The following is a 113,558-nucleotide window of genomic DNA, read 5'->3' as shown; positions in this document are numbered from 1 at the left end:
CCTCCTGCTTTTAGCCTAATGGGTATTTTAGTGAGCTCTCTTTACTACCTGACTGGTCAGGTGTGAGCTGAGTAACAAGCCCCGTATTTAAAGGTGGGTGCAGTCCCCTTCCCCAGCTAGGCTTAGGAATTCTTAGTCGGCCTAGGAAATCCAGCTAGTCCTGTCTCTCAATAGTCCATTTGGGTTGCTATAACAAAATACCATCGACTAGATGGCTTATAAATAACATAAATTTATTTCTCACATTTCTGGAGACTGGGTAGTCCAAGAAGAAGGCACTGGCATATTCAGTGCCTGGTGAAGGCCCATTTCCTGGTTGATAGTCCTCACATGGTGGAAGGGGCCAGGCAGCTCTCTGGGCCTCTGTTATAAGAACACTAATCCCATTAGTGAGGGCTCCACCCTCATGGCCTAATCACCTCCCAAAGGCCCCACCTCCTAATACCATCACATTGGTGATTAGGTTTCAACATATGAATTCTGGGGGGACACAAACATTCAGATCACAGCAATGCCTGTTTTACAGATGAGGGGATGGAGACTCAGAGTTCTCAAGTTACCTACTCAGAGTCACAGGGCTAATAGCAGCAGCGCCAGGAGCCATCCACTGGTCCTCTGATTTTATCTTTTCAAGATGCCTTTTCGTTTCTAACTCCTGACTGAAAGGGGAGAGGCATTTCCAGGTTTGGAGAATTTCCTAAACTCAGAAAAGATGTTCTAAAAAGAAATTGTGTGCCTCAGCACTTCTCCTGAGAAATCACTGTTACAAAAAGTGGGTCCAGGATGGGGGGAGGCTGGGTAGGATGAGGCATCAAAGGGATTTGAGAATGTGAGCTCTACTGGGAAGTGGCTGGGTGGGAGGGGATGTTATAAATAAAGTTTTGATGCCACAAAAGAAATTGTACTTGAATACAAAATTCTCTTTTTAATTCTCAGCAAGGCAAGTTACTTCTATAGAAGGATGCACCCTTACAGATGGAGCAATGGTGAGTGCACACTTGGACAAGGGAGGGGAAGGGGTTCTTATCCCTGACACACGTGGCCCCTGCTGCTGTGTCGTTCCCCTACTGGTTAGGGTTAGACTGCACAGGCTAAAATAATTCTGATTGGCTAATTTAAAGAGAGTGACAGGGTGAGTGGTTTGGCAGGAAAAATGGTTATGACAGAGCAGGTAATCGGAATGAGTCAGGTGGAGCAGGTAATCAGAATGAGTCAGGTGGAGCAGGTAATCGGAATGAGTCAGGGTGGAGCAGGTAATCGGAATGAGTCAGGTGGAGCAGGTAATCAGAATGAGTCAGGGTGGAGCAGGTAATCGAAAAAGGTTGCTTTATGAGGAAGTTAAGTTTAAAAGTAGAAGGCAAAGAATTGAACATACTGACATATTGATTCTTTGAAAAGAAACTTAGAACTCATATCTAACAGGGAGAAAGATGGGGCACACAATGGCACATACTGCAGACCGGGCTGCTTCCTCCCAAGGCCCTGGGGAGCCCTCTTGAGGACTTGAGGTTTTAGAAAAGGGCATTGTCAGGAGCTGGCAGCCACCTGTGAATTGGTGGTAATGAATGTACTAACACTGTTACCTGTTAGGAAGAGTAAGAAACACAGTCAGAAGATGCTTGGGAGGACCTTGGAGGAGAGGCAAGTTCTGGGAATTTCTGTGGGTAGGCTTTAGGGGATTTTGTAGCATTTGGGAAAGTGTTTTGAGCCAAAGCAGAAGACCAGCCTGTGGCCTTGGCTTTACAAAGTATTTGTCAGGGCTGAGGTCTAACAGAGTGATGGCCTGACCTAAGCTGGAGGACAGACAGCTGAAGGTCAGTGATCAGAAGGCTCTACACAGCAGAGAGAGACCAAGAGTTTAATCTTGCACCAAGCTAATTGAGCTACTGAGAGCGTGTTTCTGTGATTTATAAACCTATCTGTCCTTTGTGTGCCAAGATATTACTTCTCAGTGTCATAAAAATTGGCATATAAAAATATCTGTCTTCCTTTCCCAGGTTAACCTTCTCCAGGATCCTGTAATTATCTCACTCCATCCTCTCCCTGTCCCCTTTGTGTTTTGTAGTGATGACTCACTCATTGCAGTTTGCCTGGGACTTTACTGGTCTAAGTGTTACAGGAAAGGGTTTCCCATCCAGAACCCAAGAGAGGGTTCTTGGATCTCATGCAAGAAAGAACTCAGGGCAAGTCTTCAGTGCAAAGTGAAAGCGAGTTTATTAAGAAAGTAAAGGAATAAAAGAATGGCTACTCCATAGACAGAGCAGGCCCTAGGGCTGCTGGTTGCTCATTTTTACAGTTATTTTTTGATAATATGCTAAACAACGGGTGAATTATTCATGCTTCCCATTTTTAGAACATATAGGGCAACTTACTGATGTTGCCATGGCATTTGTAAACTGTCATGATACTGGTGGGAGTGTAGCAGTGAAGACAACCAGAGGTCACTCTCGTCGCCATCTTGGTTTTGGTGGGTTTTGACTGGCTCCTTTATTGCAAGCTGTTTTATCAGCAAGGTCTTTATGACCTGTATTTTGTGCTGACCTCCTATCTCATCCTGTGACTTAGAATGCCTTAACTGTCTGGGAATGTAGCCCAGTAGGTTTCAGCCTGATTTTACCCAGCTCCTATTTAACATGGAGTTGCTCTGGTTCACACGCCTCTGACATAAGCACTGAAAGTCCCATGACCCAGGAAACCCCCAATATGGGCATTAGGACAGTTGGTCACCGTAAAGGTCTTTTCCTCCACCGACTCCTTCTTAACCTGTGAACATTCCCATGTCACCTCTTTGTTAACCAATTCTGCTTCCCTTGAGCTCCTATTAATTCTTTTTCATCTATGGACTCCTAAACTTCTTCCAAGTGTAGTCCATGCTCTCACTATGTCCCTCACCTTCTAGAGGACTCCTAAACTTTCTCCTACCAAACTTCACTTGCCCTCCCTCTTGATAATGTTTCCATTGCATTTAGCACTACTGGGTTCTGGGACCATATTTTCTCCTTCCATCTCTAAAGCTGCTATTTCTCTGTCTCAGATCTAGGAAGTAAACCCTGCCTCTGCTGTCTCTGTCCATTTGGGACACCCCTCAGGGCCCAGGTCTTAGGTCTGTGCTTTCACTGATTTTTCCTGTAGGAAAAGCCTACAAGAGTCAGGTGGGCAATGCAACCTCTTAGGAAGCTAGAATGGAGATGGAGTGAACCAGACAGTATGTGCTCCATCTAAAGAGGTTTTACTTTAACAGGTTTTTAAAAGAGTGGGCCACCCTTGGTTTGAGTGCACAACTTTTGAGGTATAGCTGCAATCAGAAGTAAATTTTCAGGAGGATACGTGATCTAACCTGGGAAAGGAGTATTTCCACTGAAGGGCACAGTGGTAAATCTGGCTATACCTTACGCAAGAATTCATTACTCAGCTTTTGGAAATATCCCATTTTTGACTTGGGAGAAGTGTTCTTGGCCTTACATTGGGTTGAGAAGGCTCTTATCCTCACCTGACTTTGTGCCACCTTTATCCCCCAGTAGGTGATCAACAAGTTCCTAATCACACAGGTCATCACAGAGCAGTTATGACCTTGATGGGAACAGATAAGAACCAACTAGTGAAGTCCTGGGAACATCGTTAATGTGGGAAAAAAAATCTTCTAGCTGATAAAAATCTTTTCACTCATCACAGATTCATTCATCTTTCCATTGCAATTAAGGGGCAGCGTGTGGCATGATAGTGAGCCCGTGATGATAAGCAACTAATGAACAGATAGATCACATGAATTTCAGACACGAACAAGGTCAACAGCTTGAATATTTAAGCTGTTTTTAGTATTCAGTGTCACATGTCTAGAAAGGACTGTGAAGAATAATTTGTTTATTCTTCTGGTCTCTAGTGGAGCTGCATGTAAATAATCTCGTATTTTACATATTCCAAATTTTTATTATTTCCTTAAAGATTTTGTGTCCTTGGCTCCTTTATTAAAACAAATTTCTTGGGTGGATCACCTGAGGTCGGGAGTTCGAGACCAGCCTGACCAACATGGAGAAACCCTGTCTCTACTAAAAATACAAAAATAGCTGGGCGTGGTGGCGCATGCCTGTAATCCCAGCTACTTGGGAGGCCGAGGCAGGAGAATCACTTGAACCTGGGAGGCAGAGGTTGTGGTGAGCCAAGATCGCGCCATTGCACTCCAGCCTGGCAACAAGAGTGAGACTCTGTCTCAAAAATCAAAAACAAAAACAAACAAAAAAAATTTCTTCCTTCCCTTTTTTAGCATTTTTTTGGATGAATGTTTTATAGGCTTTAGAGTTGAATATAAAGTCAGTAAAACATACGTCTCTATCCTTAAAAAGTCTTTATTAGAGATGAAAGAACAAGATATACACAAGAGCAATGACTCTTGCAAAGACTTCTTATTGCTAATCCTAGATCTGCCATTTATTGGATGGCAACCTTGGGCAAGTAACTTCATCTCTTGCACCTCATCTCAGCTTTACCCTTTAAGTTTCTTTTCTGTAAAATGGGAGTTATGATAATCGTGCTGACTTTAGAGGGTTGTTCTGGTGTCCAGATGAAATGCATGTGAAGGACTTCACCTGGTATATATTAAGTACTTAACACATGTTAGCAATCATTAGTAACTTTAATACTCATACAAGTTCTGGTAATATTACCTTTATTTTATAGGTTAAAAAAATACCTGATATTTAATCAACCAAGGCTACTACATGGTTTATTTGGGCTTCCAAATTAGGCCTACTGACTTTATAAAATAAGCATTTTCTTCTGGATGATTCTACCTCCCCGACACAAGAGGTTTCTCACTGGTGATGGTGTTTTCTCCATTGTCAAGCCCCCTCTATGGCTGGTGCTTCATACCTGGGGCCCTGACACTTTGCCTCTCTTCATGCCCACTGACTGGGCCACTTCAAATTTCCACTCCCCTGGGCTCTTGAACTTGCGACTGCTTGGCCTGGTTTTTATACCCACATTGTTAGCACTGACTGATGTTAAGGTTCTCCACAGGTCTGACTGATCTAAGCAATCCCATATTCATTCATTCATTCATTCATCCATCCAATAAATATTTATGTTAACTCATTGTTAACTTGCAGGGCCTCACACTGTTACCCAGGCTGGAGTGCAATGGCATGACCACAGCACACTGTAACCTCAGACTTCTGGGCTCAAAAAATCTCTCATCTCACCCTCCCGTGTAGCTGGAACTGGCCTCAAACAATCCTCTCACCTCACTCTCCCGTGTAGCTGGAACATGTTGCAAGAAACCTCTCGAATTGATGGTGTAATGTTGTCCCAGTAATACCAAGAGTTCAGGAAAGCAAAATAGAAGGCTTCAGTATTCAAGGAGGTACATTTCACCATGCTCTGGAGTAAGTGATGGTAACAGAAGTTGAGGTTTTGTGAGGTCTCTGGGTGTCCGTTAAGCATAGGGGAGCTCCAAATGAACTGTTGACATCAGGCACACTTTTGCCTTTCAAGGGTTGTCCTTGTCGCCATTTGCATGACTCAACTTCAGCAGGCAGAGGGGGCAGAAGTTTGGCGTGTTGGGAAGGTTTGAGGACTCTCCCGTGGCTGCAAGGCCAAATCTCAGACTCACCAGCTCTGGTGTGTGACCGGCACAGCCGGGCAAGGCTGGAGGCTTTGTAGGTTGCTGCCCTTAGGACCCCACTTGCTGGGCCTGTGCTGACACGTCCAGCGCCAAACACCAGCAGATCGCCTATGATTAGCCTAGGCAGTTGGGAGGAAATGACAGGACTAGGAAACATAAGGCTGCCCTCTGTTAGCTTACAGCCTTGTTGGCAGACAAAAGACACTTGAACCCTTAATAAGTGCTCAGTTGCATGTTATTTGGTGTTGCATTTGTGGGTACCATCAAGTTCAGGAAAGGGAGAGGTCACTGTGGACTTGTGACAGGGCTGAAAAGAGGGGAATGTGCTACCAATCAGAGTGGGCTTGTGTCCTACCTGCCTTCTGCTGGAGGTTTTTGGCAGGCAACATCAGGAGGAAAGGGGATAGTGCCATGCCTTTGCCCAAGTGCTGCAAAGGGGTGAAAGGGAGGAAGGCAATTGTAATGTATTGAGCACCTTGTCTGTGCTAGGTCCATTACAGACATTGTTTCACTTTATTCTCATGAGAACCCTGTGACAGTGGCTTCAATTTCCTGTATTTTACAGATGTGGTTCAAAGAAGGGTTCAATAACCTGCCCAGGTGATAAGCTGCAGAGGCACTGGTAATGGGCTTGGTGGCCTTGAGAGAGGACTGTTTAATAATATGCAAACATTGTCCAGAATCTTTGAATTGCTCAAGCAGAGGCACTTTTCAATGTCTTCTTTCCAAAACTGGAATTGCTTAATAGAAACAGGATAGGAAGGTTGTGGTAAGGTATGGTTTGCAAAGTCGTTCTCAGGTGCTCTTTAAAACTGTTGCACTGCTAAAGAAATGGAACAAAAACAGTTATCACATAAGCAAGCACACACACAAATGCACAGAGTTTCTCTCTCTCTCTTTTCACACACACACAAACACACACACACACACACACACACACACACACACACGCTTGTGGATGCTGAAGCCCTGTAGACACTGCAGTGTTCCCAATACTTTGGCCAAAAAAAAGCTGGATTAGGGCCAGAAAGTACAATAACTGAAATAACTTCATATGAAACCATTGCAGGCAGCGGGAAGAGTCAGAGGAAGGGCACTGGGAGATTATTTTGCTTTTTATCCTTGCTTAATTAATGCTCACAGTGATGGGAGGGTGCACTGAAACTGATCATCTTTCCCCCATCACAAATATGCCCTTTTTATCTAAAAAAAAATGACTGTGGTTTGGGCCACATGAATGATACATTCGGCTTTCAAAGGATATTTCATTTTTGCATTGGAAGAAAATTAAGGTGTTCATTAAAAAAACAAAAACAACAACAAAAAACTTATCTAAAGAGTTGCATTTCCTGAGCTTCGAAGAAAAAAATATCTTTCCCTTCTCGTGACTTATCTCCCTTTCTTTCCACAATAAGTCATCCTGGGTTATTTTTTTCCATACATGGATTGAATGAGACCAACAACAAAAGGAAATGATAGGACATGATGATCTCAAAGCTTAGCCATGATGGAAGGTAGTTCTGAACAAGAGAACCGATGTGGGTTGCAGAGAAGGGGCTCACAGGAAAGGAAACCAAGGGCTCCCCAGATGAGCAGATAATTAATAAAATAATCAGGCCCCAAACCCCAGCTCAAAACATGAAACTCTCACCATGATATCCAGCAGTCATTGATTTTATTATTTTTTAATTTTATTTTGATGGGAAAGAAGGAGCCAGAGTGCCCAACTCCAGTGACCCAGAGCTCATGCCAGACAGTATTTCCTTTACTGCTACATATAGACATTGAAGTCCACCTGTACAGACAGAAAGGACCATGATTTCTTTCTTTTTTTAATTAATAAACATAATTTAAAAAAAAAATTTTTTTTTTTGAGACTGAGTCTTGCTGTTGTCGGCCCAGGCTGGAGTGCAATGGCACGATTTCAGCTCACTGCAACCTCTGCCTCCTAAGTTCCAGCAATTCTCCTGCCCCAGCCTCCCAAGTAGCTGAGATTACAGGCACCTGCCACCATGCCCTGCTGATTTTTGTACTTTTAGTAGTGGCGGGGTTTCACCATGTTGGCCAGGCTGGTCTGGAACTCTTGACCTCAGGTGATCCCCCTGCCTCAGCCTCCCAAAGTGCTGGGATTACAGGCGTGAGCCACCACACCTGGCCAACAAACATTACTTTTTAAAGCAATTTTAGGTTCACAGCAAAGTTGAACAGAAAGTACAGTGAGTTCCCATATATCCCTTGTACCCCACCCCACACAACTTTCCTCATTATCAACATCCCGCTCCAGAAAGCACATTTGTTGCAATAGAATCTACACTAACACATCACTGTCACCCAAAGCCACAGTTTACCCTAGGGTTCACTCTTAGTGTTGTACATTCTGTGGGTTTTGACAAATATATAATGACTAACTGCTTTTCAGATGCAATTCTTTGTGCATGTTTCAAAGGCATAATATTATAACGACTAGACAGTCATTGCTGGAAGATACTGCATCCAGAAGTAATTGGTCTGGACATGTGAGTGGCCAAGGACCGTCACAAGGAGACAGAACTTCATCAACTTCATCAGTGACTGTCTGAGATTTGGGGGGACATGATGATTTCCTGGGTCGTGTTCGGCCCCCAGATCCTGAGGTCTTGTAGCCTAGCCGTACACAATCAGGAACAGATTTCCAAAGGCATATTCTGTGAGGGGTGTTGCTTACAAACTCCAACCGCTAGGATCCTCACCACGAAGACCAGTTGGAATTCACTATGGCCAGGTTGTTATTCATTTAAAAGTATCTGCAGAGAATTCTTTTTCTCAAGACCTTTCAAAGATGGTAAAGTGATTGAGGATATGGAATAAGATCTTTGTGGTTTACTAAACTGTTAACTATTTATAGCATGTATTTATGTATATAATAAACTATATATAAGATACAATATGGGTTTGATATTAAATTTGACTCCTCTTCACTGAGGAACTGGTGAAACCTTAGTCTTGAGGTGAATGCGCCACAGTTCCCCGGGTATGTGCCAGGAAAGACACTGACAACTGGTCATGGAAACCGCACTGCTCTCCGACTCCTATCACCAGCAGTGTTCCAGGCCTGCTGCCAATCCATAGTCACTTTGATTTTGAAACCAGCTGTGGGTATCCTGACCCCCCTCAGGTCTTTTGTTGTCATCGTTCTTTGTCATCCACTGATCTTTTGTATCCTACAAGTCTGCAATTGAAACTGTCTCATCCTTGTCATTAGGGCTTTTAGATTGAATGTTAGAAAGTCTCAGTTTTTATATGCAGTTGTTCTAGGCTGCTGCTTAAGGGCAGTATCTTCATCAATTTCATTTCTAAGGAAGTGTCCCTCCCTTGAATGCTTGCTTTATGTAAAGCTGGGGCTGGAGCTGCACCTCAGGAAAGGATGCCTTCTCTCTCATCTGCCAACTTCTGTCTCTCTGAGCTGTGGCATGTCCTATAACAGGCGAGATTTGCCTTTTCTAAGAAAATAAGAAACTACAGGTGGAACAATCTGAGCAATGGTCTCATTCTGCACAGAATGAGCCCTGTGGTCCTTCTCATCATTCTGTAAGAATGACCCTCTGGCTGGAGCTGCCCAAGGGGTAACTTTGGGGCCACTTTCACAGGAGAAGTCCTGCACATTCCATGGCTCCATCTTCTCCCAGTGATTCAAAGTGGCCTGCCAAGGATCTGGTGCCATGTGGTACATATTTTCTGGCAAGACCACTGCACCTATTCACATGGTCAGCTAAGTAATCCCCAGCAGGCCATCCTCTGATTGGATTTGTCATCGAGCAATTGATTGTTCATTAATGCCAACAAGTATTTATTGAGCATAGACAGTGTTGCAGGTCATGTTCCCTGGGAAGCAGACTCTGAGATGGAGTTCATCATGCAAAACGTTTATTAGAGAGTGGCTTTGGCTTTACACTTGGGAAGGAAGAGAAGCAAGATTGGGCAGAGGGAGCAGTTGGGCTCTAATGCAATCACAAAGGCTCAGCTGACCCTATAAGGAGTTCTGAAGCTGGGATGTCCCTTCAGAACTGTTCCAGGTTGGGGCAAGGGGGCCAGACCTTCATATGCCCTCATTGATCAGTCATTGGGTACAGCTGCCCCTGGGAATGGGGTGTGACATAAGCAGTGAGGAGGCAGAACTCTGCAGGTGAGGGAAATTTCTGGAGACAGCTTGAAGTGGAGCAGCTGGATGAATAAGTCCTTTACCACTCAAAGGGGAGCTAGGGAAGTAGCAGGGTATGTATTGCTCTGTGCGAAGCATATTCTGTGCCCCTAAGAAGCTTATTATCTAGATAGGTGGAATTAAACAAGTGTGCAAGTGACAGTGTTATAAGGTGGCATCAGGCAGGTGGCACTTCCAAAGCTGTAGGGGTTTGCAGATGGCAGGGATGGTGGGAGTGGGGTGTCACATTTGCTTGGAGGAGATATTTGCACTGGGTCTTGGAGAATCCTAGCTTGAGGATTTTTGTCATTTTCTAGTCATTAGCCTGATTGAAATCCTTGGTGCATGAAGAGGACTTCTTTCACACAGACCACTAAACCAGGATTACAGACTAGACATTAAGTAAATCCCCAGGGCTGATAAATAACATCTGGCCAAGTGCTATAGCTCAGAGTTAGTTTTCTTGTTTTCTCTTCATCTCAAGAAGTTCCAGGAAATGTCGCTGAAGAGTTCAACGCTATCGTTATCTCAGGCCTCAATTCCTGTGGCTCTTGGATGCACCAGGGTATCAAGAGGATAAGCTGCAGCTGCTTGAGGCTGAAACAGTTACTCTGCGCAGGGCAAGAAGCACCAGCTGAGTTCTTTGCAGTGAGTTATATCTTTTCATTCCATTGCATATTCCTGAAGACTAGGCTTTTCTGGAATGAGGGGAATTGCCTTGTATGGCCAAGAAAGCTGTGGAGACATTTAGGAAGCAGAGATGATCTGGAGGGGAATTCCACATATAAGCAGGTGCCCACGTGGTGTCAGGTCCAGATACCTGCCTGACACTCCTCTCTTGCTGCTTTCCTTGCCAGACTAACAGGAACCCCTCTCACTGGGCTTAGGAGGCTCCTGTTAGACTCATATCCATGACCAGAGTCAGGGCTGCAGCATCTGACCCCATGGTCACACATACAGCCTCTTAGTTCTTCAGATCAGCCAGCTGTTCCATAGCAAAACTCAGCCCTGTAGGATGGAGCAGACATGGATGATGGGAATGGAGAGTGTGTGTGTGAGAGAGGGAGAGACAGAGACAGAGAGAGAGAGACTCTGTGTGTGTGTGTGTGTGTGTGTGTGTGTGTGTGTGTGTGTGTATGCATGCATGCACATGCACGTATGCATGTATTAGTGGCCTAGAGAGGACAGAATGCCCAGTCAGGAGAGGGGTGGTCCTCTGGCATCCTGAGCTGGGCCTGGATGGGCAGGAGAACAGGAGGGGGTGGCCTGTGAGAAAGGAAACCTGGACTGAAGTCAGATTTCACCAATGTTATGATGCCACTAAGCTTGAGATTCTTTCAAAGGTGAACCAAATCCTAGTTCTGCCCTGTGATGGGACTGAGATGCAGTAATGGGTCCCCTCCTTTCCATAATGATCTGGCATTTGCCACTGCCTTAGCTCCTTGTCTTCAAGGAGGTTTAAGAAATGCTATAAAAAAGCACTGGCTGTCAGAAAAGAAAACTTTACAACATAGTGTGATCCTGACACTTTGCAAATGAAGAGAAACATTTGCCATTAGAGTCAGGCGTTCAACACACTGGAGGATCTGCTGTCAGCCTTGGAGTTCTCAGGTGGTCTGCATCGTAACCAGACTGTCATGCCGCAATATACCCAAACCCACCCCAGTGAGTGCCCCTTGAGTGTCCACAGCCCCTTGTCAGCACCAGATCATGATGGCTGGGAAGGCAGGCAGGGACTTTGGGATATGCATTTACCTAGGAGGCAGTGGCCACAGTAGGCTAGGGCTGCAGGTTCCCCACAGGTCATCTCCAGGCCCCTGGGCACCTTTCAAGTATTCAACACTGTAAACATTGCTGCACTCAGATCCTTGGCAGGATCCCCCAACTCCACATCTCTTCTAGTCTCTTTTTCCTTTGTACTTTTACAGGGCTTGATTCTTTCCTTCCTTCCCATGTATAGGATTCTCACCTCTTCCCTGAAGCATGCCTCTTCTAGCACATTGGCAACAAAACTCTCTCATGTAGAGTGTTTACATTGTTGGTGAACTTTCCCATCTCCTTGTTGCCTCATATCTCCAAATGTCTGAAGTGACCCCACTTGGGGAAAGAATAAACAGAGGCACAAAGAGGCCCCATGGCTTGTTCTGTTGGAGGAACTCAGGTCACCAGATGCCCATGCACCTGCTCCCGCCAGACTCTCTCTGTGGAGTTGGTGTTTTTCTGTGCTGACCTGCCCTCAGGCCATGGCTGCCACCACTACACTTCAGTGATGCGCCCTGGGGTGGGGAAGGGTACCCTACACCTCATGAAATTCTAAGGGAAGGACATAGAACTGCTACTTCTGACATGTCCTTATTTTATAGCCTCAACTGTCTAACATGCACATATTCATCCCAATTAATTCTTAGGAAGGGATTCTTGCTTTGAAAATTCCCCCGCAGCATTCTTTCTGAGAAACGCTGTCATGTCCTCTCCTATCTTCAATTATCTTGCAAAAAACCACCTCTGTGTAGTGTCCCAACCTGACCCAAACACACATAGAGATGCACAAACACACACACACACACACCCTCCATGAAGCCTCTCCTGCTGCAGCCTAGGTCCCCTCTGTGCAATCTGTACATGGCAGCAGTGCTCAGGCACCATAGGTAGGTGGGCAAACACAAAGTGGCAGATGGTTGCTTACGGTGCTACCAGTGTTGCCATTGTTTCTCCAACCTCACAAACAAGACTTCCAGCTTCTTGAGCAAGTATAGGAAGCTGCAAAGCCAGAGAGCTGCTGTTACAGCTGTATAGCTGCTGGGTCCACCTCTGGCATGATCTACTACAGCACAGTCTCCCACAAGTATATCTGGTTGGCGGGACCTAAAATCACATCCTGAACCTGGCTGCAAGGGAGTCTGGGAATTGTAGTTTTACTCTTTCCAACCTGGATATCTCCCTGTGTAACCCTAGGCAGACAAATACCCAGTCAATCCCCAGTACCTACATTCCTGAAGAGAGAAGGCAAGTCCTGTTCTCATTTGACACTGTAAGTGGGAAGTTCTCTAACTTAAAAAGTCACACTGAAGGGTGGAGCTAGGATATGGCAGAATACAACTCAGACACTGAAGGGCTTTATGTGAATCACCCATCCCTTCAGCTTCCAGTGACCTCAGTTCTTTTTTTTTTTTTTTTTTCTTTGAGACGGAGTTTCACTCTATCGCCCAGGCTGGAGTGCAGTGATGTAATCTCGCCTCACTGCAGCCTCCGCCTCCCAGGTTCAAGCGATTATTCTGCCTCAGCCTCATGAGGAGCTGGGACTACAGGCACGCACCACCATGCTCGGCTAATTTTTGTATTTTTAGTAGAGATGGGGTTTCACCATATTGGCCAGGCTGGTCTTGAACTCCTGACCTCGTGATCCACCCACCTCGGCCTCCCAAAGTGCTGGGATTACAGGCATGAGCCACTGCACCTGGCCAACCTCAGTTCTTAGGAAGGCAGGAACTTGGTTTCCAAGAAACTTTCTTTGCTTTTCACTTGCTTCATGGGCTAAACTATTGACAGACTTACCAGGTCTCTGGTCATGATGGTATAGGCTATGTCAGGTAACAGCCCCATGACTATCCATGGTTTAACAGTAAAATGATGGAGTTTATGTCTTATTCATGGCATCTGTCCAGTGTAGGTCGGGAAGGGGTTTTAGCATGACCCAGGACTTAGGCTCCATTTTCACACTCACTCCCACACACATTCCTGGAGAGGCAGGAAAAGTAGAATGTGGCAAATTGTACATTTGTCTCTGCGAGGAAGAGACATGTTGCTTACACACCTACTTCATGAGCCAAAGCAAGTCACACAGCTCGCTTACTTCAAAGGGAGAAAACCAAAGTCCTCCCATTAACCCGGGGACAGGAGAACCGACCTGTGGTAAACAGCACTAATGAGGAGTCTGTGCCCGTGACGTGCCCCTAGTGTACTCATCACTCGGCCGGGATAACTGACATTCTTCCATCACCATTTTTCTTTCCCTCCAGGCACTTAACATTTCAACTTTAAAGATACTGATACAATTTTCACTTGAAAATGGCCTATGAAAAAACAGCACAGTCCCCAGAGGCAAAATTCTAATCATGCTTTTCCACAAATACTTCAGTGGTTCTCAGTCTGTCATGATTTAGTGGGCTGAGAATGCTCTGTGTTGTGTTTTATGTAAAAATTCTGCCTGTCTTCCTTAGATCAGGAAGGAAGAAAACAGGCCCAAGAGGTTGGCCCCAGACGGTTTCTCAGTTCCAGTGCCCATCCTGCTACAGGCTTTCTCTGACCACCTCCTCCCCAGTTTGAAGCCATTTCTGACTTTCTTGAGCATCCCCCTTTCATGTTCCCTCACCGTATTATCAGTGTTTGCATAAGTGCCTCATCCCCTCTACTAGGCTGTGAGCTCTTTGATCCATATAGAATTGTCTCTACACTCAGGTAGACTTTATATTGAGTGTTTTTGAATGACTCAAGGAATGAATCTCTATATTCTCCCTCAGGATGTTTTCTGTAAGAGGTGCTCAGCATCTTTTGAATATAAAAAAGATCGATGGATGAATGGATGGAGAAATTAAATAAAGGATTGAGGATGTATAGACTCCAGACAGCATCACATAGGAAGAATAAACAAGCCTATTCTCTTCAGGTCATTCAGCAGATTCTGATGAGTTAACTCATAAATACAGGTTTTGGAACCAAATGGAAGTGGGGATGACTCAGGGCAACCACTCATCACTCTGCAAACCAAGGCCCATGCCCTGCTATGGTTCAGTGGTGTCATCTGGAAATATTCATGTAAATGAGCACCCCAGTTTTCTAAGAGCTGTTTTTTTCTTCCTCTCTTCTTTTTTCCATTTCCTGGATTCCCAACTTCCTAGGTAGCCCTTTAGAAATGCAAATATAGGCCTGGCGCAGTGGCTCTCGCCTATGCCTGTAATCCCAGCACTTTGGGAGGCTGAGGTGGACAGATCACTTGAGGTCAGAAATTCAAGACCAGCCTGGCCAACATGGTGAAACCCTGTTTTCACTAAAAGTAAAAAAAAAAAAAAAAAATTAGCCAGGCGTGGTGGTGGAGTACCTGTAGTCCCAGCTACTTGGGAGGCTGAGGCACAAGAATGGCTTGAACCTGGGAGGCAGAGGTGGCAGTGAGCTGGGATCATGCCACTACACTCCAGCCTGTGCGACAGAGTGAGACTGTCTCAAAAAAAGGGAAATGCAAATATAAGCTTTCATCTCCCCTTCACTAGACATTCCCTACAGGGCAAGTTCATCTCTCTGCTCCAAAATAGTCCTCCAGAATTGACTGCCAATTTGCAGACCAAAACATGCCCTCCTTGAGCTTTCACCTCCAGGGGTTGCCTTGGAACTCCCACCCTCCAGGGGCTGCCTCAGGACTTTCATTCACTAGGAGGTTATATCTAAAGTATGCCTACTTGGCCACTTTTAAAATTTATTTTTGCCCAGGAAGGCCCGACTCAACTGTCCAGTAGATAAGGCACCATGCTATCAGGCGGACCCTTGCTCACTTGCTCCCTTACCTTATAAAAGTGCCTGCTTTCTGCTCCAAAGGGGAAGCGGCACATTGAAAGGCAGGACGTTGTGTGCCCCTCCTCCAAGCTAGCTTTGGAATACATTCACTTTATTGGTATCAGACTTTACTCTTGTCCGTGGGACTTTGCATACATTGAGCAACTAACCCGCATTTCAGTTACATTCATGTCACACTTTGGTCATGATTTAGCTCTTTGGTACCAGGGGCAAGCTTTGCTTGGTCAGTAGCATAGGGTGTTGCTGTGTTTATTGGATGGATTCCATGGCCCAGACTGAGTAATGTCGGGGCAAGGAACAACAGGACAAGTGCTCTAGAAATTCTTGTCTGTGGGGCTGACATGACATGTCTCTGCTTTCCCTATTAAATGTTTCCTGGGCTGAGGCATGAGATCTCCCAGGCCCCTGAAGCCTGGAAGGGGTCAGAAAGCCAAGGCAGCAAGGCTAGAGGGCACTGCCAGGGAAAGTGACCCACATCTGTCCCCTCAAACATCAGTTCCTCTTTCCAGGGAGATGGGAGCTGTGCAAACATGGAATTCCCACACCTCACAGGTCTCTCCTGGGTGGAGACTTCAAGATGGAGAGAGGGAAGAGAGGCAGCATATGTAGAAGGGCAGGAAAGTGGCATGTGTGTCCAGTGGCAGTGAAGAAAGGGGATAACAGACATCTCCCTTTCCTATAAAATAAAAAGACAGGAACTTCACCTACCTCTGCTATTTCCTTCCCATTTCTCCTTCAGCTTGAAGAAAGGTGTGGAGTTGAGAAATGGTCCCTAACCTGCACTCGGCACTCAAGGGTTTTCTCCAGAGCAGGTGAGACCTCTTTGCCTGGCCTTTGTCTGCCCTTCATTTCATGTGAAAGAGAAATGTGTATTTGCAGAAGGAAGCCCAGGGGCTTAGGGAACATCTTCACTCCAGAGGAGCAGGGAGCGGTGGCTCCACCAGCTGTGCCTGGGTTGGTCACTGAGCCTAGACAAACTCCAGCCCACTGGGAAGCTGGTTGTGGATGCTGGCCATTGGGTGGCCCCAGTGAGCCCTTTCCAGCCAAAGATTTCACCAGGAACTCCAAGTAAGAACCCAGCCCTTCTCCCTCAGCCTCCATTGAATGATGCTCTGTGGCCAGGCAGGTACCAAAGAATAAATGTACTGTATTAACATGAAGACTAATGACAAATGCACTGCAGTAGTAAGCACGTCATAGATGCATAGAATATTCTCTATATAGTCTGAATATGGATATAAAATAAGTTATACTCATTTTGTTTTCCATCACAGTAGGAGCATAGCATACAAAGTGATTGGTTCAGTGGCCATGAAGCAAGCCAGGGGAGAGACCACAGAAGAGAATGTAGGGCATTGAGTACAGTGGGGATTTGCCAAGGACACTGCAGAGTCCCTGGGGACCCTCTGGGGAACAAGGCCCCAAACCTCTCAAGTTAGCCTTCTGAGAATAGTATGAGGTCCCACTTGACAAGAGACAGTGGCTGCATCTGAGCTGGGATGATTCAGGCAACTGGGTGGGAGGCAGAGCAGGGACAGGCACGAACAGCATCCAGCAGGCTAGCCCACTCTCCTGCTGGTGCTGTTGGATGTCTATGATGCTGGGAATATGGGGCGCAGAGCCAGAAGGCACGGTTTGCTTCTGTGACGTGACAGATGGCCAGACTGATGGGCCACCAAATGCTGGCCGGCCCTCCTCCCTTGCCAGCCTGTCCTGGGAGGCTGCAGGGGGCCTGCATACTTTGCTTGTTCTCCATAGTTTGTCATTGGGTATCAATGCTGGGATCCTGCATACATCATAGCACAGACAAGTGTGTGAGGGTCTGAGGCCCTGGCTTTGAATCCTCTCTCCATCACGTGACTTCTGTGAGTTTCAGAAGGTCGCCTAAACCCTTCTGAGGCTACTCAGCCTCCTCAACTGCAAAATGGGAAGGCTAATGCATACTTCCCTGGGGCATCAGTGAGGGCCACATAGAATAATGTATATAAAGTGCCTAACACAGCTCCTGGTACGCAGGAGGGGCTGGGTAAATGTGAGTCAAGTATGAACATCTAAACATCATAGGCCAGGTGGAAAGAACATCTAACAAAATCTATGAACTAAAACCACCTTGACTGGTTTTCAATAGACTACAGGACAATTTCCTCACTCTTATCAATTTTTTTCTCTTCTCTCTCCCGCTCTGGGATTCTTTAAAATGAAATACTGGCAGAGTTCAAAGCAAGGTTTGCCGAAGAAGACAGAGGCTTAGATTAGGAAAGAACAGAGCTCCTGGGCCAATGTCTCTAGAAGACGCTTCCTTTCTCACCTCTCCTCCCTGCAGCTGCCCGCCTGCCCTCAGATCTCCTAGCTCTTGAATGGATTTCTTATTAGGAAGCCAAAGCAGATAGGGGAAGCACAGAAAAAGAAGTGAATTGTCTACTAAATGAAAAGTCTTTTCCATTTGCTCAGAGCCCGGGTGTGGAAGCACTGGGGAATCTGGAGGTGGGTTGGCCATCTGTGCTGGCAAGTGAATTGCCTCAGGTCTGGTATCTGGGGAGTGGCCGAGGAGAGGGGAAGAGCGATAGAGACTTAGGCTTAGACTCTGGGGCCTGGGAGTGCTCTTGTCCTTCTAATCCCGAGAACTTGGAGGTGTGCCCAAACAAGTATCAGCTGCAAACATGGGCGTCATGGTCCTCTCTCACCTACAGAGCAATGTCAAGATATGCATATGTGTGTGTGCATGTTTGTGTGTGTGTGTGTGTGTGTGTGTGTGTGTGTAGTCACCGCTCCCATCTCCTCCTCTAACACTGCCCGTCTGAATGTCCCCCCACCCCATCACTCGGCAACTTTCCTCTTGGACGGGGGCAGGAGGTGGGCAGGCAGCTCGTTGGGCAGCTCGTGCCCCTCCAGCTTGACTTTGATGAGGTGGTTGGCCAGTGCAAACTCGTCGTCGTCCAGCATGCCATCCTTGTCAATGTCGGCCAGCTTCCAGATCTTGCCCAGCACACTGTTGGGCAGCTTGGAGCGCACCATCTCCTTCTTGGCATTAGCGCCTGTGATCTTGCCATCCACCGGTGACAGGGTGTAGAAGATCTCGTCGTACATGGGCTTGTCCCTGGCCACCACCCACTCAGCATCATCGATACCTTCTCCAGCCCCCTCCCCATAGCCATGCCCAAAGGGGCCGTGCAGGGTGCCCTCGAACGCTCCGCCCTTCACCATCTGGATGGGCCGCTGTGACTCCTCCTGGCGCACTAGCACCATGAGCTGGGCAATGTCATGGGCCAGCATGTCGTCCACTACCTCCAGCAGCTTGCTCTTCAGCGGCTGGAACTTGCTAAAGTCCTGGGCCTGCAGCTGGTCCTGGGAAGAGGAGGAGAGAGGATGAAGATAGGATACGATGAAAGGAGAGCCCTCCATTTATCACGTGCCTCCTATGAGCACCAGAATGTTCACAGCTGATCCCTTTCTACAATGAAAGACCTGTGACCTAGAGGCTCAGCTGATGGACATCACGTGGTAATCGAAGGTATGAGAGAGGAGGGGAATAAAGGCCCACTGGGCTGATGATGGGATTTTTCAGTAGGGGGTAGAAGGGTTGTAGGGGCTGGGGAAGAAAGGGAAATTTAACAAGTATTGGCATGATCTATTTATTTCAATCCCCTTCAATGTCATTCCAGAGAGGAAATCATTACATTTCTCTTTAAGTCAGTTTTGGCTATTGAATCATGTCTCTTGAATGCTGTACCTCTGAGACTGGGTCATGTGGGCCTCTACTTTAATAAGGGTTATACTGTACTTGAAAATCACCGCAAGTGCCTTCACTACATTACCTCGTTCACTCCCCCAGCGCCCTTCTGAGGTAGGAAAATCACATTCTATCCCCACTTAGTGAAAACAAAAACAAAAACCAAACAGGGCACAGGGTACTAAAACCAAATCATAACAGAAGCCAAAGGTCATCCCCAAATTATGGTTCTTAATCAGGATGCTCATCGGAGTCACCTGAGGAGAGTTTTCAAAATACAGTCATGTGCTGCATTACAATGTTTCAGTCAATGAGGGACCACACGTATGACGAGGGTCCCAGAAGACAATAAGGGAGCTGGGAAATTCCTGTTGCCTGGTGACATTGTAGCTACTGTACACAACACAACGCATTATGTGTTTGTGGTGATGCTGGTGTAAACAAACCTACTGTGCTGCCAGTGGTATAAAAATCTAGCACACACATTTCCATAGAGTACATAATACCGGATAATGATAACGGCTATGTTACTGGTTTATGTAAATATTTACTATACTGTACTTTTTATTGTTATTTTAGGGTGTATTCTTTCTACTTATTTAAAAAAAATGTTAACAGTAAAACAACCTCAGGCAGGCCCTTCAGGAGGAATTCCAGAAGAAGGCATTGTTATTACAGGAGATGACACCTCCATGTGTATTACTATCTCTCAAGACCTTCCAGTGGGACAAGATGTGGAGGTGAAGACAGCGAAACTGATGATGCTGACCCTGTGTAGGCCTAGACTAGCATGGGTGTTTGCATCTTAGTTTTTAGCACACACAAAAATAAAAAAGTAAAAAATAAATTTTTTTAAATAGAAAAAACTTATAGAATAAGGATATAAAGAAAATATTTGTGTATAGATATACAATGTACATTTTAAGCTAATTGTTACAACAAGAGTCAAAAACTTTGTAGGCTAGGCGCGGTGGCTCATGCCTGTAATCCCAGCACTTTGGGAGGCTGAGGCAGGCGGATCACGAGGTCAAGAGATCGAGACCATCCTGGCCAACATGGTGAAAACCCCGTCTCTACTAAAATTACAAAAAAAATTTAGCTGGGCATGGTGGCACATGCCTGTGGTCCCAGCTACTCGGGAGGCTGAGGAGAATCGCTTGAACCCAGAGTTGGAGGTTGCAGTGAGCCGAGATCGCGCCACTGCACTCTAGCCTAGCAACAGAGTGAGACTCTGTATCAAAAAAAAAAAAAAAAAAAAGTCTGTAAAGTAGAAATGTTAATTTATTATTGAAGAAAGAAAATGTTTCTAAAAATAAATATAGTGTAGCCTAAGTGTACAGTGTTTCTAAAGAAGTCTACAGCAGTGTACAGTGATGTCCTAGGCCTTCACACTCACTCACCACTCACTCACTGGCCCACCCAAAGCAACTTCCAGTTCTGCAAGCTCCATTCATGGTAAGTGCCCTGTACAAGTATACCACTGTTTATCTTTCATACTGTATTTTTACTGTACCATTTCTATGTTTAGATACACAAATACATGGTGTTACAATTGCCTACAGCCTTCAGTACAGTCACATGCTAGGTCTGTGGCCTAGAAGCAATAGGTCATCATACCATATAGTCCAGGTGTGTGGTAGGCCCTACCATGCAGGTTTGTGTATATACATTCTATGGTGTTCACACACAATGACAAAATCACCTAACAATGCATTACTGAGGATGTGTCCCTGTCATTAGCAAGGCATGACTGTCCCCGAGGGTTTGACACAGCAGGCACAGGCAGGCAGGTGGGCATGCCGATTTTGAAAGAGCTCCTCTTGCCTTCACATGACAACCCACACCACACCATAAAAGAAATATCTTCCACTTTGCAGGTCTCTGCAATTTTGAAAGTTTTCGAGTCTAGAACACCAACTTCTCCATGGCCTGTAGAGGGTGATAGGGTGACAGCTTTCTGCTCCTACCCTGGCTCTGGCCACCTAACTCTCCAGAAGCTGGGAAGAGGCCAGTACACAGGGTGAAGCACAGCTAGTCTGCTGCAGAAAAATGCAAAAAACACCCACAGCTTTCTAGGGCAAGTGTTAGCCTGGGTACTTCTCACCTCCTTCCTAGGGTGAGGCTGAGCCAGGAAGGCCTTAGGGCTGAAGGACTCCTGGAGGAGGAGCAGACAGGGCCCTATCTCCCACCCCTCAGAGCATCACGTCCCAAGGTCCTCCCACCTCTCATTCCTCCTGTCCCTCCCAGCCTGCTCACATCTAGGTATGTTTGGTGGGCTCCCATGCAGGGGTCCCAGTATCAACTAGGGGGCATGGTGGGTGCTCCCATTACCCTACGATGGACACCCACACAGGACAGCTGTTTACATTGTGGATTCAGCATATTGAACTGCAGAACAGAATATTGAACTGGCAAACAAATGAGGTGAGAATCTTTGTTTTGAAAGAATTCCTCACATTAAAACTGGGGTCTTAGGGTCCCTTTCAAATGTTATCTTCCCAAATGTTTGCTTACAAATCATTAAATTCTTAACAAAAGCAGAAGCGAAGAGCTGAAGTGCTCCAAGTCAAGGACCGGGAAACCCGCAAAACAAAAGCAATGCTGGTTAGTGAATGGCTCGTGGTAGGTGGTTATATGAGTGAATGGACACATGAACAAATTCCAAATACTTGGAATGTATATTTTTTTCTTTTTCTTCTGCCGGATAGGAAACTAAAAATGCCTATTGAGGACTATAGTGATGTTATGAAAAACCTAGATTTAAACTGAGAAACTGATTCCCAAGCTAAAGATCAAAACAAGAGCAACAGCATCTATTAAGTGCTTCTGTGGCTGCTATTTTTTGATTTTTCTAATTCCCTAATTTTTTTATTTTTTGAGATGGAGTCTTTCTCTGTTGCCCAGGCTAAAGTGCAGTGGCACAATCTTGGCTCACTGCAACCTCTGACTCCTGGGTTCAAGTGATTCTCATGCCTCAGCCTCCCGAGTAGCTGGGATTACAGGTGCTTGCCACCATGCCCAGTTAATTTTTTTGTAGTTTTATTACAAGTTTTGCCATGTTGGCCAGGCTGGTCTCGAACTCCTGGCCTCAGGTGATCTGCCCGCCTCGGCTTCCCAAACTGCTGGGATTACAGGCGTGAGCCACTGTGCCTGGCCTCTAATTTCCTAATTCTAGAATCATAAGAAGTTGCAAACATTGTACAGTGGGTGGGTGCTTTGTGCTCAGCACCCACCTCCCTCTGCCCACCTAATGATTTGCTACTGTGTACTAAGGGCATAGTCTGTCTGGCTTTGTGCTAAGGGCTTTGCAAAGATTATCTCACTGATGCTCACAACACCTGTATAAGGCGTGATTTTGTAGCTTCAGTTTACAGATGAGGAAATGGAGGCTCAGAGGATCCAGTCAATGTTGTGGTTTCCTGCTTGGACCTTTGGGCCCAGCTCCTGGCTCTTCTTCTTGTGGCCTATGTGAATGCTACACTCAGAAAATGCTGAGACCTCTGTTTCTTCTGTAAAAAGGCAGATGAAAAATGCCTCCCTCTGATGAGTGCTTTGGGGAAAACCGTAAGAAACCATGTGTGATGGCCACTGGCCCAAGATAGGCACCTGCAATAGGACCCAAAGATGACGAGTTCCCGTGTGCACTTCTGCCTCCCCGAAGCTCGTGTCCCAGATTGCTCACAAGGGGGACCTCAGATGTAAACTCGAGCACTTTAAGAGCCTGGAGAACCTTGGTCAGGTGACCCATCCCACTGCACCAGAGATGGTGGGGACGTCAAGCCTGTGGTGGCTGTGACTAGAGAAGGTCATTAACTGGAGGTGTCAGCCCCCCAGCATCATCTAACACACCTGCACCACTGGGGCGGTGGGCTCCGTGTTTCTCCCCAGGCCCAGACATGGCCCCTGTTGGGCCAGTGATGGCCCAGCTAGGAGTGTAGATCCAGGGCCACCTCCTTGCCTGCAGATTCTGGGCGGGGTTCTCCCTGGGGGGCTCCAAGAGTGGCCTCCTCCATACTCAGGCTGCTCAGCCAGCTCTCGGGACACTGTCCCTTGTCTTAGAGACCCCAGCCCTCGCTACCTGCATCCTCTTCAGATTGGGGAAGTCCCCAGGTGAGATCTGGTGCTCCCGCTCGATCCGGCCATAGATCTCGGCCAGGTTGTTGACCAGCTCCTTCTTCTTGTTGTCCTTCCCGAACACCGAGGGCATCTCCTTCTTCAGAGAGCTGATGATGTAGGCGTGGACCTGACAAACAGGGCCAGAGAGAAGCCTTCACATCAAGACCCTGGACGGTCCCTTCCTTCTAGGATGGCTCTTGCATCATTCCTTCCCCTACATCCCTCCCGCCTCCTCCTGCTCCTACTTTTGAAATAATTTCTACCTCTACCCTCATGGCTCCATGTTGCTTGCAGGGCTGGGCTGTTTTTCTATGTTATGTGGGCAAGGTGAGGTTGTGGGGAGCTATGGTCAAGGCAGGGTGAGGTGGTCATGTTGCTGCTGCTGAAGGCAATACCAGCAGCTGACAGTTGCTGAGCATCTCTGAAGGTGCCAGACACTGTGATGAGGGCTTTGAGACTCTTTATTTCACTTTATCCTCCAACAACCCCTTCATTTTACAGATGCAAACAGAGGCACAGAGAGACTAAAGGCCTTGCCAAGGCTGGGAATCCCACAGACAGTAAACAATGGAGTCAGTTCCAATCTGGCCATCTGACCTGAGAGCTTGTAACCATGGCTCCCGCACTGTCCTGCCCCTTGGTGTCACACACATGATGCACTGGCTGTTGGAGGCAGCAACCCTCAGCTCGTGCAGCTGACCCCAAACTCTGGGCCCCTGCCCAAGCTGCCCACCTCCCAGGGGGCTGCCTCACCTTGGCCAGCCTGGCCCTTTTGATGAGGTCGTTGAGCTTGCGCAGGGCAGCATTTCGGGGCAGACTCTGGATGTCCCTGAATAGGTCCTGTTCCTCAGCCTCAAAGAGCTTCCGGTTGTCAGGGATGAGGAGGGGGTGGGACCAGAAGGAGCCGATGTAGACCCGGATCACCTCTGGGGTGTTCACGATCTTCCCCAAGGACCACATGAGGGCCCCGTACACCCGCATCAGCTGCTGCGTCTCGATCTGGTCAGCTTTGTTCAGCACCACTCGCATCTTGTCCTCGTGGTTCTTGAGGGCTTTGATGACTTCTGAGAACTCATCAGAGATGTCCAGTTTGTGGGCATCGAAGAGCAGAATGATGCGGTCAACCCGCTCGGCAAACCACTCAAGGACAGCTGCAAAGTCATACCCTGCCGGCAGAGGGACAATCAGGGGCTGGGGCCTTTGGGGTATAGGGTAGGGGTTTGGAGAAGCAGTCGGGTGTGGTAGAAATAACACAGTCTTGGGAGTCAGATCTAAGTTTAAATCCTGGCTCCTCCACATTTTAACTGTTTGGACTCCAGCAAATTACTCAATGTCTCATAGAATTTTTTTCGTCTAAAAATACTGTTAAATACTAAAATAATATGAATACCTAGTTAATAGAACTATGAAGATTAAATACTCTTAGAATCCGGCACTTAGTAGGTGCTCAGTAAATGCTAGTTACTTTTTTTTTTGAGACGGAGTCTTGCTCTCTCACCCAGGCTGGAGTGTAGTGGCACTGCCTCTGCTCACTGCAACCTCTGCCTCCTGGGGTCAAGTGATTTTCCTGCCTCAGCCTCCCGAGTAGCTGGGATTACAGGCATGCGCCACCATGCCCGTCTAATTTTTGTGTTTTTAGTAGAGACAGGTTTAACCATGTTAGCCAGGCTGAGTCTTGAACTCCTGACCTCAGGTGATGCGCCTGCCTTGGCCTCCCAAAGTGCTGGGATTATAGGTGTGAGCCACCGCCCCCAGCCAGCCACTGCGCCTGGCCTAGTAACTCTTATTAACGTCATTATTTCCATACCAGCTCCCCTATCCGTGCTTACTGTATTTAGCAGCCCGCTGGAAAAGAAAGTCTGGACACCTAATCTGACACAAAGACCCAGAAATTCTTTCTAAGGTCTGAAAACAATGAAACACTAAAAAGTAGATACTGATGATGGTTCAGACCATGCCTGTCACTGGTCTGGAAGAAATCTGCAATTCTTGTTATAAAAACATCTTGTTCTCACTCAGGCTCTTTCCTTTGTAATCAGCTGCAGCACAAAATTCCCAACTCTTGAAACCACAAGGGGTTTCTTCCTTAGGATGTGACTGGAACTCTGGCCACCCGCATCTTGGTTATCTAGCACTAAGCTGCTTTAGGTCAGACTGGTTACAGGAGCCCCAGAGAAGTTGTTCTGCTCAATCCCAAGTAGCTGTGGATCCAGTAGGAGCTGAAGTAGGAGGGTGGACCAATAGTCTATACATTCACTGACACCCAGAGCCCCAGTAGGTCTTACCTCTGTGTCTCAGGCTCCTCTTACATAAAATAGGAAGACAAGAGATAAGGAAGTGGGGCTCAGAGAAGTCAAGTGATTTGTCGAAGGGCACACAGCCCATGAGCAGCAGCAGTCGCATGAAGATGGAGGTGTTAGGCTTTCCCATTCTGAGTCTGAGCAGGGTTCTCAGCCTCTCCTCCTGCCACTCCCCCGTGGCATACCTCTGGCACCAAGGTAGGAGCCCTTTCTTGGGTACTAAAGTGACCAACCATCCTGGCTCCCCATAGCACAAGGGTTCCAAGGTGACACACACTGGGGACCCAAAGCTCATTGCCACCATCGAATGGGAAACCAAATCATTAGGAAAAAGCCTGCCCTGCCTCACAGAGGGAGGCTAGAGACCAGGCAAGATCATCAGGCAACTGCCTTGTGAGTGAGTCAGACTTAAGAAGCTCTGACTGTCTTTAACAGGGGTCCTGACTTAGCCTCCATCAGAATCCCCCCAGGGCTTCTTAAAACCCAGATGGTTGGACTCTATCCCCAAAGTTTCTGATTCAGTAGGTCTGGCGCAGAGCATTTCTAACAAGCTCCCAGGAGATTCTGATGCTGTTGGTCCAAGGGCCACACTTTGAATACCACTGGCCCATAAAAATAACAATAGCATTCAAAAGGTGTTCAGCACTGACCTAAGTACTTTATAATCATTCATTCCTTTAATCCTCACGATGACTCTGTGTAGGGTCATTAGACACTAATATCAGCCCCACTTCTCTGAGGAGTAACCAGAGATACAAACAGATAAAGGAACTTGTCTAAGGTCACCCAGCTGGTAAGCAATGGGCTGGGACTCAAGTCCAGGAAGGTAGCCCTGGAGTCAGTGCTATGAACCACTGCACCGAGTTGGCTTTCACTTTCAAAGGCTGTCATTTCAGACTAAGTAGCAGGCATCGATGGGGTGGGGGATGAGGATGAATGGAGCCAACGGAGCTAGGTTTAAAAAGCCTTTCCCCCACCCTGTGGCATCTAGTGAACACCCAGTGGGGTACATATTTAGGACGTGTGGAGGCACTGCCACAGGGGGTAGGGGGATGGGATCAGACGGTCGGGAAAACTTGCTGCCCTAAAGCTTCCTGGAGGACCCCTGTAATGTTTCCCTGGTGGCTGTAAGAGAATTCTAACAAACAAAGGAAGGTCAAACCCTCCTTTGGTTACCCGGATGCCAGTACTACTCCATTTTCAGCTCCTCTGTCTTTGGTAAATGAAGTGCTTCCAAGCATTCCCATTGCCATGTGATTTTCTCCAAGATCTGTCAGCTGCTCAATGAATATACAGCTCAACTAACACCTGAGCCTTCTCCCCCTGCTCCTGTGGCGTAGACCTATGAGGCTACGAGGAGCTTAGCCATCAATGGTCCAACTTCCTGATTTACAGATAGGGAAACTGAGGCTCAGGAAGGGGCAGAGCTGGCCCAGTATCTCCAGGTGCCATCCTGAGGATAGTTCCTGATGGGTGCGTCATCGAGGGCCTGGTGTGAACTAGATTTTGCCTTCTCTTTTGAACACAGGTGTCCTGTCTCGGCTCAGAGACAAGGCCCAGGAAAGTGCTTCAGAGGCTGCTCTGCCCAGTGGGCAGGGGCATCATCAACCCTCCCTCGGAGATGTTCACGCAAACTCTAGGAGTTAAGTGACTCAGCCAATACCACCCATGAGACACGACCCCTAGCCTCCAACTCGAAGTTCAGTGCTTGCTGCAGACGGTAAGATGTTCATGTCATTATCTCATGTCACCCTCACGACACGCTCTGAGGCAGGCAGCGCGAGGAGTATCGTTCTCACTTCCAGGGGAGGAAACTGAGGTTCAGAGAGGAGAGAGTCAAACAGTTGGCAAGTCGTGAGGCCAGATGACCCAGCTGTCAGCCATCCAGCCGTTCTGCACCTGGCCGCTCCCTGCCTCCCTCCCTCCCTCCCTGGCACGCAGGCACAGCCAGCTCCTCACTGGAGCCCGGGAAGCCTAAGCATTCCCACTTCAGGTGAAGCCTGCAGCCCGCACTACTCCCCTCCTTCCTACATCCCTCTGTCCATCCTTCCCTTCCCAGGGATGGCTCCAGCCTATTTTTATCTTCCCTTCAGCACAGCGCATGGCAAGGCTGCTGTCACCTCCCAAAGGCAGTCCCTCAGAGCTGTGGGTAGGGAGGGGCCAGAGGGCTAAGAAAATCCCCAACCCCCACCTCTGCAAACAGCTCACAGCAGGAGGGCAGTAGGGACCCTCCACAACTCCCTGCCAGGCCTCTGGCCTTCTGCTGCTCCTTATTCCCCAATCTGGATTTTAGCTGTGCCAGTGCAGGCCACAGGAGGGGCTGCTGGGAGGACCAAGACTGGGCTGCAGCTCCCTCTCACCTGTCCAGCAAATCTCAGCCCCAATATATTGGCTCAATGGCTCAGAACAGGCTAAGGCAGCCAGGGCAGCCAGTGTTGAGTCCTATGCTGACAAGGTAATGGAGGTTTATAGAGGGTGAGAGAAAGGCCCAAGGCCATGCAATGCTGGGGGTCAGAGCCAAGACCTGAACTCCAAACTCAACTCTTGCACTGTAGCCACGCCTCCACCAGGCTGGGGAAAACAAAGACACCAGAGAAGCTGCAGAGAAGGGAAGAGGCTCTGTCCCTGCAACTTGCTGCAATCCCTGATGACACCAGCGATGTAAGAGAAGGCTGTGTCTGCAAAGGCTGAGGGGCAGCAATATGTCCATGCTGCCAGAACAGGATAGACCCCTGCCTATCCCTGTCCCTGCCCTCAGTGGTCTTGTAGCATCATGCACGCTCCTGTTCTGCTCTTCAGCTCACTGAAATCATCCTCGGTGCACTGGGAGCTGGACAGGGCAGGGGCAGCACCTCACCCTTCTGGGCTTCCCCTGCACCCAGCACGGTGTGTGGCACACAGCAGGTGCACTATCAGTATTTGCTGAACGGAAGTGAAACGTGGAAAACGTGGAAACCTGTTCCACGTTTGGCATCTGGGAGACAGTAAATGAGTAATCTCTGGGCCTCAGTTTTATGGTTGAGGAATCAGTGACTCAGTCGTAGGGTTATTGTGAGGATCTAAACAAATCAGAGGATGCAGGTGAAACTGCTGAGCTGTGACCTTGGCTGTTCTCATTGCCCTGCTGTTTTTTGTAAAGCACTCCTTTTAAGCCCTAGTTTCTATGAGATGGGATGTGCTCTGTAGGAGTCACCAGAGGAGCACTGGCCTGGGTGAGTCCACCTCTCGTTTCCGCTTAGCCACTAACTTACTGTGTGTCCTTGGGCAAGAATCTCCCCTCTCTAGTCCTCTGTCTCTTTGCCTGTCAAATCAGGGGATTGAGCTGGACAACCTCCGAGCTTCCTTTCTCGGTTCACAATTCTCTGCATCTGAGACCAGAGGTGTGAGGGTGGGGAGTACAACAGGATGGATGGAGATTAGCTACAAGGGACCCTTTGCAGGCACAGCAAGAGAGAGAGGCTGCAGGCTGCTGTCTTACAGGCCTCGGGGATGCCTGTGTGAAGTCTGCCTCTGCCTGAGGACAGGCCAAGGGCTTCTGGGAACTCTTTCCGTGATTTTATAAGCAGAGGCCTCCTATTTGCTCTGGAAAGCTGCTATCCAATTACAGACTCAGTAATGCCAGAAGCTTCCAGCCAGGTGTGGCTGTGAAGACCATGACCATCAAGCAATGACTCCATGGGTTGCTCTGAAGCTCGACTTCCCTGCTCCTGGCTAACCCCGAGGCTGTGTCATCTGTAGGGTGGATATTTAGTTGTTCACTTGGCCTGGACTTAGGTGCAGATCTAGGAATGGCGGTATCTCAAAGGTATGGACTGGACCCAGTAAGAAAAAGGGTATGGTATAGGATTAGCTTTCTCATTTATTTGGCAAATCTGAACCTCAATTTTCTCAGCTGCAAAATAGGGATAACAAATGACTGAATGAGGGGTCTGTGGTAGAGCTGAATGAGGACTCTGTGGTAGAGCTGTGGCAACAAGATCTGACAGCACAGACTGCCTCAGCAGCTGCGGTGAGTGCTATGGCCAGTGACAGGCCCCCTTCCCCTCTCTGGTCCCAGCGATGGCTCTGAGACCCACAACGGTAGCTCTTGGGCACCTGCGGCAGCCCAAGTGTTCATGAAATATGGACTAGTGAGTCGGGGGAGATTCAAGCCCCAAGAGACAGAGCAGAGAAGCTGCCCTTCCTGGACTTCATAGCACAAGTCTGCTGGCTCTAAGAGGTCTAGTCAGCCAGCTCCGGGCCTGGAGACTGGGCAGCCTGCAGGGATCTATGGTCCCCTCCAACCGGAGGCTCCAGATGACTGGAAAGAAAGCACTTTGAAGTAATGCCAGGCAAGAGGAAATCAATCAGACAAACACAGTAAGGAAAGCCACCCCTTCCTCACCCGCCGGCTTCCATCATGGCCTGGCATGCAGTGCCTGGGCCCTCACAGGGCAGCATACTTCTTCGGGTTTCCAGCCACGTGACCTCATTCGCTCTTCATAATTCTCTGTATCCCAGGAGGTAAGTAGGGCATACACATCTTACAGGACAGGGAATCTGGACACAAAGAGATTAAGGGGCTTGCCCAAGCTCACACAGCCAGGTGGTGGCAAACTCAGGCCTGGAACCCAGCTCCTTGACTTGCAGCCCACATTCTCTTTCTATAACAGCTCACAGCCATGTGAGCCTGAAGCTCAGAGGCTGAGCCCTCAAACCAGGCACTTACTTGCGGTGGGTACATACAAAACCCCATCCCTCCCCAAAAAAATCTCCGTCAAGATTTAAAGGCATTTGAGCAAAAGAGGAATAACAAGGCATCAATTTCCAAAATGTGGGAAGAGTTTGGCTGACAACGGGGAAGAAATGCCACATTAGATGCTTCCCAGAAGTAACGGCAAAGAGCGGCCCGAGCAGATGGTTGGCAAGGCCTTTTGAAGGGCGTCAGGACTCGGCTGCTCTGCCCAGGCACAGGAGCGCCCACACAGGCGTGCCTGTACCGGCACGTAGTCTGGGAAGACCCAGAGGCCTTTAAGTGCAGGCTCTGCTCCAATGAGGGTGCCCTGGATGGGCTAGGAATGTGAGGCTGCAAGGATCAGCCCAGACCTGCCAAGGTCTGAGCCCTAAAGACCCCTAGAGGAAACCTGGAGATGAGAGGTTTGCCCTCATTCCTACCCCCTGTGCTCTTCCGGGGCAGGTGATGATAATGTGCTGAGAAGCCGTGGACCAGGAATAGGAAGACCCGAGTTCCCTAGATGTGTGATCCGGGCAAATTTTCAACCTGCTCTGGCCTTACTGAGCTCACCTGTGCAGAAAGGGGCCTGTGGGGAGGAGCTTCAAGCTGTGCAGTCTGTGATGTGAGCACAAAGCCCCGCCCTGCTTTCCTAAGGTGGCGCCTATGGGGATTTCTAGCTGGGAAGCAGCCAGGAAATGTGGTTCCTAAGCTCAGGACACTCAGCCTTCTGGAGCCCTCCCACTCCTGCTGCATCCTCACTTCTTCCCAGTAATGAGCCAGGCTGGGGCACATCCTGCCACTTCCAGGAACCACCTCCCTGTCTTCCTCCCCTGCCCACCCCAATGCATCTGCATCCAGAGACAAGTGCTGGCCCAGGACCTCCCAGAATCAGCTTCCCGGGCACCCCAGCCTTCTTCCCACAAGACACACCCCGCCCCAGGCCCAGTAGAGGGTCCACACCCTGAGCAAGGACGACCCTTTGCCGCCCTAGTCCAGCCTGGGGCCCGAGTGCTCCTTCCTGTGAAGCCTGAGGTCTTGGAGCCCTGGGAAGCAGCTCACTTTGCAGAACAGGCAGTCTAATATGGCCAGTAGGGGCCTCTGTGCCGACTTGATAACCATGCCCCTTTTTATCTGGTGAGACACAGCCCTGCGCCAGGTATGAGGCTCAGTGAGCAGAAGGTGGGCTGAGTTTCAGGTTCTAGATGCCCTCGTGTAGGACATAGTTGGCAGGACTATCCCAGGGAGGAAGGGTGTCCGGTCCTTGCCTGGGCTGGCTGGAGTAAGGCGAGAAGCACCCAGTCTGCTCTGTGGCCAAACCCAGAGCTCTTGGAGCCCTAGGCAAGAAGCCATGAGAAAGCAAGTTTTGTTCTATGCACACATTTGTGTGTGTGTGTGTGTGTGTGTGTGTGTGTGTGGGAGGGGGTTGCTGTGGGGAAGAGGGGAGTTGTGTATATGCAGGATATGTGTGAGGAGTGTGTATGCATGTGTGGGTGTGGGAGTGGGTGTGTGCGTAAAAGGAGGTATGGGTGGGGGAGGGTGGGGGAGGTGTGCGTCAGTTTAAACTGGAGCTATGTGTTCTAAGGCCAATTGTGAGAAAGAAAGGGGTTGGGCTCTGCACCCTGGAAACTTTACTCGTTTGGGGTACCACAGATAACTGAGGGTGTCTGACGCCCTTCCCCCAACTGTCCTGGTCTCCTCAGGGTGCTGAGGTCAGCACCGCCCCAGGCGCCAGCAGCCCAGTTCTAGCTCTTGTTTTTAACGCAGGCTGCTTTTGCCAGCAGCTGCATTTACAGTCTGGACTCAGGAAAGCAGAAAACAAACTGGCCTGCAAAGCCACTCCTGGGGCCATCATTTCTCCCAGAGGTAGGGGGACCTGGTGCTTAGTCAATGTGGGATGGGAGGCATTAGGAAGTGCAGGCAAGAACACCAAGGGCCTAATTTGCTTAAGGCAGTCACTGGGGTCCAAAGACAAAGGCAGGAGAGAGGTAGTGAAACCCCGTCTCTACTAAAAATACAAAAATTAGCTGGGTGTGGTGGCGCATGCCTGTCGTCCCAGCTACTCAGGAGGCTGAGGCAGGAGAATCGCTTGAACTCAGGAGGCAGAGGTTGCAGTGAGCCGAGATTACGCCATTGCAGTCCAGCTTGGTGACAGAGCGAGACTCCGTCTCAAAACAACAACAACAGCAACAACAACAACAACAACAAAAACAGAAATAGGAAAAGAATAGAATAGGATAGGAACTGAGGAAGGCAGGAGTCCCTGGGAACCAGCCTGCCACATACAGGTGCACAGGCTGTGCACTGCACAACTACAAGGGAAACTATTCACACAGATTACTCTGGGATTGTATGATAGGTGGTGCCAACTGACAGGGAGGGAGGGAGGAAGGTAGCTCATGGTGATCCAGACCCAGGGCTATGGCCCGTGTTTTCATATGGTCTATAGACCTCACAAGACGGCTGTGTGGTACATATCATTACCCCTTGTTACACATGGGGACACTGAAAATGTGACCTGTTGAGACACACACAGGTTCTAAAGCCCAGAACTCTGAATTCCTAGTACAGTGTCCTTGGAAACCGCAGAGGCTGGAGTCCTCTCTGGACCCGCTGGTCAGGCTACACTGGCCTTGCAGGTGCACATGTGACGTCCCCCAGGGAGTTCACACTGGGAAGGGGTGGCTTTCCCCAGCCTTCCTGGAGGAGTCCTGAGCTGCCTGAGTGAAACAGCAAATCCCCTTCAGGCTTAAACGCAGGGTAAACCCCAGATGAACCACTTGGGGTTGGGAATAGGTGGGTTAGGAGAAAGGGGGTGCTCCGGCAAACAAACCAAAGCAAGACAGAAAAACCACCCGTGCTGTCCCTCCACAGGGCCCTTAACAGGGAGCCAGGTGCTTACAGCGTGCGTGCTGGCTGGAAGGAGGGAGGCTCAGACATCCCTATTTTCCCAGGCCAGGGGTTCCAGCTCCCTATCACCTCCACCATACAGCCCAGAGATAGGGAGCCAGGAGATCAAGTCTTCCAAGACCCCCTTCCCAGGTGACACTGTGATGTCCCAGAATTCACAGGCCACCAATTACAGGAACTGCTAACACAGTTTCCCAAGTCCCTCCTGACTCAGTTGCTTCATTTCCCCTCTTCTTCCCAGGTCTCACCTCCTAAGCAAAGCAAGAGGTGGTAAGGAGGAAGGGCAGGGCTTTCCTCTCAGGATGTTCAGCCTCCCCACTCCCTCCCACCTGCTACAGGATGAGGACTCCAGGCTGTGTCTTCCCTGGAGGGCTGACTCGGGTTAACCTGGCCCTTGAGCAGGCTGCTGACCTGGAGGGCCTCTCTCACTGTCTTCCCTTTCCACTCCCAGCCATGGCAGCTCACACACAGGCATAGTGTAGCCTCAAAGAGCCGAGCCTGGCCCTGCACCACACACCTGCCCTCATCAGAAGAGAGCTGCTTTCTGCAGAGAGGACACCAAGGCAGCTCACAGGAGCACTGGACAGAAGCCCAGGTCTGGCACTAGTGGCCTGCACCTGGGCCAAGGGCCTGCACCACTTGGGCCTCGTCAATACACAACTGCAGGAGCACTGGCCTGTCACACCATGAGGCTGTGACCTCTCCTCTGAGGGGTCTGGGGTGAGCAGTGCTGGCCTGGGCAGGCCATGCTCTTGCAGAAAGAGCAAAGGTTTCTGGGCCCCACTATTGTGGCACAGACATGGGCAGGGCAGATCTGTGTCCCAGCCAGAGCCACAGAGCACAGAGGGTGAAGGCACATGCAGACAGTCACCTACCTAGGTCCATTCAGGCAAGAGTTCTAGCTGCTTCCCAGAGAACCCCAGCAGTTCAAAGCCCTTCCTTACCCATAGGCTGACTTCTGAGTGCTGATGTGGCTCCAGCCCTGGCAACTAGCTCCAATATTGGGGTGGGCATGGCGTCATCTGATTTTCTTGCCAGAGATACAACACATGGCACAGAGAGGGTAGTGGGCTATACAGGACACTCAGCAAACTGTGCCAGGACAGGCTGGGGGTGGGGGCCCAGAGCAGTTGTTTTTAGCTTTTGATAGCATCTGCCTAGCATTTTAGAGTTAGAAAAAAGAAAACAGGCTGGGTGCGGTGGTTCCCGCCTGTAATCCCCAACACTTTGGGAGGCCAAGGTAGGTGGATTACGAGGTCAGGAGATCGAGACCATTCTGGCCAACATGGTAAAACTCCGTCTCTACTAAAAATACAAAAAATTAGCTGGGTGTGGTGGTGCACGCCTGTAATCCCAGCTACTTGGGAGGCTGAGGCAGGAGAATCGCTTGAACCCGGGAGGCAGAGGTTGCGGTGAGCTGAGATCGTGCCACTGCACTCCAGCCTGGCAACAGACTGAGACTCTGTCTCAAAAAAAAAAAAAAAAAGAAAACAACGATGATGATGATGATCATCTATAATCCCTCATGGTTACTAGGTACTTGCTATGTGCCAACCAGAAAAGGCTTTTTATCTTAAGCATTTCTTTTAATCTTCAAACAACTCTGTAAGATGGATAATACTATTCCCACCCCACCCGCCCCCACCGCCCCACACCATTTTTCAGACAAAGTAACTGAAATAAAGAAACCTGCTGAGGGTCACTGTGCTATGAAGTGGCAGAGGCAGGCTTAGAACCCTGCCAGCCTGACTCCAGAGTTCTGTCTTCTAACCACCATACCAGGCAACCTCCTTTAATGAGCAATTATCCTGTATTTATCTGTAGTGAACAGTTTTTGAAGTGCTTTCACTACCTGGTTCCCTCCTCTTATGACCCAGGGCACTGATACCATTGAGCTGAATTTCTCTGTATGCATTTGGCTGCCCTGCAGAGCTGCAAGCTCCCCAGGAACTTAAGAAGCAAGCCAGGATCAGGGCCATGGAAGGTGCCCCTTGTAGCATGAATAAACCCAACGAGGTAAGACTGATATTGATGTCTTCATTTTACAGATGAGAAGACTGAGGCCAGCTATCTCCTGAGCTACGGTGGACCTGAATTCCCCTCTCCCGACCCCTGCCAACCCCGGCCTAGGACTGCCCCAGGTAAAATGATCCCACACAGCACAGGAGAAGTGCCGGCTCACCAAGGGACAGCATGGCCCTGGGTGCTTCTCTTCTGGTATGTAAGAGACTGAACGTGCCAGAACCATGGAGCCCACAGCCAACACCCCTCAGGCAGGTTGCTTACCCCGGCTGATCCTCTGCTTCTCCCCAGAGAGGATCCCTGGTGTGTCGATGACGCTGATGCTCTCCAGCACAGGGTTAGGTAGCTGGGCACACACGAACCTGCATGGGCAGAGGTAACCTGGGTGAGTACTCGCCCACCTTTCATGACCTAGCCGCATGACTCCAACCACCTGTCTTGTCTCTCTCAGGTGAGCTGCAGGTGCATCCTGAAGGGTTTAGTTCACCATGGACTTGCCCAGTTCAGGGTGTGGCTGACAGCTGACCCGGGGCTGAACCCCAGTCCTCTTGCCTCTCCCCACATCCAGTGTTAAGAGCGCCCTGCACCCGGGTGTGTTTGGTAAAATGCTGTGTGACCAGCAAGCAGGGCTACTCCATAGCGACATTGGGTCTTCATGTGTGATCAAAGCCTGGGTTTAATTCTTATGGCCCCAAGTCCTTAGTTTGTCCTTGGTCAGCTACCTCCTTGCCTTGAGTTACTCCACTTAGCTTGGCCCTCTCTAGGAACCTTAGCTTCTTTAGATAGCCAATGAGAAGACCCCCTGGCTCCTCTTCAAATGAGCCCCTAGGGACTAGCGGGGCAGGAGGGACTTCAAGGGTCTGTCCCAAACCATCACTGCAGAGTCAGGGTCTGGGGAGCCTCCTTCTGATTTGATCCTTGTGGGCCAAGTGGCTGTGCTTCTCTGTTTATGTCCTCATTTGTAAATGGGGTATCATTCAACAGTAACTGAGGCCCTACTCTGTGCAAGATAACAGGCTGGGTGCTATGGCCAGAGGATCACAAGCCTGGCTGGCTTAAAATGGAGACTCCCAGGAGCCAGGCCAGAATCCCAGCCCCAGCCCCAGAAGTGGGTCTCACTCAGGCTCTATGCCTTGAGGAAGCTCCCTGGATGATTGTGAGGCAGCCATGGTTCATGCTTGCCAACTCCTGCTGTTGGGGACACTAAGATATCCAAACCTCGATCCCTGTCTCCAAGGAGCACAGCCTGGTGCAGGACAGGAGGCCAGGAGGCCTGTACATGGACAAGCAGAATACACAGTGCAATGGGACCAGCACCCTGAGAGAAGTCAGATGTAGTGTTTGGAAGATTCAAGGCAGAGAGATGGCTTCCTGGAGGCAGAGGGAGGGCTTCCTGGAGGAGGAGGCACTGGAGCTGGCCTCGAAGAATGGGAACCACCCAGGAACATTTATTTGGGCATTTAAAGGCCAAATATCTCTATTAGGAAAGCAGTCAAGTGTTATTTAAGAGAAGCGAGGGAAGGGGAGCAGACAAGGGGTGTGAAATAGGACCACTCAGCAGCATAGAGACAGGAACCTGGAAATCTAAGGTGCAGCACCTTGTGCGGACAAATCTAAGGTGCAGCACCTTGTGTGGACTGCAGTGAAGCTGGTGGCACATGCAAGAGGGATGCAACATCATTCCCTGTTGTCGTTTCAATGGACATGCCTGGCAGACTCCCAGCCAACCTAAACATCCACTACTTCAGCGGCTGCGTGCTCCTGGAGAAAATCTCAGAACCTCACGATTTCATAGGTGCCTGCAGTAAGCCACATTCTTTCATCATTCTTCTCTGGTGATGCATATTTTCTCCTCTTTCTCTCTTCAGTATTTTCTGCTGGGAATGTCCTCTTTTTTTTACACTGTTGGTGCCACTTCACTCATCATTTAATGTCAGGGTCAAATGCCAACTTTCCCACAAAGGCCTCGTCAGGCCTGCTCTTCCTCTTGCCTGGGTTATCACTGGCTCTTTCCAAGCCTGTGCCCACTGGACTGGATCAGCCTTATATTCCCCCACAGAATAGAGCCCAAGGCCGCTAGGGGCCTGGTGTCTGTTGAAATAAAACACGAATTCTATCCCTTAGTAAGATACCTGGGAAGGAGGCAGGAGACACAGCCCCTCCTGTGGCCACATTTCTTTCCTTGTCAATGTCTGCTCTCCAGGCCAGACACCAAGTCACTCTGGAAATGCAGGATCTTGCCTCAGTCACCTTCATTTTATTCATTGAAATCACAGATTTAGAGAGAGATTCCTGACCCCTTAATAGTATCACCTTTTATGTGCATGTTATTTGTTTCACAACACCTTCCTATATATTTTCTTTATAATTTTTTTTTTTGTAAAATATATGCACATGGTAAAAAACAAACAAACAAAAAACAAAACAAAACAAAAAACCAAAACATGGTCCAGCAAGGCATAAAATGAAATAGGAAGGTGTTCCTCTTCTCTATCCTTCTGCCCTGCTCAATTCCACTTCCTAAATGGAACCACTGTAGGCCGGTTACAGGCTCACACCTGTAAACCCAGCACTTTGGGAGGCCAAGGTGGGCGGATCACTTGAGGCCAGGAGTTTGTGACCAGCCTGGCCAACATGGTGAAACCCTGTCTCTACTAAAAATACAAAAATTAGCCAGGCGTGGTGGCGCATGCCTGTAACCCCAGCTATTCAGGAGGCTGAGGCGGGAAAATTGCCTGAACCCAGGAGATGGAGGCTAAAGTGAGCTGAGATCATGCCACTGCACTTCAGCCTGGGCGACAGAGCAAGACCTCGTCTCAAAAAAAAAAAAAAGGTAACCACTGTAAAGATTTATATATTTTTTCCTTTCTCTCTCAGATCTTCTTCACACAACACACAACATTTGCAGGAATGGATTATTTACATTTTATCACTTTCTAGATGAAGATAATAATATTCAAAGAGGTGTCTTTACTCAAAGTAAACCACCCCCACCCAACCTCACCCACACCACCTGGTTTCAATACATTTAACAATGGAGTTAATGAGACTTGCTGGGTTTGATTAATGACATAAGGGCGCTCAGCTCTCAGGAATGCACCCAGCATATGATGGCAATCACTTAAATTCTGTTATCATAATAGGCTATATGCTATTACATATAATACAATACACTATATCATTATAAGCACAATTATCCCAAAATGGCATTAACCACTAAACCTGTACTCTTCTCTTGTGATGAGCCCAGTTTCCTCTTGTCTCCCCCTGGCTTTTCCCTCCTCTCCCCTGGGGTCCAGCTCCTCCTCTCTGCCTTCAGATAGGACGATGCTCCTCAGCTGACTCACTAACACTGCAAACTCAATGTGTCCAAAATCAAATTCCTTGCCTACCCCCTTGCTCAGATATCCCTGCTTCTCTTCAGCTCCAGCGACTCATTCTCCTGAATCATGCTCATCCCACCCCCTCCATTTATGCATTTTAGCATTTTGGGCATCCAGGACCTCCTTACTCAGTTCCAGGTATAAGAGACACCCCTGGACTCCAGGACACCTGCCCCACTGCACCTTACCACCACGACCTCCTCATTCTTCCTAAAGGGACCTCAGCTTCATTCCCAACATAAACCAAGCCCCATGCCTGGGCCTCTCTCTCTGCCAGGCCAAGTTCCCAAGATTTCTCAGCGTGACCCTTCCTCTGCTCCCTACTCTGGGCGCACACCTTGGCCACTCACAGTTCCACATTTCATTCATGTCGTGGTCTCCCTGTCCCTGTCTTAGACTGTTATTGACTCCATGCCACTACAAGAAAGGTCAGAGACAAGTTCATAGGTTTATAAAAAATATTATTTGGGGCCAGGCACGGTGGCTCACGCCTGTAATCCCAGCACTTTGGGAGGCTGAGGCAGGTCAATCACCTGAGGTTGGGAGTTCGAGACCAGCCTGACAAACATGGAGAAACCCTGTCTCTACTAAAAAAAAAAAAAAAAAAAAAAAAACACAAAATTAGTCGGGCGTGGTGGCACATGCCTGTAATCCCAGCTACTCGGGAGGCTGAGGCAGGAGAATTGCTTGAACCTGGGAGGCAGAGTTTGCGATGAGCTGAGATCGCGCCATTGCACTCCAGCTTGGGCAACAAGAGTGAAACTCCATCTCATCAAAAAAAAAAAAAAAAAAAAAATATATATATATATATATATATATATTTGGGATAAGAGACATCGAGAATCCTTTGGGCAATGAGCCTCAACTTCTACAATGAAAAATGGCCACAGCAGATGCCTATTCCATTCACTAAACAATTAAGTAATCAAATGAAATAAGACATAGTAACACTATCACTAACTAACCTGTTGGTTACTATGTGCCAGGCACGAAGTGTTTTCTGTTCACTATCCCACTTATTTCTCCTTTAACTCCTATTATCCTATTTACAGATGGGAAAAATTAGAAACAAGTAAGTTTTGTAACTTGTTCAAGAGCCACAGTATTAGGCAGGATTTGAACCCAGGTCTATCTGAAGGCAAAGCCCATATTCATTACCTCTACTCTAAAAACCTCCAATTAGAAAAAGTAGTTTTAAAATTATTTTCAAAGTATTTACCATGCACATGTGAAACTGGATTTATCAGTGTAATAAGTGTGAGCAGGGGATCAGCCTGCATTCTGGTTAAACAGAATAATTAATGTGAAGGCCCAGATTAGTTTGCCAAGCATTCCTAGAGCTTTCTCCATTCACATCATCATGATGATCTTGGTATCTGCAAGGCTGAACTTGTCCCGGGGGAAGAGAGGTGACCTGTGCAAGGTCATTCAATTTAGTAGAAGAGTTAGTGCTCAAACCCAAGGCTTCCCTCTTAATTCCAGGGTTCTTCCCACCAGGTAGAAACAATATCCGTGAATAGAAAAGAACCTTCGTCTGCCTCCTTCCAGTTGGATGCAAATCCCAGCCACTGAATATTTAGGCAAATACTGGGAACTATATGGAGCATCCTCCTCCACTTTTACTAGGGGTAGGTGCAGGGTAGGGGAATGTGACCTGAGTCATTGTTGTATCCTTCCCTGCTCCCTGATAAGGAGGAATCAACCCAGCATTTGCAGCTGCTGCATCTCACAACTGACTCAGTTACACTCTCAGCAAGCAAGGGACAATCTAGGTATGGAAAGATTGACAGGAGACTCTAGGCACCAAGCATCCCAAGACCCTGCCTACTGTTCTTTCACTCCCCATACCCCAAGAAGAAAAGAGAGCACCTGAAAGTGTTGTGTTCCCTCCACACTCACCTGTTCAAGAAGGCGTTGCCAAAGGCGTTGAGTTTCCTGAAGGGTTTCTTGGGATCCACCACCAGGGCGTTCCCAGGGATGATCCCCTCCATGTCTCCCTGCATCACCGCAATGAAGGAGTCTGTGGTGGGCTCAGGCCCAATCCTCATGCCTGGGAAGTCCTGTTCCAGCAGGTACCTAGCAGGAAGAAGCACAGTCCTAATGCAGGCGTTCTGCGCAAAGATCAACACGGCATGTCTACTATAAGGCAGACAACATGCGAGTCAGAGGGGAGGGCAGGGCCACCGCAGCAAGATCTCATGGCCGGGAGAAATGCCTGCTGGATAACAAGTCCAAAGAACTTTGTAGAGGAGGTGGAATTTCAGCTGAACTTAAAATATTCTGTTTTTTGGTCCTTATCTTTTTCCCTTTCTCAATTGGTTGGGGGCTGGTGGGCGGGGGTAGAAGGAGCAAGGTTTGGGCTCAAAAACAAAGCATGGATTGAAATGATTCTTACACAGAGTATTACAGACTCCATAACTGAAGGTAACCTGCTGAAGTACCCACACAAAGGCATGGTTAGAACTAAACCTTCCGTAGACTCTGCTGGGTTTTCATAGGTCTTTATTTAACCGGTTAGTTCTTTAATATAAAAATAGCTCATATATGATACAAAATACAAACAATATAAAAGGTACACTATGAAAAATGAATCTCTGGCCAGGCGCGGTGGCTCACGCCTATAATCCCAGCACTTTGGGAGGCCAAGGTGGGCAGATCACAAGGTCAGGAGTTCAAGACCAGCCTGGCCAACATGGTGAAACCTGTCTCTACTAAAAATACAAAAATTAGCTGGGCATGGTGGCAGGTGCCTGTAATCCCAGCTACTAGGGAGGCTGAGGCAGGAGAATCATTTGAACCCGGGAGGCAGAGGTCGCAGTGAGCCAAGATCACACCATTGCACTACAGCCTGGGCAACAAGAACGAAACTCTGTCTCAAAAAAAAAAAAAGAAAGAAAGAAAGAAAGAAAGAAAGAAAGAAAGAAAGAAAAATGAATCTCCATCCTATCCTACCCTCTAGTATCTGTATTTTGTATCCTGTATTCTTCCAGAAATGTCCCATGCACACAAGTACTATGTTATTAAGTGTTCATGCAGATCTACACATTTATGATCTTATTTATTTATCTTGCTGACATGGAGTGTCATTCCGTCGCCCAGGCTGGAGTGTAGTGGCGTGTTCTTAGCTCACCACAACCTCCACCTCCCAGGTTCAAGTGAGACTCCTGCCTCAGCCTCTGAAGTAGCTGGAATTACAGGTGCCTGCCACCATGCCTGGCTAATTTTTTTGTATTTTTGTAAAGACGGGGCTTCCCCATATTGGCCAATCTGGTCTTGAGCTGCTGACGTCAGGTGATCCGCCTGCCTTGGCCTCTCAAAGTGCTGGGATTACAGGTGTGAGGCATTGTGCCTGACCTGATTTTATTTATTTATTTATTTATTTATTATTTGAGACGGAGTTTCACTCTTGTTGCCCAGGCTAGAGTGCAATGGCATGATCTCAGCTCACTGCAACCTCCGCCTCCCAGGTTCAAGTGATGCTTCTGCCTCAGCCTCCCGAGTAGCTGGGATTACAGGCAGCCGCCACCACGCCCGGCTAATTTTTTGTATTTTTAGTAGATACGGGGTTTCACCATGTTGGCCAGGCTGGTCTCGAACTCCCGACCTCAGGTGATCCACCTGCCTCGGCCTATCCCAAAGTGCTGGGATTACAGGCATGAGCCACCATACCCAGCCACCTGATCTTATTTTTTAGCATAGAAGCAACCTGCACACCTTTCATTCTATCTTTCTTGTCATTATCCATTTAATTCCAACTTTCAAAGAAGAGACTACATTCAAAATGCCTTGTATAGTACCTGGCAAAATAGGTATGTTCAGCAAATGAGTCCTCCCTTGTGCCCTTGGGTATTAGGCAATTTCATTACGAATGTAATAGTATATGGTGGGATTCCCAGATAAAGATTATAATTGTGCTATGTTTTTAAATGTGTTTGGTGTTTTACCTGCACTACCTAAACAGGTGTCAAAAAGTTACCTTCTATCTGTCAATGCCTTCCTTCTGTACCCAACACCCACACACACACCCCTCCCCACAACGTGTGCATGCTTTGTAACCATGAAGGATGTTGTAATGTGCACAGGTGGACTGCAGCAGCAGGCCTGGTCTGCACAGAGGGGTGGTGGCCAGGGAGGCTTGCCAGGGCTTCCTCCCACTCATCAACATCCCATTTGTGCCTTTGAGCAGCGTTCTGAGCTGTGAATTTACTCTGCAGTTCCATGGTAGTTAAAGTCAGGTTGCTGTGGGCTCCGTCCCCAAGGAGGAGCCTCGGCAGCCAGCCCTGGAGGAAGCTGCTGATCTGCTGAGAGTTGGAGCCCTCCTGTCCAAAGGCCACCCGCCACACAGGGCACAGATGGGTTTCAGGTTGTCTTGGGAAGCCCCTCATCTCTCCAGATCCCAGTTCAATAATCAGAGTGAGAGGGCAGGATTTCCCCTGGTCAGAGGATCACTTTGAAAGCTGGCACCGAGGTTGTGATGAGAGTGAATCCTAACAGCTGCACCCTTGGCTAGCACTTCCTGCCTTCTCAGAATACCTTCTCCTTCAGGGCCTCCTGGGAGAAGCTGTGAATCTCAGTGGCCTGGGGCCAGCCAACCTGCTTTCTCTAACATTGAGGGCTATGCTCTTCAGGGGGTACTTAACTCAGGGAACCTCAGTACCTCACTCCATAACATGGCGGGTAATCGTTCAGACTGACTGAGTACCTGCGATGTGCCGGACGTTGTTCTAAATTTTCCATGGATTATCTCGTTTCACCTTCCCACATACTATGATATCAGCACTATGCTCTTCCTCATCAAATGGACCTAATAAGAAAACCTATCTCACAGGGAGTTCTGGGGATTAAATTCATTGCAGAAGTTAAGCATTTAACCAGTACCTTAAATTACCTAGATTATCATTCCATTTGAAGGAGGAGGAGATAAAGGTGCCCCAGGTGATGCACTCAGTAAACAGTAACAGGGTTAGGATTTGAACCTGGCCCTTGGATTTGAGTTCACGCTCCTAACCACTACACTCACCTTTCCTGCCTTGACCAGGAAATGCAGCCATCTTTAGGGACAGGCCAAAAGGGTTGAGCTCCCTTTTAGAACGATGAATGGGACAAGAAGGCCACAAAGAAATATGGTTTGGCAGGAGGCAGGCAGGGCCAGGCCTTGGAGGAGAGGTGAGGCTTTGAGGCCCACAAACGCAGGAGTGTACTCATCTCTGTAAATATCAGCTGTGGGGTTCCCTGCTTGGCCTCAGTGACTGGGGTGTGGCATCCCAAAGCTGCTGCTATCATATGATCAGAGCAGGTCCCTGGCTCCATGGGCTCTAAAAGGACACTTTTGGATTTACAAACAGTCGGCCAAGATTACCCTTCACGAGAAAGATTCCACCCTGATTGGGAAACCCCATCTATCTTTGCCTGCCCAGGCACCTGACCTAGTGAGTGTGTGGATGAGAAGCCCTAAGCAGGGCTCTGCAAGGGAGCAGCAACAGTGGATTGCGGGAAGTAGGGATCATCAAAGGCTCCAGGGACAGCTGAAATAGAGAGGGCTGAAAAGAACCATTCTGAGGCAGCCTCAAAAATGCCCAGAATGAACAGGGCCAAACAGCAGCAATGAAGGATCCTTCTCACACAGGCGTCTCAAATTCTACCCCTGAGAGGGACGTGGTGTTCTCAGCAGATGAGTGAAGGCTTCCCAGCCTAGCAGGGTGGCTTCCGGGGAAGTTACAGGGCTGCAGCCCGAGGTGGTCAGGCAAGGGCCTAGAGTTTGTCCTGCTAAACCCACATGACCCAAAACTTGCTGACCACACATGGGTCTGGGGAAACACTGAGTCTAATGAGGCCACCAGCAAGTCCAGGCAGCACAGTCGGGTGGGGTAAATTCTCAGGGACATTTGGGTATGGCTTACAGCAGCAGGTGCCCCTGTAACAAAGCCACCACTGTGTCCAGAAAGGAAAAATCTATTGAGGAATCTCATGCACTGATTCTTTATGGGAAGCGATACAGATTGCCTCTGTTGCCAGGAGAAAACATTCCCACAGCAGTGTGAAAAAAGAAAAGTTAATTCAGGCCAGGGTGGGAACAGCAGAGACGGGGATGCACAAGAATGAGGGGAGACAGGACAGACTGAGTCCAGGATGATAATACTTGCCCTGTCGGCCTCATGGGGTTTGAGGGAGTCTGTAACGCATCCCACAGACACAAGCGAGAAAGTGGATGGGAGACTCTCCACGGCCAAGTTGAGGCATGAGTCAGCTCCGTGTTCCCTGGAGCAGCTATAATTGGCCCTGTCGAAAGCACCCTCAGCCATGTGATGAAGGGATTCCAGCACGAAGGAGAATCTGGTGGCCAGACAGTCCAGCCTCCTTGCGACAGGCCAGCCCGCCCAGGGCACTACCCGGCACCGTCCCCAGAGCTCAGCGACGTGCCCCTTCTCCAGCCCTCCCCTTCGTGCTGGAGAAGGGCCTTCCCGCACCTTCCTGAGAGCCTGCCTCTAAGTCTCCTGTTAGAGTCAGCTCGAGAGAGGAGAGGAAATGATAAAGCCCCATGCGCGGTGCCTGGAGCACAGCTGGTGCTAAACTGGTTCTGCCTCCCCCTCCCCACCCCGAATCCGGTCAGTAATGCTGTGAGGCGGTTATTACTATTCGCATCTTATGGATAAGGAAACTGCGGGTCAGAAAGGGGAGGTGGCCTGACCTCTGTCAGACCTTCCTAACCAGGTCCCTGGGCAGGAAGTGGTGGAGCTGGATTCTGCTGACTTGGACTGTGTTCCATGGCCTTCGTCCCACTGTCAATGGGAATGGGAGGGAGACCTTTCCCCAAAGGTCTTTCTCCTCCCAGTAAATGTTTTGCCTGATGACTGCCAGGCACCTGACTTTCAAGGCAGCCCCTAAGCCAGGCCGAGGCACGCGGACACAGTTCCTCTGGCCTAAGGCCTTCTGCTTCCTTGTGTAACACTTAGGCCTTGTAAGAAGCAGGTGGATTTTCACCCAGGCCCCTTTAGAGACCCAGCAGATCAGAACCCTATCAGACAAAGGACATCCCCTGGCCTTGGTGGGTGGACAGGGCTGAAGGTGGTGCAGGGGCTATGCCTGCCAGGATGGACTTTGCAGTGAGTGGGTCTACTGGGGTGGTGGCCCTCTCACTCTATCCCTTTGGCTTTCTGGAGAACCATCTTTCCCGGCGCAGTGGCGCTGTAATGCCTGGGGTGGGGATGTCAGGGTGGTGATGAGAGCTGGTGCGGCCACAGCAAATGCGAAGGCACCTTTGGGGTGGGAGGTTGCAGAGTCTCCTGAAGTGGGAGAAGCTGAAAGGGCCAGCTCAGTAGCCCTCACGATGGACTCCCATCCCAGCAGCCCTACCAAGTGCTCATGCCTCAAGAGTCCAAGTCACACGATAGAAGGTCCGTGCAACCCTCCAGACCAGCCCAGCCTCCCCAAGGAGCCCGGGGCAGCTTAGCTCTGCAGCCCCAGGCCCCACAGCCAATCCACTAGAGCCTCTCTCTCAGCTCTGCCAAGGTCCAGGGAGGCCTCCCTCATGGCCCATGGAAGTACTCAGGCCTTCCTCAGCCCCTGGAGCAGCCAGCTACTCACCTCCACTACCTGCAGAATAAGGGGCCACAGAAGTAGGCAGCGAGAAGGAGTGACCAGGGGCCAGATGGTCCAAGGAAGGAGGGATTCAAGGCTGCATGCCGGGCAGAGAAATAGCAAAGGGAGAAGAATAGCAGAGGCAGGAGGAAAGGCTGCCAGGGCCAGAGGGACACAGAGCTACTGTACTCCAAAGAGGCAGCCTGTGTTGGAGAGGGCAGCCGCCAAGCCAATTTACTGTTCATTTTATTACTCTGTGTTGCCGGGCCTTAGGCCGGGGAAGTTATTTCAGGCAGAGATCACAGCACATTAACTAGTTATTAAAAGAATGTCCTTTTCTGTGTGTTCTTCCTCAGACAAGAAATAGACGCTGTGGCAAGCACATATTACTGAAAGTGGATGGACCCTCAGGGGCAAAACGCCAAGAACTGGGGGAATAAAGAGGCAAATCTTTGTTTCTGAGGAAAAGGCCCCTCACAGGTTCAGGCCTGGCATGGAGACAAGAATCAAGGCAAGAAGCAGGGATGGGAGAAGGGAGAGGAGGAGGCCTTCTGAGACCTAGGCATGGACGCACTTATCCACCCCAGAGCAGCCTTACTCGCAATGGGGAAGGGATGCAGTGTCAACTCACCCTCTCGGAAAACAACTGCAAAATATGACTCTTAGTACAAAAATTTTAAAGTTAAAAAATATTTTAAACAAAACCCTGCCCAACCTTTGGCCTAGCAATTCCACTTCTGGGAATCTCAAAAAAACAAAAACAAAAACAAACAAAAAAAACACACACACACAATATAGGAAAAAATATTATACACAGAGATATTCAGAATTATTCTACAATAACAAAAAATTAGAAATAGCCTAAAACATCCAAGAGAAGTAGATTAAGTGAAGAATCGTATATACACACAATGGAATAGTATGCAGCTGTTAAAAACAATGCTATTCATTAGTTGAATGAATAATTGTATATACAAATAGTGAAATAGTATGCAGTTGTTAAAAATAATGCTGACAAATAACGCTTATAACATAGGAAATGTTCATGCTATAAGTAAGAAAAACTGGCCAGACGCAGTGGTTCACGTCTGTAATCCCCAGCACTTTGGGAGGCTGAGGTGGGTGGATCCCCTGAGGTCAGGAGTTCAAGACCAGTCTGCCTAACATGGCAAAACCCCATCTCTACTTAAAATACAAAAATTGGCCAGGCGTGTTGGCGGGTGCCCGTAACCCCAGCTACTTGGGAGGCTGAGGCAGGAGAACTGCTTGAACACAGGAGGCGGAGGTTGCACTGAGCCGAGATTGTGCCATTGTACTCCAGCCTGGGTGACACAGTGAGACTCCATCTCAAAAACAAAAACAAAAATAAACAAGCCAGCATACAAAATTATATGTATAGCATGATCTCAACTGTGCTATAAAATAGCTACAAATACTGGAAATATATTTATATATAAATTATATGCTTTATATATAAATATATTTTATATGTAAATTAAAATAGCTTCTCCTAAGTCATGGGATTATGGGTGACTTTTTTTCTTCTTTAAATTTATTCTTTTCTATATTTTCCAATTAAAAACAACTGTTTACTGGATTTTATGAGAAAGAAGAAAAGTACATGATTTGGTTCTGGAGGGTTCCCTGTGGTATGACCCCTCCTACAGCGCTGGCTGACACTCCCTCAAGGGGAGACAGCTTTTGACGCATGAGCTAAATTCAGTTGCTGACATGAGTGGGGAGAGGGAACTACTGCACATGGAGGATAAGAAAGAAGAGCGATCTGCCTCTCCCGGTCTTACTGTCTCCCTCAGATGAGGAATCATCTGTGGCAATTTGACTCTGCCACTTTCTTAGACCCAGTTAACAGCCAGTGATGACTTAGGCAAAGCCGGGAGAGTGTCTCAGACAAAAGGCGCTCAAACCTGTCTGCTGCTTGGGGATCCTCACCTCTCCCCATCTTCCCTCCCATTCTGCAAAATGTCTACTGGGAACCTCCTATAGCCGAGACCCTGGGCAAGGCCCCAGAGATGCTAAGGCATGGATGTTGTCTTGTCAATGATTGTACACCAGGAAGGAGAAGCTACAGATAATGTATGAAAGGTTATAAATACCATATGTGTAGAGAGCCAGGGAAGGCTGAGAGGGCAAGGGCCATCTGCAAATGGCCTGAACTTCCCCTGAGGCATGAATGGGCCAAGTGGAGGCCAGGGCTCACAAAGGAAACTCTGCAGGCAACCCAGGCAGCTCTGAAGTGCCTTTGGCAGCAATGGGTGCTTAATAAAACAAGAAGCATGGCTTAGATCAGGGGTTCCCACCCTAAAGTCCAAAGAAGGCCCTTGGACCCCCAACATTATATGCAAATTTGGGATGTACGTACATTTTTCTAAAGATAGAAAGTTAAGAAGCAATGGATTAGTTTAATCTCTAAGGCCTCTTGCAGTTCTATCAATATAAAACATACAAGAGCCAACAGGCCCATCACCTCCCAAACTCCTTCAGAAATCACTTGGCCTCTTAAAGCTGCTGAGCCCTAGGCTGTGCACTCCACAAGGACAAACTCAATGTGGTGTTGTGTTTAGACATGACCTATTAGCATGGTGCTACTTCCAGAAGGCTGGCGTTACAAGGTGGATGTTAGAGAAAATTAGTACCTAGAAAATTAGTAACTAGACTGTTAACTTTTCTGCACTCCTCACCAAACAAAGCACAGCATTTCACATGCTGTGGATGCTCAAACAGCCAAGGAATAGGAATAAGGGTACCCCTGCTTTCCAAACCCTCTGCAGGAGATGAGCACACTTGACTTTGGGGGGCCACCAAACTCCATTCTCAAGCTGTGGGAGCCTGAGTCTTAAGACAGAGGGCCACAGCATTCTCAACAATTTGGAATGGCTATAAAAGGGGCCAAGAAAATGGCTGGCCTTGAAGTTGGGAAGATTGAGGACTGGAGTGAAGCCTGTTCTCTAAAGATAAGAAGGGCCTCTGGTGGACTTCTCTGAATGCAGGGTGAACAAATTGACTTCTTGAGCCTCCCTCCAGCCCAAGGATTCTGTAATTGAAGGGAATGGATGACTCATTCTCAGAGTTACAGGCGTTTAGCCAAGCATCTCCTCACATGCATCTAGGACTTAACATCCCAGGTCTGCTGCCCACTCTTTAGATGGCTCTGCACAATTCATTTAACTTCTCTGCGCCTCGGTTATCTCACCTGCAAACTCAGCAACTGGATGAGACAATGCCAATATCCCTTCCATCTCTAAGCGTCTTTAATATTATTATTAAGCCATTAAGATCAAATAAGAGAAAGGGGAAAAAAAAAGCATTCTGCTTCTGGACTCAGCTTCTGTTGAGTCTCCAAGATATATACACAGGAGCTCTGCTTTAGAGAAGGAAATGATAAAAGGAGGACAAGTAGCATCCCCAGGCCACCTCCGTTCCCAGGCCCGCACCCATCAGAACTCAGCTGCAACTGTGAGGCCCCCATGTGAGTGCCAAGCCCCTTGAAAAACAAGGGAAGAGGTTTTGCCCGTGAATGATGTGTTGCTAAAAAGTGAAGACGTAAGACATCCCCACCAACATAAGGCGCTCCAGAGACCAGGAGCTCTTCCATTGTGCCTCCTGGGCCTCGGTTTCATCATCCATAAGATGGGGAGACTGGGAATGGCTTTACACTTGAATACTTCAGGTTGACCACCACAGCCAAGGGCCAAGTAGAGTGGACAGGTATTGGGTAGGATGGGAAGGGGGACCAGCAAAAATTGTGGGGTAAGATTTTGACGCCTGCACAAACACAGATCTCTTCAGAGCCCTCAACTGAAGGCTTCCCATTGGTCCCCTGTCTGGGATGGAGCACCAGGAGTGACCGGAGGGACTAGGCGCTGGGCTCCGGGGTGGGCTGCCAGGACCCTGGGCCGGCTCACCTGATGAAGGTGGTCTTCCCAGTGGAGTACTGGCCCACCAGCAGAACCATGGGCTTGTTGTCGAAGTCGGCATCCTCCAGGGCGGGCGAGTGGAACTCGTGGAAGCGGTAATGCTCTTCCAAGGGCAGCAGCTTGCTCTTGTAGAGTTTCTTGAGCCCCTCACTCACCGTCTGGAAAACCTCGGGGTCCTTCCTCCGGCGGTCGTCCGTACCCAGCCAGCTGAACATCGCGGCCGCCGCTCGCCCCCGGCACGCAGCCCCAGGGGAAGACTCCTCCTCAGGGGAAGATGTCCCGTAGGACCGGTCCGCCGGGCTCCGAGCCGCGCCGCCGCCTCACCCAAGCGCGGGGCTCAGCCGCACCATGGCCCGGGCACGCGGCTAGGAGGGCCGGGAGCGCACTCTCCCTGCTCCTGGGACCAAGCCCAGCCGCTGCTGCATCCAGCAGCCCAGGCCGGAGGGAGGATAAATAATCTGGGCTTGAGGAGGAGGGGTGAAATCTTGGCAATTAAAGTTGAACCTGCAAGGAAACTGCCAGATGCCGGGGTCCCAAGCCGGGGTCCCCGATCGGCCCCCAGCCCTCGCCTGCTCTGCCCTGCGTGCAGCAAGGGATGCTTCGGCTCCGCTCCTGCCGGACCGAGGCGGCTCAGGGGAGACGGCGACGCTGCCCAGCCCGCGGACAGCTCTGCATCCGCAGCAGCATCCTGCAGCCCCAGGCGGTGGTTTAAATGCCAGCTGGGCAGGAAGCCGGCGCGCAGAGGAAGTCCCCTAGTACTGGCAAGGCAGGGCCGGCCCCACGGTTGCGGCGACGGGAAGCCGCGCAGGGCGCCGCCATGTTTGTGGGCAGGCGCTCAGCTCTAGACCTGCGGCCGCGCGGGGAGAGGGATGCTGACCCAGTCCAGTGGGAGAGTGCCGGTGTCTCAGTCTCCGCCTCTGGGGCTTCGATTTGGGAACAGCGCCCTCTCAGGGACGGCTGCGAGGACAGAGTTGACCTATTCATCACACTCCCTGCTTTGAATCGCCTCTCCTTCAGTTGCTGAGGTCAATTCCCTAGGAAAACAGGTACTCTAGTATTGGGGGATTTTTTTTTTTTTTGGCATAGAAAGGGGATCCACTATCAGGTTACACAAAATAACCAAAACTGTCACTACCCAAACTTTTAGCTAGGCTTAGGGTGAAGTCAAAATCGTTCCCATTTACTTATTCATTCATTCCAGCAAAACAAAACAAGCCAAGAAGCAAAATCCCTGCAAGTATTGGGAATTTATTATGGGGCAGTTACAATTTTGGTGACTGTGGATACAGAGATGAGTGCTGAACAGACTCTCCCTTCCAGGAACTCCAGTGAAGGCAGGCTTTAAAGAGGAGGCATGAGCAGAGGGTCATGGGAATACAGGGAGGAGTCACTCCTTTTGTGTGGCTAATTTGAGGAAGGCTTCATGGAAAGCATGACTGTAAGCTGGATCCTAAATGATGAATTGACATCCATTGTTCTAGGAGCGTAAGGAGTATTTGCAAAGGCTTGAGGAACTTGGTGTGTCCAAGGCAGAGTAAACAGTTTGGCATAGCTGGAGTGTAGGGTTTAGGAAGGTGAAAGAGAGTGAGGGAGGCCAAGCATGAAAGGCTTTGCCAGAGATGGGGAACCAATAGCAATGCTATTACTAATCATTGTTACATTAACAAAATGCTCAGCATGTGCAGGGGCCTGGGCTAAGTTCTCAGTGAACATTGCTTTATTTAACCTTCATGGCAGATCATATTATCTCCAGCATCATACTAAGGAGAGTGAGTGGGAACACTGTCCAGGTGTAGGCAAAAGCAGTGCATCGTGTGTAGAGAATTTAAACCCAATAATAAACTTGCTGAAAGTTGATGTGCTTTGTATTGGCACCATTCTAAACAGTGTAGTGATAAAACACTCCTCCCTGCCCAGGCTAATGACTCCCACTACCCTCCCTTCCACAGATGAAGAAGGAGTAGGCTATGGACCAGGCAGGAACTGGAATGCCAAGAGCAGTGTTGGAGGGGCAAAAGAGGTTGGGGGTTGATATGGTTTTGCTTTGTGTCCCCGCATAAATCTCATCTCTAATTGTAATCCCCATAATCCCCATGCGTTTAGGGAGAGAGCTGGTGGGAGGAGATTGGATCATAGGGACAGTTTCATTCATGCTGTTCTCATGATAGTGAGTGAGTTCTCGTGAGAGCTGATGGTTTTATAAGGGGCTCTTCCCACTTGGTTCCTCATACTTCTCTCTCCTGCCGCCTTATGAAGGACGTGTTTGCTTCCCTTTATGCCATGACTGTAAGTTTCCTGAGGCCTCTCTAGGCATGCAGAACTGTGAGTTAATTAAACCTTTTTCCTTTATAAATTACCCAGTCTTAGGTATTTCTTCACAGCAGTGTGAAAACAGACGAATACAGAGGCCAAGAGACCATTTAGGAAACTATTCCAAAACTTAGGAGACAGCTGCAATGGGATTGGAGAAGAGGTCAGACTCAAAAGATTTTTTTCATGGAATAGAATTGTCAGATCTTGGTATGTGATAAAAAAAAGAGGACATAAGGGTGAGGCACAGTCTAGGATGATTTTGAATTTTCTACCATAGGGGATAAGATCATTGGAGAAGCTCTTCCACTAATTAGGGGAGGCAGAGAGAGAGCTGATTTAGCAGACAGAGATAATGTGTTCAATCTAAAACGTGTTGCGTTTGAAGTGCCTGCAGGAGCTTCAAGAGGAGTGTGGTGAAGCTGCAGGGATTTCAGGGGAGGGGGGATTATCAGAGGCCAGTGCTGAATAGAATCTCCTTAGTTACATCTCAGATCTCCCGACTCCCTCCTTGAACCCCAAAACTGATCATCTCTTGTTGAGAATTCACTCAGATTAATATTTCACCCTTGGTGTTTAGCTACTACCAACATACGAACCTAAGGAGTAATATTAAAGATATTTAACAACTCACAAGGCATGAGAATCAAACACCCGGAACAGACACTGGCCTTCCTAGTGGAGCAAGGCTTGCGGCCCCGTGCCACGCCTGGTGTTAATACAGTGGCGTCTGGACCTTGGAGAGATCTGAGCCTGTCCCCGGAGAGAGGTCAGTATGGCCAGCGTGACAGGAAAGAAATCAAGGGGCCCCATTATGGAAGTATTTCAAGAATTTTGTAATCAGTACGGCCATGCCATTGTCTACTGCTGAATGTCTGTTCCGAATATCTAATTTACCAAGTGCGTGTTGACACATCTACTCCCGTCTCAGTCTTGAGTAGTTGAAATCTATCTGTTTAAAAAAGGAACTAATGGAGCATTTCTATAGACTAGCAATAAAAGGTCATGAAAGATAATATTCAAAAAAGATACTGTGTTCAAAAGAACAAAAACTTACGGATAAATCTGACAAAAGATATGCAAGATCTTTATGTGAAAAATAATAAAACTTTATAGAAAGATGTTAAAGAAGTTCTAAGTAAATGGGAGAGACATGCCATGTTCCATTGTGGAAGGATTCCTTGTCACAAACATGTGAATTCTTTACAACATGATTGATAAATTCAATAATTGAGAGATATGATTGAAATCAAAATCTAAATAAGGTTTTCCATGGAAATTGACAAGGTGATTCTAAAATGTATAACTTATAGAGCAATAGTAAAAAAAAGCTTAGATATTCCAGGAGAAGAAAGAAGATAAGAAGAATAAGGAGGAGGAGAGGGAGAGGTGGAAGGGGAAGGAGGGCAGAAAAAGGAGAACAGAGAAGAGAAGAGGACAACAGTAACATAGCAATGGCAACAACTAAGCGAAGAGGACTTGCCCTAGTGGACATTGTTATGGAGTTACAGTGGTTAATATGGTTTTGGCACAGAGACCAACAGAATAACAACACAGTAAATAGCCAGGAAATTTGGAAGCCTGACATATACAGAAGTTGCAATAGAGATTGCATATATATCACCACAAAGTCAGGAAGAGTTCTTTAAACAAGACGTCAGAAGCACAAACTGAAAAATGAAAAAAACTAAGTTTAGCACTAGCAAAATTTAAAACTTTCGTTCAACTAAAAATACAAAAGTGAGTGAAAAGATATTTCCTATACACAAAAACCCATGAAAGCACATCCAGAATATAGAACTAATGGCTGTGCATCGATAACAAAGACAAACATTCCAATAGAAAAAAACTTGGCAAGAGCTACAAAAATGTCTTTTACAAGAGGCTACATGAATGCCCTATAAACGCAAGAAAACATGTTGCATCTCATTAGTAATTAGAGAAATGCCAAACCACACTAACACTCCATACCCACCAAAATGGCAAGAATAAAAAGTTGGATGGTAGGGTTGGTGAGGATGTAGAGCAATGGGAGCTCTCATAAAATGCTGATGGGCGTGCAGGCTGGCACAAATACTTTGGGAAACAGTTTGGCATTGCTTAGTGAAGCTGAAGATGTGCATGTCCTATGACCTATCTCCTTCCATTCTATTTCAAGGCGTGATCTAGAGAAACTCTTGCACATGTGCATAGGGAGATAAGTCTTAAGAATGTTGATGGCAACATTATTTGTAGCAGCAAAAATTTATAAACAACTAAATGTCCTTCACCGAGTAAATGGATAAATGTGCCACATTCATATAAAATATATACCACACTGGGGTCTAGTTGAGGGTGGAGGGTGGGAGGAAGGAGAGGAACAAAAAGCAAGAACTATTGGTTACTAGACTTAACACCTGGGTGATGAAATCATCTGTACAACAGACCTCCATGACACTAGTTTACCTATATAACAAACCTTCACATGTACCCCCGAACCTAAAATGAAAGTTACAAAAAATACATACTCTACAGATGAGAAAAATGAGGGAAGTGGTGCTACCTATGCCAAAATATGGTGTTGAGTGAATAAAGCCAGAAGTAGGCTATTATGCATAGAATCATACAATTTCATTAATGTTTCAGGTCATGCAAAAACCACTATCTGTTGTTCATGGATGCATATGTGTGCATTGAAGTTTTTAAAAAGAGAAGCAAAGGAACATAAAACACTAGTCAGGAATGGGGTGTTCTCTGGGACAAAAAAGGGAAATGGAATTGGGGATGGGTACACAGGGAGCTTCAGCTATATACTATATATACACTGTTTTCTTTCTTTTTCTTTTCCTTTTTTTTTTTTTTTTTTTTGGACATAGGGTCTTGCTCTGTCACCCAGGCTGGAGTGCAGTGGCGCCATCTTGGCCTACTGCAACCTCTACTTCCTGGGTTCAAGAGATTCTCAGCCTGCCTCAGCCTCGCAAGTAGCTGGGACTACAGGCATGAGCCACCACACCTGGCTAATTTTTGTATTTTTAGTAGAGATGGAGTTTCACCATGTTGGCCAGGCTATTATTCCTCAAATTTGATAGTGAATACTTGGCTGTTCATTTCTTATTCCTTTTATCCTTTATTTTAAAAAAAATCTGGTCCTTGGATGCACAAAGTTGGAATTTTTTTCATAACTGTGGTTCAAGACAAACTACACCTGGCTCCTTTATTATATTTTTAAAAAACTTAACACATGTTTTTGTAATGGACCCTTGATGAACCTATCATTCAAACCAAGGACTAGAAAAATTAGCAGCAATTTACATCTACTTATGTGCTCCTCCCCATCCTGTCTCCTGCCCCTTCTCCTTCTTTCTAGAGGGGACCCCTATCCTGAATCTACTGTGTGTTGTCCCCTTGCTTTTTAATTACGGTTATACACAAATGCAAGCCAAAAGAACATATTGTTGAAGTTTAGTGTTTTTGGACTTTTTCTAAAAAGCATATCCTGCTGCATGTAATGCCCCTGGAACTCGACTTTTCTTGCATTCAACATTTGTTTTCAGCCCCATCTGGCTCCACAGGGCCCTCTCCCACCAGGTGTCTCTTCCAAACCCAGCACATGCCTCCTATTTCTGTCACCTGCCAGGTGCATGGGGGTTCCCAGTCAGACAACCTGCAGTAGATGGAGTCCTGGTGTCCCCGTGTCTTTGCTGTGTGAGCTTGGGGAAAGTGGCTTCACTCTCAAGCCTTAGCACCCTGGTCTCTGAAATAAAGATGGCAATAGCATTTTTTCAGGATTAAAGGGACCGTGCATGTAAAGTGCCATTGAAAGTGTTCAGTATGTATTAGTTCTTAATATTATAATGATTATTACTTTTATCCACTACATGGCACTGCCTTATATCCTATTTAAGAAGCTGTTTAATAAACTATTGAATAAGCTTAGTATTTAATAGCTGTAATATTTAATAAGCTATTTAATATGCTGGCACCTAATAAGTTAGTGAGCAACTTCTTTCACTTCATTTGTGTCTTAACTGAGGATGGCTCATTGACTCAAAGGAATATAATTTTTAGTAGTGATATCTGTGGTGTTTGCTCTGGGTTCTTAGGGGTGACACTATGAAACAGAAGACTTTTCCATCTCTTCTGTTTCTCCCACTCAGATACTAACTCAGGCCGAACCCTCCTTAGCTTCCAAGATCAGATGAGATCGGGTGCATTCAGGGTGGTGTGGATACAGACACTTCCCTTTCTCATCCACAACACCAGAGTCTGGCCAGAAGTAAAGGGAGAAGATGGAAACTGTAGCAGCAACCTGGAATACAAGTTTGAGCCCTGGCTAGGGGAGTTAGAAGAATTGGGAAGTGGGACCAAGTGTCCATAATCTTAGGAATCTATGGCCCCTTTCAACCTGGCCCAACTACCATTGCATCCTGGTGACCTGCCTACAACCATGCACGCATGCGTGCCTCCCACAGCTGCTTCCTGCTCCTCACCACGCGGGCTCCTTTGCACACCCTGTCTTCAGCCTCAGTCTTCCCTTCCCCACCCTCTGCCTGGTGGGCACCCACTCATACCTTAAGGCTCAGTGTGGTGGTCCGCCCTCTGAAGAGCTGAGTCAGCAGCTCTCCCATAAGAAGGCTGTGCCCCTCTCCCCACTTCCAAGCTACCCCACGTAAACCTCTGTTACCGCATTCATCACATGTTACTATAATTACATGTTTAAATTGTTTGCCTTCCAACTAGACAGGGCACGTCTTCAGCCTGACGCAGTGCTGTACTCATTCTGTTTACTTCAGTTGGAGGCGAAAGTGCATCAGCTCAGCCAATTCCTACTGATGAGATCAGGCCGAGTTAAAACCTCTTTTTATGACAAGGTCCTCATCAGTGAAACCAGGGTAAGAGAAACACCAAAGGCAGAAAAGTGCCAATGACGCTTCACAATGTTGTTGTGGGGATAAAATGAAACAATGTAGGTCAAGGACCTGATACGTTTTTATAAGTCTATAGTAAGCGCTCAATAAATAGTTCCCTTTCCCCTTGGATGAATGAGTACTGAACGTGCACAAGGAAAGGGAAGTCTAGAATAAAAATACACAGGTGAGGGAACTGTGCTTAGGAAGTTTATAAGCCAAAAAGGAGATGAAGAAAGAGGGTCTGTCTGAGTCTAGTTGATGGGCTGTCCAGGAATAACACTCCCCATTCATACCATCGGTACCACAGCTACTTAATTGCTGGAATGCGGCTGTCTCATACATAGCAGCTCTCCTTGGCAGAAAGTCAGTTTCATCCCTGGGTGCAGCAGGAGCAGAGCTAACCTGAGAAATCCAATATTACACGGAGGAAAGCCCACACCACGAGAGGCAGCGGTGTGTATCTGGTTTTAATAAGATGCCTGCTTCTAAGAACCTCAACTTCCAAAGGCAAGACATTTGCTACCTGCAAGATGTGAGCTATAATTCGAAAATCTCCTAATTATGGTCAGTGTCTGCTTTTGTAGCACAGGTGTTTCCAGAGCGTGGGCATCTAGTCCTCATGGCAATCCTGAAGAGGAAGATAGGGATGTTTCCCAGAGGGAAACTCAGGTGCAGAGAGGTAGGAAACTGCCCACACAGGCATCTTTGATTGAGCTATCTATCATCCTACTCACTTTCCCCTCAGTCCACAAAAAGTGGGAGGCAGCTTACCGAAATCCCTTGAATTCTAAAAAATAAATGAACCCTTGAGGCAGCTGATATGAGGGGAATGGGCAGGTGAATGGTACAGAAATATCAGAGGGAGATGAGCAGGAGGCCCCCAGAGGTGAGCAGCCATCACACTGGGCTCTGAGCTGCTTGATCAGTGCAAAAACAGAAACAAGTTATTAGTTCCAAACCCAAATATATCTGTCTGTCCCTGCCAGCAGGATCTTGATTGCACCATCCCACTCAACAGCCTCGCTTGGGTAAGGGAAACACCAAAAGCAGAAAAATCCATGCTGAAGGACCCCAGGACCAGCACCAGTTCCTGAGCATCTTTCCCGGGCTGTAAGTGTTGTTTACATGTCTGTCTCTTTGCCAGGGGAGATAGAGGAAGCACCTTGAGGAGAAAAGCTCTCTTTTAACCCTGCACAGGGCTGGTGCAGGCACTGAAGTTGACTCATTCCTGATGTGGCTTTTGACAAGCAAACAAAGATTAGAAATGTGAATTACCTGTAGTTGGCCAATTATTATAACCTTATATGTTATAACAGATAAGTCTATGACTACAAAAATGTCTGTGAGCACAGAGAACCTGATAAAGGCAGAACCTATGAGCGTGGGATATTTAAAAATACACAGGCAGACAAAGTGGGGTATTAAAGTTTGGGGTGATAATGTATCAGGAATTATTTCCGCATTCTTTACTAGTTCTCTCGGTTCAATGATCTTCTGTTCTCCTTTGATTTGTCAAATCTTAAAGATAAATTATTATAAATTATTAGATAACACAATCCTTATTTCAGAGTTATCTATTTTGTTTCCATGAGTTATTTGCCTAAATTAGTATTATGCCATTTAAATTACAACAACTTTTGATAAATTTTAATATCTGGTATGAATAGTCGCCCTCCCTTACTAGTATGTTTTTAAAATTTCTTAGATATTCTCACTTTCTTCTTATTTTCATCATTGTCTTCCTCCTCCTCTCCCTTTCTGTCTTTTATTTTTTCCAGTTGAAAAGTAATTATGAAAATTTGGGGGTAATTTTGCTTCAATCTTTTCTTTTGTGCACTTATATTTAACTTACCATCTGATCTTTTCCCCCAGTCAACACCATACCACCAGTGTTTTTACATATCCTGAAAAAATATTCCAATAATTAAATTGAAATGAATGCTAATATTCAGCCATATGGAAATTCTGTAATCTAATTAACTATATTCAATAATGGACAGATAAGTCATTTGCAAAATTATTGTCAACAATAATAAAAGCTCTATTTCAGAGTTATCTATTCTGTTTCTGTGATCATCATTGAAAGATGAACATTTTTGTATGTAAATATTCATCCATGGTTTTATTTTCTTTGTATATATTTAATAAATGAAATTATTGGGAATATTATTAATGCTTTTGATACTTATCACCAAATTGCTTTCCAAAAAAGGCACATCAATTTATATACTTACCACAATGATATCAGAGTTCCTACATTTTTTTCTCTCACTCCAGCCCTGTATGTTATTATTTTAAAATATTTTCATTTTATTAAAATGTAGTTATCTCTCATTTAAAAATTTAAAACTTATTATTTTAAAATATCCATCAATTTGGGAAGTGAGAAATGATAGACTTTTAAAAATCAGTATATATTTTATTATGAAAAAGTTTTGAAATTGTTTATGAACCATTTATATTTTTCTGATTGTCTATTTTTTCCCTTATTTTTCTAAAAGCATTTAGTGTTTTTCGTATTGTTTTGAAAGAGTTTTTAATTTTTACAGTAAGGACATTTATTAATCTTTTGTCTGTGTCTAATCCAAGTTAATTTTAATGTTTCGCCAATTACCTTCTCCTTGTCTTCTCTCTCCTACAAAACCGAATCATTGGGATCTCTTAATCAGAATCTCATTAAAACTGTGAATTAATTTTAGGAATGACATATTTTTAATACTTAATCTTTCCCTCCAGGAATATGACATGACTGTCTATTTATTCACAAATCTTTTATATCTCTATAAACTTTTTATAGTTCTCCTCAAATAGGTCAAAAACATTCCTTGATTATTCTCAGATATTTTATAGTTTATTATTATTACAAATGAAATATTTCTATTATGGTACCTTCTAACTGGTTATTGTTATATATAGGAATCCCATTAATTTAAACAATATATATAGTTATTTTATTTACTATTTATTAATTTTAGTTTATTCTTTGTTTTTCTACTTACATAAAGATTATCAACCAGTGCTTTTCTTTTTTATTAATACTATGTTGGTTTATAATGTATATTTCATATTTTGGCTACAATTTTCAGAACAGTGTTGAAAACAACAAAGATGTGAGCATTCTTGTTTTGTTCATGATTTCAATGATATCCTGGTACCTGTCTGGATTCTTTTTTCTCTCCCCACCTCAACTTCTTCACCCCTTGGCTTGGGCATGATGATCTCTTTGAACACTTATTTTTTCCTTTTGGCTGGATAAAAAAAATATTCTACCAAAGCAAAGCATCTAGTGTGTAGTATCTTCTCAGCTTTAACAGACATATATATTTGTATGTGTATAGAAGCCTTCATATGTAAATGTATATGTGTGTTATGTACTGAGTGTTCTTTCCTGGGAGCCTGGGTAGATGGTGGTGCCATCAATGGAAGCTGAGACCGTAGAAGAGTCTCAGGAGCAAGCAGTCAGTTTGAGGAGTTCTCTATTGATAGCCACAAGAATACTAAAGCACTGCCCCAGTCTCTTCTCAAAAGGCTTTTCCTTTACAGGATGGGACGGAATTCACATGTTAAAGAGACAAGAGATTTAACTGATGACACACTCAACGTGGATCAATACTGAGATGTAGTTGCGAAAAATGACGATGGGATTCAGGCTGTATGAAAACAAACATAGGAAAAAATGACTATCAACATTGATGGAGAGCCTGTTATATGTCAGGTGTTATGCTAAGTATTCTTACATAGATGACTTCATTTCATTTGCACAGTGACAGCTCAAAATGTCATTATTCTCCCAGATAAAGAAACAGAAGCGGCCAGGCTTGGTGGCTCATGCCTGTAATCTCAGTACTTTGGGTGGCCAAGGCAGGTGGATCACGAGGTCAGGAGTTCGAGACCAGCCTGGCCAACATAGTGAAACCTCATCTCTACTAAAAATACAAAAAATTAGCCACGCGTCGTGGTGGGCGTCTGTAGTCCCAGCTACTTGGGAGGCTGAAGCAGGAGAATTGCTTGAACCTAGGAGGCGGAGGCTGCAGTGAGCCGAGATTGTCCCACTGCACTCCAGCCTGGGACTCCATCTCAAAAAAAAAAAAAAAAGAAAAGAAAAAGAAAAAGAAACAGAAGCTTAGTACTTAAAATGAGGCAGAGTAGGGGAGGTGTCACTGTCTTTCTGAAGGGTAGGATGTTGAACTGACTGATGTGCTCCAGATGGGGTCTGATGGGACATATTTAACAGTGAGGGAACTGGTCACCCTAAACTGTGCTGTGTGAATAATTTAAGGAGCTAAAAATTTGAAAGTTACATTTGAAGTGCTGTCACATGGGCTGGTGAAAACTCTGGATAGAGGGTGAGCCAAAGATAATCAATTTAGTACCGTGGTATTGCCCACTTGCAAGATTTCCGTTTCTTTCTGCATCTGCATGCTGATAACCTTAAACATTCCTGTCTCCAGTTTACACTTCTCCTTTTGTCTTAGTCAGTTTAGGCTGCTAGGACAAAATGCTGTAGATTGGGTGGCTTATAAACAATAGACATTTATTTCTGGCTGCTCTGGAGGTTGGAAGCCCGAGATCACGGCACCAGCATAGCTGGGTTCTGGTGAAAGTCTTCTTCCAGGTTGCTTGTTGCCAACTTCTTGTTGTATCCTCACATGGCGGAAAGTTGGCAGGAGAGTTCTCTGGGGTCCCTTTTATAAGAGCCCTAATCCCATTCATAACTCCGATTCATAAATCCCATTCATTGCTCCACCCTCATGATCTAAGTACCTCCACAAGGCTCCATCTCCGAATGTGATCACACTGGGGGTCAGGATTTCCACCTGTGAATTTTGGGAGGTCGCAAACATTCACTCCGTAACATCTTTGAACTCCAGATCTTTTTCTGACACTTTCACTTGGATATCCTGTAGACCAATCACACCTAGTCCAAGGGGTTAAAAGGTTCTCAAAAACCTCTCAGTAAGCACCAAATCCAATCATTAGTGAATAATCACAATTATGATTTTCAAAAAATGTATTGAGTGCATATTATGTACCAGCCCCTGGACTAAATGTTTTATATTCATTACAAAACAAACAATTGAATTTTTCCACTAATCATGTAAAGTATCTATCATTCCCATTTTGTGGATGATAACACTGAGGCTCTTAGAGGTGAGTTGCTATCTTGAGGCTATCCAACTAGTAAGCAGTAGCATCAGGGTCAAACTGCAGGCTGATCTGACTCCAAACGTAAGCTCTTTCTAGGATGCAAACTCCACATAATTCCAGAGAGGGCAGGTCAAAGTGAAGGTTGCTATGTGTTCGGGAGGCCCAGGTATGAAGGCCACCTAAGCGACTAATGTTTTCAGAGCTGCTTCCTCTTTCGAAAAAGCCCAGACTCAAAGACTTACTAGATATCATGCTTTTCAGTTGAGGGGAAGTTTGGTCTTTTATGCTTTGAAAGGCACAGATAAACCTTTCCTTGGAACTGTAGGAGGAAAATTCATTTCAACATAAGTCTCTTCCATGTTCTATTGAAAACTTTTGCCCACACAACTCCATAAAAGTGTGTTATTTTCTGTACATAGAGAATCCCTCTATTTTAAGATAATGCAAGCCTTAGGATGGCTATTTGACATAGTTGTTAAGGTGAGGAATTCCTTTGACTGGCAGACCTGAGGCATCCATGCTAGACACAGTGCTTCAGAGGGTTGTGTGTGAAAAACTCCCAGGAATTGGGGCTGCTACATTGGCAACTGTGCTAGAGCCCTCACTCTGGCTGGGGTGCTGCTGACTTCAAGGCACTTTGTCCCTCTTTTCTTGCATCTTCTGGGCATCAGTCGCAATGTCTTATTCACTTTTGTATCCTTGAAATTAGTCATGGTTTATTTACCACCAGGGCTTCTTTCCGACTATACCCCAATGACATGAAACAGAAGCCTTGCAACCGTCTCTCGGAAGGAAATGCAGAAACCACGCTGTTCTCCCTGGCGATCAGTGTTCCCTGTCATGAGCATCATAATGGCAAATACAAATACATTTTCTGCCAAGAAAGATAGGTAGTTTACAAGTCAGAAGGAAAACAAAGCCAAAAGTAAACCAAAAAAAAACCAAACCCCAAAAAGGCAGATGAACACAGGTAAAACTGTGAGACACTTGGAGAAAATGATATCAGGAACAAAGAAAGGGTCAAGAAGAGAATGGTTAGAAATATGTTCCTTAGTAGTGTATTGATTTGGACCCATTAAACAATGCCAAGTACACAATTAAAATAGAGGCAGAAAATAAGAAACATGCACTGTACCTGCCTTGCCTCCCTGATTGGCATGGCTCACAGCCCTGTCCCCAAGCCCTCCCCAGACAGAGCAGTCCTTGTCAATCAGAATTCACTCAAATTATTTGTTATGAATAAATGTTCTTGAAATTTTAATTAGCTCTCTGATAACTTAGGAAAACACCCTTCTGTTGAGAAAATAGCTTGTCTGTGTTTATTTTTCAAACTTCATAGTGAATTTCTTAACGAATATTTTTCTGTGACATTCTAAAAATATTGTGAATGTGAAGGATTTAATAACTTAGGTCTTGGAATTTACTTTGAAACCTTGGCGATGACTTTTCATTTATGAGCTACCCCACAAAGCCTCTTTTTATTATCTCGGTTCTTGGATAAATTTCTAATGCTTGAAAGTTATATATGGAATCATCAATTTTTCCTTTCATTCTTCTGAACTTGTTATTGTCTTTTCTCCCACTCACAAATCAAAGCCCTTCTCTTCTCCTTGTTGGATCCTGGTTTTGAAAATGTATAACCAAACGAACAAAAATCAGGTGGAAAAAAACATCAAGGAATAGCATGACTTGTCAGTTAGTGGCGTGATCTTGGCTCACTGCAACCTCTGCCTCCCTGGTTCAAGCGATTCTCCCACCTCAGCCTCCTGAGTAGCTGGGATTACAGATGTGTGCCACCACACCCAGCTAATTTGTGCAGTTTTAGTAGAGTTGGGGTTTCACCATGTTGGTCAGGCTGTTGGTCATGTTGGTCTCCTGACCTCGTGATCCGCCTGCCTCGGCCTCCCAAAGTGTTGGGATTACAGGCGTGAGCCACCATGCCTGGCCGTCAGTTAGTTTTATGAAGCTTTGGTGCTGCTGCAGCCACCACAGCCTGACATCCCCTGTCTGTGGGGCTGCCAGAAGTAACCCTGGCCAGGGTAATGCTACCCCATGACTTTCTCGCTTTACTCTTATGTTGGCAAAGGGAGAATCAATGGTTAGAGCTTAGCCATAGGCATTTCAGTAGTTTTTCTTATTTACAGTTGTGTTGGATACAAAACAGTTTTACTTGTTCCTTAACGTGAGTCTAATGAAACCCCATAAATAACCTGTGTGCCCATGAAGGGTCACCTTGGAGCAGTCATTATTTACTATCTCAGTACTCTATTTTATTCCTCAACTGGATTTTTTTACTTCTTATTTCAGTGCCCCAAATTCCAACAATCAGGGATTCATTTGGAAAAGGAGTTCTCTATTTTAAAAAATGCAAATATTATGGTGAGGTTAAGGACTTGGAAGCTATTCACACAGTAGTGAGACATCAGGAATTCAATTTGATTGCTTTCCCGTGCCCTGAAGGAATGAGAATTTTGATTAGAGGGAAAGGAAGGAGAAACTTTAGAGAGCAATTAGGTTTGTGGGAGAGGCAGATTATTTAGGGCACTTGGACTCTTCTAGAAGAAGTGGGAAGTAGGACATTAGAAGGTGCCACAGACGCATTTGACCTCCTTTGAATGTTTGCTCAAGGCTGGTCCCAAACAGAATCATAATATGTTGTAACAGAAAGTAGAGAGATGACGAGCACAACTGTGTTTCACATGATTGAGTCCCAGAAAGAGGAAATGGCTTGCCCAGCTTCACAAAGTTAGTGAACCTACATCTGTGTTTCTGACTTTCAAGCCAACCCTCATTCTCCAATACTCCACTGTGCCACCAGCCGAGGAATGCATTTCCCTCTTCTTTGCCTCCAGGACTTAGAACTCTAGCAAGTGCTCCGGTTCTACTGCTCCTGAGCTTGTGAAGCCCATCAAAGCCTTTCTGGGAAAGGCTTCACCACTCCTAAAATCTTGTTTCCACGGGAAAGTAAATTTCTGGTCATAAATCACAAACTTGCCAACCCACTTCTGGTCCACAGCCCACTGTGGGTCAGGATTGCCTGTGCCTTGCAGAGACAGAAGGCTCATCACCAGATGCACTTGCCTTCACTGCCTTTTTCTCAGGCATACTAGTCTGTCCTGGGTGACAGTCGGAAGCCTGGGGAAGGGATGTATGACCTCTGAGATGTTAAAAGGCCACAGTGCTGCTGTGCAAGGCTCCCCGGCCATCTGTTTCCTGTCACCCAGGACAATAACTTTCAAGAGTTGTCACGGGAGGAAATGGCCCTTGGGCCTTACCCTATGCGTCTCGGTGGCTCTGTGAATCCGCAGCACAATTTATGGTAAGCCCAGTGGTGACCATAACAACAACTTAGACATAGAGTGAGCCTAACCCTGTGCCAGGTGCAGGGTGCTGTCCCAAGGGATGAGCGGAAGCCCCCCACCTGGAGTCCCTGAAAAGATGATGAATAGAAGGGGGAAGATAACTAAGGGCCAGGATGAGGAGATGAAAATGAAAAGGTTATGTCTGGGAGATAGATAATAATAATAATGGTCTTCCCAGATCCACTGCTTCTGCTATCCTCATAACACCTTCAGACCCATGCGAGGAAGGGTGGCTATTTGGCACATGAGGCAGGGGGAAGGCTCCAAAGAGCGTTTAGCTCAGGAAGAAAGCTTTGGATTTGATTTGACAGTGGCAGGGAGACAATTCCTTGACAAAGATGAGGAGAAGTTAGTGGAACCTGACACCCTGGGACTTTAGCCCCATCTCTGCTGTTTACTGGCTGCGGTTATCTTGGGCGAGTTGCCATGCTGTGCCTCCGTTTTCTTTTTGTAGAATGTGGATAATAATAGCACTACCTCACAAAGTTGTGAAGATTCCATGAGATTCTGCATGCAATGTGCTTAGCATTGTGCTTGGCATGTCATAAGTGCTCAAAACGTGTTGGCTATTATTATCAATATTAGTTAATTTATCAGTACTAATAAAATGGGTGGAGTGATAATCACACAAAATGATTGAGTTGGAGAGATTAGAGTCAAGGCAGAGGCCAAGAAGCAGGCGGGGAGGAAGAGGACAGAGGATTTCCACAGGCAAGGGACTCTGATTCCACTGACACATATTGAGCACCTCCTGGGTACTAGGCATGGTTCTGGGTTCTGGGGATCCTAGGTGTGCAAGCGTGGAGGCAGGCAAGCTGGAACCAACTAAGCTGCTATGATGGAAATCTGTGCAAGTGGTGGTGGGAACCTAGGAGAAGGATTTGGGGGTGGGGGTGGGGAGGGAGTGAAGAAGTCTAGAGCAACCACAGGAGGGCTAAGAAATGCTTTAAGGGAAGAACAACCAGATTTGGAGCAACGGGACCCAAGGTGAACTGTGAGGAGACAACCAGTGGGAGGTCAATGTTCTGAGTCCCAGATGGCCAAAATGGGGGATTTGGAAAGTAGGTTGGGAAGGAAGAGGGAGCGATCTCAATAGCACAAATGAATCACAGATTTCCTCCTTAGCAGGAAACATCCCTGAGGGCTGCCTCAGACTCTGACAACCATAAAAGAAAACCCACAGCCACCTCTTGAAAATACTTTCCAGGCTTCTGTCAATGTTAGTTTAAACATAGGGATGTACAGGAATCTCTGTCTTGGTTCTTTGGTGTCCTGGGAGTTGTGGGGAGGTGAGCAAGCAGTATCATGTGCTCCTGCAGTGAAATGCTTTTCTAGGTCACACCTGAAAGTACCCTCCCCAGGGTTGGAAGTGAGAAGATGACTAACTCTCTCTCATTAAGGCATTACTGAAACAGGCTTTCTCTGTATGGTGTTCTAAAGAAATAATTGGATTTGTGTAATCCAGTCGCAAAGCCCTGGGTACTCCACTCCCTTCCAGAGAACACACAGTGGGGAGGAACCAAGGTCCTGGGAGGTGGGGTCGCAAATTCTTGGCTAAACACCATGTGTAGAAAGGACCCATATATAAGAGGTGGTTTCAGGCTGCATGCTTCTGACTGCACCGGGATTAGAGCTTGCCCAGGCGCTTAAAGAAGCAAAATCTCCTGTGCAGGTAAATTTCTTTAGTTCCAAGGGTGGGTCCAAGTTAGCCCAGAGGCCCTATGAGACTCTACAGGGTCTGGGTTTAGAAGGTGAGAGGATGGTATTTGCTTCTCCTGGTTTGAGCTTTGCAGGTGAGTGTATACAGAAAAAACCCTGGAGTCTGGAGATTTCAATTTTGTCCTCAGTTTTGCCATCACTTATTAGTGTGACCTTGAGGAATAGACTTCAGCCCTTTGGCCCCAATCTCCTCATTTAAAAAAAAAGATGGGAGTATCTTTGGGCCTGGGTAATTTCTGAGGTCCCTCCAGCTCTGGTTTCTCTCGAAGTCATTTGGTAGAGTTACTGATGCTGCTAGGTGCTGTCATTTCCCAGAACATAGGCCATCCCAGTTGTCTCCTGAGCCTCCTGATGAGAAGGAATCTGGGGGCAGCCAGCTTATCACTGAGGCCTTATGGGATCCTCAGAGTCAAGGAGGCCGACTGTTCTCTGTTCTGATAAGCAGTGAGGCTGGGCTGACTTCCTGTATGAAATTAGATGTGAAAAACACACTGGGACGGTGACCACACTATAAGAGTGAAATATTGCCTCAAATGATAGCTGTCAGTGTGGTGCTTGGCACGGCCCTTGCCTAGATTAGAAATCTCGAAATTGCCCTTGTCTGAGTGGTCTGCTGGCCTATGGGCACTGGAAATCACTCCTCAAAGCTCTGGAGGACTCCAGAGCGAGGTAGTCGGCTCTCAGTTCAGCTTATAACCCTCTCCTATGGAGGCACAGGGTGACAATGTTTTGGTGGGTGGTACCTAAGTGTTTCAGCCTGGGTACATCTTCCAGGCCTGATAGGGTGAGGGGTGTCTTTGACTTTCTAGGGGGAGAATTCTTGGATGAGTTAGGTACTGGCCATTTCACAGAGTGGGCACCTCATGCTGAAGAGTGAGGGCCCTTTCTAGAGTGTGAGCCTGGTCGTTGGACTGTGACTTCCTCGAGGGCAGAAATTCTGTCTAATCCATCCTGTACCCCTACCATCTAGGGCAATGCCTGGCCCATGGGGAAGCATGCAATAAAGCCTTGTTTAAATGAATTGATTCTCCCACTTTTCAAACTCCCTTGTAAATCTCTCTCCTGACCATCAAAACAAGCAGTAGAAAAGGAATGGAATTGATGTAACTATCAGTGGTATAATTGGTTTGGTGATAGATCGCTCGACCTCAAGGGTAACCACTAAGCTAATTTCTAACATATAGATTGGTTTTGTCACTTTTGAAAGTTATGTAAATGGAATCAAAGAGTTTTTGTGTCTGGATTTTTTCTACTTAATATTGTTTGTGAATCTCATCATATTGCAGCATGTAATTCTTGTTTGTTCAGAGCTGTGAAGTATTTCATTGTATAAATGGTTATCACTATTATTAATATTTATCCATGTTCATGGACATTTGGGTAGTTTTCATTTGGGGATATTTTGCATATTTCTGTTGTGAGTATTCTTGTACATGTCTTTTGGTGCATAGATTTAAGCATTTCTGTTGGGTAATAACCAGGAATGGAATTGTATCATATAGTTTGTATGTGTTTAGCTATAGTATTTACTGTCAAATAGTTTCTTTTTTTTTTTTTTTTCTTTTTTAAGATGTTTCTAATTGACTTACTTTTTCCAAAAGTTTGCCTGGGTTTTTAACTGCATACTTTGATCTTCTGGAGTAGCGTTAATCAGAGCCTAAAATGACCGGCCAAGTCTTCCAGCCCAGGAGTGGGCTTGGGAGAGGAGGGGGCTGTTAACCAGCATTCTCTCCCCAGTTCATGAGTGTGAGTGAAGGGCAGGAAAGCCCCACAAGGAGAAGACAAGAGGTTTCCAGGGAAGGCTCTGGAGAGGAGGGACATTTGCCCTGAGCTTTGAAGGATGAGGGAGATTTGAGGTAGAGGGGGTCAGGAGGAAGCGACATCTCCTTTGTAAGTTTGGACAGAGCAGAGGGTGTGTGGTGGGGGTTTGTGTACACAGAAAGGAACTAACACACCAAGAGCCTGGCCATTTGGACTTGAGGCCATGAGCTGTGTGGTTTTGAGGGCGTGACGTGAAATGGCCAGTCCTATGGCAAATGCAGGATCAGAGGAGGAGATGAGCTACCTCAGTCTGACCGCTCATCTAGCTCAAATTCCATGACTCTCTGAAGATGCAAATGCCCCTGCAAAAAAAAAAAGGAATGAATTTACATCTGCTTTAAAAGTCTTTCCTGTCCAAATGTGTTGTCAAATGTTCAGAATCATTTGATATTTTGTTTTAAAAAATCAGAAGGATTGGCTCTTTAAAAGCGTGGGAATGGATAGAAAAAGAAGAGTAGGGGATGACTCTCAGACTAGGGTGCCGCTACCTCTTGGGGTTGAAAGTGTCAGAGCAGGGCAGCTGGAGGGGAACAGAGTGACTCCACTGAAGTCATAGTTTAGGAGGAGGCTGTACAAAGAGGGTGTGCCTGTGCCGGAGAGAAGAGATGATGCCCCAGGGCTCCCCCAACAGTCAGGCCAAGCAGGCCATGACTCCCTGGAACTGCTCAGAGGTCCTGTCAGTACATGGGGGCACTGAATTGGATGACCACTAAGTTCCTTCTAGCCTCATATTTGGTTCAGCTGCAATGAGCGACGCCAGGGTGCAACTTCCACAAAGGCCGAGCGGATGTTCCTTTGCTCAGGGAAAGCTGTGTCCAGGTCGTGGCAACTCAAGGTGTACACCCATGCTCCAGGGAGTCTTATTCTCTGCAAAGATTTGTGACTATGCAGTGTCTCATAAAGTCAAATGGAAGTGGGGCAGCTGGGGGTGAGTAGGGAGCTCCAACAGCCAAGTTCTTAGACCTCCATAGAGGCATGCAGTCAGCCCAGGGGACGCCTACCCCAGCATTGCCAGTTAAGGGACTTCCTGCCGCTTCTCCCCCACCTTCTCCCAAGGTGCATGTTCCCTTTGGAGACTTGTTTTTTCTTTTAGGTCTGACCTTGGTTTTACTTCCCCAGGTTGCTTTGACGTGGATCCCACATACCACCCAGGAAAGGAGCCCTAAGGCAAGCCTGGATGAGCATTTTGGAGGGGAAGGATGTTAAAGAGGCTCCCTCAACCTAAATCAGGCCCCAGCAATGTGATCAGACACCAGAGGAGCAGCCAAGTGATTGACAGTTCACAGGAAGTTTTTAACTTCCTTTATCTCAGTTCAGCTTCATAAGAGGGGAGGGGAGGGCACGCTTTATTGTTCTTTACATTTTCCAAGTGAAGAAACATCCATCCCTTCTGTCAGTGAGTCAATTGGCCAGCATTTATCAAGCATCTGTTTATTCATGGTATTATGTGACTATATCATGAATGATCACATCTGGGAATACAGATTTTAAAAAGCCTATACCATTCTCGCCTTCAAGAACTCATAGTTGGGCCACATTCATCATTGTTTACTGAAAGGCAAATGTCTGCTCTAATAAATGAAGAATCATGCTTGGGGTTTTCTGTTAGAAACTTGATCTAAATGCAGACAGATGTCTAAACAGTAAAAGAAAAACAATTTAAAGCCTTTCAAACCATTAACATTACAAAATCATTTCATCTTTTATGAACAGGTCATGATATGTACATAGAGATGCTGTTTTCCTGTTCGTAATCAGTAACCACAGAACCACCTGAAAACTGCCCAGGAATGTCTGATGTTATCACATCTAAATAAGGGATTAGATGTGAAACTTTAGCAGAGAGAAACTGCAGGCCACATTTGCAAGTGTTTTGAGACATGATTGTAACTGTAAATGTTAAGGGTCTATTAAAAAGTCAACGAATCAATTAGAGATAAAATTGTTTCATTAAGATAAATTCTTAATGATGGATTCAACCAACCACATTTTAATCTGTGAGTTCCTACTTGGAGCTTACCCCTGTGCCTAGCCCTGCAACAGCAATCTACCTGGTTAAACAGTGCTTTAGAGCAGTGCTCAGCAAACTTTGCCTATGAAGGACAGCATAGTAAATATTTTAGGCTTGTGGCCCCTAAGAACTCCGTGGCAATGACTCAACTCCGCTGTTGTAATGCGAAAGCAGCCACGGACAATACCAGACAGATAAGTGTGGCTGTAGTTTCAGTAAAACTTTATTTATCCAGGCTGTAGTTTGCCAACTCCTACTTTAGACTTTTGTCAAGTCTTTTCACACGATTATCTCTTTTGAGTTCTGAGAGTAGGCACAGTACATGTCATCCCATATTGAGGGTGAGGAAGCCAGCTCAGAGAGGATAAAGGAGTCAGCACACGGGCACATGGGGAAGAGGTGGCAAACTCACTTGCCTTCTGGGTTTTCCAATCCCAAACCCAGCACTCCATGGCCACTGCACACCACCTATTACACAAAAGAAGTACAATCCCTGCTCAAGATAAATCAGGCAAAGCCTATAGTTAGTCTTGTTCTTTTGTTCCGACTGTCGAGAGCAGGGAATTGATCATTTTTCAATCTGGTGCTTTTTATCATGTAGACAGAGTCTTGTACAAAGAGCCTAGGTTTCTACTACAATTTTGCCTGAGACAACTTAGTGGGTTGTGGCAAGATGCCAGAGTTCTCTGGAAATCCATCATCCCCCAGGAGGATTCTACAGGTTCATGTGAGTGAGTGCATGGTACTTATTTCTTTTGCTTCCGTTCCAGAGACCTGACTCTACCCTGTAGGTTGATCAAAGGCCAGGTGTTACATTCCCAGTCTGAGACATAGTGTCTAGCACATAGTAGGTGTTCAGTAAATGTGTGAATGAACTGAACATCAGGGCAGGGACTCAAGACACTGAATGGACCCCTGGGAATTAGTTCCTATTTTTGCACTCTGGTGAAATTCCTGGGAAATTCCTTTCTATTTCTTAGGATCTCAGTTTTTCCCACTTTAAAATGGAGCCCAGAATTCTCAACTGCTTCAGAGATGGTTGAAAAAGTAGCCACCACCAAAGAAAGCCAGGATTTGGGCAGATCTTATTTTTCCAAATCAAGGCAGTAGTTCATCATGATGATGCCAGTAGGACAGGAATCAGACAGATCCCCTGGTTTTTCTATATAAATTTAAAATTTTAGTTTGAATCAACTATATTGAGGCATGATTATATATAATAAACATGTACCACATTGTGTTTTTTTTGTTTTTTTTTTTTTTTGTTTTGAGACGGTCTTATTCTGTCACCCAGGCTGGAGTGCAGTGGTGGGATCTCAGCTCACTGCAACCTCCACCTCCCAGGTTCAAGCAATTCTCCTGCCTTGGTCTCCTGAGTAGCTGGGATTACGGGCGCCCACCACAGCGCCCAGCTAATTATTGTATTTTTAGTGGAGATGGGGTTTTGCCATGTTGGCCAAGCTGGTCTTGAACTCTTGACCTCAAGTGATCTTGGCCTCCCAAGGTACTGGGATTGCAGACGTGAGCCACTGTGCCTGGCCATGTTTTTAAGTGTGTTGTACATAGTTCATTGAGTTTTGATGAAAAAATATACAGATGCAACCACCACAGTCAATATAGAACATTTCCATTACCCCAAAAGTTATTTTGCACTCCTTCCTGAGCAATTCCCTCTCCTAGCCCCAGGTAACCACTGACTTGCTTTTTTTTAAATATTGTATTTTTATTAAACACATTTTTTTCCTCATGATAAAAGTAATACATACTAATCGAGGAGTCCAAAAATATAGAACAGTCTAATAAAGTAAAATAAATGTCTTAGTCACATTATCCAGAGATAGTTCATATTCTTATTTATATATATTTTCTTCCCATCGTGTGTGTGTGTGTGTGTGTGTGTGTGTGCACATGCACACGTGCTCATTTAATAATATTGGGGCCATGATCTATATACAACTTCATTGGTCATTGCATATTTATCTATGATGATTTTATCTAAAATCATTTTGCTCCAGAACCTGTAACTGACTCCTGTATTTGATTAATGGCACCAGGTTACTCAAACTAGTAACCTGAGTCGCTATGAAGAATAGATTTTTTTTCCTAATACATTTTCTAGTTAGTTCTTGCTGTTTTAAAAAGAATACCACCGAGTTTCTGTATAGTGTATTTAACTTGTATTCATTGACCTTCTTGAATTCTGTTATTTCCTATGGTTTTTAAAAAATATTTTCTTAGATATTCTACATGTAAAATAACCTCTTCTGTGAATAATAGTCATTTTTTTTGCTTTCTGATTTTTGTGACCCTTCCTTCCTCCCTCCCTCTCTTTCTCTCTTTTTCTTTCTTTCTCTCTTTCTTTTTCTTTCTTTCTTTCTTTTTTCTTTCTTTCTGTTTTATTGGCTTAACTAGGAATTACAATTAAAAGTGATTAAGAATGGTAGTAATCACCATTCTTATCTTCTGTTTAAGGAAATATCTTTTATCTTTCCTCAGAAAGTATGGTGTTCCTCTAGATTTTTTTAGTAAATATCTTTTCTTGGGTTAAATAAATTTCATTCTAGCCCAAATTTATCCTAGGAAAATAATTCGGATGTGCTCAAAGACATAGTTAAACTCTAGTAATACTGTCACTGTTTAGTGAAAAAGAAGAAATAACATGAAATTCCAGAAACAGTAGATTTTAAAAATAAATTTTGGTTGACCTATGATTTGGCATGCTTTGCAACAACTAAATACGTTCTTGTATATTCAACTTATTGGCAAAGGCAAGTGTTCATTAGATATTGTCAAGTAAAAAAAGTATAAAACACAATGTATAATATATTCACTTTCATTAGAAAAATAATTAAGCATAGAAAATTTTCTCTAAAAGTATACATTAAAATGTTAACTATGACTATCATTGAGTAGTGGAAATATGGGTAATTTATATTTCCTTTCTTTCCCTTGATTTTTCTGCAATAAATATATGTTATTTGGATTTTAAAATGAAAATAAGTCAACTCATAACTAAGTGAAAACTAATTCTCCTGACTTGAAAGTGATTAGAACAAATGTATAAAAACCTGCAGTCTGACTGAACTTTTATTTTATTTTATTTTATTTTATTTTATGTTTTATTTTTTTGAGATGGAGACACGCTCTGTCGCCCAGGCTGGAGTGCAGTGGCGCAATCTCGGCTCACTGCAAGCTCCGCCTCCCGGGTTCACACCATTCTCCTGCCTCAGCCTCCCGAGTAGCTGGGACTACAGGCACCTGCCACCACGCCCGGCTAATTTTTTTTTTTGCATTTTTAGTACAGACGGGGTTTCACCATGTTAGCCAGGATGGTCTTGATCTCTTGACCTCGTGATCCGCCCTCCTCAGCCTCCCAAAGTGCTGGGATTACAGGCGTGAGCCACCGCTCCTGGCCCTGACTGAACTTTCAATGGCAGAGATACAGTATTCATTTCTGTCCAGTTTGTGAGAGTCAATGTTTTCACTGACATCAACCTCTCTTTCCAAATGAGTTGTAAGACCACCCTTTGTAAAGCCTTCACAGATTCTCACCTGTGGCTATGGACTCTGTATTCCTGGACAACACGGAAACTTCCAGCTGGACAACCTCATAGGACCAGGCAATCTGCTGTCTTAAGGTTGACCAGTGCTGTGCTGGTAATATTCAACAACTAGCTCTCAATTTTTTTTTTCTTTTAAAAGGCCAAGTAGCTCTGATTTGTAGCATTTACCCATTCCATGGTATGGACACTCCCATGATGGCCAATTACAAGGTACTAACATGGCATGATGGAATACAGACTTGAGAAGAGATGTGCACAGCTGGCTCCTGTCATCCTGCTCACACTGGCTACTGAAATATCACTGAGACCCACCTGAAGGAGTAAATTTTGACACAAGGTGTATCTAGAGTCTGTTCCTTCTCCCACATTTAAAATGTTCCCATTTACCTTTTAGTAAACACTAACATATTAAATAGGCAGAGGGTTATCAGGAGAGACAAGGAAACCCTGCCTGTATACAGGGATTGGGGTTTGGAGTTTGCGCTGCTGGCTGGTGTATCCCCAGGTGTCTTGTCTGGTGATGCTCCTGATGTTCACAAGCTAGTTAGCGTTCAAAGGCCTCCTCCTCTGGATCAAGGCACTTAGGTTATCTGAGCACCAGGTTATTTGACACCTCTCACCATCATAACGCCCTTCCTAGCACCCAGCATCTATAGATAAGGGGAGAATAGCCAGTATGGAAGAAGTGAAGATCAAAGCCTGACTCTCTGTTTACTTCCTGAGTATAAATAAATTTTGGACAGGCACGGTGGTTCATGCCTGTAATGCCAGCACTTTGGGTGGCTGAGGTGGAAGGACTGCCTGACGCCAGGAGTTAGAGACTAGCCTGGGCAACACAGCAAGACCTCATCTCTCCAGAAAAAAAAAAAAAAAAAAGTTAGCTGCGCATGGTGGCATGAGCCTGTAGTCCTAACTACATGAGAGGTTGAGGCAGAAGGATCCCTTAAGCCCAGGAGTTCAAGGCTGTAGTAAGCTGTGATCGTGTCCTTGCACTCCAGCTTGGGTGACAGAGTGAGACCCTGTCTCTAATAAAAAATAATAGTAATGCTGACATGCAAAACACTGCAGAACAACCTGGCAGCTTATGGGGAGCCAAGGAAAGAACTCTGAGGCCCATGGAGGATGCTTTTAGGCTGCACATTCTTAAATAGCTCGAGCCCCATTAGCCTTCACCTATCTATTTGCATAGTCTTATTTTGTGGACCTGCTCCAACGCTGCTCACTTACAATAGTCAAAATGAATTTCCAAATGTGACCTAGACCCATCTGGCCCTTTGTAGAGAGCTGTGCCAATCTGGAAATGAGCCAATTTCATCCATGGTTTGTAATATATAGGAAACATGCAAGAACCGCCAACTGGTTTCATCTGGGCCTATATTCTCCCTAAGGTGACTTAGGAATACTTATTTACAAATAAGATTGTGTGTGTATGTGTGTGCACGCACACATGTGGCCTCATTCTAAACTTTGGAGGGTGAGAGGAACCTGTGATGGGTGTTTTGTCTTCTGAGCCCATGATGTACTGTGCTTGTCACAAGATGTAGTATTTGCAGGCTTGAAGAGGAATCCAGGTATGACCCAGCACTTGGTAAGGAGGGCATGAGCCTGAGGGAGGTTCTGAAGCCAAGGGACCCTCTATCATTTTTCACAGGACAAGCAATAAAGATTGTTGTAAAGGCTTGAAGGGGCAAAAAGGGAGACCTTGCCTTTGTGAGGCCTCAAGTTTGTTTATAAATGTGCAGGTGGTAGAAGAAACTTCCTGGGAAGAAAATGGGGTAAGCCTGGGGGAAGCTTTGCCTACTCATCCACATTAGGGAAAAAAACTCCAGTTTTTTTTTGGAGTTTTTTTTTGGAGTCAAAAAAATAAAAGACCTGAGTAACAGCTTTTGAGTTTCTGTGACCTGGGTTAGAAGAGGGCTGGGTCTTCCCCCAGGAAGTACACAGGCACCCGTGACAAATAAGAATAGCCAGGAATCGACTGCCCTCAGCTCTCAGAGGTAAGGGTGTGAGACAAACAACATTCCAGCAGTGCTAATCCTGCAGAGGATTCAAAAGCCATTAGGCAGAAGAGGCTTCTGTGCATACATCACTCAGAGCAGAACCACAGTGGGGCCACTCCACCAACTGGTCACTGGCAGTGCTTGATGAGCTACCTACAAAACTGAGAGCAAGTGTTTAGAAACTTTTATAGCAATTGATCAAATAATTTAAATTTAATTTAATTTTTGTTGAATCTAACTTCTTTTTTGAGACAGAGTCTTGCTCTGCTTCCCAGGCTGGAGTGCAGTGCCGCCATCTCTGTTCACTGCAAACTCTACCTCCCGGCTCAAGTGATCCTCCTGTCTCAGCCTCCCAAGTAGCTAAGATTACAGTCATACATCACCATGCCTAGCTAATTTTTGTATTTTTATGTAGACGAAGTTTTGCCATGTTGCCCCAGCTGGTATCGAACTTCTGGGCTCAAGTGATTTGCCCACCTTGGCTTCCCAAAGTGCTGGGATTACAGATGTGAGCCCTTGCACCTGACCTGAAAAAATCTTAAAGGGGGACTTGACTTTATGTATCTTTTAAAATGTTATGTTTGTATTTATTCATTTTCATTAAATTTCTATGACAAATCGGAAATAAAAGAACATAGGCCCTTCACTAGTGATAATTTGAGAAGCACCAAGACAGTAGGTGCCCAATGGGGCAGACAATGGGTCCATAGACAGAATGAGGGGATCTCAGCGAATGCCAGGCACTCAAGGAGGGCTTCCTGGGGAAAGGACTCAAGTTAGACTTTGGGGGATGGGCAGGACCTTGACAAATGGAGAGGACCCCAGGTCACTCCTACAGCCATGAGGGAGAAGTCACACTCAGTATAAGCACATTTGCGAGTTACTTTTAGGGCATGTACATTCTGTCCCAAACACTGTGCGGGGTGTAATAGGCAGTTTGTAGCACTGAGAGCTGAACATTGTTATGGGAGTCAGGGCTCTGGGTTCTGGATACAGCCCTTATAAAATCTCCCTGTATAGCACCAGGAAGATCATTTAACCCTTCTCGCTCTCCCACCCTCTAAACTGTAAGAGCCATGAGGGCAGGGACTGTCTTTGGTGAGCAGTGCCTACCTCAAGCCTGACAAATGATAAGTTCCCAGTAAAATTTTTGGTGAATGAATGGACAGGTTTCAGTTGTAACACCTGAAAAATGGGGAGGCTAATAAGATTAGTGGTTTTGCAACTGTAAAATGAAAAACTATATTGTGTAGCCAACCTGTCCTGCAAGAAGCTCCAGGAAATCAAGTTTTGTAGCTGGGTTATCAAAATGGATTCTGGTAACAAGGAAAAGGGGAGAATGGGCACGTACTGGCAACTGTTGGTATTTGGCACAATATGTGTGTGTGTGATTTTTTTGTCCCCCTTTTACATTAGCAAGAAAGTCTTCAAGGAAGGATTTCTTTGTAAAGAGAATGTAGGCTGGGCATGGTGGCTCACGCCTGTAATCTCTCAACACTTTGGGAGGCCAAGGCGGGTAGATCACTTGAGGTCAGGAGTTCGAGACCAGCCTGGCCAACATGGCGAAACCCCATCTCTGCTAAAAATACAAAAATTAGCTGGGTGTGGTGGCGGGCGTCTGTATCTGATGCACTGCCGGCTCGCCCACGCCAACCTGCAGCCCTGCCAGAGCCTGTGACCGCCCGTGGGGGCCTTCTGTGAGAGACCCACGCACCCTGTGCTGGAGCCTGGGGTTTTACCCTTGACCCGGAGCGCAGCTGGGGGCTCCTGGGATGGGAGAGACATCCTTGGGAGGCCTCCACGTGGGAGCTGCTGGCCCCCAGCACCCCCTGCGGCCTTGCTAATCCCAGCTACTCGGGAGACTGAGGCAGGAGAATTGCTTGAACCTGGAAGCCAGGGGTTGCATTGAGCCGAGATCGCGCCACTGCACTCCAGCCTGGGCAACAGAATGAGACTCTGTCTCAAAAAAAAAAAATAAATAAATAAAAAAAATAAAGATAATGTAGGAGGAGGTTTTGCAGGGAAGAATAAGGAGGACATTGAAGCAGGAGGAATGCTGTGTGTCTGTAGCTGGGAGGCAGGAGTTGGCAGGCCTGGTGGAGGCCTGAGCAGGCAGCCACTACTCCCCACTACCTTGGCAGGCACAGGACCCTCCGGCCCAGGGGACTGAGCTCCAGCTTCCTGCTTCTCTTCTCCTGCCTCCCCACTAAGCAGAAGGGACCCCCGTGACATTGGTGCAGTCAGGGGCCCAGGACTCAGCCCTGAGGCTTGAGAGAACTTTCCCTTCTGTAGGCTTTTGCCACAAGATCCCTGATCTCCCACCAGGTCCTCAAGCACTTGAGTGAGTGCTCAAGGACCCACACTCTCTGGGACAAAATCGAACCACCTGCTTCTGTCTCTTTCTCACCAGCTGACTTCTCCGCTCCCATTCTCTCCATCCTTCCCCTCGTCTCTGTGGCAATGGCAAAGCACAAGGAGGAAGTGAGGAAACTGACCGTCCTCTCTCCATTTCAGGAGCAGCAGAGACTCCTCAGGAAGACTCACTGGACTGTACCCACCACCTGCCATGTCTCTGTGGCCACCTTTCCGATGCAGATGGAAGCTGGCGCCAAGGTACTCTAGGAGGGCGTCTCCACAGCAACCCCAACAGGACTTTGAGGCCCTGCTGGCAGAGTGCCTGAGGAATGGCTGCCTCTTTGAAGACACCAGCTTCCCGGCCACCCTGAGCTCCATCGGCAGTGGCTCCCTGCTGCAGAAGCTGCCACCCCGCCTGCAGTGGAAGAGGCCCCCGGTGAGGCAAAATGTGTCAGCCCAGACCCTCCTTCCCCAGGGTTTAGGGCTTTCAGATACTGCGCCTAAGATATATGGGAGAAAAAAACAGGCTTTTTCCTACTCTCTCCTCTCCACTCAACACAACACACTCTTCTAACACCAGATGTGTAGGAGGTTTTCCCCACATGCCAAGCAATTCTCTGGTGGCCACCATCTGGGTATTCTGTAATGAAATTTAATTCCGACACTGTCTACCTAGAGACGGTGTCAGATCTCACAGGTTGAGTGTTCATCCCACAAAACTGCCCCTACTTCAGATGGCAATCACAAGTCCCAGGTTGTGACCTGTACTCACGACCAGCCATAAATCAGGACCGTGATTCCCATGATCCCCTCCTTGGGTTTGATTAATTTGCTAGAGAGGCTCACAGGACTCAGGGAAATGCTTCGCTTACATTTAATGATTTATTTTAAAGGGTATGACAAAGGATGCAGATGACAGCCAGGTGGAAGAGATGCACAGGGCAAGGCATGGGGAAGGGGTGTGGAGCTCTCATGCCCTCCCTGGTTGTGGCACCCTCCAGGGACCTCCGTGTGTTCAGATATTCAGAGCTCCTTACACCCTGTCCTTTTGGGTTTTTATAGAGGCTTTATTACCTAGGCATGATTGATTACATCATTGGCCTTTGGTGATCAATTTAACCTTCAGTTTCCCTCCCCTCCCCAGTGATCAGGGGGTGGGGCTGAAACTCCCAACCTTCTAATCCTGCCTTGGTCTTTCCAATGACCAGACCCTATCCTGAAGCTACCTAGGGACCACCAGTCACCAGTCAATCATTAGCATACGAAGGACACTCTTATCACTCTAGAGGTTCCCAAGGTTTTAGGAGCTGAATGTCAGAAAACTGAGCAAATGAAGACCAAATATATATTTCACAATATCACACCAGGTCTTACTGTCATTGATCTCCATGAGAAGGGATGGGTATGTTCCCACATTCTCACTTTCCAGATGGAAAAAACCAAGGGTGATTTTGAGAATGGTCTAAGATGTAGCCCTCCCTCAGTCCTGCCCAGAAATATGCAGAACAGCTATAGCCAAAAATATATCAAGGTACTGTTTAGCTTCATCTGAGATGGCAAGGCTTCCTGAGTCACAGCCAATACCATCTGCCAGAGAGATAAATTTTAACATCTCTCCAACCTCCTACCCCCAAAACAGGTTCATGAAACATTTAAATTAAGAAGCTATTAATCACTTTACAAAAGTATTCTTCACTCTATAAAATGCATCAATTCCTTTAAAAAGCAACTTCTTAATGTGTTCAAATGTAATCCATCTCCCTGAAACTTGATTTACCTACAAGATTTCAGGAACACAGCTAGTGAACAGGGTAAAGTGTAAGCCTGTGCCACAGACTTTCCTTTTCTCTTCCCTACTCACCCATCACCATCGATACCTGCAGCCCCAGACTTATGAAGTCCCTACTGTGTGTAAAATTCTGCAGTGAGCCTCCTAAACTACATGGCAGCCAAGATCCTACTTCTCTCAGAAAATCCTGGGAACTGCTGACATAGAGACTCTGTTCTACATCTGACTTGGGGAAACTGTGTCCGCGCAAAGACTGAGAATATAAATCTTGCCACGGAGCAGAGACAACCCCCCTACCACCCCATCACAGGCTGCATCGCATCAGGAAAAGCCAAAAAGAACATCATATTAGGGGTCAGGAATAAGAAGGAGGAATAGGGGAGAAAAAAGCGAAAGAGAAGATATCTAGGAAAACTGAAAATACCTCCTATAAAAGTGTTTCCATTTTTAATAGAAACTCTAAGAAAAGGCATTTTTGGTATAAGTGCTATTTCTCAATATCTACACAGAGTTCTCCAGGGCTCTGACTTACACGAGCTATAAGAAGGAATGAGAAATACAAAGGACAGAATTCTGTATCCCAGATCTTCTGGGATAGCACTGATTACACCTATATTCTGTATCTTTGTCCCCATAAGTACAGTTTTGGGGTATGGGAAAACGTGGTCACTGTAGCTCCAGGAGCTTTTTTGTTCTAGGTCAGAATGACAATTCTGTTTGTCTTTCCCAGGAGCTGCACAGCAATCCCCAGTTTTATTTTGCCAAGGCCAAAAGGCTGGATCTGTGCCAGGGGATAGTAGGTAAGTTTGCACAGCCCCGAGAGACAGACACTAGGCTGCCTGCTGACCAGGCCTGGCCAAGACAGAGTGGTTGATAAAGAAGAGAAGCCAGAGATCCCCACTGGAGAGAGGCCCAAAATGGCTATTCACTGGCAAAACGCTACCTGGACATGTTCTGTTCTTTGCCGTGAAGTTTATAAAAACTGGTCCTCTGGGGATGCGTGGGAATGCCATACCCTGCCTAAGTCCTCACATAGTCCTCATTACCAGTTTACAGGTCTAAATTTAAATTTGGAAAATGTGCTCACTCTATTTTAGTTCCCACAATGGGTCCTTCTTGAGACAGCAGTCATTAGCCTCGCCAGAATAGGATCAAAGCAGATCTATCCTCAACTCTACCTTTTTAAAATAGTAAATTGGTCATCAGGGAAGGCTCAGCCAAGTCCAGTGATACCCATTTCACAGACAGGGAAATGGAGTCCTGAAGGATTGAGGCTTTCCCAGAAGAACATAAATCAGTTTCAGAGGCAAGATTTGGAAAAAGTGAGTGGCGTTGAGGTCCCAATTCCTGAGGATAGGGCATTCAGGAATCTAAAATTCCTGGTCCAGATCTAAAATCTGGCCCAGGAACATGGCTCTGGTTTTGGGGTCAAGTTGGATTTCAGCCAATGCTCCCAGCCCCACCTCTGCTCACTCATCATCCGCCTTCCCAGTATATAATTCCCTTCTCCTAAACTGGGCTACAAGCCCAGAGAGGGTGGCCATTGGGACCGGGCATTTTCTGCAGTCATAAAGTCCCCAGTAGATTCATGCAGATGCTGTGTGCTGTCTGACTTAGGAGACTGCTGGTTCTTGGCTGCTTTGCAAGCTCTGGCCTTGCACCAGGACATCCTGAGCCGGGTTGTTCCCCTGAATCAGAGTTTCACTGAGAAGTATGCTGGCATCTTCCGGTTCTGGGTGAGTGTCTTCCCGGGTCCTCAGCCCAGAGGGAGTCATAGGAAAAAGGGTTCCTGGAGGACCATGTCTTCACCTTCTGGGCTGATCACCATCTGCAGCAGTCCTCATTCACCCGGGGCCACTCTCTCCCTCCAGTTCTGGCACTATGGGAACTGGGTTCCTGTGGTGATCGATGACCGTCTGCCTGTGAATGAGGCTGGCCAGCTGGTCTTTGTCTCCTCCACCTATAAGAACTTGTTCTGGGGAGCACTTCTGGAAAAGGCCTATGCCAAGTAAGAAACCGGCAGAAATATCCCCCTTCCCATCGCTTCTTTTTCTCTCTCTCAATGTTGAGGGAGGGGAGTGGAGTCAGGTAAAGTTTATGAAATGAGATCCTGAGGCATGTCTTAGCCAACATAGAAGTGACAACGTATTCAGTCTTTTATGTAGGGGTCACCTCATCTAAACCTGCATTCAAGAGTTTTGCCTTTCCCTAATGGATAGAATTAAGGGGGATAGGAGCTCTGAGTGTATATTCTGTCCTTTGCTCCTGGGATGGAAGGAAGGAGTAGCAAGATACACCCAAAGAAAACCTAAGCAAAGGCTTCACTTCTCATTTGGCCCATCTAATCTACAGTTTAAATGCCTCTTCCTTTTGTTTTGAATGAAACCCTCTCAACGTAGCTGATCACTGCTGTCCCCAGCAGCTAAGAGGTCTGGATGAAGGAGTAGCAGCAGGGGATCCACCTGCTTGGGTCCCTGTGGGGCGGCCTGATCATCAGGGGTCAGATTGTGGGCACAGCTTCAACGACACAACTGCAATATGAAAGTTTAAGAGTTTTTCATACCTACAGACCCTAGAGGGTACTTGGCATGTATGGAGTGCACACACACACGCATGCACATACACATGCACACACACACGCAAACACAGACACACACATGCACACACACACATGCACACACACATGCACATACATGCACGCACACACATACGCACATGCACACACACACGTCCACACATACACACATGCACACACACGCACATGCACACACACACATGCACACATGCATGTGGAGGTCAGGGGGCCCAGGCGGAAAGAGAGAAAATGGACCTGTGGTGGACACATGCCTTTTCTTGAGTCCAGGGTGTTGTCCCAACAGGTTTCCCGCAAGCAGCTTTAACTGATGGGTTCAAAGCAAGCAGGCACTAGTTGAGATCTCGCTGTGAGTGACAGGCAGTCACTAAGTTCTCAGGCAAACGTCTGAATGGTCCATTTAAAGGAAGTGGTGGGAAAGAGGGGTTCCCAGTCTTCTAGGCAGGAGAGATGCCTCTAAGTTTTATCTATGACCACCAGCTGGAGCCATTCAGGATGGGTATGGTATTGGAAACTATGTCAGGGTTGCCTGAGCTCTGCTTTTGGTATGAGAAAACTAGACTCCTATTTAAAAGTGGATGCCGAGGCCACATAAAATTATAAATACTCATGATACTTTTTTCCTCTCATGTTTATTTCTTCCCTGGCCAGGCTCTCTGGTTCCTATGAAGACTTGCAGTCAGGACAGGTGTCTGAAGCCCTTGTAGACTTCACTGGAGGGGTGACAATGACCATCAACCTGGCAGAAGCCCATGGCAACCTCTGGGACATCCTCATCGAAGCCACCTACAACAGAACCCTCATTGGCTGCCAGACCCACTCAGGGGTGAGACTGGGCTGCCACTGGCAGAATGTCCTCTTCTCCTGCACCCATGCCCTCCATCCACCACCACTACCCTCACCTGGGTGTGGGCTCAGGGCCTCCACCCAGCTCCTAGTGCTGAGGTCCTGGTGTTCAAACCAGAGCAGCAAGGCCAGGTGCGGTGGCTCACACCTGTAATCCCAGCACTTTGGGAGGCCCAGGTGGGCGGATCACCTGGGGTCAGGAGTTCGAGATCAGCCTGGCCAATATGGTGAAACCCCGTCTCTGCTGAAAAATGCAAAAATTAGCCGGGCATGGTGATGGTCACCTGTAATCCCAGCTATTTGGGAGGCTGAGGCAGGAGAATCACTAAAACCCGGGAGGCGGAGGTTGCAGTAACCCGAGATCTCACCCTTGCACTCCAGCCTGGGCAACAAGAGAGAGATTCCGTTTTAAAAAGCAAAAACAAAAAAACCAGAGCAGCAGTGTTGGGGCCTCAGGACAGGCAAGGCAGTAGGAAAAAGAAGATGATGTGCAGAGAAGGAAGCTAACAATTATTAAGTGCCAGCTACATGCAAGGCACTTTCCACTTCCTATTTGATAACACTTGAAACAATGGAACAGGAATAGGAAGCCCTCAGTTCAGCCCTGCCTTCACTAATGGCCAAATGTGTCACCTCACACATTGACTCAACTCTAAATAGAGTTTGTCCTCTGTAAAATTGAGGGTATGGCATGATCACTGCAGAATGGCTCACTTAATGAGAGGGTGGAATGAGACTATGGATACCAAAGAGCTTTGAAAACTGCAATGTACCATACCATGATTATCTCCCACACTTCTCTCCATAAACCCCTGCTCCAGCCAAACAGCCTTCCCACGACTCAAAGAATAAGCTGTACATAACAGAAGACTGATCAGGACCTCTCTTGTCTCTGCAGGAGAAGATTCTGGAGAATGGGCTGGTGGAAGGCCATGCCTATACTCTCACAGGAATCAGGAAGGTGGGTTGAGGTTGGCCCTTCGGTTTCCCTCTCAGCCTTGCCCTTCCCTCTCTGGACCCTAGCTTATCTTGGTGGATTTAGTTTCTGTACCATCTGGAGAGTGGGTAAAGTCTTTGGTGGGTCCCTGTGCCTCGGCATCTATTTCCTGCGGTGAAGTGGTGGGTCCAGGCTTTGCCACCACCAATGCATCATCCCAACCTCATCCCCTGGGGCAGCCCTCAGCCAACCATCCTCCCACCCTGCTGTACCTCACAACCCTTCCTTGAACTTTGCTTCACTCTGGGCTGCCAAGAACAACCATTTCATCTGGTTCTTCCCTCCCAAATTTCTACTCCTCTCTGACACACTTCTTTATGACAGTCTCCATTGCTATCCATCTTTTGAGCTCTACTAGGCATTGAGAGGAAGACACACCAGGCAGGACCTGCCTACAAAGGGCTTACAGTCAGGTATGGTCACAAACCATATCTGAAAATGAGGAGGAAGCAAAGTTGAAACTGAGAGAAGAGAGTGTAGATGAAAGACTTTAGGAATTCATGGATAAGAGAAAAGACCTCCATCGAGTTGGGCTGGGGAGAAGTCAGAAGAGTCTCTTACAGAGGAGGTGATGTTGGGTTGGTCCTTGTAATGGATAGATTTGCACGGGGCGAGAAGGGCATTCTGGTGGAGGGAGCAGTGTAAGCAAAGCATGGAGATAAGAAGTCAGCAGGTTTAAGTTAAAGAACCTCTGATATTCTCTAGAGGGCCCAACTCTTCCCAAGTACTCCAGTTTCCTTTAACTCTGTTTCAAATTTCTTGGACTCAATTCACACTTAACTTCTTCCTTCTAGATCTCCAACAACTATGTTGGTCTGTGTGCCCAGAGCTTTTAATTTATTTCCATATTTATTAACAAAATTTATATAGCACTTACTGTGTGCTAAATGCTGTTTAACTGCCTTACAAACGTGGACTCATTTCATCCTCACAGCACTACTCTGAGTAGGTTGTGAACCCCAAATATCTGAGACAGGTCTCAGTTAATTTAGAAAGTTTATTTTGCCAATGTTGAGGATGTGCGCCTGTAACACAGTCTCAGGAGGTCCTGACTACATGTGCCCAAGGTGGTCAGAACAGCTTGGTTTTATACTTTTTAGGGAGACATGAGACATCAATCAACATATGTAAGATGAACATTTGATTCCGTCTGGAAAGGCAGGACAACTCGGAGCAGGGAGGGGGCTTCCAGGTCACAGGTAGATAAGAGACAAATGGTTGCATTCTTTCAAGTTTCTGTTAGTCTTTCCAAAGGAGGCAACCAGATATGCATCTATCTCAGTGAGCAGAGGGGTGGCTTTGAATAGAATGAGAGGCAGGTTTGCCCTAAGCAGTTCCCAACTTGACTTTTCCCTTTAGATTAGTGATTTTGGGGTCCCAAGATTTATTTTCCTTTCACAAGGTCTACTGGTTTCCTAGGGTTGCCACAAAAAATTACCATAAAATGTTGGGGGCAGGGGAGCTTGAAAACAACAGAAATTAATTTTCTCAGTTCCGAAGGCCTGAAGTCTGAAATCAAGGTGTGAGCAGGGACATGCTCCCTCTGAAGGCTCTGGGGAAGAATCCAATCCCTTCTTGCCTCCTCCACCTTCCAGTGGCTCCAGGTGTTCCTTGGCTTGGTCTACATAACTCCATTCTCTGCCTCCATCTTCACGTGGCCTTCTCTGTGTCCTCTCCCTTTCTCTTCTGACACTTGTCTTTGGATTTAGGGCCCACCCTGATCCATAATTATCTCAAACCCAGGTCCTTACTTTAATTACATTTGCAAAGATCCTTTTTCCAAATAGGGTCATGTTCACAGGTTCTAAGTGTACATATCCTCTTTGGGGAGGGAAGATCACCATTCAACCCACTATCATAGGTATGACTATTGACCTTATTTCACAGATCGGGAAATGGAGACACAGAGAGGTTAGCTGATTTGCCCTAGGTCTCACAGCTTGTAAGTACAAGAAGCAGAGCCACTTTCTCCTCTACCAGCTCTCTCTGGGGCTGTGATTTTCCACTGCAAGTGCTCAGCTCCAGGCCCGAGTCTCACTCAGATCTCTGGAATGTTTGCACTCAGCCCAGTCACCTAAACTGCCTCTCATTTTATGCAGGTGACCTGCAAACATAGACCTGAATATCTCGTCAAGCTACGGAACCCCTGGGGAAAGGTGGAATGGAAAGGAGACTGGAGTGACAGGTGAACTTTGGGGACATCTTGGAGGGGTGAGAACAGGTAGGTTAGGCAAAGGAGGCTGCCATTTGCACACAGATTCAAATGTGTGCTTTCTTTGGTCTTAGGCTGGATCAGGAAGCCTTTAGACGGGGAAGCTCAATCCCTCACATTTAGAAGATGCTTTATGGTATAGAGACTGCTTTCTCTTTCATTATAATAATTAAAGCTGATGTTTGTTTGAGGGCTTGCCAGCATTGTGCTAAACCTTTTGAATTTTTATTATCTCATTTAATCCCCCAAACAACGCTATTACAAAGTAGATAGTTTTATCCCCATTTTACTAATAGAGAAACTTGGATTAATTGAATTGCCTAAGGTCATACAGCATGACTCAACCAAGGTCTTTGGTGCCTGGGTTCAGTGTCTTTCCCTGGCATGGTTCAGCACACCTGGGTTTGCTGAGTCAAAGGTAGACAGATTTGGATTGGACTCTACACTCTGATTACATATAGTAGCCTCTGGGCATTCTGATTAGGTGCCTACATTTAGGTTGTTTCTGCCTAATGGCAGCCCTAAAGAAATGCGGGTTTTGCAGGCTAGACACTGGCTGTAGGGCACAGGCAGAAAGGGAGGTCAAGTCCTAAAGTCCTTCATTCTGTCATTATGAAGATGTATAATACTTAATCCTTTACAGGTCTTCAGAGTCTACAAACGTGTCCATATACACATTATCACTTAATCATTTTTATATTGATAAAATGAAGGCTTAGAAACACAAGTTGAATATTCCTCCTGATAGAATGTGCTGCATTATATTTGTTACACATTAGTAAACAGTGTTGTTAGAGGAACTGAATCTATGTGGGAAGATGTCATCCAAAGAAATACATAAATTTTAACATGCTACAGAAGTCTAGCATCATATTGTTGCTGGTGGCGGTTTCTTTCATAGAGGAACAAGCACTAACATTAGAGATAGATGATGGGTACAATTACAGTGTTGTTACTTTCTAGCTGTGTGATCTTAGTTTAGGCAACCTTCTTAAGTTCTTGGATCCAGAGGTATAGTGAATATTAAAATGATGAGCTTTTATTTTGTAGTGTTTAATCTGCTGTTAATCCCATCCAGTATATTTTTCATTTTAAATATTATGTTTTCAATTCTAGAAATTTCACTTGAGATTATCTTCCATTTCTCCCCTTTTTATGTCCGTGTTTCTCTTTACATCCTTGAGAATATGCGGCACTTTTATAATAGCTGTTTTAATGTCCTTATCTGCTAATTCTATCATCTCTCTCATTTCTACGGTGGTTTCTATGGACTGTTTCTTTATTCCAGGTCACGGATCATATTTCCTGCTTCTTCATATGGCTAATAACTTTTTATTGCATGCTGGACATTGTAAATTTTAGTTTCAGAGTACTGAATTTTATTGTATTTCTTTAAAGAATATTGGACTTTTTTTAAAGTAGGTAGTTACATTACTTAGGGATTGTTTTGATACTTTGAAGTTTTTAAGCACTTTTAGGGAAGGTCAAGACAAACCTTTATTTCAGGGATAATTTGATTCCACTACTAAATTGTAGACCCTCTGGGATCTCTAGTAAAGATTCCATGTATTCAATAAAGTCTTTTGGCTGGGCATAGTGACTCACACCTGTAATCCCAGCACTTTGGGAGGTCGAGGAAGGCAGATCTTTTAAGGTCAGGAGTTCAAGACCAGCCCGGCCAACATGGTAAAACCACGTCTCTACTAATACTGCAAAAATTAGCCAGGTGTGGTGGCATGTGCCTGTAATCCCAGCTGTTTGGGAGGCTGAGGCAGGAGAATTGCTTGAACCCGGGAGGCGGAGGTTGCAGTGAGCTGAGATCGCACCACTGCACTCCAGCGTACGTGGCAGAGTGAGAGTCTGTCTCAAAAATAAGTGAATAAATAAATAAAGTCTTTTAACTCTGTCCGGTAGGAATGCCTGAGATTCCCAGCACTGTGTCCTGCTTACGGTCCAGTCTTAGGGAGTTTCGCTTTCAGAAAGCACAGATTAAAGCTCAGCCAAAGACGCAAGGGAACCCCTGTGAAGTTTCCTGGAACTCCTTTTTTTCATGTAGCCCCCTCCTTTCGGATACTTTGCCCAGCAAATTCTGGCTGTCTGGATCTCCCCAAACTCCAGATTCTGTCTCCTCCACTCAGCCAGACTGTTATGTTCTTTTTTTGAGTCCCTCTCCCTGTAGCGCTGGCCAGGAAATTACCTTCAGGAAGAAAGCCTAGGTGATGTTAGGGCTCACCTCGTTTGTTTCCAGCCTCCTGGGATCACAGACCCCTGTTGCCTGCTGTCCAATATCTGAAAACAGTTTCTCATATTTTGTCCCATTTTTATTTCTTGATGGTAGGAGGCTATCAGGACAGTCTTACTCCTTCATGGCCAGAAGTAGAAGTTCAAATGATGAGCTTTGAAAAATGCAAGTTCAAATGTTAGCTCTGACGTTTAATAGATATTTGACTTCAAGCAAATGACCTAATCTCTCTTAACTTCAGTTTCCTAATCTCTAACATGAAAACAACAAAGTTGTGGTTAGCCTTGAATGAAATAATGTATGTCAAGAATCTAGCCCAGTGCTTGGCTCATAGTAAGCTATCAATTCATGTTCATGCTACTGTATAATATGGAATGGGAAATTTAGTTGTCTGAGGTAGTATGAAAATAATAATAAATAATGACACTATAGAGCCTTTACTAAAGAATTTCTAGCATGCTCCCCACAAGCTTTTCATTCCCTTTTCTATTTTCAGTTCAAGTAAATGGGAGCTGCTGAGCCCCAAGGAGAAGATTCTGCTTCTGAGGAAAGACAATGACGGAGAATTCTGGTATTGGACTTAGGGACTTGGACAAATGTCCTGGCCTACATTTGAAAACCCATCCAGCAGACATTTATTGGATGCCTTATGGGTGCCAGGAACTTCATGTACAGAGATCAATAAGGCACCATCCCTTTAGGAGCTCACGGTCTAGCAGGACAAACAGTGCCTGTAAATAAACGGTCACTGTCTTTGTGATGAGAGTAGAGGCCACTAGGGTGGAGCTCAGCGAGGGCTCAGCCAGGCTGTTTCCTCCTCTCTGGCTTCCTCTCTGCTCTCTTGCTCAGTGTATTCAAAACAGGTTTTGCCTTTTTTGTCCTGAAAAGGCCATGAGGTAGGAAGAGACTGCAAAGTCTTGTCATAGGATAGGCCCCTGACCAGTGCCCTCCAGAGCAGAGTAACACTGCCACCCACTCTGGGGCTGCTCACCTCATTTTTTGAAAGGCCACCAAGACATCCTGAGCTGATGCTGCTTCTAGGTGTCTGAAATGGACCCATCAGTTCTCCTTTGCTTTTGCTCACCACCGTTACTGTGAATGTCAACCCTCGTTCCAAGGACTGCTCCCATTAACCATCCAGTACAGCCTGCCACCGCCCTCTCCCTTTGGAAGGTCTTTCACTGAACTCAAGCTCTGCAAATTCCTGTTTTTTCCACTTTATGGTTAAGTAAACTGAGCATCAGACAGCTTAAATAGAGTGTCGCAGGCCACAAGTTAGCAAGTAGGGGCAAAGATCTTCATGAATTAATGATTAAGAACTGATATGTAATTCTTATTGAACATTTATAGATAAAACAAATGACTAGTTAGCTATGCCTTAATTCAGCTGCTATCACCATGATTCCAGAAACTGGAACATCTCCCCCGGTCAGCCATGTGGCCGGCTGCTTCCAGCCAGAGGGTGGGGCTTCTCAGTAGCTCCAGCCCCCCACGATGGACCCTCACAGGGATCTAGCCAGCCCCAGCTGATGTGCCTATCGTCAGCTCAGCTCTGCACAAGAGCTGGTGTCTTTGTCCATGAGAGGGCTGGGATGCCCACTGCTCCGTTTCACCCTCCCCATGGGTCCTGATAACTAGGCGTTATCTGGTCCATCTCTTTGTGCTTTTCCTTCTTCTCTCCACAGGATGACGCTGCAGGACTTTAAAACACATTTCGTGCTCCTGGTTATCTGTAAACTGACCCCAGGCCTGTTGAGCCAGGAGGCGGCCCAGAAGTGGACGTACACCATGCGGGAGGGGAGATGGGAGAAGCGGAGCACAGCTGGTGGCCAGAGGCAGTTGCTGCAGGGTGAGCATGTGCACAGGAGCAGGGCTCTCAGGGTGAGGTTGTGGGCGGGGGTGTCAGAATGACTGCACAGGGGGTTGCAGCACGAATTCTGCATTGGCTGAGTGGGGAGGAGGCTCTGCTTGCCTCACTGTGTGTTGGGGCCCTGGGCTATAACCACAGGGAAGATGGGGTACCTTTGGACCCAATGTGCACCAAGGCAGAGTCCTCTCAGTCAAGCTGCCAGCCTGTGGGGCTGCATCTTCCCAGAGGGTTGCCCTGTCGCAGTCAGCACCGGGGGTCACAGGCACACAGGCATGATAAAAGCAGGGGCAAGGGAGAATCTTTTTTAGTTTTAGGACAAGACCACTGAAAACACTGAAGTAACCACCCCCTAACTAGGCAGGATTGAAATAGAAATTGTATCTGGTCTTTCTCACCTGGAGCCTGGGAGAAACACAAACCCAGGGCTTCCCAGGATCACTAGATACGGGAGACAAACCTGTCTGGACTCCCAAGATGGGACAGGTTTGGTGACCCTGTCCCTTCCTCCACTGTGGAGATAGTGAGCCATCCCTTTTGAAGGCAAGGCCTGTGGGGTGTGACCTCAGCAGGCCAGGATGGCCTTAGCTCTGGAGTCCCCCTTTTGACACAGTATTTCCCCCATAGTCTGAAGCTGACCTTAAGGTAAGGTTTTGCGTCTATTAAAATGCAAAGGCCCCTAGGATCATGGTCACCTCCCCAGGGAGTTAATACAATTGCTTACTCAGGTAGCACATGCTTGTGGGGTATAACACCTGGGCCAGGCACTGAGCAAGACAAAGGCTACAGTGGTGGGAACAACTCCAGTCAGTGTGTCTGGAGAAGACCTCCAGGTGGAAGAGCAAGGTGGGAGGGCGTAAATCCAAGGTTGAAGGGACCCCGACTCTGTCCCAGTGGGCCTCAGGGTGTCAATCCTGGCAGAGGCGTCCTCAGACTGTTCACCTCTTAGTGGTTCGGCAAGCAGGATGCATGGGGATCCGGGGCCCATTCTCACCTTGCTGTGTTCTGCTCCAGACACATTTTGGAAGAACCCGCAGTTCCTGCTGTCTGTCTGGAGGCCCGAGGAGGGCAGGAGATCCCTGAGGCCCTGCAGCGTGCTGGTGTCCCTGCTCCAGAAGCCCAGGCACAGGTGCCGCAAGCGGAAGCCTCTCCTCGCCATTGGCTTCTACCTGTATAGGGTAGGTGGACCTCTGAACCACAGGGGCATGGGACCAAGCGTGGGGGTCACCAACAGTTACCATGTCTTCCTGTTTCCTGTCTTCTTCACCATCTGTCTCTGTTCACAGACCTGGGTTTTCAAATCCAGGCTCTGTCCTTTAGGAACATGTGATTTAGAACAAGTCACCTTCTTGCACTAGGCCATCAGTTTCTACAATGATATTTAGGCAAAGGGTAGAATAAAAGAGGATTATGTGGTAGTGCTTGTTATTGTGCCTGGCACATAGTATGATCAATATTGGCTTCCTTTTCCTCTCCCCAAAAGCCAAGCATTCTTTCCCTCCCTCTTTTCCAGAATTTCCAATGATAGATTAAAATGTCACTGATAGAACAGCAGGTCTTGTGGGAGGGGACACGGCTTCTGGGTAGAGCCTTGTATATCAGCTTCTATTCGGGTTTCGGTTTATGAAAGAGCCAGATTCCCTGCTTAATGAGATCTCTCTCTCCTCTTTTTTTTTTTTTTTCTGTTTTTGTTTTTGTTTTTTAGATGAACAAGGTGAGTTCTGCACTTGACCGGGTGGCCCTAGTTTGGGGTGACATCACATGTGGCCAAGCCTCCACAGGATTTAGTTAGACTGGAGCAGGCTTCTACTGCGTAAGAAGCTATGATAATGCCAGATGATGAGAATGTCTGCCCGCTGCCTGTGTGTATATGAAAGTAAAGTGCATCTGTTAATCTTTTTTATCCAAAGACCCCCAAGAGATCCTCATGCATCTATGGGAAAGTCTTAGAGCCTAGCAGAGAACCAATACATTTTAGAATTTATTAAATTCCTACACAAATACCCAGGGCTAATATTGACGGCCATCACAGCATAGGAAAGATGATAAATTACAATCATGACTGGGTTATGAAACCCAAAATAAAATAGATTTAAAACATATGGGACATCAAAGACCATGCAGCCCACCTCCCTAGGGAGAAAGGACAAAGGCTTGGGGACATGTGGCAGGAGCATGAGCAGAGGGACAAGAACACCTCCGTGCTTCAGCTGCTGTGGCCGCCAGGAGGGGTCAGGTAGGAAGGCCCAAGGAATCCCAGCTTCTGAGGGAGGCAGCTATTATTTTATTTCCCAAAGAAAACAGGAGTAAAATGCTTAATTTTCTCAGGTTGGATTGAATCAAGTAAAAGGATTATTGTAGAGAAACCATTTTACGCAGGGTCTTTGTTTGTTGTTTCTCTCACAGGAATACTGAACACTCTCAAATTTGCCTATTAATTTAAAAAGAAAAAGTTATTTATGTCATGCCTACTTCTAAATAGAATTTGGGTCAACCTACAATAAAAAACTGTAAACAGAGGAAACCTGCAAATCAGCTACAAAATTTCAAAGCCATTGAAAAATAACAAAGGGATGAGAGCTAGGTAGGCAGTTGCTTCTACCAGGAAAACTAAACCCAGGACAGCTACCGTGGCTCATTATGCAATTTAGCTCTGAGATTCCTAGTAGCCCATGGCAAAGAGGGCAATTGGATGATTCCCTAGTTCTCATTGTCTTATAAAAAAAATGCCTACCTCATCAGGATATGTATTTTATTTCCCAAACATTGAGGAATTTGCTAAATATCTGTTTATTTGGATGGGTGATGTCTTTGTTAGCAGTTGTGTATAAACTGGAGAGAGGATCCTGGTATGGGTCTCCTCTCCCTCTATAGCCCTGAGTGAGAACAAAGGGGAGAGTAAGCAAGAGAGAAAAATAGGGAGAGATGGAGAAACAAAGGAGGCAGAGAGAGAGAGAGAGAGAGAGAGAGAGAGAATATGAATCAGATAAAGCAGATACCCAAGAAATGTCGGAACCAGAGCCCTGATTTTGGTCTTCTGAGCTCTTGCCCAGTTCTCTTTGTCCTTTACAAGGGTGTTTTCCCTGAGATGATGCGGAATGTCCAGCTTATCTGTGTGTAGCTGTGTGGTGTAGGTGGGGAGGTGGTCGTGGTCCATCTGTATCTGTGTCCATAAGTCATGCCATATCACATACATGGAGGCAGCATCAGGAAGGGTAAAGAACAGGAGCATTGGAACTCAGCTGTCCTTAATTCCCATCGGGCTGGGACTGTACCCAGCTGATGACTCTGGGCAGATGACCTAACCCGTCTAAGCCTCAGAGCCCTCAGCCATAAAATGGAAGGCACAGGGACATTCCTCACATCATTTAGTGCTGGTGTTGTTTTTAAGGTAAGTCAAATCAAATGACACGTGTTTATGTAGCCCCTGATAGGTTCCAGCAAAGGTGCAGCCCTCCACACACATATTCTGGTTTTTCCTTTCCTCCCCACTTGTTTCATCCTCCACTGGGGCCTATTGGATTTGGCAGAGCAGAGGCCACCTTAGTCCTGGCTCAGAGCTTTGAGGGCCTCAGGCCTGGCCACAGCCCTGGGTCATCACCTCCCTTGCTGTTCTTCTGTCCTCTACCCACAGTACCATGATGACCAGAGGAGACTGCCCCCTGAGTTCTTCCAGAGAAACACTCCTCTGAGCCAGCCTGATAGGTTTCTCAAGGAGAAAGAAGTGAGTCAGGAGCTGTGTCTGGAACCAGGGACGTACCTCATCGTGCCCTGCATATTGGAGGCCCACCAGAAGTCAGAGTTCGTCCTCAGGGTCTTCTCCAGGAAGCACATCTTTTAGTAAGGACACAAGGTCTCTCCTAGAGGGTGGGGACCACTTGGACGAGGACAGGCAAGGAGGGCAAGGTTGGAAATGGCAGAAACCAGGATCTCTGCTGCTGAGACAAAAGGGAGATGGGGAGAGCAGGAGACCAGGTGACTTTCTGCATGGAGAACATCCCTCCCGTTCCTTCCCACCCTCCTTCCACTCACAAACTAACACCATGCTAGACATTAGAGAGAAAAAGATAAAACACACATAGCTTCTGCCCTCCTGAAGTTCAAGGTCTGGAAAGAACACAGATATATGAGCAGTTATTGATCTTCCAGTGCATCCAGTGTAAGCATTTTATATGCACAGGGTGTTACAAGAGCCTCAAGGAGGAGAATTTGAGCCAACTCCCATGGTCCTGGGGGAAGCAGGAGTGGCTTCAGGGAGGAGGTGACTATTATAAGATGCATAGGGGTTGTTCAAATGAAGGGAGGCTGTCATGAACTAGCAGGCTTCCATTCTACTACTGTATCCAGTTGAATTAATGTGCACATATCCCAACCAAACATATTATTTTGCCTATGATTGTTTTACCTGCCAGGTTTTGTGCTTTTTGTTTTGTTTTGTTTGTTTGTTTTTTATGTCTCGGCCACAGGTAGTTTGATTTGATCTCAGGCAGGCCCCACTGCCACGTCAGACCACTAAGTCTCATGCTCATCTTTTAAGACTAGTTAGATGAGGGTGCAGGGAATTACAAGCAGTGTGCTGTGCACATGGCTGGAATGTACAGTTCAAGGGGAAGCAGGAGGTGAGGTGTGAGAGCTGGGTGGGCCCTTGTGGTGCCTCAGTGAAGGAACGTGGAAGACGAGCTCCCAGGAGAAGGGGAAGATTGGCCAAAAAATTCCCAAGAGGAAACTCTGAGTTTGTTCTTGTTTGTTTGTTCTCAGTGAAATTGGCAGCAATTCTGGTGTCGTCTTCTCAAAGGTGAGTAGTCTGGTGGAATTCCATATGGCTGGGACTGCTTTCCAAGCCAGGGTGTTGGGTTTCTCCCTTCAAGTTAAGGAGTCAGGGGAGGAGATATGCGGATCCTTACAGACCCTGTTCTATGGCAAACATTACCCGTTGTATCCTAACAGTACCTGGGCTTTGCTGTTTTTGCACCAACAAAGAGTAGAGAACTACCCTTCTGATCAGGTCCTTGTCACTGAGGGTCCAGAACCCCGGCAGTATGAGCTACATCTCTACATTCTTCTGCTTCTCTTTATCTGGTGTTTCTTTTGTCCATTTCACTGTTTGTGATTTCCCCAGAGTCAGGAAAAATTGGAGAAGCAAGGGCTGTTTGTAAATGCTATGGTGTAAAATTAAAGACGATGCAAAGTCAAGCTCATGGATTTCAGAAACCTGGAAGCCATGAGACATTAGGGTGTGCACGAAAGTCCGTTTATACAGGTGAATAATTGTGTCTTTCTGTGTGTCTCTTCCTATAGGAGATAGAAGACCAAAATGAAAGGCAGGATGAATTCTTCACCAAATTCTTTGAAAAGGTTAGTTGAACAGGTGTGGTGGGGGGTGAGGAAGAGCAGGGGACGAAGTGGAGCTTCTCATTTTATAAAGTATAGGTTTGCACCTGCTTGAGGCTGCTTAGAAACTGTGATTTAAGGCTACCTATTGCCCAAACTGCCACTTTCTATTAAAGTCCTCAAGTTTTTAGACAAATGAGTGGAGCCATTGTCTAGAAGGCTCCTGTAAAATGATTCTCTGTTCTTGGACGCTCATTGATTAGTTGTAGGGAAAGCAACTTTAATCTTTCATCCCTGAGAAAATGGGATATAGCAGAGTAGAATGTCAGAGTTGGGAGTGGGACAGGGGGTGGGGGGTGCAGAGCATGACAATGACAAGCTCTGGGGGCCTTGGGGAGGGTCATTGGAGGGGAGCGCAGGGAGAAGGGGCCCATGAGTGGTCACCTGGAGAGAAGGTGGGACTGATAAGAAGGGGGAGGGCCTGGGACACACGCTTGGTTTCTGTGGCTTCTTCCTTTGGGCTGACCCAGATGTGAGTCTGGCAAGGGCTAATGGTGTGAGTGCGGGGCTCTGGAGGCCATGCTCTCCTAACCTGCAAGACACTTAGGAACAGGGCGAGAAACATACTGGAAATCTGGGGTCTGATATTTGAGCAATGTCACTAAAACAGAGAATATGAGCCCCCTATGTTAGTGACACTCCTGATTTAAAGTCACAATTTACCTGCCTTGCCCATCTGGAATTTTGTTTAATGTAGCTGGAGAGGATAAATCAGAATCTTATATGTATTGTTTGTTAAAGTTTTCCTCCATACCTGTGGTTTCCAAACATTTGATGCTGCAATCCTTTTATCAAATGAAGTCTCATAGAGAATCCCAATCTATATAAAACAACTAAAAATTGCATGTTATGAATATGCCTCAGTTTTAAAAATTCAGATGTTTGATACTTATATTTCACTGATATATTTTAAAATCAAATGTTCATATAAAGAGTTTCTTTTAATAAACTCTAAGATTAAAATCTGGAGTTTTGACTGATGACATTTTATTGAGAATGAAATTCAAACCAAATTGTTGGCTAAACTTCAGCAGCACCTGGATAGCACCTTCGAGAATCACTGTTCTTGAAAGTCATGCCCTGCCAGGGTTCTCTGGGGTTGGCACCCAGTTAAAAAGCATTGTGAAGTTCTTAGGAAATCCCAGTTTAATTTCATGGCCAGTCATATGACCCCTCTGCCATCTAATGAGCCTTCAGTAACAGTTATTTTTTCTTGCCAATCTGCTTTCTATTTAGCATCCAGAGATTAATGCAGTTCAACTTCAGAACCTCCTGAACCAGATGACCTGGTCAAGTAAGTGTTTTAGAGCCATTCTGTAGGACTCAGAGGGGATGCAACTTTTCTAAACTCTGGCTTTGTTTCTCTTTCCCTTGGTGGGATGTGTGAATTACTGAGCACTGGTCTCAACTCTGGCTATATTTTACACAAGGTGGATTATGTGATCTGAAAAAGCAGTAGGGAAATTTATACAACTTTGAAAATCGTTATTATTATTTTGCTTACTTTGGGTATAGACATACATGGCAGTGAAAATGAAGATTCCTGCCATTTTGCTAGTCAGAAAGGAATAACTGAGTACCTCTTTCTTGGCATATCAATTCCATGTGGAAGAACTGCACCCATTTCCTCAACCTGGGATATGAATATTAAGTATTAACTAGCCTACCCAGGGAACTGTCTGATGAACTCATGTTAAATTGATCAAGCAACAAAACTCTGGAAGGAGAGAGCACACCACCTAGAAGAATTGCAAATGAGTAGCGTGAGGCTTTCATATGAAGCCTGGGGTAAATTATTAGAAAGGCTTAAAGTCCATATAAAATATTTTATACATATATTTGGAGTGAGAAGAACACAGAAGAAATAGGCTGATTTCTTCAGGGAGACGAATGAACTTCAAAGTAAAAAAAGTAAAACAACCAGAGTATTTGCTGCCAAAGTTAGATGATTGCTTCTTCTTTCTATGAAGCCAAGATTTATAATCCAGACAAATTACAGTCCAGGCTATTGTGTGATTCAGGGTTTGAAAGAATTTGCAAAAGGCTTCTCAAAGCCAAATTCAGTTATCAGTAAAACAGCCAGAAGGGAAGACTCTAGGAATTGTAGAACGTAAGACTCCCCTTCCCGGCTGAAAAAGAATTCTAGGCTAATTCTAGGGAAATTACCTAGAAGCAATGGCTCATGCACATTTAAAAGTTTTTAAAGGTCTTGATTGCATATATACAAAATGGTTTTCCAAAGCATTTATGAACAAATTGCTTTCATTTAGTCCTATGAGAGGGTTCTAGATGGATAAATCAGAGAAATACTGTAGATTTTGGCAAAATGTTTGGTGAGTCTCCCATGATAAATGATAAAATGTGGGTTGGAAAATAATAATAGAAGATGTATTTACAACAAATCTTATCACCATTCCCAAGAGTTATACAAATATAAAACTAGAGGGATAATTCTATCCAGTTACAGGCAAGAGTCTATATGCTTAGATGTTTAGATGAGAGTTCTTAGATTCTGTCTGCCCTTGGTCCTGTTCATTTCCCCAATTTTTATTAATGTCTTGGAAGAAGACATGGAATATAGGCTTATTGGAGCTGCAGATGGCACAAAGCTGGGAGAAATCATTAATATAATAGATAGCAGAATTGAAATTCAGAATGTTTTCAACAAGCTGTGCCCAAACCAAAAAGATGAAATGTAGTCAGGAAGATAATAAACCACTGCCATTTTGATATAGACCATTTTAAGATGGTAGCACAAGTTCTTAACAGAAGAGACTTCATTTTTGTGGCAGTTTATGTGAAAGATATTTGGTTAATTTAGTTGACCTCTAGCTAACATGAACTAATTGTTTCAAGTTGCTGCTAAATAAGCTCGTACAAATTCAGGCTGCATTTAATGGGAGCATTTAGATGTGTGCTTTTAAAATTGTGTTCCAGGAAATGCTAGAAACCAAGAGGTTTAGTAAGTGTTCCATGAAATAAAAGGGGTTAGCTTCTGTGGTTGATTGTACTTGGGTCTTTAGTACCTCACATATGGTAAAGTGCATGGCAAATGAAGAAAAGCATCAATAGACGCAAAGTATCCCACATTTCTTTGACCACAAAACTCCTCTTTCTCTGCAGAAAATCTCCTTTGAGACATAATTTGGGAAATGTTGACTGAAAACTGGAAATGATAGGTCTACTGTATTCTGTTCAATCAAATTGCATCTGGAGGACTGTGTTCAAATCTTGGCACCATATTTCAAAGAGATACTGGCAAAATGTAGGGCTCAGAAAAGGGTGTTGAGGGTTTAGAAACCATCGCATGTGAGGAGTAGTTTGAGAAATATTCAGATGTTTAGAAGGGAAAGCAAAAGTCAAAGAAGAGACAAATACCGTTTTATGCTTTTCTGGAGGTGAAACTAGGACCGTGAGCCACTATTATAGGAGGTTCCTTTGGACTTAATGAAAGAAGTTTCTCCTGACTGAAGTTCTTCACCCATGTGAAAAAGTGAGCACCTGTAACTGACAAAGCATCCATCAAGAAACCTGAGGAGGGCCGGGCGCGGTGGCTCACTCCTGTAATCCCAGCACTTTGGGAGGCCCAGATGGGTGGATTACTTGAGGTCAGGAGTTTGAGACCAGCCTGGCCAACATGGTGAAACCCTGTCTCTACCAAAAATATGAAAAATTAGCCAGATGTGGTGGCGCGCTCCTGTAATCCCAGCTACTCAGGAGGCTGAGGCAGGAGAATTGCTTGAACCTGGGAGGTGGAGGTTGCAGTGAGCCAAGATTGTGCCACTCCAGTCTGGGTGATAGAATGAGACTCCATCTCTAAAGAAAAAAAGAAAGAAAGTGAAAGAAAAGAAAGAAAGAGAGAGAGAGGGAGGGAGGGAGGGAAGAAGGAGAGAGGGAGGGAGAGAGGGAGGGAAGAAGGAAGGAAGGAAAGGAGGGAAGAAGGGAAGAAGGAAAGAAAGAAAGAAAGGACTAGTTTACAGTCCCACCAACAGTGTAAAAATGTTCCTATTTCTCCACATCCTCTCCAGCACCTGTTGTTTCCTGACTTTTTAATGATTGCCATTCTAACTGGTGTGAGATCATATCTCATTGTGGTTTTGATTTACATTTCTCTGATGGCCAGTGATGGTGAGCATTTTTTCATGTGTTTTTTGGCTGCATAAATGTCTTCTTTTGAGAAGTGTCTGTTCATGTCCTTTGCCCACTTTTTGATGGGGTTGTTTGTTTTTTTCTTGTAAATTTGTGTGAGTTCATTGTAGATTCTGGATATTAGCCCTTTGTCAGATGAGTAGGTTGCGAAAATTTTCTCCCATTTTGTAGGTTGCCTGTTCACTCTGATGGCAGTTTCTTTTGCTGTGCAGAAGCTCTTTAGTTTAATTAGATCCCATTTTTCAATTTTGGCTTTTGTTGCCATTGCTTTTGGTGTTTTAGTCATGAAGTCCTTGCCCATGCCTATGTCCTGAATGGTATTGCCTAGGTTTTCTTCTAGGGTTTTTATGGTTTTAGGTCTAACATGTAAGTCTTTAATCCATCTTGAATTAATTTTTGTATAAGGTGTAAGGAAGGGATCCAGTTTCAGCTTTCTACATATGGCTAGCCAGTTTTCCCAGCACCATTTATTAAATAGGAAATCCTTTCCCCATTGTTTGTTTTTGTCAGGTTTGTCAAAGATCAGATAGTTATAGACAAGCGGCGTTATTTCTGAGGGCTCTGTTCTGTTCCATTGATCTATATCTCTGTTTTGGTTCCAGTACCATGCTGTTTTGGTTACTGTAGCCTTGTAGTATAGTTTGAAGTCAGGTAGTGTGATGCCTCCAGCTTTGTTCTTTTGGCTTAGGATTGACTTGGCGATGCGGGCTCTTTTTTGGTTCCATGTGAACTTTAAAGTAGTTTTTTCCAATTCTGTGAAGAAAGTCATTGGTAGCTTGATGGGGATGGCATTGAATCTATAAATTGCCTTAGGCAGTATGGCCATTTTCACGATATTGATTCTTCCAACCCATGAGCATGGAATGTTCTTCCATTTGTTTGTGTCCTCTTTTATTTCATTGAGCAGTGGTTTGTAGTTCTCCTTGAAGAGGTCCTTCACGTCCCTTGTAAGTTGGATTCCTAGGTATTTTATTCTCTTTGAAGCAATTGTGAATGGGAGTTCACTCATGATTTGGCTCTCTGTTTGTCTGTTATTGGTGTATAAGAATGCTTGTGATTTTTGTACATTGATTTTGTATGCTGAGACTTTGCTGAAGTTGCTTATCAGCTTAAGGAGATTTTGGGCTGAGAGAATGGGGTTTTCTAGATATACAATCATGTCATCTGCAAACAGGGACAATTTGACTTCCTCTCTTCCCAATTGAATACCCTTTATTTCCTTCTCCTGCCTGATTGCCCTGGCCAGAACTTCCAACACTATGTTGAATAGGAGTGGTGAGAGAGGGCATCCCTGTCTTGTGCCAGTTTTCAAAGGGAATGCTTCCAGTTTTTGCCCATTCAGTATGATATTGGCTGTGGGTTTGTCATAGATAGCTCTTATTATTTTGAGATACGTCCCATCAATACCTAATTTATTGAGAGTTTTTAGCATGAAAGGTTGTTGAATTTTGTCAAAGGCCAATGTGGAAGTCAGTGTGGCGAATCCTCGGGGATCTAGAACTAGAAATACCATTTGACCCAGCCATCCCATTACTGGCTATATACCCAAAGGACTATAAATCATGCTGCTATAAAGACACATGCACATGTATGTTTATTGCGGCACTATTCACAATAGCAAAGACTTAGAACCAACCCAAATGTCCAACAATGATAGACTGGATTAAGAAAATGTGGCACATATACACCATGGAATACTATGCAGCCATAAAAAAGGATGAGTTCATGTCCTTTGTAGGGACATGGATGAAATTGGAAATCATCATTCTCAGTAAACTATCGCAAGGACAAAAAACCAAACACCACATGTTCTCACTCATAGGTGGGAATTGAACAACGAGAACACATGGACACAGGAAGGGGAACATCACACTCTGGGGACTGTTGTGGGGTGGGGGGAGGGGGGAGGGATAGCATTAGGAGATATGCCTAATGCTAAATGACGAGTTAATGGGTGCAGCACACCAGCATGGCACATGTATACATACGTAACTAACCTGCACATTGTGCACATGTACCCTAAAACTTAAGGTATAATAATAAAATAAAAAAATAAAAAAAAGAAAGAAAGAAAGGAAAGAGAGAGAGAGAGAAAGAAAAGAAAGAAAAAGAGAAAAAAAGAAAGAAAAAGAAAGAAAGAAAGAAAGAAAGAAAGAAAGAAAGAAAGAAAGAAAAAAAGAAAGAAAAAAAGAAAAGAGAAAGAAACCTGAGGAAAGAATCCCCCAGTTTGGTTGGGAGCTTGAACAAGTTGACCTCTTGGATCTCTTTGAGATTTGGGAGTTTGACTCTATGATCCTGGCCCTCCCTAGGTACAAAGGGCATGTTCATTTGGCCCTCTGTGTAAGCAAACCCAAGCCGTACCAGGCATCCCCTATAGCATTTGACTTTCTCCATGGGTAGGAACGACCGTCACCCCCCCGTCTCTCTACTGTCTTCCATTCTCACTCTTCCCAGCCCACGTACATACATGGTGGTCATCAGCTGGCCCATGCAGCACTGCCTCTTCCTGCTCAGAAAAGGGGTGTGCAGACCTGGGGCCAGCCCCCATGTGGACTCTTTCGCTCCTTCACAGGTCTGGGGAGCAGACAGCCCTTCTTTAGCCTGGAAGCCTGCCAGGGGATCCTGGCCTTACTGGACGTATCCTTTCAGGTTTGTGGGTGGATGCTTGCTGTTGGTTGAGAGCTTCACTCTGGAGCTAGGCAGAGTATATTTGAATCCCAACCCCAATCCTTGCTAATTGTGGGATCCTGGACAAGCCACTGAGCCTCATTATGTATCCAGATGCTCATCTGAAGCATGGAGAGAGTGTTGAAACTTACTTGGTAGGATTAACGTGGGAATGCAAATGAGATAATACAGGTAAAATGCTGGGGTCAGAGCTATCATCTAATAGGTGACCAATATTAGCCATCCATCACAATAATCTCATTTCCTGGGAATGAGGATGAGGCAGCTAGAAGGTGGTGGTTAGTAACAGCTCTCCAGGTTTACAAGAGCCTTTACAAAAGCCTTGGGGCCCTATGTTTTCCATTTAATAACTGGGCGGTGGCTGCCCCCATGCACAGATCAGGAAACCAGTGCTCAGGGAAGTTAAACAACATGCCACAAACTCAGCTGTCCTTTCTCAGCCCTGCAATTTTTCTAACAAACACACTGCCTTTCTAAGTGGATAATTGTAATCAATGTTTGATCATCCATACTATTGAGAGGCATATTGAATAGATAGCCTAAGGGGGGTTGTAAAGACAAAAACAGTCTGCAGAAACTCAGAGACAGTGCAGGATTAGGTGCACGGGCATGGAGCAGGTCCCAGCTCTGTCACCAGCTGTATGAACTTGAACAAGATCAGACCCTCTCCAAGCGCTCATTTCATCACCTGGAACATGGGGAGTTAATGCCGACCTCACCTGCTACAGGTGAAGTGTGTAACTCAGTGATGGATTCATGGTGAGGGCTCAAATAGAGATGGGGTGTGGTGGTACTTTGACCCAATGTCTCTGATGGTAGGGGTATCTGGGCATGGTCTACAAAGCCAACCATTAAACTTAAAAAAATGTAAAAGGCATCATTAGCCACTGTGTGCCTGACTCCTTCCATAAGCTGGTTTTTAAAATAATAATGAAAAAAGGTTACTATTTTTTAAATTTAAATCACATCAAATTGGCCATGTCAAAATATCCTGCCTTGATATGAACAGACACTTCTCAAAAGAAGACATTTATGCAGCCAACAGTCACATGAAAAAATGCTCATCATCACTGGTCATCAGAGAAATGCTAATCAAAACCACAATGAGATACCATCTCACACCAGTTAGAATGGCGATCATTAAAAAGTAAGGAAACAATAGATGCTGGAGAGGATGTGGATAAATAGGAACAATTTTACACTGTTGGTGGGACTGTAAACTAGTTCAACCATTGTGGAAGACAGTGTGGTGGTTCCTCAAGAACTAGAAATAGCATTTGACTCAGTCATCCCATTACTGGGTATATACCCAAAGGATTATAAATCATGCTTCTGTAAAGACACATGCACATGTATGTTTACTGCGGCACTATTCACAATAGCAAAGGCTTGGAACCAATCCAAATGTCCCTCAATGATAGACTGGATTCAGAAAATGTGGCATATATACACCGTGGAATACTATGCAGCCATATAAAAAGATGAGTTCATGTCCTTTATAGGGACATGGATGCAGCTTGAAACCATTATTCTGAGCAAACTATCGCAAGGAGAGAAAACCAAACACTGCATGTTCTCACTTATAGGTGGGAACTGAACAATGAGAACACCTGGACAAGTGTGGGGAACATCACACCCTGGGACCTGTCAGGGGGTGGGGGGCAGGGGGAAAGATAACATTAGGAGAAATACCTAATGTAAATGACGAGTTAATGGGTGCAGCAAACCAACATGGCATGTATACCTATGTAACAAACCTGCACATTGTGCACATGTACCCTAGAACTTAAAGTATATATATATATATATATATATATATATATAGAACTCAATAAAGGATGTTAAGAAGAAAAAAAAGTAGGCGTGAAAGGAAGAGGCAATGGGATATGTCATATTTAATTTGTTTATGTTTAGGTGTAAAAGACTTCAAGTATATTAAAATTATATCACCATCTGTTAATACTACTGGTACTCCACTAACAATAATCAAAGATAACATTTCATAGCATTAAAAAAATTCTGCCTCCCTTAATGCTAGCTGTGGTCATCACCATCATCACCTCCATCATCATCGCTTCTCCCAGTGCTGCTGTGCTCTGGGCTCATTCTGTTTTTTCCTAGCAAGAGTGAGGGAGCCCTGGGCTGGACTGGCCAGTGAGGTGAGGCGAACTAGCGAAATCAGACATGATCAGACATTGAATGAGGCCATCCACAAATTGCACATCACTTTGTGGAGGGCTGATCACTGCCTCCAAAGCATGGATAGAACTCTCCCTGGAAGCTTTTACCTTAACCTATTAATCAGCTTAATGCATCAGGTACTATGAGCATCCAGGAATTCAGGGACCTGTGGAAGCAGCTGAAGCTCTCTCAGGTAAGAACAAGTCTTAACCACACCTCTTTGGAAGATGGTGTAGGAATGGCAGTTCTGCAAAGCTGTAGAAGATACTTCTGTCCCCTTCAGCCCTTTATATCCACCTCACCAAACCTTCTCTATTCTCCCTTCGGTGAGCATTTCCTCTATTGGTCTCTTCCAAACTCAGAGAGCTGGTTGCAGTAGTCTCCTGAAGTTCCAAAACACATATCTGATCATGCTGTTTCCTCACAAAAAGCTTTTTAAGACTCCCCATGGGCTTCAGAGAAAGTCCAAACTCCTTGGCACACTTGGCATTTAAAGTCTTTCATAAATTTGCTCCTTCTTGCTCTTCCAATCATTGCTCACAACTCACAACTCTCCCACTTGTCTCCTGAGTCAGAAAGCTGGAATCACTTTAAAGTGTGGATAATGTGCTTGCACTAAGCACATTTACCCACACCAAGACTGTCTATACCCCATGAGAAAAAGACTTTTTTGTTTCTCAGAAGCCTTGTTCTGTAGGAAACATGAGGCGGTAGGATCCCAGCATGGACTCTGCCATATTCTTATCCTGGCAACAGGCCCTGCATGTGGAGCCTCAGATATCTTCAACAGCCCCTCTGCGGTGCTGACAAGGGGCACACAGGGCTCTCAGATGGTGCTTGGAAATGCCTGGCTTCCTGAACCTCTTATTTGGTTCTTTGCAGAAGGTTTTCCACAAGCAAGACCGTGGGTCAGGATACCTGAACTGGGAGCAGCTGCACGCTGCCATGAGGGAGGCAGGTAGGCACAGGAAGAGCTGGAGCTGTGGGCACACACGGGCAGGGTGCACACTCATCAGGCAGAGGAGAGGGGATGTGTGGCATGCTGAAGTAACTCTAATACGCAGTGTTACTCTCAAAGACGTAGATCTGCAGTCAACTCCAACATTTTTTATGATTGTCCCTGTGATCCTAGCCAACATTGATGGAGGGGTGGCACATTCAACTTCTTATTTAATCTTCAACACCACCTTGTTATAATCCTCACTTCACAGAGGAAGAAATTGAAGCTCAATTGCCTGGGGTTTAAATTCAGGACTGCCGGGCTCCCAAGCAGGTACTTTTGAGCACTTAGCAGACTGCCTCCTTCATTGAAGGCTGGTAACATACTTGATGAAAACAGCCTCATGCTGGTTGCCTTAACAGACAGGGGTGAAGAGTAGGGATTAAATAAAATAAATTGGTTAAACAATTAAACCATTCAAAATGAACCCTATAAAAGAAGATTTCCATGCTATCAGGATTCAGGTCCCTAAACTGGAGGGACATTTGAAGGGGCCTTGAGCAGGAGGGGAGCTGGGTGCAAGCCCCCAATACCCACAGCAGGAGCTTGTGCTCAATGCAGGAATCATGCTCAGTGATGACGTCTGTCAGCTGATGCTCATCCGCTACGGCGGCCCCCGCCTCCAGATGGACTTTGTCAGTTTCATCCACTTGATGCTGCGTGTAGAGAACATGGAGGGTAAGCTGGCGGGAAGCTGGGGAGGGCCAGGTCTTCCTCTGCTGCCCCATGACTTCCCACCTGTCCCTAGTTTAAGCACAAGGGAGGACAGCCGCCATCCCAGAAACAGCAGACCAGGGAAGCTGTGGGGACCTCCAGCCAAGTGCCTGTGAACCCTGGCTGCAGATATCCAAACTCATCTTTTCCTGACTTGTTCCAGAGACAAAGGCTTGAAGTGGCTCACTTATCATAGATGTGGCTGCGTGTGGTCACATGTAGGCTGACACTGGGTTCCCTCACGTTTTCAGAATGGATGTGGTTAAGGTGAGACATATGGGAGGAACTAATTCATAATGTTTCCAATAGACACATTAGCTGTATTCCTTTCTGCTGCATTTTCACAGATGTCTTCCAAAACTTAACCCAAGATGGCAAAGGGATATACCTCCAGAAGCCAGAGGTAAGACTTGCCCCAAGGAGGTGGCTCATGTCATCTTACGTAGAGGTGGCCCTTGCGGGACCATGCTCTTGTGAAGGAGAAGGGCTCTGGGGACACTTTATTCTGCTGAATTGGAAATTGAGCACTACATTCATTGCACTCATTCATTCATTCATTCATTCACCCATCAAATATTTTCTGAGCACCCACTTTGTGCCAGGCACATATGAAAGGTGTATCCAATAACTCTGATTGCAATAATGCCATGTGACAAATTTACAAAACTTCAGCAGCATATGTATGACAAGCACTTATTTAGCTTCCGAGTCACATGGCTGGGAGTCAGTGGATCTCAGCTGGCTTGCTCATGTATCTGTGGGTTGGCTGAGGGTTTTGCTGGGTACCTGAACTGAGGAAACTCTGCCTAGGTTTGTTCTTCCCAGGGAAATGGGAGAAACACAAGCAAGCAAGCTTAAACACAGTAGGCCTCTGAAACCAAGGCTCCAATCTGGCACGCCTGCAAGTCATTCTGTTGTCCAAAGCAAGTCAAATGGCCAAGCCCATTTCCTCCTCTTTAATATCACTTTGCAGACACAGCAGGATGTGTTGAATGAATGAAGTGATATGCCTAGGAGAATACAAATTTATGTATGAAACTGATTATCTTCCCTGATCCTTCAAAATGCACTGATTTATTGAGCAGCTGCTTAGGTGCCAGGTGTAGCGCTAGGTAATGTTCATTGCAAGGACATTGGACTCTGGAGTTCAATCCTCTGCTCTTTTATTCTGCAACCCTTCCTCTGCTATGGCCACTTAGAAATGATTCAGTCAAAGCTGGAATGTTTTTCTTGATCTCAAATGTCCATTTTATGGAATTGCTTTCCAAGCTGTAGGGACCTGCAGCCTGTGTCACCCCTCAATCCCTCCAAGATTTGATGTGAAGTGGGATTCTACTGGAGGGCCAATGGCCAGAATTTTCAGGGCCTATCCCTGGACTGCTTAGCCCCACACTTGAGTACTGGGGCATCGCTCCTGATCCCAGGCAATCCTTCCACAGTGGCTGGCTCAGGTCTAGGAGAATAGGACAACACAAATGTGGCACCTGAAATAGGACAGCCCAAAACTGAGCAGGGTCCAGTGGGCAAAGAGCTATCACAGGAAGAGAACTGCACTGGGGTCTGAGAACTGGGTTGAAGCCACAACACTTCTTGTAATTAGCTGTGGGGCCTTAGGCAAATTACATTAAATCTCTGGGCCTCAGCTGCCCCACAGGTGAAATGAGTGGAACTAGATGGTCTCTGAGATTGCCTCCAGCTCTGACCATCTGTGGCTCAGTGAGGATCAGGACCACCCAAGGTCTGCAGGGAATGGCAGCCACCTTGTTGGATTTCACGCTGAGGCTTTCTCTGACACCATTGGTAACTTCACTATTCTCAGCTTTATCATTCTGAGGGATTGGCCTGGGGAGTGGTTTCCCCAGAGGTCCCCTCTATATGAGTTAGAGGGGTTGTTCATCAAACCCACATAAAGCTGTCAGACCAAGGGCCCCATAAATGTAAACGTGTAGAATATGCTTTAATGGATTTCTGCTACCCTGCCAGTTTGCACACCTGCACAGAGCTGGCACAAGCATGCCAAATTGAATTCATGGGAAAAAAATTCATTGAGAACTGAATACAGAATCAGCCTGTATTTGACTGTCATCATTCATAGGCACCGTGAGAAGTCAAGGTTGATTATATTTCAAGTTGATTTATACTTCCTAATGGATGATATGCTCCCTCTGGCTAAACCATCCATTAATGTTCTGTCTCCATGGCTCCCCAGGAGTGTGGGATGGGGAGGCCCAGATGAGACGTGGGTCTGAACTGACCATCATTTGCTTTCCCAACATGTCCAGTGGATGATGATGGCACTGTACTCCTGAGAAGGCTGAGTCTCACCTGCCCTCACTGAAGACTCTGCATGTGGCCCAAGAGCAGCCTTTGGCTGAGACCAACCCATGCCCACCCTACTTACTGATCTTCAGGACAGCCTCACTAGCCGTCACCTTCTCAGCTGGGAAGGTTTCTCTTCTGCAGCCCTCCCCGTGCATGGCCAGCATGCAGAAAGGGAAGGGAGGAAGTAAAGATTACATCAGATTTGTAAAAGCTAGCCATCCTTCCCTGAGGCCACAACCTTGTCACAAGCGGAGATGTTACCTGACATGGCCTAAGCATTCTGACTCCAGAGCTGGTGTGGTTAGCCTCCATACAACACTGCCTCTGTGGCTGCAAACTCAAGTGACTTTAGACATGCCACATGTTCTCACATGGTGGGGTAATCATCTAGGTTTTAAGGTCTGAAATGGGAATGATATATCCTTAGACATTTAGTCCCAGCATCTGCAAATTGATAGAGACATAGGCTAAGTTTCAGCTGTTTGGGGATGGGGTCAGGGATATAGTGGGCTTTCAGAAACACAGACAGTAAGAGAATTGGCAGAGTCCAGGTGGGGTGGGCTGGCTCTGGCATCTGAGGTCATGGGGTAGTCTTCTTCTGACAATATCTCCGTATGATTGGATCTGGGGCAACCTAGTAGATTTAAAACACCTGAGTTCTCAAAGGGCTTCCTGCTTGTGACAGGTGTGTCTATTTGCTTGATATATAGACTATCAGATCCATTTCAAATCTGTCCAGAAATTCTCTGTCTATCTACTTCAAAGGACAAAAACAAACCCATGCTAAATTATAGAGTCAATCAGTGGGTGGTTGGTATATCTGATTTTTTGAACTACCATGAAACACCTTGTTTATGTCATCCCTCTCAACCAAGAATACAGGTGCAAAACCAGAACAATGGCCTTTTTCCAAAGTCTATGCAATTTATTCATAAGTTAGCACCTCAGAGCCATTTATTACTACAGGTTGAGCATCCCAAATCTGAAAACCCCAAATCTGAAATACTCCAAAATCTAAAATTTCTGAGAGTAGACATGAAACTCAAAGGAAATAGGGGCATTTTGGATTTTGAATTTTTGGGTTTGAGGTGTTCAACTGACAAGTCTATAATGCAGATATCCTGAAATCTGAAACACTTCTGGTCCCAAGCATTTTAGTTAAGAGATAGTCAACCTGTATTCTATTTAATCTTAATTTACAAACAATTCTAACAAACATGGCTGTTTGATTTCCAACTCCATAGCAGACTCAGGAAGGAAGCTGAATGAAGAGATAAAAGTGTGTCCATTGGCAGAGGACTAAAGGAGATTTGAGCACCTGTCAGATGGGTACTGTACCAGAAGAAAGGAGCACTTTGAAAGCGTAGCTTATGGGGTAGGAAAGTATTTTATTTAGGAAAAAAAACCCTTCATTTATTCCAAATGATAAAATGTAAAATGGGTTTCCATAAAGTGCCAGATACATGAGATGTTGTTGATTTTATAAATGATGATCATGTATTTACAGCCTTTTACAGTTTTTTATATCCATTGACTTATTTGTGTCTTTGTCTTTAAAATCTGCCATTGCAAATAGCTGTTTTAATAAACCAATTTTGCCTTGGCCCCTGAAGGCAGTTTTGGAGATATTTTTGGGTGATGGGAGGGTGACACCATGATCCTACTCATGACATTTAGACTATAGTGTGCTGGCTGTGTTGGTGCAGATAGATCTATCTCCACATTGATTAAGCCTGAGAGCCCCTCTGGTGACTTCTCAGTGGGTGGTTTGAGTGGTCCTACATCACTCAGGTGCTAGCCTCACTCTCCTGAGTCTAGGTATCTGCACTGTGGCAACTCAAAGATGACCTGTCTTTGCTGACACCCTTCCTCCAGATTCTCTCCTATACCCCCAAAGCTGAGTACTGAAGACCAGGGGGCAGAGCAATCTCCCCACTCCCACCACGCTTCCCCATCTTCTGTCACTCCAGGGGAAGCAGGGGCGGGAAAATAGAGATCTGGGGCAGGAGAAACTGGGCAAGCACCAGGGTGAAGTCAGCTGAAGGGCTGAGAGTTGACCATCAGCAGTTCTGGAATATCGAAAGCAGAAAGTCTGCCATGAATAAGAAAAAGTGGAAAGTGCAGCCAAGGAGGAGTGAGAAATCACCTGCCAGTGCCAAGGAGGGTGAGGTCAAGGAATCCAGAGGTTGGGTTGTCAAGTCCAGCCCACGCAGGGAAAGCATATCAAAGTGAGGCCTGTTCCAGGCTGTCACAATCTCAGGAAAACAGGACTCTACCTGAACAAGAGGAGATGAAAATACCTACCATTTATTTATCCCTGGTCTTGTTTCTTCTTTCATGTTTTGTATAAAACTTCAGTTATCCAAAGAGAACCTTCTAGATTGCAGATGTGGCCTGGAGCAAGGCACTTCCTGGCTGACTGTAAATAGCACTGTTTTCCTGCCATTGCTGTATTGAGTTAGAGAAATGATTTTGGCTTCCAGGATTTTGAACCTGATGTTTCCCCAATGAAGTATATGTATTTAGATTTATAATGAAGGAAAGGAGGAAATGAGTGTTGTGGGTGATGAGTAGGTAAAAGCGGGCATCATGGAGAAGCAGGCTGTGTATCAAGCTCTCAGGATCTCTGCAAAGATGGTCCTTTGGGGTCACTGGTCTCAGGTCCTGGGTTACCATCTTTTCTCCAGTGTCCTGAGGACAGAGAGGCTACCAAATCCAACAGAAATGAAAGAGAAGAGAGGTGAGAAGATGCACTCTAGCTGTGTGACATTGGACCTCAGTTTATTCATTTGTAAAATGGAGCCCAAATGCCTCCATTCCTGGGTCATTGTGAAGATTAGATAATGCCAGCAGGCTGTAGGCACCCAATGAATGAAGCTCCAATTTTTCCCCTGAGGTAGAACAAGTAATTTCTACAGCTACTATTACTTATTTTTATTTTGGTTTTTAGAGGACATAGTGAAACACCCATGGTTTTATGCTCTATTTCTCTTTTCCTCATCTTCTTCCACATCCTCTTTCTGAATGTATCAAACTACTTCCTTGAAGTGGGGCACCAGGAGGGCCACTCCAGTCTCCAATGCAGGGACTCAGGGGCAGGGATCTCTGAGAAAGTGGCCATCTCGTTATTAAAGCTCTGTCCTCTGCTTCCCTCTCACCTCAGAAGCAGCCCGTTTATTCAACAGAGCTCCAGGTTGCCAGCTAGGGGTTTTCGGGACCATAGACCAAGCAACCCCGAGAGACTGAGTACTGACCTGCAGTTGTTCCAGAAACTCTGCTGGGAATTAGGTTGTGACCTAGAAGTGAACTGACACTAACAGTGAGAAGGCAGGGTAAGAATGC

The 113,558-nt window shown here is 46.0% G+C and overlaps 2 protein-coding genes, 1 long non-coding RNA gene and 1 pseudogene across 8 annotated transcripts, besides 7 other annotated features; 2 read left to right on the top strand and 2 right to left on the bottom strand.

Moving 5' to 3' along the window:
- Positions 1-15,432: 15,432 nt before the first annotated feature.
- Positions 15,433-50,732, bottom strand: EHD3 (EH domain containing 3). 2 transcript variants are annotated; one of them, NM_014600.3, is made up of 6 exons: positions 50,036-50,732; positions 40,434-40,610; positions 35,416-35,513; positions 23,962-24,374; positions 23,171-23,335; positions 15,433-18,707 (listed from the first exon to the last, which is right to left on the bottom strand). In NM_014600.3, the coding sequence occupies exons 1-6, from the start codon at positions 50,260-50,262 to the stop codon at positions 18,180-18,182; spliced, it is 1,608 nt and encodes a 535-aa protein (NP_055415.1). In that variant the 5' UTR covers positions 50,263-50,732; the 3' UTR covers positions 15,433-18,179. The 2 variants fall into 2 exon arrangements, with proteins under 2 accessions (NP_055415.1, XP_011531108.1); XM_011532806.3 differs by lacking the exons at positions 35,416-35,513; positions 40,434-40,610; positions 50,036-50,732 and adding an exon at positions 29,893-29,967.
- LOC124905983 (uncharacterized) lies at positions 18,944-40,434 on the top strand. The gene is made up of 4 exons (XR_007086270.1): positions 18,944-21,516; positions 27,037-27,228; positions 35,178-35,536; positions 40,032-40,434. It is a non-coding gene; the product is annotated as an uncharacterized LOC124905983 (long non-coding RNA).
- Positions 27,715-27,764: an enhancer, noted in NCBI's record as "active region_15552". NCBI's record gives its function as "activates an Ori minimal core promoter by ATAC-STARR-seq in GM12878 lymphoblastoid cells {active_cell/tissue: GM12878}" and the evidence as "EXISTENCE:reporter gene assay evidence [ECO:0000049][PMID:35858748]".
- Positions 27,850-28,677: an enhancer, noted in NCBI's record as "H3K27ac-H3K4me1 hESC enhancer chr2:31479073-31479900 (GRCh37/hg19 assembly coordinates)". NCBI's record gives its function as "activates a minimal SCP1, AML or CMV promoter by ChIP-STARR-seq in naive H9 embryonic stem cells {active_cell/tissue: H9 hESC(naive)}" and the evidence as "EXISTENCE:reporter gene assay evidence [ECO:0000049][PMID:30033119]".
- Positions 31,629-31,708: an enhancer, noted in NCBI's record as "active region_15551". NCBI's record gives its function as "activates an Ori minimal core promoter by ATAC-STARR-seq in GM12878 lymphoblastoid cells {active_cell/tissue: GM12878}" and the evidence as "EXISTENCE:reporter gene assay evidence [ECO:0000049][PMID:35858748]".
- Positions 31,989-32,038: an enhancer, noted in NCBI's record as "active region_15550". NCBI's record gives its function as "activates an Ori minimal core promoter by ATAC-STARR-seq in GM12878 lymphoblastoid cells {active_cell/tissue: GM12878}" and the evidence as "EXISTENCE:reporter gene assay evidence [ECO:0000049][PMID:35858748]".
- Positions 32,079-32,158: an enhancer, noted in NCBI's record as "active region_15549". NCBI's record gives its function as "activates an Ori minimal core promoter by ATAC-STARR-seq in GM12878 lymphoblastoid cells {active_cell/tissue: GM12878}" and the evidence as "EXISTENCE:reporter gene assay evidence [ECO:0000049][PMID:35858748]".
- A 194-nt stretch (positions 50,733-50,926) lies between the features above and the next one.
- Positions 50,927-111,828, top strand: CAPN14 (calpain 14). Of its 5 annotated transcripts, XM_047444407.1 has the most exons (25): positions 50,927-51,093; positions 52,938-53,126; positions 57,130-57,228; positions 58,233-58,356; positions 79,385-79,661; positions 81,745-81,814; positions 82,632-82,750; positions 82,886-83,022; positions 84,259-84,433; positions 85,352-85,414; positions 87,550-87,635; positions 90,401-90,475; positions 91,590-91,753; positions 92,786-92,949; positions 93,477-93,485; positions 95,406-95,611; positions 96,530-96,566; positions 97,070-97,126; positions 98,399-98,456; positions 103,884-103,948; positions 106,305-106,373; positions 107,063-107,138; positions 107,742-107,858; positions 108,242-108,297; positions 110,177-111,828. In XM_047444407.1, exons 5-25 carry the CDS (start codon positions 79,437-79,439, stop codon positions 110,201-110,203), a joined length of 2,055 nt encoding a protein of 684 aa, XP_047300363.1. In that variant the 5' UTR covers positions 50,927-51,093; positions 52,938-53,126; positions 57,130-57,228; positions 58,233-58,356; positions 79,385-79,436; the 3' UTR covers positions 110,204-111,828. The 5 variants fall into 5 exon arrangements, with proteins under 5 accessions (XP_047300363.1, XP_011531166.1, XP_011531167.1 ...); XM_011532864.4 differs by lacking the exons at positions 52,938-53,126; positions 57,130-57,228 and having other exon boundaries at positions 58,236-58,356; XM_011532865.2 differs by lacking the exons at positions 52,938-53,126; positions 57,130-57,228.
- RNA5SP90 (RNA, 5S ribosomal pseudogene 90) lies at positions 56,474-56,572 on the bottom strand (annotated as a pseudogene).
- Positions 69,745-70,245: an enhancer, noted in NCBI's record as "H3K27ac hESC enhancer chr2:31437505-31438005 (GRCh37/hg19 assembly coordinates)". NCBI's record gives its function as "activates a minimal SCP1, AML or CMV promoter by ChIP-STARR-seq in primed H9 embryonic stem cells {active_cell/tissue: H9 hESC(primed)}" and the evidence as "EXISTENCE:reporter gene assay evidence [ECO:0000049][PMID:30033119]".
- Positions 70,246-70,746: an enhancer, noted in NCBI's record as "H3K27ac hESC enhancer chr2:31437004-31437504 (GRCh37/hg19 assembly coordinates)". NCBI's record gives its function as "activates a minimal SCP1, AML or CMV promoter by ChIP-STARR-seq in primed H9 embryonic stem cells {active_cell/tissue: H9 hESC(primed)}" and the evidence as "EXISTENCE:reporter gene assay evidence [ECO:0000049][PMID:30033119]".
- Positions 111,829-113,558: the final 1,730 nt, after the last annotated feature.

The sequence above is a fragment of the Homo sapiens genome, chromosome 2 (assembly GCF_000001405.40).
Source record: "Homo sapiens chromosome 2, GRCh38.p14 Primary Assembly".
In the NCBI taxonomy this organism is placed as follows: Eukaryota; Metazoa; Chordata; class Mammalia; order Primates; family Hominidae; genus Homo; species Homo sapiens.
Note: the sequence above shows the minus strand (reverse complement) of the source record. Positions and strands in the feature narration are given on the sequence as shown.

Bases quoted from the DNA above. Each gene is read 5' to 3' on its own strand.
- EHD3 (NM_014600.3), bottom strand. From the start codon at position 50,262: ATGTTCAGCTGGCTGGGTACGGACGACCGCCGGAGGAAGGACCCCGAG. The intron at 24,375-35,415 runs GTAAGCAACCTG...CTCTGCCGGCAG, and splicing joins GAAGCAGAGGATCAGCCGGG to GGTATGACTTTGCAGCTGTC. The intron at 23,336-23,961 runs GTGAGGCAGCCC...CCTGTTTGTCAG, and splicing joins AAAGGGCCAGGCTGGCCAAG to GTCCACGCCTACATCATCAG.
- CAPN14 (XM_011532864.4), top strand. From the start codon at position 79,437: ATGTCTCTGTGGCCACCTTTCCGATGCAGATGGAAGCTGGCGCCAAGG. The intron at 107,139-107,741 runs GTAGGCACAGGA...TGCTCAATGCAG, and splicing joins CGCTGCCATGAGGGAGGCAG to GAATCATGCTCAGTGATGAC. The intron at 108,298-110,176 runs GTAAGACTTGCC...CAACATGTCCAG, and splicing joins TATACCTCCAGAAGCCAGAG to TGGATGATGATGGCACTGTA.